This window comes from Neolamprologus brichardi, chromosome 3 (assembly GCF_056152115.1).
Source record: "Neolamprologus brichardi isolate AB-2024 chromosome 3, ASM5615211v1, whole genome shotgun sequence".
NCBI classification, from domain to species: Eukaryota; Metazoa; Chordata; class Actinopteri; order Cichliformes; family Cichlidae; genus Neolamprologus; species Neolamprologus brichardi.
This window is the reverse complement of record NC_142106.1, coordinates 52,891,478-53,035,366: the sequence shown is the minus strand read 5'-3', so window position 1 is coordinate 53,035,366 and position 143,889 is coordinate 52,891,478. Positions and strand designations below refer to the sequence as shown.

Genomic DNA, 143,889 nt, shown 5'->3' with positions numbered 1-143,889 from the left:
ATTGACGCCGCCAAGGCCGAGGAGGTCACGGACACGCTGCGCAGCCTGACTGAGGAGAGCCAGCAGGTCAGTAGGAGAGCTGATGGGGTCATTCTGGCTCCAGCAGCTCTTTGTGGTTTCATTGATGACCCTGTGTCCCCAGCCCCCGGGCTTCTCCCTGGCTCTGGGGTTAGCGGTCCACGGGCTGTCGGTGTGCGGCCACGGCAAAGCAGAGCACATCCACCCTCACCTGCTCGCAGCCTGGATCAAAATCTTACTGGCTGAGGTACAAAACCTCACTTTCTACATCTCAGCCTAAATGTTCATGTAAACGATGTCCAATCACGTGAAAGGATGTTTGGGGTCCCAGCGCTGACCTTTGTGTTACAGGGCTGTCCCACCATGCAGCGGCTGGCTGCTGTCAACGGGCTGGTGGCGTTGGTGGGATCAGAGAGTTACCTCGTTCAGGTAAGACGCTGCAGCTTCATGTTATCACCTGCTGTTGTGTTTCTGAGGATGTCTTTGTGGTTTCAAGCATGTGGAGCCATAGATGATCGAGCTCATGTGACCCTGTAAGGTTTGAGGAATCACCATGGTTACCATAGGAACACACTGGCAAACCCAGTATTTAAAAAGATGTGATGGATGCAGATCTGTGTCTTCTGTGCAGCCATGTGAAGCGTCCCCGTGTTCATAAAGAGATGCAAACACACCTTTAGTTGAATGAATGAATGAATGAATGAATGCTTTATTGGCCACATGCAGGTTGCCCCGCAGAGGAATGGGACCCCCCCCCCCCCCCCCCCCCCCCCCGACTTACACACATAACAAAGACATCACATGGGAATACAGTCGGAGATCGGCAGCGTTACAGAGAAAACACTGAAAAAAGTACACAACAATGGGAAAGTACAAGAGGAAAAAAAGAGACCTCTACTCGTGCTGGGCAACTATGGGAGGACAGCATGAGAACAGGAAACAAAAAAACTCCTCTGCACAAAAAAGCACATAAATGTCCACAGTACAACATTGGAGCACGTGACAAGCCACAGGGTTGGGTAGGGGGTGAGGAGTAATCCGAAGGAAACACAGCAGTCATCCTGCACAGCGCTACCATTCCAGCGCGACACCCAGACCCGCCGTCTTCCCCCACAGGAAACAAGCTTTGAAGGCGTTTGGAGAGGGAGGGGGATGAGTGCGTGCTTATCAGTGTAAGTGTATGTGTGTGCGTGTCCAGAGTTCAGCTGAGACAGTGTCCTCCGCTCTATCTAAGTAAACAGTCTGCCAACCAACCCAGGTGGGCTTGGGATGGGAAGAACAGTCATCACACAGTCATCATCAGGGAGTTGTTGTTGTTGCACCAGCCTTGGGCCCACAGCTGGCGACGTGGTTTCCACATGTTGAATTCGTAGATTTTTCTGTTATACGAGCAGCACAGGAGAATTTAAAGCTGATTCATTAACACTCGGACGCTGGTCTCTCGATCTCCCGTTGGAGAGCCGTGAGCCTCCCCATGATGGTATCAAACTTCTGATCCGTGGTGTTGTCATTCTTTTGATTCTGAGACCAACAACAACAACAACAACTGCAGTGACCCGTTCTGTGATGTGATCCAACTTTCGCTCAAGGTTGTCATTTTGAGCAGGGCCCTCTCTGATGTATCCCACCATACGCTCAATGGTGTTGTTTTGAGCCTTCACAGCAGCTGTAAGCGTCTCCAAGGTGTTAACCATGCTGCGTTCGTTGTGAGAGGTCGCGCCTCGTCCCGTCGCTTCGATTCCAGCGGGCAGCCTTGGGGGGGGTTTGAACAGCCGGTTCCACTCTCTCAATTCTCCGATAAGTCAGGGCCAAGCCAGCTCCGATCAGCAAGAACCCTGTTATCATGGTTCCGAATAGGTAAACATCCCACCAGGCACATGACTCTCCATGTCTGCCACCCGTCCATCGTGTATCCGGCAGGGAAAGTCCCTCCAGGGCACTCGGGCTCTCCCGAGCTCAGACTTCTCGTTGAGAAGAGGGTGTCAATAGCATTCAGAGACCAGTTGATCAAATCCATAATTCTCTTTAGGTTTTAGAGAACAGACTGTGAGAGACTGTTCCAGGGAAAGTAATGCACATGAGACAGACAAGGACACAAGAGGCTAAGCAGGGAAGATAAGGGGAAGGAGGAGAGGAGAAAAGTGCAGCTGAAGTTAGCGACAGTGATGCTGATTTTCCTCTGATGCAGCTGAAGAGCGAGACGGAGCTCGTGTCCAAGCAGCAGAACAGGCTGAATGAAGTTATTCGGGCCGTCACACAGGTAAGAGTTTACTTATCACATATTACTTTACTCTGATTACTACACACGATACTCTCCCCTCTGCTCGCTCCTCAGAGCGTCTGTTTCAGCCACTTGTCGGCTCTTTGGTTGCAGATCATCACGTTCTCTGCAGCCATCGGTTTGCAGTCCAACAGCCTGTTTGCTGGGACATTTGCACCTGGCCCACATGTCCAGCAGTCACAGTCACACAGCAGGTAACACAGGAGTCAGTGGGCGGAGCAGAGCTGGATGCAGCGTTAGTAACACTTTAAAATGATCTACTGGGCACTAACTACTTTGATCCAACTCCCAGTTCCTCCAGATTTCAGTTACCTCTCAGAGAAAAGTGTCATCAGATCCACGACGGAGTTCGTCACAGAAGCTGGACAAAAAGGTTTGTGACATCTACAGAGGTCGTTGTGTTTGAAGCTGTAACTCTGTAACATCGTCTCTCTCTGGGCGCAGGTCCTCAGTCCTCCCATCCAGGCCTGGTTAAGACCGCTCTCACCGCTTTGGCGTCAGTCGGCGCCTCTTTCCAGTATCCGCCCATCAACTGGAGCGCCGCTCTTTCTCCTTTAATGAGGATGAGCTTTGGTAAGAGTTGTCGCTCAGTGCTGTCCGTGAAGCCACAGATCCTGTTCAGTCGATGTTGTTGTTGTGTTTTGTAGGAGAGGATGTGCAGCATCAGTGTGTTGTCCTGGCAGCCTGTCAGACCCAGTCCTCCCACAGCGCTGCTCTGTTTTTGGGCTCCTGGTTGTCGCCTCCCCTGGTCCACAGTCTCAGTGTAAGTTCAGTTGGGTATTAGCGCTGTGACAGCTGATATTCAGTCTCCATCAGGTTTACAGGCTGGTCCACTTTAATCTGTTGTTTCTTGATATCCAGCTTATATTTGAACAGGTTTCTTTAGGTGTTCTTAACAGAAACAGGAGCATCTACGGCCTCACCTCTGAGCTCAGCTGTTTCTCAGTCGTACAGCAGCTGAAGAAATGTCTGAATAATCAGCGTTTGGCTTCTAAAGCTGAACAGATGCTCTTTAACCACGACACACATCCAGTCTGTCTCTGCTGTAGGAGAGCGTGCTGAGTCCAGTACAATGATGAAGGCTTCAGAGATCCTTACTGGCTGTCTGTCTCCCCCAGTACCAGACCCGGGCCCACCTCCATGAGACTCTGGGCTCGTGGATGAAGCACGTGACTGAGGACAAGCTGCAGGTGTATGTGGAGAGTTTGGGGCTGCAGCAGTTTGAGGAGGACCTCCGACCCCAGCACGCGTCCCTGTGTCGCTCTGTGCTGCGGGGCCTGGCTCAGGCCATGGCCCTCCCAAACCCCTCTAGCAGCTGCTGGACCATCCTCTGCTCTGCCACGGAGAAGATCTTCACCTTCCTGCCCGACCGAATCCAGGTGCAGTGTAGCTGCTGACTGTTATCACTGACACGTAGAAGCTTTTTCTTTGATGCATGGCTCTGTCCCTGGTTTTACGCTCGGGGATCGTGATATCCTCTGATGTTCCCGTCCACCCAGAGACACGAACAGGAGCATAAACCCATTTTATTCAAAGCAAGAAGCTGTGACAGATGCTGCTGTAGGTGTGCAGAGCTTCAGTCACCGGAGCTCGGCTGGAAATGAGCTCTTCTCATCACCACAGCAGCTTCAGCCCATCGTTCATACGCTGGTCTAGATCACGCTGGTCTAGATCGACCAGCGTGATCTAGACCAGCATTTTCAAAGTACAATAATAGAAACAGGCAAACAGTCAAACAGCTAAAGTTGTGTGAGGATCACGGGCAGTTAGACTCAGTTTAGCCTTTGTCCAAATCCTTTGCAGTCTTTACGTTGAGCAGCATGTTTCTGAACCTGTGGCATCATTAATCTCATCAGTCTGAAGAACAGCACAGTGCTCGTGTTTCATGGTACTTGATGCTACATTTCAGCTTTTGAACGGCTGGAATCATTTAGTTGATGATATGTGCGCTGGTGTGTGTCGCCTACCATTGGCTCCCTGAGTTTAACAGCTGCTAATAGCTGAACCTGTTAGCCGTGCTCTGTTCACCTTTCTGTGAAATCAGCTGATCTCCTTCAACCTGCTGTCTTTGTCTGTTTTGAAACCTTTGTGTGGAGCAGTCTAACAGTTAAAGCCTTTTATTCGTGCTGCTGCTGGGCCCTGCTGGCATCGAGCTTTGCCTCTTTAACACATGAACACAGGTTCAAAGGTGTTTAAATGACACATTTTAACTAAAAAATAACAATTTTTGTGTTTGTGTTTGATTTCTTGTACATTTATTTCAGGATGATGAAGTGGATCTGTATGTGGGCGTGGCCAAGTGTCTGTCTGAGATGTCTGACACAGAGATTGAGAGGATCATGAAAGTCTCTGAGGTACAGTGTTAATAACACCAGCAGAAAATGAACAGAGGGACCACGTCCACTGTTTCCATGTGCTGAAGCGCGGGCAGAAGTACGTTTGGTTTACAGGTTCAAAGACATGTTGTTGGTCTCATAGTGGAAATGGAAGTAATTCCAGTGACCTGTAGCTCATATTGCTTTATTACTTATAGCTGTCAGTGTGTGGACAGTAAAACCTGCATTCTTCCTGATGCCCAGCAGGGGGCCCACTACACAAGTGTGTATTTCTAAAAGGAGCACTTTAAGTAAACGTTCAGTTTGACCAAATGTAACCATATAGTGATTTAAGCTTTCAGTAATTTAGAGGAATCTTCCTCACATGGTTACTTTATTCACTTCAACAACAGTCGTGCTTTATACTGTGAGGTCGACCCTACAGTAATAATACAGAGAAAACCCAACAATCATGTGACCTCCTATGAGCAGCACTTTGGCGACAGTGGGAAGGAAAAACTCCCTTTTAACAGGAAGAAACCTCCAGCAGAACCAGGCTCAGGGAGGGGCGGGGCCTCTGCTGTGATTGGTTGGGGTGGGAGAAGGAAGACGGGATAACTAAACATGAAATGGTGACAGGTGTGTAGTTTGAAGCCCTCTCAGCTGCTGCTGACCCTCGTTGTTGATCCTCTGCTGGCTTCCTTTCAGCACACGTGCGGTGATCACGTCACGCCTGTCATTCAGTCTGTGACGGTTCGTTGAAGCTCAGCGTGCGCTGTGGCTTTAACATCTCTGCGTTCTGTTTAGACTCAAATGGAGAAGACCTGCTTCGTCTTAGCCTACCTGACCTCTCAGGGACGAGTGCCCCTCCTTAGTCTTAATGATGTCATTGCTGGGGTCCTCCGTGGTTGGCCGAGCCGCAGAGTGGGGTGGCTCCTCCTGCAGACGTTTTACCAGTGTCGCCTGGCAACCAGCATCAACACAGGTGAGACAGGAAGGCGTTCCTACTGCGTGGAAAGTGGATCTCTCCTGATCTAACAGACGACTGACACCTGTGTGTTTTACCATGATGGTTTTCATTTAGTCAGCATCTTTGTCACAGGCATCTCCAGACGGGTGGAGTGGCTCCTGGAGCTGATGGGACATATCCGAAATGTTGCCTACGGCGTAACAGACGTCCAGCGTGGAGACACCAGATCGGTATGTTTCTGAGTGACCGCCATGTGACACATCCTCCTCTTCCTCCCAGCAGCTGAGCTTAGCTAAATGCTGGTCCACCATGACGGTGCCGTGTTAACTACAGCGAGGCTGCTCTCGAGCATCAGCAGTAGAGCAAAGCTTGCTGCTGTTTGCTTCTTCTGTGTATCTGAGTTGGTGGAAGCAGATTCTGTGTCGTGTGTTTCTAACTGAGTGTGCTCTGCAGGCCACCGACTTCCTGTTCCAGCTCTTTGCTGCTGCAGTAGTTTCCTGGAGTGACCACATCATGCCACTCCTCTTTGGCATCCGGGTGCAGTGGTTTCCATGGCAGCCAGACCCCAAGCCTCAGGCTCTAACACACGGTCTATATGGCGAGGAGTCGTCGGTGGACGGCGCCCTGTCCCGGTGCCTGTTAGCGATGTCCCACAGCCTCCCTCGGCTCCTGGACAAGGAGCCCTGGAGCAGCCAAACGCCCAAGGTCAGTGTTTGTGCTGTGAACTTTGACCTTTAGCTCAAATGTCACTCGTTGTAAACGTGCAGAAGGGATGACCCCGTGTGTGTGTCTCAGTTCATAGACTGGCTTCTCAGCATCATGGAAGCTCCTGACCAGAGCGTGTCAGCATCAACGGTCAGCACAGCCAGAGGTGAGCAAAGCAGCCTTTTTCCTACTTACACATTTCATAATATTTCACTCTGTTTGAACGACAGCAGTACACAGACTGTTGTCTCCATAAAGTACTTCATGAAATCACATCTAAACAGTTTAATTAGATATAGATTATTATTATTACCATCCTTGTGCAGGTCTCATTGAAATTAAGACCTGGCCTGAGTTTTGTCAGGTTCTTACATCCTCGAGGTAAAAACTTCACTATAAAGCCAAAAGTACTCCCCTCTCCAAACCACTGAATGCAGGTGTTCAGTCACTTGTGGCCACAGGTGTATAAGCCCGAGCAGGTGTTTGTGCTGCTGATAGGATGGCACCTGAACATAAACTCCAGTTGAGGCGACAAAGTGGAAGCAACTGGGAACGACAGCGTCTCTGCTGTGAAGTGATAGGCCATCTAAAATCGAAGGGCGGGGTCAGCCACAGCGTGCACTAAGCACTTTCTAACATTCATCCACATGACAATCGAACGGAGCAGTCTGGGCGTGGTGGAGAGTTGTTCCAAGTGTAAAGCTTGGAGGAGAGGGCGATTGTGGTGTGGTATTTTACACAGCTTCGTGCGTCCAGCCCGACTGTACTGCAGCACAAAGCACAGTGAACGGGTTTGTGTGGAAGAACTTGACCTCTGTGGGATGAGTTGGAGCGAGGACTCAGCCACACCTTCTGATCCAAAATCAACCTGACCTGCTGAAGCTGTTATAATTGCAAACTAAATCATATGTATTCAGGATGGAAAGTCAGAGAAGTGTGAAGGTAGACGAGCGAACACGTTTGGCAATAGTGTATTTTCATAGTTTTCACTAAAGTGACCACTACACCACCAGCTGTGGTTTCTTCTTTACTGGTTTTGCCCCAGAAGCTAAACCTTCGTGGTAAAGCCTGTATGTTCAGGTCTCCTTGTGAAATGCATCGTGTGTTTCATGGACTGGTTCTTATGCAGCACTGTTCTTCTCTGAGCGGTTTATACTCATCCACGCACGGCTTTCTGTGCTTACATCGCACTGCTGTGGATGCAAATGTGTGTATTCAGGTTAGAAGCCTGAATTTCAGCTCAGACACATGAAGTTTGTAGTTTCTGCTGAAATATTTCTGTCAGTGATCACAGAGACAGAGCAGTCCAACCAATCATGGCCTCCAAGAACCTGGTTGTGTCGGAGCTCCACCCTCACCACGTCCTTCAGACAGGGTCGTTGGACTGTTAGTTTCTCTGCACTATTGCAGGTTATCTCACAATATCAAGTTACCATAGAGGGGACTGTAGTGATTCAGCTCTATATACACAAATGATGATTTGGCCAAATGATCTCCACAGGCCTCATCTGTGGCAGTCTTTACATGAGAACTAATGCACCATGTTTATTAGACACTCAGCTGACAGCACTGTTGGAAAAGAAGGTGTGGAAAGAGCAGGTGGTATTTTAAGAGAGGTTTACTCAAACATCAGTGTTCATACAGGCAGGATATGCTGAAAAAATGATCTGGTCTTCAGAGCAGCCATCTGATTTCTCTGATTTCTCTGATTCCTCTGATTTCTCCTGTGGTTCCTTTCAGCTGCTCTGTTGGCACTCAGGTCCTCTGCAGAGTTCAAGAAGAAAGCCGTGTGGACCAGAGCGTACGGCTGGTAGCCCAGAGGAGCCTCGGTGTCCTGCTCAGGCGTTGCTGCTCGTACACAAAGACGCACACGGCTGCTGGTCTGAGCTGCTGTTTAATGTTAGACAGTAACTGTACTGTAGGAATCTGTGCTGTCAATAAAAGTGCAACAGAAATCATTTTGGGTCTAGAACATCCTTTTCTCTCTTTACAGCAGATCGTTAAATTCGACTTCATCCGTAACTCCAACGAGCTGTGACTTCATGTTACTTCCTCTTCCTGTTCCACTTCTCCAGGTGGTGGTGCCTCTCCTTCAGCAGCTGCCCGACTGTGAGCGAGGCTCCTGAAAACCAAGCAGTGTTTTACATCACAGTTACACCACAGTTACACTACAGTTACACTACAGTTACACTACAGTTACACAGTTACACTACAGTTACACAGTTACACTACAGTTACACTACAGTTACACAGTTACACTACAGTCACACTACAGTTACACAGTTACACTACAGTTACACAGTTACACTACAGTTACACTACAGTTACACTATAGTTACACAGTCATACTACAGTCACACTACAGTTACACTACAGTCACACAGTCACACTACAGTTACACTACAGTTACACAGTCACACTACAGTCACACTACAGTCACACTACAGTTACACTACAGTTACACAGTCACACTACAGTCACACTACAGTCACACTACAGTTACACTACAGTCACACTACAGTCACACTACAGTTACACTACAGTTACACCACAGTCACACTACAGTTACACAGTCACACTACAGTCACACTACAGTTACACAGTCACACTACAGTCACACTACAGTCACACTACAGTTACACAGTTACACTACAGTCACACTACAGTTACACTACAGTTACACAGTTACACTACAGTTACACTACAGTTACACAGTTACACCACAGTTACACTACAGTTACAGTTACACTACAGTTACACAGTAACTTCATTCGTGACACCAATTTCACATCCCCAGATAGAAGACCCTCGTCAGTGTTGTCACCACAGATCTGGTCAGAAAGCTCGGACACCAACTATGATGATATGACAGTGAGGCCTGTAACTGTTCTTCATCGTCCTAGTCTTCCTCAGGAAACTGTCACTCGTAGTTTTCCCAACAGTAACAAATCAGGAGAACCTGAGAACGTTTTGTGTTCTTTTCCTTCAGTCTGTTCTAGTTCAGCTGGATTTAGGTCGTGTTAGTGAAGCGACCGACCTCTGTGTCTAACATCTTTTTGTCTTAGTTAAGGTTCTCGTCTAAACGTGTTTGCTGTTCATCAGCCTCACAATGGCACGACTAACCGTCTCATTAACCCTCATCCAACCAGCATGTTTAACATACAAGGACGAGCGACTGAGGACCACAAGAGTGAGCTCATGTTAGAAAACTAATAATGGTAACATATTTCTTAGTTCTGTAACGATTATGCAGTATCTAAAGAAAAAAGTAAAACTGTCTCTGCAAAGTTGCAGTGGCCTATGCTGCAAGTCTGAAATGTATAGTTTAATCTATCTTACAGCTTTTATTAAGTTTAATCCACATTATTACTCAGAAAACCTCACTGGTATCAGAGCTTTCAGTCATTTTAAGTATCATTTGCACAGGGAAGTTGTGTGTAAACATGGACAGAATCAGATCAATGCCCACCAAAAGTGAGTCTGATTTATCGAGACAAACTTTAACGTGGCTGCACGTAGAAGCTGAAACAACCAAAGCTAATGAAAGTAGTGGCTGACTGAAGACGACTGCAGTGACCATAAATGTAAAGGAGGAGCTTGGACTCAAACAAACGTGCTCCTGTGCAGCACGTCCATCAGGTGACTGTAATGTCACAAAGGGTTGTTCTCCGTCTTACCAAGAGTGAGGACAGGCAGGTAGAGCGCCAGCACCACGGGCAGGTGGCTGTTTGGAGCTGTCGTTGAGTTGAGTAGACACGACTGGGAGGCCGTTTGCTCAACATAAGGCAGCGCCTGATAGATGGTGGCAGCTGAGAGAGAAACAAAAAGGGGAACAAACGCTTCACTTGCTGTGCTTTTACTTCATTCACTATCACAGTGTTATTGGCCTGTGTGTCGCTGATATACAGAACGTTCCTCCAGCACTTCTGCTTACAGCACAGAGGTTACTCACTGCAGCTGGAATGCACTGTGCTCATTTCCTGGCTTCATATCATCAGCTCTGCTTGGCTAACCCATTTCCTGTTGGCTCCCAACGCTTCCCTTACACAACACTCTGACCACACAATGAACCTCGTAATGTTGAGAAGTCAAAGTGCTTATGAGCTCAGCTTTCAGTTTGTTGGAATAAAAGATGGAAACTCGATGATTTAACACCTTCAACGATGACTGTGAGGATGTATAAGGGGATCCAGAGCGTGTAGCGAGTCCACAGCATGGTGATGGACGGCTTCTCCATGACACACAGCAGCTCGTGAGGATACCTGTCATCAAACCACAGGCACAACTTATTGGACGAGAAACAATGTTTGCATCTGGAAATCCACTGGAACTACGAATGTACTCAAATCATCACGTCGTATATCATAATGCAGCTACATATGGTCTAGTACGAATACGGCATTAAGGATATTATTACTATTATTATTATTAGGGATGCAACGATACCAATTTTTTCAAACCGATACGATACCGATACTTGGATCTGAGTACTTGCCGATACCGAGTACAAAAACCGATACTTCTACCACACACACACAAATGCAATGAATTGGAAGACAGGTTTTATTTTATTCTCTGCCGATAAGAAATAAAATCGTAATAAAAATAACCACAAAAAAATTTCAAGTGAAAAATAAGCACTTCTGTTAAATTATTGCAGAGTCTCCACATTGTAATTTAACAAAATATCACTGAACTATTGGCACTGTCTCGAGCTTTCAGAATAATAAATAAACACTTCTGTTTGGAATAAAATAAACTTTTAAATTATTGCAGAGTGTCCAATTTCATATCGCGGCTCGAGTATACTGAGAAGACGGTTCAATCCTATGTTTTCCACGACCGGCATTGGCTGGTCATCCAGAGCGATAAAATGAGTCAGAGCCTCTGTTATTTTAACTGCCTGTGGATTTTCTCTTGACATTTTTCATCGCTTTTCCAAAACCTGAGTTAAAGTTGGCTGTTCCACACTGCTGACATTTTGTTTAGCCTAGCTACAGCAGCCTCCAGTTTCTCTTTTTTATCTGGAGCTGCCAGTCTCACTCGCCTAACCCTGTGCCTGTTTAGCGCGGGATGTCCCCCTAGTGGCCAAACTAAAAAACTACAACAGAAATGACAAGCCACCCTCTGATTAATGAAATAAGTTGGTATCGGTTAACTTTTACTAGTATGAGTACACACACATTTTACAGTATCGGCCCCGATACCAGTATCGGTATCGGTGCATCCCTAATTATTATTATTATTATTATTATTATTATTATTTTTATTATTATTATTATCATTAGAGACATTGTTGAAGTTCTGCCTTCAGAACAGTCAGTCTGTCCACAACATTGGAACAAATGTGGATGTTTGCACTTCAAATATTTCGATGTGAGTGTGTGTGCACGTTCATAACCTTCTACTGATACACACATCATCATTGTTAATATTAGTATTATGTGTGTGTGTAAATACGCTCCCTCCTCAGGCCTGGTGTTATGGTGCTCACCATGAATCAGAACACCAACGCCCGGGTCACGGGCCGGTGCATGAGTCGTTTGAGGCTCCGCTGTGACATTTGTGGTTTTCAGGGTTTTTATTGTTACTCTGGTTTTTTTCCTGTGTTATGAATAAATCTTCGGTACTGGTTTCATTTTGTTGTGTTTATCTGCAACACCTTAAAGGCCGGTCTGTGGTGCCAAAAAGGTTGGGGACCGTTGGTGTAAATAATGAAAACTCATTAAAGCTCCAGTCAGATATGCTTGGTTGCCCTGTTTTTTTTTTTTAAATGTACTTAATTTTTCGATTATTATTAAATGAAATAAGTATTTGTTTTCTCCTTTCTTGCGTATGTGCAGTTATAACTTTATCAATAACTACTGTTATTGTTCATGAACTACGGCGTGTCCCTTTCAGACATCACCAAATAAATACTTTCCATCTAGCAGACAAATCAAACATCATGTATCAACATGTCACAAAGTGGTTTCTTTTTCACAGAAATAACCAAAAATATTTCCACTGCGACCTGATATCAGTGGATCCTACACTGGAATGTAAACTGGCTGTTTAGGGGGAGGGTTCCTGCCCTGGGTATCTGCTTAGAGGGAAAGTAAGACGTCATGGTTTAAAAATGTAGATAGTTTGACACATTAGTAAAATAATTGCATTAGTGCTGAGAGGTCAGGTCCAGGGAGTGCTGTTCAACTGTAAGGAACTAAAAGCTTCTTAAAGCTCTGCATCCTGTGTGCTTTTAAAACAATTTAACAAAGTAAAGTTGAAGTTTGAAAAGCCGATGTGTTTGTGCATCACTGTAAAACTACATTATTGGGTTCAAACGCAGCTGCGTTCTTATAAAACCTGCGGTGCATACCGGAGGAGGTCCAGGTCGTTCCAGAAGAAGAGCTGCACACACACCACCGGTTTACTCTGCAGCTCTGAACCAAAACAACAAAAGTGCACAAGTGTGTGAGACTACAAATTCTAGAATCAGAACTGCTGATTTCATTACTCTGAAATTTTAAAGGCAGGTTTTGTATCTGAGAGCAGGGGCACTTGCTGTGTTCAGTGTGACTCGTCTCTGCAGAAGGTCAGGGCTCTGATAGTTACAGTTAGTGGGTGACTTACTGGGCAGGTGGATCCTGAGTGTCTGTTGAGTCAGGGTTCATTATGGTCCTGGTTGCTACTGGAAATAAAGAAACAAAAGGAGGGTGTGTTGTTCAGGAAGTACAGACTGTAGCTCAGCAGGTAGAATTACTAACTGGAAGGTTGGAGGTTTGATCCCTGGCTGCTCCAGTCTGCACGCCACGGTATCCTTGGGCAACACATGGAACCCCGACTTGCTCTCCGATGCATCCATCATAGTGTCATTGTTAGAAAAAGAAGTGCTTGTGTGAATGAAGCACGCTGTATAAAATGCTTTGACTGCTCATATAGAAAAGCAGCTTATAAGAACTGCTTCATTTTCCAGATAATTCCACTATTAAGACAACAGACATTTGGGAGGCTTTCTCCTGAGAGTAACACTGAAAGTCTTGCTGCTCCTCCACAAAATGAACTCTTCAGTTTAGCTTTGATTAAAGACACAGCTCAGCTAAACACAACTCAAACTAATCTACACTATTTTTCTTTATTACGCAGCATTTTTATAACTATTTCCAGATGTTTCTAAAGATGAAAACAGAATTAAACTCCAGCCTGATCCGTTTCTGAGGTTCCTGACTCTGAACGTGCCTCAAACGCCTGTCTGATCGTTTCCTTCCGTCGCTTTTACTTTCGCTTTCGTGAATGTTGTGGCGCAGTTGATCGTCTCCATGTTAAGGTAACGTTAGCAGTCTGTACTGTTTTCCTGGCTAACATCAGCTGTGTGCAGCTTAGTTTCAGCATAAATCTGCTTCGTTTTATGTGAGATCAGAGTCTGGGAATGAGACAGAAACAGTTAGTTGATGATCAGCAGCTGAACTCAGAGTCGATGTTACTGTGGATCCACTGACTGATGACTGTAGCAGCTTCTCCTGCCTCCATCAGTCTGTTATGGAAGCCCGTTTCCGCCACAAAAAAGGATCCATTCTCGAAATTTCGAGTTAGTTTTTTCAAAATTTCGAGTTATGGATCCTTCTTTTTTTTAGTGACGGAAACGGAAACGGGCTTCCAGTCTGTGGATGTTGATTAATTGCTGACAGTGAGACAGGGGTGTCCTTGTTGCTTTTCAGAAGTCGCTGCCAACATTTCATCTATAAAATGCATTTCTCTGCTCGTTCGCTATAGTCTGCTGTCGTATTTGTATGCAGGTTATTTTCAGTTTAACTGGTGATATTCATTCGTGTATTGTAGGTGAATGCGCTGATGTTAGTTCATAAATTCTGCAGAGTTAGTAAACTGGCCGTTTTTGCTCAATAATTCCTGTTTCATGTTCAAACCATCAGACAGAAACTCTGCATTTGTTTTTATGTTGTTCAGCCTGTTGTTCTTGAGGTAATCTGTGATGCGTTTAATGACCCTCCACATGCTCTGAGGGTCATTTGAAGAGAAATAGAACTTCATCTTTAGAGCATAAGTGGGTTTTTGTCCTCTTTATGCCCGCGGTCAGGCTCTGTTTATTGTAGTATAACACTCATAGGACACGGTGTCCTGCTGCACACACACTGCACACACACTGCACACAATGACAGCTGCAGAGTTTGTGTCTGATGTATTAAGTATGAAACACTGTTGGGATCAAATCTGGTCAGAATGAATCCAGGTGCAGGTGTGTCAGTTTAGGACCACTGGACTAACATCCAAGTGCTCACAATATAAAGTGTATTCTGTAGTAACATCCTGGTGTTGCAGCAACAGTCCCACATGGAAACGTCAACAGTCAAACTCAAAATCTCTTTTTGTCAACAATAAAATGACAGCAGACCAATTTGAACAAAGTTGGTAAAATGCTTCAGAAACTAGTAAAATATTAAAAAGTGTCTTGATGCTCAATCATCCAATAAATCCCCAAAAAGTTGATTCTGTTCATCTGGATGTTTTCAGCAGCATGGATCAGTGTGAGGACAGAGAGGAGGGAGTCCCTCCCTCTAAAAGAGCCAGAGAGAGCCAGACCAAAGCTCAGAGGTGAGATGACCATCTCTAACTGTCTATGACTCTTCTCCATGTCACAGCTCAGCACTCACATCACTGCTCCATCATTATTCACACTCATACCTCTGTGTGTGTTGTTTTAAAGCCCAGAGCTGTGGGGCGTACCAGGCTCAGCTGGACATAACCCTAAAACTAATCCAGAATCTCCTGGACCTGAACCCAGCTGTGTTTCCTTAAAGAGCAACGACTCGAAGGAAATTATTGTAGACTTTAAAGGATGTTCTTCTGCTGCTGAGAGGTAATGTGTGTCTAGATGTTGTTCCTGACTCTGTATTTTTGAATAAATCCTCATGTTTAATATCAGCTCAGCTCTTTTTCACACACATTTCTATGTTGGTATGTGAAGCGGTGTGTGTTGGAGTGTTTCCACAAACACAGCAGTCAGAGTGGAAAGAGTGGATGTTGTAGGAGGTGTTTGTGTAGTGAAGAGGCTGAGTGTCTGTAGGACTCCAGCTGCTCCAGCAGGTGTCTCCTTTGTGCTTTGCTTCAAACACAGTGTAGGGAGGAGCTTCCACTCAGGTGTTTCAGGTGTTGCTGGATGGAGGAGGACAAATAGTTTTTCCCTTCAGTGACACTTCAGCAGCTCAATGTTCTGGGGAGATGTTTGTCTTTATGAAGGTTTATGGATTATTGTTCTTACTTTGGTTAAACTGAGCAATACATTTTCCATCTAACATTTAAAGTAAATTTCCAGGTGGAAAAAAAGATCTGCAGCTGCAGCCTCTGTGATGTTTCACAGTCTGAAAGTAACAAATTCAACCAGAGTTCAAACAAAGGCTTAATATACGTGTGTATTTGATATAATGCCAACAAGTACAAATAGGTGTTCTTACAGGTCTTAATCATAGAGCTCTGATAAGTCTGGTGACTTTCACAGTCAGCAATTTTGCTGCCTTTTATTTTATATTGGCCTTTTTAAAGCCCTTCAAATGCTCCCACATTCATACAGAGCTTTTAATAGCAAACTCCTTTACAGTCCTTCTCCTCTCACACACGATCACACGACTGATTTGTCTGCAGCAGCTGTGTTACTGCTAGTATTTTATTACGTGTGTAATCTCCTCATATTGTTCCTGTGGTTTAGTTTGACTTCCTTCTGCAAACTCAGCTGCTCTGTTGCTGATACACGTCTCCATGAATATGATTGATCAGATGCTGCCAGCACCATGTGTTTCATGTGAACGCTCAGCTGAAACCCTGGGTTGACTTATCGAGTTAATAACAAGCTTCACGTGACTGTGAATGCTAAAGTGAATCCAGATAAAGGAAAGAGACCCTGCTAATGTTGGACTCACTTCTTAGTGTAGATCCCAGGAGGAAGTTCAACATAGCCAGCCATTCTTTGTGCTAGCTCGACCAAACCTGAGACCACAGTGCAGGATAATGATTATCATCTGTCTCTGTCAAGGACATTTAAAATCCACAAATAACAAAAATAATTATATTTGATCAATAAAATATGTTTTCAATTAAAAAAGCATGAGCACACTGGTGGATTACAGAAACATGAAAACTCGTTAACAGTAAAGTTAATTTAGGCGTTGTTAAATCTCCCAGTTCTTTGAATCTTTGGGCTGAAGGAAGGACACTTACTCGGTGTATAATGCTCAATCAACAATCCTTTATTTCCATACAATTTTCACACACTGAGCATAACAACCATGATGATGGGGAGAGATGCAGAGAGGGTCACAGCAAGTCTCAAAATGGCGATGTGTTACACAGCTTTTTATAGTTTTCTACTAGCCCCCACCTGGTCGTAAACCTAAACATTCATACTCTCTTATCTGTCGTGGCGCCTAAGTTATGACCTCGGCTCCCTGTCTTTCTACCTTCTACAAGGGTGGGGGCACAGAATGTGGTCTGTTTCTGCTATTATCGGCACAAGGTCTTTTGCACACAACATTCTCAGAAAATGATTTAAGCAGTCTGACATGACAAGAAAACAGTGTAAAACATTCACAGCAGATAAATGGTGGCGCCCACCTGTCTAACAGAACCCAGAGGATGGTCACATTCTTTTAATCCCCAGAGATATACTTGAACTTTTGTCTGTCCTACTAACAAAATATACTGAGACATTTGGTCTAACATACTATACGAATATACTGCGAAGGGGGTCATGTTCTTTAACCTAATCTCACAATTCCCCCTTTGATCTCTCCTTAGAGAGATCACTTACAACATACATTCTAGGGTTGCAATGTGGTGTCAACTCTTTCCCAGTCTCCTAGTATTTGTTCTTCACACAAAAACACAATTCCATCGCTGGACTTCCTCTGCGCTGTCACTTTTAGAGCTTGGCACGCTCTCTCCATCCCTCGAGTTGTCACGTCCAACGCTGCTGAAGATTTAAGGCAGAGCACGTCGTACACCTTAGTTGTCTTCCTCAATGTCAACGATGAATCTCTCATTTTATTTAAAATCCTGCTGTGGGAAGTCTCCTGTTGATCTCCTGGAAGCTCAGTAGCACAGCTCTCTGTGTGATGTCTGCTGTGCTGAAGATGATCTCTGATCCTCCTGAAGCCTCTCTCCTGGCCTCAGCTCCCATCCTGTGGACGATCCTCTCAGCCACTCCTTCTCGTCATGGCACCTCACGACATCTACAGATTAAAAAATAACACTCCTTTCCCCACATGGCTTCCACCATGTGTCAACTCCCCAATGAGACATGTACAAGAATGTTGCACATTCTCTCTAAAACAATCTCCAGGGTTTCCCACTTGGAGCAGCCATACTCCAACCTGTAACCCTGGGAAAAAACATTAATCAGCAGTTACATGTTCAGCCTATTTAATTCCCAGCTCCACCTGGAGCCTGTATCCTGGAAGACAAATCTGTTAAATCAAACTTCACATTTGCAACCAACTGTAGATCATAAGAGTGATAAAGTATTCAGCATAAAAGACAAGTATCATGTGCAGGTTTTCTCCAATCATTAAATCACTGTTATTACCATAATTTGTCCCAAAAAAACAAACATTAGGAGCACACATAGACAATCCTGGTGGTCAGGCGCAGGTCGATAGGTTCCAGAGGTGCCGTAAAAGGCCATAAAATGAAGCCTGCTGTGAAAGGAATGACACTGGTTTCAACACAGGAAATTTCTCACATTATTCACATCGTCAAAGTAACCTTCAACATTTTCCCAACAACACAGTGTAACAGCATCATCAATCCTGTAGTAGAGAAACAAACATCAACCAATTGTGCTGTTATAAATCACATCATCAAATCACATGAAGAACTGTAATGCTGTAGAAAAGAGAATGTAAATGTTAGCGCTGCGCAGATGTATACACCCTTTCTCACAGTAATCTCTGTGAGCAACACAAGCCCATGAATAACACACCCCTGGTAGATTCACAAACACAGAAAGTGGCATTTAAAAGGTTAAATCATCAGGCAACTTCGGATGTTGCTGTCATCTTTCTGCTCCTGTAAAAAGAAACACATAAATTCATCCACCCTTTTGTCCTGTCTAGGTGGAGGTAAACTTTGAGTCGTGGTCAAGTCTTGTCAGGTTTTACCAGTCAGTCAGTTTGTTTTTATTTCCATTCATTCATTCATCCATTCTTTCTTTCTTTGCTGATAGTGGAAACCATCGCCGCATTTGATTTCCACCCTCAGCAAAATGACGTCATTTCAAAAAGAAAAAGAAGAACTTTAGGTCGGATTACCTCGCTGAATCCTTTTAGGCAGGGACTCTCATTTTCTAATTGTCCCCAATAAGTGGCTTTCTCCTGAGCCCATTTTAATGTGGAGAAAAATACTTTGCGACTGTTTTCAGTAAGAATGTTTTATAGCGCTTTAAAGTTCACTCTCTCAGGCCTGGATTAAAGAGCTGATTTGTTAAATCAGGAACTCACAAAATACCAAAATATCACCACCGGTGGATCACTCCTCTCAGATGTTCTTATTTCAGTGCACTGTAACAAAAGCAAAAACAAACGTAACCAATAAAATACTCATATAATAACAAATACTGGGGCCCGTTGGAAACATGTCCAAGCATCAAACCACCTTTCTCTCTCTTAGAGAAAGAAAAAAATCCAAACCTCACTGATAAAATCAACCTAGTGTTAAGCAAAACCCAAAATCAACCAAAACTTCACCAGAAAGTGATAGGTTACGAGGCAGGGTGCACCCCGAACAGGTCACCAGTCTATCACCTAGAAACAAACAATCATTTACACTTACATTCACAGATAATTTAGAATCATCAATTAACCTAGCTCTAACAGCTGCATGACTTTTCACTGTGGCAGGAAACCAGAATACCCAGAGAGAAACCACTGCAAACTAGCCAGACTGTGGACTTGCACCCAGGACCTTCTTATTGTGGAGCAACAGCACTTACCAGCATGCCAACAATTTAGGAAATACAGGGAAGCTATGATTTCCTGTTGAATTTTGTACAAATCTTTAAAGCCTCAGGCAATCGTGTTAAATACACCTGGGATACTTACGTAAATCCAAGGGCTGGCCCCCTTTTCTCTTTTTTTAATTTATTTTCTCAGTGTGTTCCTCCTTCAATTAAATCTCAATCACAAAAATCTGGCGCTCCAAAATAAGGCTCACACCGTTAATTCATCATTTTCACTCTGTACCACTGCTCCTTATCAGGCTGTGTGAAGCACAGTAAACAATTCAGTCGAGGCCTTGAGCCATAGACAGACATCACTCACAGACATTGTTTTCATAACCAAACTGCTCTAGACCCTGTCCCCTAAATCTGCACAAATGCCCTCTGGGTGACATGAAATGCATTTAACCAATAAACAATCAATGGCTTCTTGTTGTTGTAACAAATTCTGTATTTGGACGTTTGTGTGCAGCATTTTGCGTATCAGCATAGCATTTGTTAGTAAAGCATTCTTCATTGCAGCAGCGTGTGTGTATCACTCTTCATTGCACAAACATGTGTGTGTGTGTGTGTGTGTGTGGATCACTTCTCAGTGAATTGAATCAGCATTTCGATTTGTGTGCGTGCGTGTGTGTCATTTCTCAGTCAATCAACGAGTGCATATGTGTTCATATGTGTGTTTCTCTTAATTCTGAGTCAGTGTATGTAGATGTGTGTGTTTGTGTGTGTTTGTGTTCATCACTTTCCTGTTCTGGTGTTCTGGGTAAACCATGGCCTGAAGCGTGCTCTGGGGTCCTGCCTCCCCCTTTCCAGTCCGTTTGCATCCCTTGGTGCTGCTGCCCAAAGTTCTGTCCATACTGGTTCTGGCCCCAATTAAGGCAGTCCTTTTCTCCAGTGTCCTGCATCTTCTCCTTGTCCAGCTCCTCCTGAGCCATGCTCAGTTTCTGCTCTGATGTCTTGAGCTCTTACTGAGGGCAGAAACCTCAGAGTCTTTTCCGTACACGTCAGATTGAAGTTTATTGATGTTTTCCTTGCTTTGCTCCACGGCCTTCTGCAGCTCTGCTGTTCGGCTCTTCTCAGAGGTCAGCTCCTGGCTGAGCCCCGACACCTGTGCCTTCAGCTTATGTTCTTCTGCTGCTTTTGTCCAATCTGAGGTGCCTCCTGACCTCAGTTACTCCTCCTGTCTCTGGCACGCCCTTTTTGCTGCCCGATCATCCGTGTTGGTCCGTCACTGTCCTGCACAGTTTTAATGCAGAGTTGTTAAGGTCAGCATTCTTTTGCTCGGCCTCACTTTTCATCCGGGCTTAATAGGCGTCTCGTCACAGCTCTGTCAGCTGAAGCTGTCTGGAAATCTCCCCCGTGTAGTGAAACGGGCCTTGGATTTAACGTTCTCCGTCTCCGCTGCATGAGATCTCTTTCCTGCAACACTGTTGACATTCTCAGGCTGTTGTTGTGGGTCCAGCTGCTGTAGCATTTGGTCAGGGTCACATCAAAGATGGTAGAAGGGAGAGCAAAGATGGTAGAGGGGAGAGCAGGAGTCCAGGTCAGCCTCGGCTTTCCGGGCCGACAAAGCAGCCTGTAATCAAGCATAAAGAGAAGAAACAAAAACAAAACAAAAACAGACGAACAGGAAAATGATGTTGTTTTGGCTGTGTTATTCAGAGAGGGGCCAGGCCCTGTGTCAGCCTTCTCCCCCCCTTTTTTTGTTTTTTCTCACTATATAATCAACTCCTAACCCACCAAGTTGACAGGACAACACAGGTACATGTTAAAATTCTTAAGATCATGTTTAATAATTCAAAAAAGGAATTTTATTTCATTCAATAATCACTTATATTAATCAATCAGAAGAAAACATGTCACAATTTGACTCTTTTAACCACTAAATTTGTTGTTTCATCACTGGTTTATCATACCAGTGTCTTTCTTTTTGAAGTCAAGTTGTTGTCCTGCAACCCAGAGAGTTTATTTGTTAGTAGTGGATAAACTTTATCATTTAACAACAGGTGTATGTTAAGTTTCGCTGCTTTAACCTTGCTGGAAAAATCTTGACGTGTTCATGAATGTAAGCTGTTTCTTCATTGCGTGTGTGTGCGTTTGTAGGTGGGTTATTTTAACTTTTTTATTTATTTTTTTCTCCAACAAGGCATTTCTCTAATTTTGTTTCCCAAATTTTGATTTCCCACCTTAAATAACAGCATTCCATGTCTTCAGCCAGGAATTAGAGCTTGCTTGTGAGATTCAGGGACACATGGTGCCAAAAACAATTCAGTGAAAAACTTGCCTGAACATTTCCAGTAATGGTAACCGATAACTGGAGGAGAAGATGTCCTTTAAGCTTCTTTTCAGGGCGAGGACAACGTGAGAGGTCAAGCTGTAAAATTTTAAGCCAGAGCTTGGCCTGTCTGTCGTCCCAATTTTGTTAGTCTATCCTTTTGCCGCTGTACTCAGGTTTCCAGGTTGAGAGAAATCCACCTGTATTAAGAGACTAAAACATTCATTTACTATTTTTCTTAAAACATCCATTTGGTTCATCTGCCTGGATTTTACTCTCTCTCTCTCTTGGTGCATAGTTCACACAGTCAGGCAGTTGCCTTTTATGGGCATGCAGATTTCCGGCCACCGGCACTCACCCCCAGCAGCCACCAAGCCGTCTCTCCTATATCAAAACCCAGCCAAACATTAAACATTCACCGTAGTCATTCAAAAACTGTATTTATAATGTTATAATCAACAAAATCAGCGTTTTAATTACAGGCATGTATCATTGTTTGCAAATCATACTTATATAAAACTCAATAACACGCTAAACAGGAAGTCCTCTGTGGGCTTCACAGCAGCCACCTCATTTGCATGTTCACACACCGTCTAAACTAGCTCGCAGCGCGCTGTCGTCACACACAGCCTCGTTTCACACTCAACTCTCTATTATATTACAAAGACGTCTTATATTTACAATCACTCCTTCTTTATCACACAACTCCTTACTCTCCTTTGCCACAGCTGCAACCTCTAATTTTTTTCTCTGGCGCACTCCCAGGTCCCATGACCTGCAGCGCCCTCAACAACTCCTCTCTCTGCTTCTCAAAAGCTTTCCACTCACCCTGCACACCCCCTTTTCTATGTTAGTCTTAAAACCCAACATTTTTACCCCACTACACACCTTTAAATGTCACTATTAGTTTGATCAATTTATTTATCATTACTTTGACGGTAATCCACTTTTAATTCGCTTTATTTACTTTAGTTCATTTTCTCCTATTTGATCACTCTGATTTCTTGACTATTATTATTTCACAGAAAATCAGCTAATCTACTTTGTCTCCCTATTTGTCATCAAGGAATTCACACACACACTCGCAGGCTGGTCACTCGCCCCCACCTTTTCTTTCTCTCTCACACACACGCACATTTTACTCTTCGTTCGTTCCACCTGTGAACCCGCCCCTCGAGGCTGGCTCACACACACTTCATACTTCTCGCAGTCCCATACAAACTTTCTGCGAGACACTTCTTCTGATTCAGGACAACGCCCTAATCAAAACAAAGAGCGAGTGCCGTCCGCTCTTATACACCTCAACCTAACTAGGACAATTAGGCTCACGATCTTCAGATCGCGCCACATTTGCCTCACGATTTATTCAAACTGCGCCACGGACTGGATACCACAGTTTCTTTTCCCCATAAAAATAAAACCAAATTAAACCCCCAATTGACTTCACAATTTGCAACAATTCCCGACACGGCCTTTTGCCGCAATTTCTGCACACCACAAACACTTTTAGGCACAAATTATTCTGTTACTTTAATTAACTCCCGTACTTCAGACAAGACGCCGACTCTAACGGCGCTTTCACACAACTACACACCTCCGACTCTCTTTCTGTCTCTCTTTTTTTTTTTTAACACCACAGAGTAATACACCCAATTCAGCCCGTCTATCTCTATGTGGCTCCAAATACCCTCTTTATTTAATTTAACACTCGTCAGGGGACAGGCAAACAACAATTTCAACCACTGAAACGAGGAATACAACCTTTTTCAACCTTTTAACCTTATTTAACCTTATATCTCTGACTATTCTTAGAACTCAACCTTTGTTCGCAAAATGTGTCTTGTTCTATGTTCTCATCCAGAATAAATGTAACCCGTGATTACACAGACGTTTTCAATATTATTCTGTAGCTATGCGGGAGTCCTCAGTTCCCAAGTCACCACCTCGGCTAACCAGACGCCGCTGGACCTGACTGCGCGTCCACAGACAGGAGGGTTGCCACACCATGAACAAAACCAATTTCCACAGGTCCACCAGGCATCAACCTTTGATCCTAAAATGTGTCTTTGCTCTAATGTCCTCCCATTCACACATTAACCGTCACTGTTACCGTGTTTATATTTCACACAGAAACACAGCAATTGCGTCTCATCAGCAGAAACACACACAGAAACCTCTGAGCTCACCTTTGAAAATGCAAGCGCACCATCAGCTAGACTCTATTTCACCTCTATTTCATATTCTACACTTTGGCCGCGTTTTGAAAGTTTTTCCACATTTCTTGCAACAGAAGCCAGTCATAGACAAAATTAATTATGTAGGGTAAAAGTGGGCTGCACTCTAGTCTCAATGTAGAATATGATTAGTATCTTGCTAGAAAATTCCTTTAACACTTGAATTCAGCCTCAACTTATGTTGTTAGTATCTTGCGCCGAAAACCAGACACCGACAATTTAATGTGAAAATACGTGTAACTCAGCGAACAGATTAATTTGGAAAGCCCAATATGCACATTTGGTATTTATAATACAACAGGCTGTGCTTACCTTTTGATGTTTGGACCGTCCTCTGTTCGCCTCGCCCCACGATCTCACCACAGGCCAAATCTGCCCTTCCTCAGCACACCAAAAGATCCGGGTCACCGGCACCAAGTTGTTGAATTTTCCAGTTCTTTGAATCTTTGGGCTGAAGGAAGGACACTTACTCGGTGTATAATGCTCAATCAACAATCCTTTATTTCCATACAATTTTCACACACTGAGCATAACAACCATCATGATGGGGAGAGATGCAGAGAGGGTCACAGCAAGTCTCAAAATGGCGATGTGTTACACAGCTTTTTATAGTTTTCTACTAGCCCCCACCTGGTCGTAAACCTAAACATTCATACTCTCTTATCTGTTGTGGAGCCTAAGTTATGACCTCGGCTCCCTGTCTTTCTACCTCCTACAAGGGTGGGGGCACAGAATGTGGTCTGTTTCTGCTATTATCGGCACAAGGTCTTTTGCACACAACATTCTCAGAGAATGATTTAAGCAGTCTGACATGACAAGAAAACAGTGTAAAACATTCACAGCAGATAAATGGTGGCGCCCACCTGTCTAACAGAACCCAAAGGATGGTCACATTCTTTTAATCCCCAGAGATATACTTGAACTTTTGTCTATCCTACTAACAAAATATACTGAGACATTTTGTCTAACATACTATAAGAATATACTGCGAAGGGGGTCATGTTCTTTAACCTAATCTCACAGCGTAAACAAAGTGTCAAACATACTTAAGTAGACTGATGTTTGTGTTAAAATACCCTCTTAAAGCTGAAATACTGATTCAACTTCTTTACTCAAGTAAAGGTAAAAGAGTACAGGCTCTGAAATGTACTCACAGTATTAAAGTAAAAACTCCATCTTTGAAGGAAATTTCTGCCAGTTTTTGTGCAAAGTTACATGAATTTCTACCTCCAACATTAATATGAGAAAATTATCTGAACTTTTATTTTAATGAATTTAATCAGCTTGAACATTTTGTAGCACAAAAGTAGAAAAACCCACAGGGAATAAAAAATAGCTCCATTTGCTGTTGCCTGCATTGTAGATGGGCGGCTTTGCCTCAACACCTAAACAGGAAAATGAGTTTAGTCAAGTATTAAAGTGGGATTGAAGAGGTCAGGAAACCAGAGATCAGGTGTTGTGGTGCAGCATGGTCACAAGAATCATTTAGAAATGGGTCAAAATATTTTCTCTTCTAGATTTTTTGCACACAGTCTGATGTGTTTGTGCTCTGAGGTTTACTGCTCTCTGTGTACTTAGAAAACTGTGAGGTACAAGTAGATTTGACACAAGTGGCTGATTTCCATATAACGGTGGAATACAGGGACTTAATCGTTAAGTAAGAAGAAAGTTTGAAGCCTAATCTTGAAAGTAGAGATAGTGTCTGTCTCCTGAATCCAAACTGGAAGCTGGTTCCACAGAAGAGGGGCCTGAAAACTGAAGGCTCTGCCTCCCATTCTACTTTTAAATACTCTAGGAACAACAAGTAGGTCTGCAGAGTGAGAGCGAAGTGCTCTAATAGGGTGATATGGTACTACAAGGTCATTAAGATAAGATGGGGCCTGATTATTTAAGACCTTGTATGTGAGGAGCAGGATTTTGAATTCTGGATTTAACAGGAAGCCAAAACAGGAGAAATATGCTCTCTCTTTCTAGTCCCTGTCAGGACTCTTGCTGCAGCATTTTGGATCAGTTTAAGGCTTTTCAGGGAGTTTTTAGGACTTCCTGATAATAATGAATTACAGTCGTCCAGCCTGGAAGTAATAAATGCATGAACTAGTTTTTCAGCGTCACTCTGAGACAGGATATTTCTAACTTTAGAGATGTTGCACCAATGGAAGAAAGCAGTCTTACATATTTGTTTAATATGTGCGTTGAAGGACATGTCCTGGTCAAAAATGACTCCAAGGTTCCTCACAGTGTTACTGGAGGCCAAGGTAATGCCATCCAGAGTAAGAATCTGCTTGGATACCATATTTCTAAGCTTTTCAGCGCCGAGTACAATAACCTCAGTTTGATCTGAATTAAGAAGCAGAAAGTTAGTGGCCATCCAGGTCTTTATGTCTTTAAGACATTCCTGCAGTTTAACTCATTGGTGTGTGTTATCTGGCTTCATGGACAGATAGAGCTGGGTGTGCTTTGTCTTCTGATGATGCTGCCTTGGTGATTTCAACATCCATGTCTGCTGTGACTCTAAACTTCTGGTCAAGGACTTTTTAAATATTATTGACTCTTTTAACTTGACCCAGTGGGTTACTGGTCCCACGCATGAAAAAGGTCACACACTAGACTTGGAGCTTTCCCACGGGCTGGATGTGTGCATCACTGAAATATCTGAGTTGGGCATCTCCGATCATCTTCCTGTGTTGTTCACTGTAACGCTGCGCTGCTCGGTAGATAAGCCGTGCGCTTCAGCGTGTAAAAAGCGAGTGCTTAATGCTCTAACAGCGCCGCTTTTTCTGCTGCCTTTATGGACTCTGGAATAATGAACTCCAGCTGTTAAAGTGTTGAGGACCTTTCGGACATTCTTCATTCTACCTGCACTGATATTTTGGACTCTACTGCTCCGTTCAGGACTCTGCGCGCTCAGCATTTATCAGAGCTGTGGTTGAATGAACATACGCGCTCCCTTAGACGTGACTGTAGACGCGCCGAAAGGAGATGAAAAAGGACAGATTGTATGTTTCTCTACAGATTTTAAGGACTTTCTGTCTTTCTGCTCACCAAGAAGCTGTAAAAACTGCAGACACAGTTTGTCTTAAACTTAGTGTCAGTAAACAGTCAAAGGCCTCAGGTACTTTTTAATGTCCTCAATCGTTTTCTTCGTTCACGTGATAATGTCGGAGTCATTTCTTCACCAAGTATTTGTGATGATTTTTTAGCATTTTTAACAACAAGGTTCTATCTATTAGGGCTCTTGTCTCGCCGACTGCTGCCTCAGATCCGAGTCTTTCTCCTGTGTGCTCAGCTGTCTAAGAGCAGTTTGATCCTGTTGAATTTAATAAAGGACTCAAGATGCCGACACTGCTGTGACGTGAGTGAGCTTCATTGAAACAGTGAAGTGCAGTGGAGATGGCCTGTGCAGAAGCTAAGATAACCTCTACTGAAAAAACTAAAAAACTAACCTGAAACCTTAAACGGAGACACGGGGAGATAACACAGATGAACCAGCAACAAGCAGGAGAAAACAAAGGGCTCATATACACAAAAGAGCAATCAGGGAATGAGAAAAGGGAGGGAGACACAGCAGGATTAATTGGACATAACCAGACAAGGGGAAGCAAAACTAGACACACTAACATAGGACATGGCACTGTCAAAATAAAACAGGAAGTGAACACAGTGACACAATACTAACACAGTACAGAGGGAACACAGAAACCAAAACCTCAGAACTAGAAAATCTTAATCAGAATGAAATTGTAACAAAAGACAATAACAATCAAAACAAAACTACTGAGTCCACAGACTCGGGACATACATCGGCTCAAACTGTGGTCATAAATATTTTGTACTTGTAAATCAGACTGTGTAGTTGTGAACTGAGTTTTGTAACATTGTAAAACAAAATATCTGAAAAGTTTGTTTTTGCGTTCATTGATTTGTGTGTGTAAAAATGTAAAAAATTTAATAAATGTAAGAAACATTAGAACTACTTTTGCTGACACAAAGTTCGGCAAGCACTGCAAGTTGTCACTTTAAACCACTCACTGATATAAAGAGAGCACCTTGTTCCAGGACATCTGAGCATGGAGGGAAAGCTTTATGCAGGAGATGGTAAGAGCTGTTGGGACTAAAGAAACTGAGCAGAAAACTACAGACATCTGGAAACTGAGTTGTTAATTCTCAGTGGGATCACCAGGACTAGCAAAGCTTCACCATGACAGTCATCTGATTGACTGAACCCATCCAAACATCACTTCATGGACCTTTAGCTTGTGTCTGTGTGTGGACAGACATAACATGAGCTAATTATTCATTACTCCTCCACAGAGTGGACCAGGAGAGAGCAGAGGTTTCCACTGGTCAGTCTGCACAGCAACATCAAACACACCTGGACTCTGTGGTTATGGTTTGTAGTACTACGTTTACATTTGTTCTTTTCAGTCACCTCTATGCTGCACTTTGTGGACCAGAGGATTGTCAGTGTGTCCAATATAAATCAGAGTTTGGGCTCCATGATTTCAGTCAGATTGGGGTGACTGTAGCTCAGGAGGTGAGCAGGTCAGCTACTAGTCAGAAGGTTTGTGAATCAAACCCTGGCTGGCAAATGTACTGGGTAACGTACTAAACCCAAGCTGCCCTCTGATGCATCCACCAGAGTGTGAAATAAAGTATTTAAGCATAGAACAATGTGCTTGGTTGAATGAGGCATGTTGTATAAAATGCTTTGTGTGCACAGAGTATCAAAGAGAGCTATATAAGAACCAGTCCATTTACCACTGGGTAATTCATATAGTCTTCTTTTCCAGCTGCTGGAGGAAAACATCACCATGTTTGTGAAGAATGAACTGGAGAAAATCAAGAAGGTTCTGAGTCCAGATCACCCAGAAACTTTAAAGAGCCAGATGGAGGATGAGGAGATGTTTGAAGGTGAGGATGAAGATGAAAGAAATAGCTGCAGAGAAGCATTTCTGAAGATCACACTCCACTTCTTGAGGAGACTTAAGCAGCATGAGATGGCTGACCATCTGCAGAGCAGTAAGAGAATTTCTCTAAAGACTGAATATTAATCTTTCCTAATAATTCAAGAAATGGACCAATAGACATTCATCCTTTCAGGGTACTGAAAGGCTGTGATATTTATTATATAATATTTTTTTCTGAATTTCTTACCTTCAGAAATATTTGCTCCACTCTGTAAACGTGAACTTAAAGCCCAACTGAAGAAGAAGTTCCAGTGTGTGTTTGAGGGCATCGCTAAAGCAGGAAGCCCAACCCTCCTGAATCAGATCTACACAGAGCTCTACATCACAGAGGGAGGGACTGCAGAGGTCAATGATGAACATGAGGTCAGACAGATTGAAACAGCATCCAGGAAACCAGACAGACCAGAAACAACAATCAGACAAGAAGACATCTTTAAAGCCTCACCTGGAAGAGATGAACCAATCAGAACAGTGCTGACAAAGGGAGTGGCTGGCATTGGGAAAACAGTCTTAACACAGAAATACAGCCTGGACTGGGCTGAAGACAAAGCCAACCAGGACATCCAGTTCATATTTCCATTCACTTTCAGAGAGCTGAATGTGCTGAAAGAGGAAAAGTTCAGCTTGGTGGAACTTGTTCATCACTTCTTTAATCAAACTAACGAATCAGGAATCTGCAGGCTTGAAGACTTCCAGGTTGTGTTCATACTTGATGGTCTGGATGAGTGTCGACTTAATTTGGACTTCAACAAAACTAAAATTCTGACTGAAACAAGAAAGTCCACCTCATTGGATGAGCTGCTGACAAACCTCATCAGAGGGAACCTGCTCCCTTCTGCTCGCCTTTGGATAACAACACGACCTGCAGCAGCCAATCAGATCCCTCCTCAGTGTGTCGACATGGTGACAGAGGTCAGAGGGTTCACTGACCCACAGAAGGAGGAGTACTTCAGGAAGAGATTCAGAGATGAGGAGCAGGCCAGCAGGATCATCTCCCACATCAAGAAAGCTCGAAGCCTCCACATCATGTGCCACATCCCAGTCTTCTGCTGGATCACTGCTACAGTTCTGGAGGATGTGCTGGAAACCAGAGAGGGAGGAGAGCTGCCCAAGACCCTGACTGAGATGTACATCCACTTCCTGGTGGTTCAGGCCAAAGTCAAGAGGATCAAATATGATGGAGGAGCTGAGACAGATCCACACTGGAGTCCAGAGAGCAGGAAGATGATTGAGTCTCTGGGAAAACTGGCTTTTGGTCAGCTGCAGAAAGGAAACCTGATCTTCTATGAATCAGACCTGGCAGAGTGTGGCATCGATATCAAAGCAGCCTCAGTGTACTCAGGAGTGTTCACACAGATCTTTAAAGAGGAGAAACAACTGTACCAGAACAAGGTGTTCTGCTTCATCCATCTGAGTGTTCAGGAGTTTCTGGCTGCTCTTCATGTCCATCTGACCTTCATCAACTCTGGACTCAATCTGCTGGAAGAACAACAAACAAGCTCTCAGACAGAGAAATATTTTTATCAGAGTGCTGTGGACAAGGCCTTACAGAGCCCCAATGGACACCTGGACTTGTTCCTTCGTTTTCTCTTGGGTCTGAAGACTAATCAAACTTGTTTGCAAGGCCTGATGACACAGACAGGAAGTAGCTCACAGACCAATCAGGAAACAGTCCAGTACATCAAGGAGAAGCTCAGTGAGAATCTGTCTGCAGAGAAAAGCATCAATCTGTTTCACTGTCTGAATGAACTGAATGATCGTTCTCTAGTGGAGGAGATCCAACAGTCCCTGAGTTCAGGACGTCTCTTCAGACATAAACTGTCTCCTGCTCAGTGGTCAGCTCTGGTCTTCATCTTACTGTCATCAGAAGAAGATCTGGATGTGTTTGACCTGAAGAAATACTTTGTTTCAGAGGAGGCTCTTCTGAGGCTGCTGCCAGTGGTCAAAGCCTCTAAAAAAGCTCTGTAAGTTATAAAGTTTTTATTATTTAATTTATCGTAATTTTATTTATGATGATTTATATCTCTTTTTTAGGCTGAATAGCTGTAACCTGTCAGAGAGAGCATGTGAAGCTCTGTCCTCCTCCCTTCAACTAGAAGACTGTGTGCTCAGAGCTCTAGATCTGAGTAACAACAACCTTCAGGACTCAGGTTTGACAAGACTGTTTTCTGGACTGAAGACTGGAAACTGGAAACTGGAAACACTCAGGTCAGATATTGTTGTTTGTGATTTGACTTGAAATTTGCAACTTAAACACTACATTTATTTTTATACTGACATATCCTTACTTTGATATCTCTTTCAAAGGGTTTTTGTCTAAAACCATTTAAAACGTGCAAGAAGTTGAGAAAGCGTCAGAAATGAACAGATAAATAACTACAGGGCAGGATAGATAAACTGCAACAGTGGGGTTTGAGAGAGATCTGGTCAAGTAATTCAATTCTCAAAAGGAGGAACTTCAGGGGAAAAAAACTACCAAGAGAAATGACTTGTGATTGGTTGGTAAATCTGTTATGGAAAAACCCACTGCCATCACCGTCTGTAATGTAATCACTGTACCTTTATATACATGTGACTTATATTAATGCTGCTGCCCTCTTGTGGCTAAAGTGTAATTATGTTATTGTTATTAGGGAAAACATTTGAGAGTAACATGCCAAAGGAGTCAGCACTTTGGCTTTAGCTTAAGAAATCCTCATTTTTATGTAATCAGTTATAGTTGCATGTATTCATTATTATAATTTAACTATTTAATATTTATTTATTAAATTTATTTTGAGTAAAATAGCAATAATTTTAATGGATGTATTAAATAAATACATCACTAATGAATTAATTATTTCAGTAATTAATTTAAAAAAAGTACATAATTAAAGAAATATATTAATAATAAATTATTCATTTATTTCATTTAAAATGTTTCATTATGTATTTATGTACAATTCAAATTAGTTAATTACATATTTAATCAATTATTGGTTTGTTTTCTATTTTAATTATTTTTACTGACACATTCAATGAATTATTTAATGATGTATTTATTTAATTCACGTTGCTACTCCTGGCCCTGCATCGGTGTTCATAAATACATTTTATTTGTCAGCTTCACCCATCAAAGTCAGGGGGCGGGGTTAATGTTGATCAAGTCAAAACCATTGCTTTGGTCTGGTGGGCATTCTTTTAGTGGGCTTTTCTGTCACGGCCTGCGTGGCAGACTATGATGAGGGGAAGGAGGACCCAAATGCTGGACTCTTTGATGAGGTCAGTGCATTTATTTACAGTGATGCAAAATAATCCAAACAACAATAAATCCCCAGTGCGTTCCCGACTCTGACATGTCCTCTTGCCAGTGTTAGTGTTCTTTGTCTCCGCTCCTCAGTGTCTGAGCACCCCGTGCTCGCTGCCCTCTCGTCTCCACACTCCTTCTGGGGAATAACAAAGAGGCAGCCGTCAGCAACACCACAATGCGGCAGACTAACCTTAACTAACTCGCCAAGACACTAACGTGAAGTTACGCAATGATCCAGCATTGGAGAGAGCTCCACCACACTCCTAAGTAGCTCCTCTGACGAGGCTTGATCAGCTGCAGGTGTGAGTAATTCTCCTCCGCAGGTGGAGGTGGTGGTTTTAATATCTTCTAGACAAGAATGTAGTGGCATAATCTTTAAATATCTGCTCACTTTGTCAAAATGAACCTAATCATCTCAGATGATTTCAGTGATGTCTGCCAACTCACCTTGCGAGTGATCGAGCTTGCATACTGCTGTCAACGCAGCACACAACTTGTAAACCCCCTGCTGACTATCACCTCTCGAGTTATTTATTTATGTTCGTTTCAACTGTTCCAGCAAAACGTAAACACGTGTTACTGATAAAAAGTCCAATAGAAGCAAAGTCTAAAATGTGAAAACAAACACGAGGGACAAACAGGAGCCTTTTTCAAGGCACAGGTTCAACAGACTGAAGCTGTGTCCCAATTCAGGGTCTGCACGCTTGAAGTACGCATTTTAAGTGTGATTACGTCACCGCCATGCGACGACAGCTGTCCCAATTCGAAGTGTACTTCAAATGCATACTTCAAATGCATACTCCAAATGCGCCGTCGATTTCCCCAAATATCAAGCGTGGTCTGGTGCACGCTTCGTGGTCCCATATATCCCACAATTCATAGCGCGGCGGTGGGTGTGGATAATTTTGCCACAAAATATGGCAGAAGGGAGCGGCCAAGAGTGAACTGTCAAAAGTAAGTACTGAATATGACACTTATTTACGTGCGAATGTTTAATAACGAAGAACATTAAAACATTACTGTTGGCCACATGTCGGCAAAGCTATGTGACATTAGTGATGTTTGTACTTTCAGCGTTAACTTAGTTGTAAAGCCTTATATATAAAAAAACACCCAGCACGCCCCTGCGGGTGGTTTATCCTTCAAGCTCGGGTCATCTACCAGAGGCCTGGGAGCTTGAGGGTCCTGCGCAGTATCTTAGCTGTTCCCAGGACTGCGCTCTTCTGGACAGAGATCTCCGATGTTATTCCCGGGATCTGCTGGAGCCACTCGCCTAGCTTGGGAGTCACCGCACCTAGTGCTCCGATTACCACGGGGACCACCGATACCTTCACCCTCCACATCCTCTCGAGCTCTTCTCTGAGCCCTTGGTATTTCTCCAGCTTCTCGTGTTCCTTCTTCCTGATATTGCTGTCATTCGGAACCGCTACATCGATCACTACAGCCGTCTTCTTCTGTTTGTCTACTACCACTATGTCCGGTTGGTTTGCCACCACCATTTTGTCCGTCTGTATCTGGAAGTCCCACAGGATCTTAGCTCGGTCATTCTCCACCACCCTTGGGGGCATTTACCATTTTGACCTCGGGACTTCCAGGTTATACTCGGCACAGATGTTCCTGTACACTATGCCGGCCACTTGGTTATGGCGTTCCATGTATGCCTTGCCTGCTAGCATCTTGCACCCTGCTGTTATGTGCTGGATTGTCTCTGGGGCATCTTTACACAGCCTGCACCTGGGGTCTTGCCTGGTGTGATAGACCCCAGCCTCTATGGATCTTGTACTCAGAGCTTGTTCTTGTGCTGCCATGATTAGTGCCTCTGTGCTATCTTTCAGTCCAGCTTTGTCCAGCCACTGGTAGGATTTCTGGATATCAGCCACCTCCTCTATCTGCCGGTGGTACATACCGTGCAGGGGCCTGTCCTTCCATGATGGCTCCTCGTCTCCCTCCTCTTTCTTGGGTTTCTGCTGCCTGAGGTATTCACTGAGCACGCTGTCAGTTGGGGCCATCTTGGTGATGTATTCTTGGATGTTCATTGTCTCATCCTGGACTGTGGTGCTGACACTCACCAGTCCCCGACCCCCTTCCTTCCGCTTAGCGTACAGCCTCAGGGTGCTGGAATTGGGGTGAAACCCTCCATGCATGGTAAGGAGCTTTCTTGTCTTTATGTCAGTGGCTTCTATCTCCTCCTTTGGCCAGCCTATTACCCCAGCAGGGTACCTGATCACGGGCAGGGCATACGTGTTGATGGCCCGGATCTTGTTCTTACCGTTCAACTGACTCCTCAGGACTTGCCTGACCCTCTGCAGGTACTTGGTGGTTGCAGCTTTCCTAGCGGCCTCTTCATGGTTCCCATTCGCCTGCGGGATCCCCAGGTACTTGTAACTGTCCTCTATGTCTGCAATGTTGACTTCTGGTAGTTCAATCCCCTCAGTTCTGACTACCTTCCCTCTCTTTGTTACCATCCGACTACACTTCTCCAGCCCGAACGACATTCCAATGTCATTGCTGTATAGCCTGGTAGTGTGGATCAGTGAATCGATGTCTCGTTCACTCTTGGCATACAGCTTGATGTCATCCATGTACAGGAGGTGGCTGACAACTGCTCCGTTCCGTAGTCGGTATCCGTAGCCAGTCTTGTTAATGATCTCACTGAGGGGGTTCAGGCCTATGCAGAACAGCAGTGGGGACAGAGCATCTCCCTGGTAGATCCCACACTTGATGGTGACTTGTGCTATGGGCTTGGAGTTGGCCTCTAGTGTTGTACGCCACATCCCCATTGAGTTCTTGATGAAGGCTCTTAGGGTCCCATTGATCTTGTACAATTCTAGGCATTCCAGTATCCAGCTGTGGGGCATTGAGTCATAGGCCTTCTTGTAATCAATCCAGGCAGTGCACAGGTTGGTTAGTCTGGTCTTGCAGTCTCGGCTGACTGTTCTGTCTACCAGTAGCTGGTGTTTTGCGCCTCTGGTATTCTTGCCAATTCCTTTCTGTGTCCCGCTCATGTATTGACCCATGTGCCTGTTCATCTTAGCCGATATGATGCCTGACAGGAGCTTCCATGTAGTACTGAGGCAGGTTATTGGTCGGTAGTTGGAGGGGACCGGTCCCTTCTTGGGGTCCTTGGGGATCAGGACCGTCCGACCTTCGGTTAGCCATTCCGGGTGTCTCTCATCAACTAGCAGCTGGTTCATTTGTTCACCAGACGCTCGTGGAGTGCAGTCAGCTTCTTCAGCCAGTAGGCGTAAACCATGTCGGGCCCTGGTGCTGTCCAACTCTTCATACTGGAGACCCTTTCTTGGATATCTGCCACTGTGATGGTTACTGGACCCTGTTCAGGGAGGTCGCTAGGGTCTGCCCTCAGATCCACTAGCCACTGAGCATTGCCGTTATGGGTTGCGTCCTTCTCCCATATGCTCTTCCAGTATTGCTCCGTCTGCAGCCTTGGTGGTGCTGTTCTCTTATTATTGTTCCCTTGCCACTGAGAGTACACCTTTGCTGGTTCTGTGGAGAACAGCTGGTTTATTCTCCTGCCTTCTATCTCTCTGGTGTACCTCCTCAAGCGGCTGGCCAAGGCTGTGAGTCTTTGCTTGGCAGTTTCCAAGGCCAACATTTTTTTCCTTCCTTTCTGTCAAACAAAGCTGTATGAGACGTTTCTCGCGGTTAGTATCATGGTTGCTAGGCAACCTGAACAGCGCAACGAAGGCTAGACCGTCCCATTTCACAAGCCTCTCACTTCCGCACTTCTCGTACTTATAGTATGCACCGTACGTAGTACGCGTAGTGCGCGTACTTCAAGCGTGCAGACCCTGAATTGGGACACAGCTAGCGTCTAGCCATAAACTGTGAGTTCATGACAGGCTGACCTGAGTTACTTCAATCAAGTCCGACCATGGTTACTTTGAGTTAAGACTATGCATCTGAAACATTAAATTAAAACTAACATTAAAAAGATGTTTAAGGAGGAAAAAGAGCATTTTCACCACAGCATGTTTATGCTGCTTATAGATAGTGAAGACTGCTGTTCAGCCTGCTCCAGAAATTATTAAACTGCCTTAAAAAATATTAATAAACTGTATTCTAAAATAAAGTCTGATTAAGATCTTGTGGGGGAGGGGGGGGGGGGGGGGGGGTCAATAATGTCCAGAAGTCTGTAGGGTTAGGGTTAGGGTTATCTGATGTGTTTCATAGTTTCTAACAAGCCTTTTAAACTTAAGTTACTGCATTGCTGAAACACCAACATCTGCTTATTGAACAAAACAAAAACAACCAAAAGACCACACATCTGATTTTATTTTTATTTTCATAGACTTCCAAAAATTATACCAGATAACTGGCCTCAGAATATAATTGAATAAACATTTTTTAAAACGATAACCTAATCCTGTCTTGACAGGCTGAGCTCTTCAGTATCCACCAACAGCATCGTCATGCTGAGTCAGACGTTTCTGCTCCTGGTGGAAATACTCTTCCTCTTTCCACATTGTACCAAATGTTTTTAAATGTTAGTTTCAATTTAAAATTAAAGATTAAAAAAGTGTAACACATATAAACATCAGATAATTAAGACAAGCGAATGGTTCAGTTCCACATGTGCTCCGCTGACACATTAAACTTCAGTAAAATTATGCAGTTATGAAACAACTTTAATCTAAAACAAACTGATTGGCTCAGGAGCAAAAACAGTGAAGTAAGTGACTGTAAGTGAGTAAGCTGTGCTGGTGACTGGATATCAGATTTCCAGTCATTTGACCAGATAAGTGGCAGAACTATATTACTGAGGTGCAAGTTTACTTATTTAATTTATGTCTGTCAATAAATCTATTTCATTTAAATGCAAATAACCCAAAATCCTTATTAAAGCAACAGGTAAACCCAGATCGGTCACTTTGAGGGTAAACACAAGCTCCAGCAGCTGTGCACTGAGGAAACTTAACAAACTTAAAGTCCTTTAATTTTCTCAAAAATCGACAGTGCACCTTATAATCTGGGGCATCTTATGGTCCAAATAATACGGTATATTTGCAAATTGTGAGCACAATATTGGAACTAAATTATTTTATATTGACAAACAGCGGCCGGCATTAAACTGTGACTGTCACCAGGTAATGTGGGCGTGTTTCCTGAATAAGCAGCAGGTGTTAAACAGCTGACAGGTGAACAGGATGCATGCAGGTAAACTCGAGGGCCCTTCGAGCTGATCGGTGGTGTCGTGAGGAAAGTTTCAGCTCTTTATTTCTGTTACAGAAACACAGAGATACGAAACCAGGCAGAAGACTTTCTCATTATTTGTTTTTAATTAAAATAATTCCATTGTTGTCTAGTGATGGTGTGGTAAAGCTCTGTGAATGTGTCCAATTTTTCCGGCTTTGTTGCTTCACCCAAAGGCAGATCACACAAAGCCTCGTTTAACTGCTTATTATGAAGAACTGACATCTGCTGGTCATTTAATGTTCAGCAGCACTGCTGTGAGAATACCTGTAGGATACATACCAGTGGATATGTAAGCACATGCACAGCTGCAGGGCTAGAAGTGCCCAAATGAATTAAATAAATAGATTCTTAAATAATTAATTAAATGTGTCAATAAGTGATTAATTAAATATATTTAAAAATCATTACATTTGAAATTAATTTATTGGAAATTACTTGGAATTTTATCAGTGATGTATATATTTAATTTATTAAGTATTTTGAACTTAATTCATTAATGACATTTAATTAATTATTTAATGATGACTCATTGATTGATTATTGATGATTAATTAACCCTCCAGATGATTTAACCTCTATAGAGATGATATTTTATCTAGATCATGTATTTTTCAAAGGTTCAGACCAGAAAGTTTGACATTATTAATTTTCTCATTATTGTCTCTTCAGATTGAGTGTCTGTAATCTCTCAGAGAGAAGCTGTGAAACTCTGTCTTCACTACTCAGCTCCCAGCCCTCTAGTTTGAGACAGCTTGACCTGAGTAACAATGACCTGAAGGACTCTGGAGTGAAGGTTTTGTCTTCTGGACTGAAAAGTCCATATTGTGAACTGGAAACACTCAGGTCAGCGTTCTTGAAATGTTCAGTAGATGAGGTTTAGATGTTTACAATCTAAAGTTTAGATTGACTAATGGCTATTTTTAACTCCTGTTTCATTTTTGGCTGCAATTTTCTGTTTGCATTTAGCTATTTTTCTCTTCTCTAAGAGTATTTGTCATGTCTGCAGGCTGTCAGGCTGCCTGATCACAGAGGAAGGTTGCGAGTCTCTAGTCTCAGCTTTTAGCTCCAGTTCTTCCCATCTGAAAGAGCTGGACCTGAGCTACAATAACCCAGGAGAGGCAGCAGTGAAGATGCTTGAGCAGCTAAGACTGGACACTCTGAGGTATGTAGATGGCCGTTACAGCCACAAACAGTGTCTGATAGATGAGGAAACTGGCTCTGTCTGATTACTTAATGCTGGAAACCAGTGTTATTTGAATAATCACACATTTCTGGTCTAACTTAAACAGTAGATGTCTGTATGGGGTCTCAAAGGACAAAATCTCTGTCAGGAACAACGGTGCAGCCTGTTCAAACTGATCTCTGGAAAGGAACTGACATTTTCACTCTCTTTATTTATTTTAAGTTTTATCTGTGTGCAGAGACCATGTCCAGGACATGTTTAGCCTGGCCCAGCATAAACTAGAATTAGGGGGAAGTTGTTTCCCCAGCTTAGAAAAACATATTAGTAAAAGTAAATGGATTACTAGGTCACTCAACTTAACTGGCCACCTACTAAAATGGGCTATTTTGCACTGCTAGTTTGCTGCTTCTGAGCGTTTACTACTGAAACTTGTTTGTGCTAAAATATCAAATTGATCTTCTGGACTTTGTGATAATAGTTAGTAGAAAACAACAGAAAAATAGAATGCAGTCAAAGTGAATTAGCTTTGGTCGATCAACCTTGAAATTCAAAGTCAAATTATAATATAATGAGTGCTGTCAACATTAACGCGTTAAGCTGCATTAACGCTTCAACGCCGTGTAAGCCCTCATCGGGCTGATCTGCGTTAACTTGTTAATGAGAATTTGCAGCGTTAACGCCGTAATTACGGGTTAATGTTGACAGCACTAAATATAATATAAATCAATCATTCAAATCAGTCATTCATTGCTAACAGAAAGCAAAGATTAAGAAACAAAGGGATGGAGCTGGTGGAGGAAACCAGGTCACTGGTTGGGTGTTAGGCCCAGACCAGTGGGTGTTTTTGACTGTAAAGCCAATCTAGCAAGGACAACCACTGGTCCTGTTACCCTGCAGCCTGCACTGCAGGATATGTGCTGTGCCACTGAGACCACGTCCACACTAGCCCAGATGGATTTGAAAACGGTGTTTTCGTCTGAAAATGCTCCGCGTCCACGCTATTGTTTTCAGTCGTTTTCACAAGGTTGTGTGTCCACATTGAAACGGCCGAAAAACGCTTATGTTGCAGTCCTGCGCATGCATGAAACGCAAGAAGATCCGGCCTGCCTCATTTCTGTCTGACGTCTATTTACTTTCCGGCTCGTTGAAACGTCGCAGCAAAATGAGGAAAAGCACAGAGTTTTTAAATGGACTAACAATGAGGTGGAGTTGTTGCTGTGAGTAACACAAAAGTACAAAGTTGCAAAAGCGAGTGAGAGTTACAGAATTTAAAGAAAAGTTATCTGGAGCATGTACAGACTGATATTAACCTTTAATAGGGCTGTCAAAAATGAGAGCAAACAAAACAACTGTTGTATAACGCCCTATCTTTGTTTAATTGGTCACATGACTGCATCACATGACTAAAAAGGTGTCATCATTTTCAAGTCTGCGTTTTTGCTGTCCACACTGCGAAGGGAAAGCACCGTTTTCAAATGTATGCATTTTCGAGAGCATGTTCAAAACACAGCGTTTTCCTTGAGCGAAAACGCCTCCCTGGGAAAGTCTATGCCAGGGTGCTGGAGAGGAGAGTCCGACCGTTAGTCGAAGCTTGGTTACAGGAGGAACAATGCAGTTTTCGTCCTGGTCTTGGAACACTGGACCAGCTCTTTATCGTCTCATGGATACTCGAGGGCGCATGGGAGTTTGCCCAACCAGTCTACATGTGTTTTATGGACTTGGAGAAAGCATTCGACCGTGTCCCTTGGGGAGTCCTGTGAGGGGTGTTCCGGGAGTATGGGGTGACTGGCCCATTGCTATGGGCCATTCAGTCCTTATACGACCGTTGCAAGAGCTTGGTCCGCACAGCCGGCAATAAGTCGGACTCGTTCCAGGTGGGTGATGGATCCGCCAGGGCTGCCCTTTGTCACGATTATGTTTATAATTTTTATGGACAGAATTTCGAGGCGTAGCCAAGTGGTTTCACTTAGGTCAGGGGTTGGCTCCGGAGCCGCATGCGGCTCTTTAGTCCTTATAGTGCGGCTCCGGGAAAATAAATTAGAAGTATTCAGCTGAAGTGTATTTTATTTATGTTAGTTCTTTTTTAACTTGTAGTTCTAAATTGGAAGATTATTGTGATATTGAAGTATAAAAATAAAATTATATTCTATTATTTCTTCATCGCTCAAAATATCTGTCACACTCGCGGAAGCCGGTGTACCCGCCGAAACGCCGCGCATTTATCGAGACTTTCAATCCCAGGCAGGCCAGTTATAGATCTTCGGATCCACATTATGTCAGCAGCTGTTTTCCACCATGAACTATGTTAAAAACAAACACCGCTCACGCCTCACAGATGACAGCTTACAGTCCTGCGTAAAGATGAAAGTGACTTCATACAGCCCTGATTTGCAGACGCTGTGACCAGAAGTCCCATTGTAAACATATCACGGCAGACCCGACGATGTTTGCATGAACACGCTTTTCAGCATCTCTTTATTGACCACTTTTCACACACAGTTGCTGTACGCACATAGCCGGCTGTAGCTTTGCAGCTCACAGCCCGACACACACCAACACAACAGCAGAGAGAGCACAGACGTTAAGGCAGCGAGGCTGATTGCGGGTGCCGCTCAGGTGCGTCCGCCTCCCCTGCAGCGCCGCTGCAGACCACGCCCCGCCACACACATTAACCAGGTAAAATACATATTTAGGCAGAATTTTGCAAATATCTATTTTTCATCTTTTAGCAGCATAGTGCTTTTTTTCAAATTACTTTTTAAAAGTCAGGTCAAGGCTCCAAAAGCCCAAAGGAGATATGAGGGTGGCTGCTCACAACAGTTTTTGTTTGCTGGATCATTTTAGTTCAGCTGGGTGTCTTTCCTTTTGTTATATTTCTTTAAAAGTTCAAAATGTGTTACTTACATAAATAAAATGTAATTTTCTCTGTAGCACTTCATGGATTTAAGCAACACACCTTAGTTGTTCACACAAAGCATAAAAGTAAAACACAATATATGCAGTGTTATCTTCATTTTAAATGTCAAAAAGCATTTACGGCTCCCAGAGTTTTCTTTTGCATGGAAACCGGGTCCAAATGGCTGCTGACCCCTGACTTAGGTGGTCTCAGGATCTCATCTCTGCTTTTTGCGGATGATGTGGTTCTGTTGGCTTCATCGGGTGAAGGCTTCCAGCTTGCCTTGGAACGATTCGCAGCCGAGTGTGAAGCGGTGGGAATGAGAATCAGCACCTCCAAATCTGAGGCCATGGTCCTCACCCGGAAAAGGGTGGAGTGCCCACTCCGGGTCAGGGTCGGCTTCCTGCCCCAACTGGAGGAGTTCAAGTATCTCGGGGTCTTGTTCATGAGCGATGGGAGAAGGGAGAGATCGACAGACGGATTGGTGCAGCGGCTGCAGCGATGAGGACGCTGCACCGGTCCGTCGTGGTGAAGAGAGAGCTGAGTGTAAAAGCGAAGCTCTCAATTTACCGGTCGATCTACGCCCCGACCCTCAGCTATGGCCACGAGCTGTGGGTAGTGACCGAAAGAACGAGATCGTGAATACAAGTGGTGGAAAACAAGGCGTTTTCAAACTAAAACGTGTTAGTATGTAGCCGGAGGGGTATGTGTTGCAGCACTGAGAGCTCCAGAAAGAGCCTTCATGGTGGCCCTGCAGCCAACCAGCACTTCAGTCAAATGCTGTCAAAAGTGGTCCCAGAGACACTGTTAGCTGTAACCATCAATGACCAAGAATTGTGTCATTTAATTCAGGGTTTCCCTGTTTTATTGTTTGATATCATTTCTGAATAAATAAATCAAGATGACGAGCCTTTAAATGCACTTATGTTAGTATAAATATACAAAAATAAAAGATAATTTTCCTGTTAGGAGAATAAGAAATAAATATATTCATCACATGCATCAAATCACAACCTCCTCCTGCAAGAGTGCAGCATTGTGATTGGTTGATGCTGTTTCCATCATTTATGTTTGTTTACCTTCAACAAATTTGCTCTACAGAGCATTTATTAATTAGAAGGATTATTAATAAACATCTTTCTCTCTGCTTTTGGTGGAGTGAAACAATAACTCCTATCTCCAGAGGTCCACAGGTCCACTGGCACCTGGTCCTAACTTCACCCATGTCTGCACCCTCAGACATCCCACTGTGGAGGCATCCTCGCCTGGACCAGTGGCTGCCCTTGTGAGACAGACTTTATGGTCACAAACAGCCCTAATCTGAGAATGAAGGCTCCTTTACATAGAAAGCAGTATGTGGTGTGATGACCGCTGCATTAGCTCAAAATATGTGATGCACTGGCTGCTGCACTCTACCTGTACTGAATCAGTTTTTGTAGCCAGTCCCAGTCTTTACATTTAATATGCAGCCACTCCCTGACAGCATGAATGTCACAGTGTGTTGAACCTTGACTGTGGCACATGTCAATGCTCCCTGGACATCGTGCTTAATAAAGGAGATTAAATGTGATGTGATTATGAGTTTTGCTCTTTTGAAGTTGAAACATTTATGTGTCAAAATGTTGGACTGTTCCTTTATCAGTGTGTAACAGTGTGTGTATGAGAGCCATGTAATGTCCATGTGTGCATGCTGACTGTGCTACTCTGACCCCCCTCCTCCTTTCAGGGTGGAGCCTGCTGGAGTCCGATGGTTGAGACCAGGTCTGAGGAAGTGTAAGTGTGTTTTTAATGGGATTCATGAAAACAAAGCAGCACACATTCAACCATCTTCATCATGTCAGGAGTCATCATCAAAGTGTCAATGAACAGATGATGGATCAATAACTGCAGCTGGATTGTGTTTGTTCTCTCCATCAGATTCCTGTCAACTCACAATCGACACAAACACAGTGAACAAATGGCTCAAACTGTCTGACAACAACAGGAAGGTGACACATGTGGAGAGTGTGTGGTATCAGTCATATCCTGATCATCCAGACAGATTTGATGTTTATCCTCAGCTGCTGTGTAGAGATGGTCTGACTGGTCGCTGTTACTGGGAGGTCGAGTGGACGTGGAGGGCTTGGATATCAGTGAGTTACAGAGGAATCAAAAGGAAAGGAGACAGTGATGAGTGTGTGTTTGGTAGAAATGATCAGTCCTGGAGTCTTTGCTGCTCTTATCGTGGTTCCTCTGTGTGGCACAATAACAGACAAACACACATCTCCTCCTCCTCCTCCTCCTCCTCCTCTGTCTCTAACAGAGTAGCAGTGTATGTGGACTGTCCTGCTGGCACTCTGTCCTTCTACAGAGTCTCCTCTGACTCTCTGATCCACCTCCACACCTTCCACACCACATTCACTGAACCTCTTTATCCTGGATTTGGGTTCTGGGATCCATTGGGTCATTTGACGTTTTTGCAGAAGAGTGCAAGATTTTTGGAAAGAAGTTTGAATCAACAGTCAGTGACTCTGTGTTAGTCTTACCTGTTAGAGAAACAGTTCAGTCTGTACATGTCTGTGTCTTTCACTCAGAAACACATGATGAGATTCATGGATTCAGTCAGTTGATGTTTTAAACTAAATGATTCACAAATTATGATTCAACACAAGTTTGGTGAGCAGCAGGGCTCATCCTGATTTTTGTCTTTGTGCATTATAATGATGAAATAACTTTGTCATGTCTGTGGTGGCCTTTGGAGAATTAAACCATCCTTTAGAAACTAGATATAAATGTCATATTTTCCAACATTGATATTTTTCTGTGTTTCAGACGACAATGAAAAGATAAAGAACAGTCTGTAAATCATAAGTTATCAATTCAAATGATTATTAAAGCCACAAGAGAAGCTTCCTGTTATTTGTACCACTCACCCGGTCATGTGATCCAGCTGTGCAGCCAATCATAACTGACATCACTTTCTACTTTGATATTTCCATGGTGAATGGACTGATTCTTGTTTAACACGTTCATACTCTGATGGATGCATCGGAGAGGGTTAGTGTCTTGCTCAAGGACACTTTGTGTGCCAGCTGGAGCAGTCAGGGATTGAACCACCAACCTTCTGATCATTAGATGCCTTGCTCTATCTCCTGAGCTACAGCCATCATCAAAGCTCTTTCTTAAATCCTCTCTGAGAGGAGCTCAAACACGAGGAAGAGACGAAAGTGAGGGAAGAGAGTGGACTCATTAGTAAAATGAAAAACAGCCAGCGTTGATGTTTAAGACAAGTGAGGTAACAGAAATACTATATATGGCAGTGGTTACCATGGCAACATCAATGTCGGTTGCTACGTGTTGTATTGATCCTGATCTGTGAGCCTCATATCAGGATATGCTGTTGTTTGCTTGATCATTCCTCAGCTCGTCTGTGTGAAGCTGAGTGTAAAGAGGCTCCTGCTGTTAGAGAAACACTCTGATGATATATGATGTATGATATGTCTCTTCTATTTTAGAAACTACATATAATTTCAGTCAGAAACTCAGCGTCACATTGATGAAGCTGCAGATTATTTGTGGTTCATTTCTGATTAAATTTTTTGCTGCCAGCTGAAATTTAAATGTAATTTAAAAGAAGGATTCAAGGTTATTGGGTTTTTTGAACCCAAAGATATCACATGAACGTATATGAATTGTATGATATGTCTCTTCTATTTTTCCATCCATCCGTTTGCTTCCACATCTCCTTTTCAGGGTCGTGGGCGGTGCTGGAGCTGTCATCTTCTTCTTCTGTTTTTCTATGATCATATTTTGATGTTGATTGTGATTGGTTTTATTTGTTTCTTCAGTGGCTGTAGTGTTTTAATGTTTAGATTGTCTTTTGTTCCATTATTGTAATTGTGTATAAAGTTTGATTTGAATGAAAGTTACATTCAAATGCTTTCAGTGTTGCTGTGTTGAGTGTTTGCATGTTTAATGTTTGTATGGAAGACACAGAAAGACGTGACTAAAGAAATCTGTGCTAGAGTGACTTAAAAAAATAAATAAATAGTAGAAAACAAAACAGATGTTGAATTCTTTAGAGAATTTTCTAAAAATCTTTTTCTTTCTAAACAGAATCCAGAATATTGATCTTTGACATGGAAGCTGTTTCTACAGGATCCTGATGGACACTCAAAGGTTTAGAAAATGTTCTCTTTAGTTGTTTACAGCAGAAAATCAACCGATGTGAACCAAAACAACAGAAATGCACAAGTGTGTGAGACTACAAATGATAGAATCAGAACTGCTGATTTCATTACTCTGAACTTTTAAAGGCAGGTTTTGTGTCTGAGAGCAGGACACTTGCCTAACTGGAACCTACACAACACAAATGTCAGCCAGTCTGTCCTCCACAGGCCTCAGAGGCCTCTGACCTTACAGTAAAGGCCTCAGAGGCCTCTGACCTTACAGTAAAGGTCTCTGATCTTACAGTAAAGGCCTCAGAGGCCTCTGATCTTACAGTAAAGGCCTCAGAGACCTCTGATCTTACAGTAAAGGCCTCTGATCTTACAGTAAAGGCCTCTGATCTTACAGTAAAGGCCTCTCAGGGTTTGGTTTCTGTTGGCAGGGTCGACGTGCTGAGTTAGAGATGCTCCAGAAACAAGGCAAAGAGGATCCACAGGAGCTGCAGTACAAGCATCACTGTGCCTGGCTGTGGTGAGAACCACACTCATACTTGCTTGTATATGTGTAGACTGTGTGTATATAAATGGTAGTGCTTTTGTACAAGGTCTCTAATCTTACTGTAATGACTGTAGTGTGTGTGTTTCCCTGCTGTGTGGACCAAACTTTACATCAACACTTTGTGGTAACACCTGCACTATGTAGCCAAAATAACTGGTTCTGAAGCAGCAACCTCCTGACCAGTAGACGACCTGCTCTCCCTCCTGACCATGAAGAAAGTGAATCATGGTTTTCAGGCCTGTCAGTCACAGGTGTATAAAGTCTGTGGCTCGCTGTCAGGAGCTCAGGAAGTTCCTGGACGCTGTCGTGATCGGAACAAGCATCGTTGGAAAATGTCGTGTTCACGCTTCTGCGTCTCGCAGTCCGATGGAGGAGTCTGGTTCAGCAGTTATCAGGAGACTGATACTCGTCTGACTTTGGTGGTGGAGGGATGATAGTGGGGCTGTTTTTAGAGGTTGGGCTCGGCTACTTAGTTCTGCTGAGAGGAATTCTTAATACTTCCAAATACCAAGACATTTGGGAGGATTTCCTGCTCCCAACATGAACGTGTGCACAGGAAGAACCTGACTGGCCTACAAAGAGTCCTGACTTTGACCCAGCAGAACATCTGTGGGATGAATTGGAGCGGAGACTTATTTAGAAAGCATGGAGGGAAGCAAACAATCCACCAAAGAAGACCCAGGACTTTGATCCAGGATTTTAGCTCCTCGGACAAGAACAGGAGGACATTCCTGTCCCAAGGTCCAGTCGAAGACATTTACAGACTGTTACAAAGATGCTACGGCGTCTGTCTCAGCGCTACACCATCAAACTTACGTTCTCCAGACTTAGTTTCCCCTAAAATGTTAGTTTTTCTCAGTTTAAACATGTGATTACATTTAATCTGTAAATCATCCTGTTTCATTTACATGTGAGACGCCGTCCTGATGTTTTTGTATTACGGTTGTAAATAGACTAAAGTGCTGATGTGCATCACTGCTTTAACAGACACTGGTCACCATCTTCATCACGTTCTTCATCTTTTTAATGTGTTGTTATTATTTTTCTGACACAGGGCCAGAGATCAGCTGGCAGATGTCATCAAAGCTGCTACAAAGTGAGTCCCCTGCTCGCTCTGTTTCATAGGAAACGTTTGGTGAGCAGAGTAACCTGATGTGAGCGCTGTGACTTTCTGTGGGTCGTTTCAGGGACAGTCCTGTTGTTCAGGGAAACGCCATCTTGGCTCTGAGCGGCCTCGCCGCTGTTCTGGCGAAGTATGAGAGCAACCTGCCCACTGATGGTGACGGCAGCCTGGGGGTGAGACGCCGCAGGGTCCTGTTACACAGTGTGTTTGCTATTTCATCATCATAGAGATGCTGAGCTCAGTGCTGTTGGACTCGATAGGCTGGACCAGAGTTCGTGGCCACAGGAAGCTGGTTGACCATGGTGCTGGACACCCTGCTCAGCATCAGCAGCAGCAGCTTCAAGTCCAAAGGACGAGTTTTCCCCTGGTTTCTACACGTGAGTTTCATCAGCTTTTACATAAGAAACCGTGATTGGCAGATGATTCGAGTTCTTTAAGAGTCGTGACAGTGACGTGATGAAACAGAATCAGCTGTTTCTGAGCCTCACACTATGAACACTTTACTGACCCTCAAAAGTAAACATGCAGTGATTCACCTGCCCCATAAACCACATGTTATTCTAAATAAACACGAGCTCCGTGTGATTGTCCGTCTGTTAACTGCAGCCTGCTGGCTGCTGTGGTTCAGAGACGCTGATGTGGCTGCTGTAGCTGCAACACCAGCGTGTGTGTCAGATTAACACTGTTGGATTTGTTAGTGTGGAGCAGCTTTTATCACTCTGAGCTCTGAAAGTGTTCATCAGTGTGAGTGAGGGGAGCCGCTGACTGTCTTTAGCACCTGTGCTAACACTTTCAGCACTCGGTGCCTTTCCAGACGTGCAGACGTGCTAGCGGCACTAATGCATCCCCATGGCTTCAGAGATGTTTGAAGCTGCACTTTATCCCGAGCATGCAGTGAAGCAAAAACAACTTTATTTTGATGACTTTCTCACAAAAAGAAGCAAAACAAGCCTGAAACATCGCTGCATCGACACGTAAACCAGCTGGAGTGTATTAGCATCAATATTCCAGTAAACGTGGTTCTCACAGCTCAGCGAGTCTTTGCTCTCTAACACATGTTGCTGTTGGCTGCACAGTTGTTGTGAATATAAAGTTGCTTTCTTGCATTGATTACTTTCACCCTGTGCTGCCTCCTCAGCGCTCCTACTCGGGTGAGAACACAGCGAGCACCATAGCGCGCTCCTGTGCGAGCCTCGCCCTGTCGCTGCTCGTCTCCGTGCTCGTGGTGTGGCAGCGGGACGGTCTGACCCACATCCTGTCGGCACTGCGGGCCGGCCTCCCGGGCTCCCCCACCGCAGACGACTCCCAGGCCGTCCAGTTCCACTCCGGGCTCGGTCTCGGCATGGTGCTGTCCACCCTGCTGCACCAGCGCCTCAGGTACAGAGTCTGCAGGAGGAGATTCTGATGTGAAGCAACAGCGTAACGCTTACTGACTGCCTGTGTCCTCTGTCAGTGATGAGTCTGCTCAGAAGGATGCTGATCTCCTCTTCGGCCCTCTGGATGCTCTGGAAAGTTCCTCTTTCAACCCCAACCTGGAATACAAGTACGTCCTCTCGTGTTTGCAGAGAGCAAACTGACATCACATGGTTGGTAGGAAGCTGGAAGATTCAGCCGTTACCAAGGCTGCATTTCTGCTGCTCAATAAAAGAGCTCGTTTGGCACATTTACTCTTTTTCAACAGACACATCTGGAAGCTTGTTAGGAGTTAATATTCAACAGTGAAACAGGGGTTAGCATATTAAATGTGCTCTTCCATGTTCTCGCCTTCTTTCCTCAGCACTGGCTGTATACTGGGTCTGGGTCTAGTGCTGTCTGCCTTCTGCAGCAGCGGACAGAGGAGTCGACATGTCCGTGTCAGCCTGACACTCGACAAGCTGCTGGCCAACCTGCAAGACTGCAGTGGACGAGGACGCATGGTGCAGGAGGTACAGCAGCCCTGCACACGACTCGCACACTGACGCCAGAGCCGAGGTCCTGAAGTCTCTGACGCAGGAACAAGTCTGTGATTGTAACTCTGCTCAGACACGTTTGTGACAGAAGAAGCTGAAATAGTCGTTTTGATGAATTATCTACTAAAGACAGTTTCTGCTACATGAACATGAAACAAGAGCTAAAACTTTGAGCCTGATGCTGATGTGTGAACTTTGACCTATGACCTCGAAGCACTAAAATGTGTATATTATGATGTTTACCGTACGATTGGAACAGATTCGGCTTCTATAAGCTGTGAAAACGTGTCGTCGTGACCTTGTAGAGCAAATAAAAAGTGTGTAACACAGATAAGCTTTGTTTACTGTCCAAGGTGGAGACGCTGCACGGCCAGTGTGGGGTGAAGGTTGAAAACTGTGCCGTATAAAGTTTTCACTAACCTTCACATGTGTGTGTGTGCAGGTGTTGGCGTACTCTGTGGCGTGTGTGAGCGTCTCAGCGTTCAGCGCAGGTCTTATTGACGCCGCCAAGGCCGAGGAGGTCACGGACACGCTGCGCAGCCTGACTGAGGAGAGCCAGCAGGTCAGTAGGAGAGCTGATGGGGTCATTCTGGCTCCAGCAGCTCTTTGTGGTTTCATTGATGACCCTGTGTCCCCAGACCCCGGGCTTCTCCCTGGCTCTGGGGTTAGCGGTCCACGGGCTGTCGGTGTGCGGCCACGGCAAAGCAGAGCACATCCACCCTCACCTGCTCGCAGCCTGGATCAAAATCTTACTGGCTGAGGTACAAAACCTCACTTTCTACATCTCAGCCTAAATGTTCATGTAAACGATGTCCAATCACGTGAAAGGATGTTTGGGGTCCCAGCGCTGACCTTTGTGTTACAGGGCTGTCCCACCATGCAGCGGCTGGCTGCTGTCAACGGGCTGGTGGCGTTGGTGGGATCAGAGAGTTACCTCGTTCAGGTAAGACGCTGCAGCTTCATGTTATCACCTGCTGTTGTGTTTCTGAGGATGTCTTTGTGGTTTCAAGCATGTGGAGCCATAGATGATCGAGCTCATGTGACCCTGTAAGGTTTGAGGAATCACCATGGTTACCATAGGAACACACTGGCAAACCCAGTATTTAAAAAGATGTGATGGATGCAGATCTGTGTCTTCTGTGCAGCCATGTGAAGCGTCCCCGTGTTCATAAAGAGATGCAAACACACCTTTAGTTGCAGCTGAAGTTAGCGACAGTGATGCTGATTCTCCTCTGATGCAGCTGAAGAGCGAGACGGAGCTCGTGTCCAAGCAGCAGAACAGGCTGAATGAAGTTATTCGGGCCGTCACACAGGTAAGAGTTTACTTATCACATATTACTTTACTCTGATTACTACACACGATACTCTCCCCTCTGCTCGCTCCTCAGAGCGTCTGTTTCAGCCACTTGTCGGCTCTTTGGTTGCAGATCATCACGTTCTCTGGAGCCATCGGTTTGCAGTCCAACAGCGCCTGTTTGCTGGGACATTTGCACCTGGCCCACATGTCCAGCAGTCACAGTCACACAGCAGGTAACACAGGAGTCAGTGGGCGGAGCAGAGCTGGATGCAGCGTTAGTAACACTTTAAAATGATCTACTGGGCACTAACTACTTTGATCCAACTCCCAGTTCCTCCAGATTTCAGTTACCTCTCAGAGAAAAGTGTCGTCAGATCCACGACGGAGTTCGTCACAGAAGCTGGACAAAAAGGTTTGTGACATCTACAGAGGTCGTTGTGTTTGAAGCTGTAACTCTGTAACATCGTCTCTCTCTGGGCGCAGGTCCTCAGTCCTCCCATCCAGGCCTGGTTAAGACCGCTCTCACCGCTTTGGCGTCAGTCGGCGCCTCTTTCCAGTATCCGCCCATCAACTGGAGCGCCGCTCTTTCTCCTTTAATGAGGATGAGCTTTGGTAAGAGTTGTCGCTCAGTGCTGTCCGTGAAGCCACAGATCCTGTTCAGTCGATGTTGTTGTTGTGTTTTGTAGGAGAGGATGTGCAGCATCAGTGTGTTGTCCTGGCAGCCTGTCAGACCCAGTCCTCCCACAGCGCTGCTCTGTTTTTGGGCTCCTGGTTGTCGCCTCCCCTGGTCCACAGTCTCAGTGTAAGTTCAGTTGGGTATTAGCGCTGTGACAGCTGATATTCAGTCTCCATCAGGTTTATAGGCTGGTCCACTTGAATCTGTTGTTTCTTGATATCCAGCTTATATTTGAACAGGTTTCTTTAGGTGTTCTTAACAGAAACAGGAGCATCTACTGCCTCACCTCTGAGCTCAGCTGTTTCTCAGTCGTACAGCAGCTGAAGAAATGTCTGAATAAACAGCGTTTGGCTTCTAAAGCTGAACAGATGCTCTTTAACCACGACACACATCCAGTCTGTCTCTGCTGTAGGAGAGCGTGCTGAGTCCAGTACAATGATGAAGGCTTCAGAGATCCTTACTGGCTGTCTGTCTCCCCCAGTACCAGACCCGGGCCCACCTCTATGAGACTCTGGGCTCGTGGATGAAGCACGTGACTGAGGACAAGCTGCAGGTGTATGTGGAGAGTTTGGGGGTGCAGCAGTTTGAGGAGGACCTCCGACCCCAGCGCGCGTCCCTGTGTCGCTCTGTGCTGCGGGGCCTGGCTCAGGCCATGGCCCTCCCAAACCCCTCTAGCAGCTGCTGGACCATCCTCTGCTCTGCCACGGAGAAGATCTTCACCTTCCTGCCCGACCGAATCCAGGTGCAGTGTAGCTGCTGACTGTTATCACTGACACGTAGAAGCTTTTTCTTTGATGCGTGGCTCTGTCCCTGGTTTTACGCTCGGGGATCGTGATATCCTCTGATGTTCCCATCCACCCAGAGACACGAACAGGAGCATAAACCCATTTTATTCAAAGCAAGAAGCTGTGACAGATGCTGCTGTAGGTGTGCAGAGCTTCAGTCACCGGAGCTCGGCTGGAAATGAGCTCTTCTCATCACCACAGCAGCTTCAGCCCATCGTTAGCTCAGCTGTAAGAACACCTCGACGGGCAGGGACCAAACACAGCATCATAACAACAACAGTGGTAACTGGAACAGTTACAGTAACAGGTCACAGAGCTCTGGCCCCTCCCTGCCTGTATCTCACATATCTGTTTCCTGTGCTCAGTTATTATATTAATGACACGAGCATAAGTAATACGTAATTATCTTGATGGATGTTGGACGAGGAGGCCTGATAGAAATGTCAGTCAGGTTTATAATAAGTGCACAGACAGGATGTGCAGCAGGTTCCTGTTAGTGTTCGTTTGATGTCGTCAAACTCAAAAGTTAAAGACGTCGAACTCTTGGATACAAACTGGGTGCTTCAGTGAAACATGCAAACATTTGTACATGTTTTGGTGGGATGGCTGTCTGGGTTTATTAGGACAATATGAAGTTTGCAAACATAAAAACAGAATGCAGTCACGTGCATTAGCCTGATTACATCCATAGCAGAACACACAGGACATGTCAGCTGGATAAACTGAGTAAATGAAGTGCAGACAGGAGCTGATCAGAGCATTTCCTCTGACAACAGTCTGTGTGGGCAGACTAACTGTGGCACTGCTTGAAGAGCAGGTTGTCTGATGTAGGACAACAGCTGCTTAATAGGCCAGATGTTTTCAGCTGGAGAAAGGTGAGACGCAGGTCTTTGTAACGATGAAGTCTGGCTGTAGTAAGACAGATGTGTGTGTCAGCTCCAAAGACACTAACGACCTTCATACCTTCAGAGATGCAGGGTCTGCTCCTCCTCCTCTTCATGAGGAAGAATGTCACGTTTGATGCACCTGGTCAGAGACGTGTTTACAGTTTGCTGCAGTCCATTTAAAGCTGATTCTGCCCATAGAAGAAGACCTCTGGACCATGGTCACATGACCTCTGGACCATGGTCACATGACCTCTGGACCATGGTCACATGACCTCTGGTCCATGATGCAGCTGTAGCTAGCACGTCTGCTCGCTCTGGCTAACAGGGACCAGCGTGATCTAGACCAGCGTGATCTCGACCAGCTTGATCTCGACCAGCGTGATCTCGACCAGCGTGATTTAGACCAGCGTGATTTAGACCAGCGTGATCTCGACCAGCGTGATCTCGACCAGCGTGATCTCGACCAGCATGATTTAGACCAGCGTGATCTAAACCAGCGTGATTTAGACCAGCATGATCTAGACCAGCGTGATTTAGACCAGCATGATCTAGACCAGCATGATCTAGACCAGCGTGATCTAGACCAGCGTGATCTAAACCAGCGTGATCTAAACCAGCGTGATCTCGACCAGCGTGATCTCGACCAGCATGATCTAGACCAGCGTGATCTCGACCAGCGTGATCTCGACCAGCGTGATCTACATGATCTAGACCAGCGTGATCTCGACCAGCGTGATCTAGACCAGCGTGATCTACATGATCTAGACCAGCGTGATCTCGACCAGCGTGATCTAGACCAGCGTGATCTCGACCAGCGTGATCTACATGATCTAGACCAGCGTGATCTCGACCAGCGTGATCTAGACCAGCGTGATCTCGACCAGCGTGATCTACATGATCTAGACCAGCGTGATCTCGACCAGCGTGATCTCGACCAGCGTGATCTAGACCAGCGTGATCTACGTGATCTCGACCAGCGTGATCTAGACCAGCGTGATCTCGACCAGCGTGATCTCGACCAGCGTGATCTACATGATCTAGACCAGCGTGATCTCGACCAGCGTGATCTAGACCAGCGTGATCTCGACCAGCGTGATCTCGACCAGCGTGATCTAGACCAGCGTGATCTCGACCAGCGTGATCTTGACCAGCGTGATCTCGACCAGCGTTTTCAAAGTACAATAACAGAAACAGGAAAACAGTCAAACAGCTAAAGTTGTGTGAGGATCACGGGCAGTTAGACTCATTTTAGCCTTTGTCCAAATCCTCTGTCGTCTTTACGTTGAGCAGCATGTTTCTGAACCTGTGGCATCATTAACCTCATCAGTCTGAAGAACAGCACAGTGCTCGTGTTTCATGGTACTTGATGCTACATTTCAGCTTTTGAATGGCTGGAATCATATAGTTGATGATATGAGTGCTGGTGTGTGTCGCCTACCATTGGCTCCCTGAGTTTAACAGCTGCTAATAGCTGAACCTGTTAGTCGTGCTCTGTTCACCTTTCTGTGAAATCAGCTGATCTCCTTCAACCTGCTGTCTTTGTCTGTTTTGAAACCTTTGTGTGGAGCAGTCTAACAGTTAAAGCCTTTTATTCGTGCTGCTGCTGGGCCCTGCTGGCATCGAGCTTTGCCTCTTTAACACATGAACACAGGTTCAAAGGTGTTTAAATGACACATTTTAACTAAAAAATAACAATTTTTGTGTTTGTGTTTGATTTCTTGTACATTTATTTCAGGATGATGAAGTGGATCTGTATGTGGGCGTGGCCAAGTGTCTGTCTGAGATGTCTGACACAGAGATTGAGAGGATCATGAAAGTCTCTGAGGTACAGTGTTAATAACACCAGCAGAAAATGAACAGAGGGACCACGTCCACTGTTTCCATGTGCTGAAGCGCGGGCAGAAGTACGTTTGGTTTACAGGTTCAAAGACATGTTGTTGGTCTCATAGTGGAAATGGAAGTAATTCCAGTGACCTGTAGCTCATATTGCTTTATTACTTATAGCTGTCAGTGTGTGGACAGTAAAACCTGCATTCTTCCTGATGCCCAGCAGGGGGCCCACTACACAAGTGTGTATTTCTAAAAGGAGCACTTTAAGTAAACGTTCAGTTTGACCAAATGTAACCATATAGTGATTTAAGCTTTCAGTAATTTAGAGGAATCTTCCTCACATGGTTACTTTATTCACTTCAACAACAGTCGTGCTTTATACTGTGAGGTCGACCCTACAGTAATAATACAGAGAAAACCCAACAATCATATGACCCCCTACGAGCAGCACTTTGGCGACAGTGGGAAGGAAAAACTCCCTTTTAACAGGAAGAAACCTCCAGCAGAACCAGGCTCAGGGAGGGGCGGGGCCTCTGCTGTGATTGGTTGGGGTGGGAGAAGGAAGACGGGATAACTAAACATGAAATGGTGACAGGTGTGTAGTTTGAAGCCCTCTTAGCTGCTGCTGACCCTCGTTGTCAGATCCTCTGCTGGCTTCCTTTCAGCACACGTGCGGTGATCACGTCACGCCTGTCATTCAGTCTGTGACGGTTCGTTGAAGCTCAGCGTGCGCTGTGGCTTTAACATCTCTGCGTTCTGTTTAGACTCAAATGGAGAAGACCTGCTTCGTCTTAGCCTACCTGACCTCTCAGGGACGAGTGCCCCTCCTTAGTCTTAATGATGTCATTGCTGGGGTCCTCCGTGGTTGGCCGAGCCGCAGAGTGGGGTGGCTCCTCCTGCAGACGTTTTACCAGTGTCGCCTGGCAACCAGCATCAACACAGGTGAGACAGGAAGGCGTTCCTACTGCGTGGAAAGTGGATCTCTCCTGATCTAACAGACGACTGACACCTGTGTGTTTTACCATGATGGTTTTCATTTAGTCAGCATCTTTGTCACAGGCATCTCCAGACGGGTGGAGTGGCTCCTGGAGCTGATGGGACATATCCGAAATGTTGCCTACGGCGTAACAGACGTCCAGCGTGGAGACACCAGATCGGTATGTTTCTGAGTGACCGCCATGTGACTCCCACACATCCTCCTCTTCCTCCCAGCAGCTGAGCTTAGCTAAATGCTGGTCCACCATGACGGTGCCGTGTTAACTACAGCGAGGCTGCTCTCGAGCATCAGCAGTAGAGCAAAGCTTGCTGCTGTTTGCTTCTTCTGTGTATCTGAGTTGGTGGAAGCAGATTCTGTGTCGTGTGTTTCTAACTGAGTGTGCTCTGCAGGCCACCGACTTCCTGTTCCAGCTCTTTGCTGCTGCAGTAGTTTCCTGGAGTGACCACATCATGCCACTCCTCTTTGGCATCCGGGTCCAGTGGTTTCCATGGCAGCCAGACCCCAAGCCTCAGGCTCTAACACACGGTCTATATGGCGAGGAGTCGTCGGTGGACGGCGCCCTGTCCCGGTGCCTGTTAGCGATGTCCCACAGCCTCCCTCGGCTCCTGGACAAGGAGCCCTGGAGCAGCCAAACGCCCAAGGTCAGTGTTTGTGCTGTGAACTTTGAACTTTAGCTCAAATGTCACTCGTTGTAAACGTGCAGAAGGGATGACCCCGTGTGTGTGTCTCAGTTCATAGACTGGCTTCTCAGCATCATGGAAGCTCCTGACCAGAGCGTGTCAGCATCAACGGTCAGCACAGCCAGAGGTGAGCAAAGCAGCCTTTTTCCTACTTACACATTTCATAATATTTCACTCTGTTTGAACCACAGCAGTACACAGACTGTTGTCTCCATAAAGTACTTCATGAAATCACATCTAAACAGTTTAATTAGATATAGATTATTATTATTACCATCCTTGTGCAGGTCTCATTGAAATTAAGACCTGGCCTGAGTTTTGTCAGGTTCTTACATCCTCGAGGTAAAAACGTCACTATAAAGCCAAAAGTACTCCCCTCTCCAAACCACTGAATGCAGGTGTTCAGTCACTGGTGGCCACAGGTGTATAAGCCCGAGCAGGTGTTTGTGCTGCTGATAGGACGGCACCTGAACACAAACTCCAGTTGAGGTGACATAGTGGAAGCAACTGGGAACGACAGCGTCTCTGCTGTGAAGTGATAGGCCATCTAAAATCGAAGGTGGGGTTGTTGTTTCTTCTTTACTGGTTTTGCCCCAGAAGCTAAACCTTCCTGGTAAAGCCTGTATGTTCGCGTCTCCTTGTGAAATGCATCGTGTGTTTCATGGACTGGTTCTTATGCAGCACTGTTCTTCTCTGAGCGGTTTATACTCATCCACGCACGTCTTTCTGTGCTTACATCGCACTGCTGTGGATGCAGATGTGTGTATTCAGGTTAGAAGCCTGAATTTCAGCTCAGACACATGTAGGAAATATTTCTGTCAGTGATCACAGAGACAGAACAGTCCAACCAATCATGGCCTCCATGAACCTGGTTGTGTCGGAGCTCCACCCTCACCACGTCCCTCAGACAGGGTCGTTGGACTGTTAGTTTCTCTGCACTGTTGCAGGTTAACTCACAATATCAAGTTACCATAGAGGGGACTGTAGTGATTCAGCTCTATATACACAGCTGCAGTGATGTTTGTTACCAGTAATTGTTTTTGGCCAAATGAGCTTCACATTCTGCTAACAGGCGTCATCTCTGGCAGTCTTTACATGAGAACTAATGCACCATGTTTATTAGACACTCAGCTGACAGCACTGTTGGAAAAGAATGTGTGGAAAGAGCAGGTGGTATTTTAAGAGAGGTTTACTCAAACATCAGTGTTCATACAGGCAGGATATGCTGAAAAAATGATCTGGTCTTCAGAACAGCCAGATTCCTCTGATCTCTCTGATTCCTCTGATCTCTCTGATTCCTCTGATTTCTCTGATCTCTCTGATCTCTCCTGTGGTTCCTTTCAGCTGCTCTGTTGGCACTCAGGTCCTCTGCAGAGTTCAAGAAGAAAGCCGTGTGGACCAGAGCGTACGGCTGGTAGCCCAGAGGAGCCTCGGCGTCCTGCTCAGGCGTTGCTGCTCGTACACAAAGACACACACGGCTGCTGGTCTGAGCTGCTGTTTAATGTTAGACAGTAACTGTACTGTAGGAATCTGTGCTGTCAATAAAAGTGCAACAGAAATCATTTTGGGTCTAGAACATCCTTTTCTCTCTTTACAGCAGATCGTTAAATTCGACTTCATCTGTAACTCCAACGAGCTGTGACTTCATGTTACTTCCTCTTCCTGTTCCACTTCTCCAGGTGGTGGTGCCTCTCCTTCAGCAGCTGCCCGACTGTGAGCGAGGCTCCTGAAAACCAAACAGTGTTTTACATCAGTTACTGTACAGTTACACTACAGTTACACTACAGTTACACTACAGTTACACTACAGTTACACTACAGTTACATCACAGTTACACAGTTACACAGTTACACTACAGTTACACCACAGTTACACTACAGTTACACTACAGTTACATCACAGTTACACTACAGTTACACAGTTACACTACAGTTACACTACAGTTACTGTACAGTTACACTACAGTTACAGTTACACTACAGTTACACAACAGTTACACAACAGTTACACAGTTACACTACAGTTACACAGTTACACTACAGTTACTGTACAGTTACACTACAGTTACACAGTTACACTACAGTTACTGTACAGTTACACTACAGTTACTGTACAGTTACACTACAGTTACTGTACAGTTACACTACAGTTACCCTACAGTTACACAGTTACACTACAGTTACTGTACAGTTACACTACAGTTACAGTTACACCACAGTTACACTACAGTTACACTACAGTTACACAGTTACACAGTTACACTACAGTTACACTACAGTTACACAGTTACACTACAGTTACTGTACAGTTACACTACAGTTACAGTTACACTACAGTTACACAACAGTTACACAACAGTTACAGTTACACTACAGTTACCCTACAGTTACACAGTTACACTACAGTTACTGTACAGTTACACTACAGTTACAGTTACACCACAGTTACACTACAGTTACACTACAGTTACAGTTACACCACAGTTACACTACAGTTACAGTTACACTACAGTTACACAGTTACACTACAGTTACACAGTAACTTCATTCATGACACCAATTTAACATCCCCAGAAAGAAGATCCTCCTCGGTGTTGTCACCACAGACCTGGTCAGAAAGCTCGGACACCAACTATGATGATATGACAGTGAGGCCTGTAACTGTTCTTCATCGTCCTAGTCTTCCTCAGGAAACTGTCACCCGTAGTTTTCCCAACAGTAACAAATCAGGAGAACCTGAGAACGTTTTGTGTTCTTTTCCTTCAGTCTGTGTTCTAGTTCAGCTGGATTTAGGTCGTGTTAGTGAAGCGACCGACCTCTGTGTCTAACATCTTTTTGTCTCAGTTAAGGTTCTCGTCTAAATGTGTTTGCTGTTCATCAGCCTCACAACGGCACGACTAACCGTCTCATTAACCCTCATCCAACCAGCATGTTTAACATACAAGGACGAGCGACTGAGGACCACAAGAGTTAAAAAACTAATAATGGTAACATATTTCTTAGTTCTGTAACGATTATGCAGTATCTAAAAAAAAAAGTAAAACTGTCTCTGCAACGTTGCAGTGGCCTATGCTGCAAGTATGAAATGTATAGTTTAATCTATCTTACAGCTTTTATTAAGTTTAATCCACATAATTACTCAGAAAACCTCACTGGTATCAGAGCTTTCAGTCATTTTAAGTATCATTTGCACAGGGAAGTTGTGTGTAAATATGGACAGAATCACATCAATGCTCACCAAAAGTGAGTCTGATTTATTGAGAAAAACTTTAACGTGGCTCCACGCGGGGAAAAAGAAGCTGAAACAACCAAAGCTAATGAAAGTAGTGGCTGACTGAAGACGACTGCAGTGACCATACATGTAAAGGAGGAGCTTGGACTCAAACAAACGTGCTCCTGTGCAGCACGTCCATCAGGTGACTGTAATGTCACAAAGTGTTGTTCTCCGTCTTACCAAGAGTGAGGACAGGCAGGTAGAGCACCAGCACCACGGGCAGGTGGCTGTTTGGAGCTGTTGTTGAGTTGAGTGGACACGACTGGGAGGCCATTTGCTCAACATAAGGCAGCGCCTGATAGATGGTGGCAGCTGAGAGAGAAACAAAAAGGGGAACAAACGCTTCACTTGCTGTGCTTTCACTTCATTCACTATCACAGTGTTATTGGCCTGTGTGTCGCTGATATACAGAACGTTCCTTCAGCACTTCTGCTTACAGCACAGAGGTTACTCACTGCAGCTGGAATGCACTGTGCTCATTTCCTGGCTTCATATCATCAGCTCTGCTTGGCTAACCCATTTCCTGTTGGCTCCCAACACTTCCCTTACACAACACTCTGACCACACAATGAACCTCGTAATGTTGAGAAGTCAAAGTACTTATGAGCTCAGCTTTCAGTGTGTTGGAATAAAAGATGGAAACTCGATGATTTAACACCTTCAACGATGACTGTGAGGATGTATAAGGGGATCCAGAGCGTGTAGCGAGCCCACAGCATGGTGATGGACGGCTTCTCCATGACACACAGCAGCTCGTGAGGATACCTGTCATCAAACCACAGGCACAACTTATTGGACGAGAAACAATGTTTGCATCTGGAAATCCACTGGAACTACGAATGTACTCAAATCATCACGTCGTATATCATAATGCAGCTACATATGGTGTAGTACAAATACGGCATTAAGGATATTATTATTATTATAATTATTATCATTATTATTATTATCATTTTTATCATTATTATTATTATCATTATTATTATCATTATTATTATTATTATTATCATTTTTATTATTATCATTATTATTATTATTATCATTATTATTATCATCATCATCATTATTATTATCATTCTCATTATTATTATTATTATCATTATTATTATTATCATCATTATTATCATTATTATTATTATTATTATTATTATTATCATCATCATCATTATTATTATCATTATCATTATCATTATTATTATTATCATTATTATTATTATTATCATTATCATTATTATTATTATCATTATCATTATCATTATTATTATTATTATTATCATTATTATTATTATTATTATTATTATTATTATTATTATTATTATCATTATTAGAGACATTGTTGAAGTTCTGCCTTCAGAACAGTCAGTCTGTCCACAACATTGGAACAAATGTGGATGTTTGCACTTCAAATATTTCGATGTGAGTGTGTGTGCACGTTCATAGCCATGTGTGTGACTGATACACACATCATCATTGTTCATATTAGTATTATGTGTGTGTGTAAATACGCTCCCTCCTCAGGCCTGGTGTTATGGTGCTCACCATGAATCAGAACACCAACGCCCGGGTCACGGGCCGGTGCATGAGTCGTTTGAGGCGCCGCTGTGACATTTGTGGGTTTCAGGGTTTTATTGTTACTCTGTTTTTTTTCCTGTGTTATGAATAAATCTTTGGTACTGGTTTCATTTTGTTGTGTTTATCTGCAACACCTTAAAGGCCGGTCTGTGGTGCCAAAAAGGTTGGGGACCGCTGGTGTAAATAATAAAAACTCATTAAAGCTCCAGTCAGATATGCTTGGTTGCCCTGTTTTGTTTTGTTTTAAATGTACTTAATTTTTCGATTACTATTAAATGAAATAAGTATTTGTTTTCTCCTTTCTTGCGTATGTGCAGTTATAACTTTATCAATAACTACTGTTATTGTTCATGAACTACGGCGTGTCCCTTTCAGACATCACCAACTTAATATTTTCCATCTAGCAGACAAATCAAACATCATGTTTCAACATGTCACAAAGTGGTTTCTTTTTCACAGAAATAACCAAAAATATTTCCACTGCGACCTGATATCAGTGGATCCTACACTGGAATGTAAACTGGCTGTTTAGGGGGAGGGTTCCTGCCCTGGGCATCTCCTTAGAGGGAAAGTAAGACGTCATGGTTTAAAAATGTAGATAGTTTGACACATTAGTAAAATAACTGCATTAGTGCTGAGAGGTCAGGTCCAGGGAGTGCTGTTCAACTGTAAGGAACTAAAAGCTTCTTAAAGCTCTGCATCCTGTGTGCTTTTAAAACGATTTATCAAAGTAAAGTTGAAGTTTGAAAAGCTGATGTGTTTGTGCATCACTGTAAAACTACATTATTGGGTTCAAACGCAGCTGCGTCCTTATAAAACCTGCGGTGCATACCGGAGGAGGTCCAGGACGTTCCAGAAGAAGAGCTGCACACACACCACCGGTTTACTCTGCAGCTCTGAACCAAAACAACAAAAATGCACAAGTGTGTGAGACTACAGATTATAGAATCAGAACTGCTGATTTCATTACTCTGAACTTTTAAAGGCAGATTTTGTATCTGAGAGCAGGGACACTTGCTGTGTTCAGTGTGACTCGTCTCTGCAGAAGGTCAGGGCTCTGATAGTTACAGTTAGTGGGTGACTTACTGGGCAGGTGGATCCTGAGTGTCTGTTGAGTCAGGGTTCATTATGGTCCTGGTTGCTACTGGAAATAAAGAAACAAAAGGAGGGTGTGTTGTTCAGGAAGTACAGACTGTAGCTCAGCAGGTAGAATTACTAACTGGAAGGTTGGAGGTTTGATCCCTGGCTGCTCCAGTCTGCACGCCACGGTATCCTTGGGCAAGACATGGAACCCCGACTTGCTCTCCGATGCATCCATCATAGTGTCATTGTTAGAAAAAGAAGTGCTTGTGTGAATGAAGCACGCTGTATAAAATGCTTTGACTGCTCATATAGAAAAGCAGCTTATAAGAACTGGTTCATTTTCCAGATAATTCCACTATTAAGACAACAGACATTTGGGAGGCTTTCTCCTGAGAGTAACACTGAAAGTCTTGCTGCTCCTCCACAAAATGAACTCTTCAGTTTAGATTTGATTAAAGACACAGCTCAGCTAAACACAACTCAAACTAATCTACACTATTTTTCTTTATTACGCAGCATTTTTATAACTATTTCCAGATGTTTCTAAAGATGAAAACAGAATTAAACTCCAGCCTGATCCGTTTCTGAGGTTCCTGACGCTGAACGTCCCTCAAACGCCTCTCTGATCGTTTCCTTCCGTGGCTTTTACTTTCGCTTTCGTGAATGTTGTGGCGCAGTTGATCGTCTCCATGTTAAGGTAACGTTAGCAGTCTGTACTGTTTTCCTGGCTAACATCAGCTGTGTGCAGCTTAGTTTCAGCATAAATCTGCTTCGTTTTATGTGAGATCAGAGTCTGGGAATGAGACAGAAACAGTTAGTTGATGATCAGCAGCTGAACTCAGAGTCGATGTTACTGTGGATCCACTGACTGATGACTGTAGGCAGCTTCTCCCGCCTCCATCAGTCTGTGGATGTATGGGCTCAAATTGTGGTCATAAATATTTTGTACTTGTAAATCAGGATTTGTACTTTGCCAAGAAATACGTGTGAAACTCTGCACTCAAGTTTCAAGTTACAAGTACGTCCCTATTTTTCTTCCTTTCATCTGATTGGCCAATGTCATGTCAATCACAAATTTAACAATCCAATCAGAGAACAGGTGGGTTTGGCTATTGGAGGGGTGCTTTATGAAGCTTCGGGTCCTTGAATGGAATAAATGCTCCTTTTCATGCCAGCCCAGTGTTTTCCTTCATCACTAGGAAGGAAAACAGTCTGTGGTTGTCCGAGTTTTATGATTTTTGTGTCACAGGATTACGTGCTTAATACAGGGAACTCCAGAGCACTCATAGGACACAGTGTCCCGCTGCACACACACTGCACACAATGACAGCTGCAGAGTTTGTGTCTGATGTATTAAGTATGAAACACTGTTGGGCTAAAATCTGGTCAGAATGAATCCAGGTGCAGGTGTGTCAGTTTAGGACCACTGGACTAACATCCAAGTGCACACGATATAAAGTGTATTCTGTAGTAACATCCTGGTGTTGCAGCAACAGTCCCACATGGAAACGTCAACAGTCAAACTCAAAATCTCTTTTTGTCAACAATAAAATGACAGCAGACCAATTTGAACAAAATTGGTAAAAAGCTTCAGAAATTAGTAAAATATTAAAAAGTGTCTTGATGCTCAATCATCCAGGTAAGGGTTAGGTAATGCTGTGATTGATTAAAACGTGTCTGAATTAATCAGTGGGTGCTGAGTGGGTCAGTCAGTGTGTCTGCTGGGCTGATTTGTGTTTCCTCTGCAGGTAAAGGTAGAAAGTGTGTGTGAGCTGATGTGAATTGAGCAGCATGGATCAGTGTGAGGACAGAGAGGAGGGAGTCCCTCCCTCTAAAAGCACTCTGTGTGGGGAACATGAGAGCCAGACCAAAGCTCAGAGGTGAGATGACCATCTCTAACTGTCCATGACTCTTCTCCATGTCACAGCTCAGCACTCACATCACTGCTCCATCATTATTCACAGGAACCAGCATGGACCTCCACCCAGCTCTGTGTCCTGTAAGAGTGACTGGTCTAGAAGTTTCCTCATTGAGTTTAAAGACTCTGCTGCAGAGAGGTGAGCTGTTAGTAACAAGAACTCTCTGATTTAAATGATTTTGATGTTTCCTGGTTTCTAAAATGCATCTCTGTAGGAGAGCAGTGTCTCCAAGGACACACAGGCTCAGCTGTAACTGTCAGTCTATTTATTTTAAGACACATTTGGACTCAATTGGCTGTTTTTAACTATGTATTTTAATCAGAGGTGTAAATTTAGACCTCACACATCTGGATCCTAAACTATGATAGAAACAGCTGCTAGCAGTGGGTAGTTTGACTTTGATACGCTGCTCTAGAAAGCAAACAAAGGTTTGTGCAGCTCCTCTTCAGAAAAGTGTTCAGAAAGCAGCTGTTGTATTAGACAAAGGCTCGTCGTGTGAGCCCAGATGTGTGTAACAGCTGGATGAAGGAGAACCATCACAGTCACGTCTCCATCCCGCCTTTATTAATGAACTTCCTGTTGCTTGCAGATGACAGGAACACAAAGTGTTTGTGCCACGTGATGCTGCAGGATTTGTTAACATGTCCATGATGGTAACATCTCCTCGTCTAACTGCAAACACATGAGCGCTCCTAACGGCAGCTATCACAGCCACACAGGCAGACTGTGTCTCACTGTTGCATTCAGGGACATTTGTTTTCCTGTAAAAAGCTGAACTCTAATCTAAGAGGACTGTTACTGACAGGAAACAGCTGCATTATCTGCAGTCTGTGTGATCACAGCTGCTTCAATCACTTTATCAGAGAATTGATCATTGAATAAAACATGTTTGTGTCTGTTAGTGATGAAGAAATGTGTTCACAGAGAGAGGAAGAGGAGTGGTGTTTGTGAGGAGGAGCAGCTGTCCTGCTGTGCTTTGTGTCAGGACGTCCTGAAGGATCCAGTCTGTACCAGCTGTGGACACTGGTTCTGCAGACAGTGCATCTCCTCATACTGGGACCAGTCTGCTTCATCAGGAGACTCCTCCTGTCCCCAGTGTGGAGAAAGATCCAGAAGCAGAGCTGGACTGCAGACAGCCAATCAGAGCAGCTGTGTACAAAGTAAGACTGAACATCTGTCTGCTGATGGACTCATTTCTGAAAACTGGACTTCTTGTGTTGTTCAGACATTGAAGAGTTTTCTTTCTCTTTAGTCTCATTGTTTTTCTTTCCTTTAGCAGATGTTGGTCTGCAGGAGGTTTTAGATGAACATAAGATCAGTCTGAGGAGGAGATGTGAACGTGTGACTGAAGGAAGTGATGAAACAGGAAGTAGAACCCTCCTCAACACCATCTACACTGAGCTCTACATCACAGAGGGACAGAGTGAAGAGGTTCATACCCAACATGAGGTGAGGCAGCTGAAGACAGCTTCCAAGATGGACGCCCTCCATGACGCTCCAATCAGGTGCCAGGACATCTTTAAAGCCTTACCTGACCAACAGAGACCCATCAGAGTGGTTCTGACCAACGGCGTGGCTGGTGTTGGAAAAACCTTCTCAGTGCAGAAGTTCACTCTGGACTGGGCAGAGGGCTTGGAGAACCAACATGTCAGTGTGGTGGTTCTGCTTTCATTCAGGGAGCTGAACCTGATCAGAGATGAGCAGTACAGTCTTCTGGAGCTGCTCCATGTTTTCCATCCAACATTACAGAAGGTCACAGCAGAGAAGCTGGCTGTCTCTCAGCTTTTGTTCATCTTTGACGGCCTGGATGAAAGCAGACTTTCATTGGATTTCACCAACAGGAAACTGCTGTCTGATGTCACACAGAAGTCATCAGTCAGCGAACTGCTGACAAGCCTCATCCAGGGGAATCTGCTTCCCTCGGCTCTCGTCTGGATAACTTCCCGACCTGCAGCAGCCAATCAGATCCCTCCTACATGTGTTGACAGGCTAACAGAAGTACGAGGCTTCACTGACGCCCAGAAGGAAGAGTACTTCAGGAGGAGATTCAGTGATGAAGAGCTGTCCAGCAGAATCATCTCCCACATGAAGACATCCAGGAGCCTCCACATCATGTGTAGTATCCCAGTCTTCTGCTGGATCACTGCTACAGTTCTGGAGCACATGTTGACTACAGAGCAGAGAGGAGAGCTGCCCAAGACCCTGACTGACATGTACTCACACTTCCTGCTGGTTCAGACAACGAGGAAGAAGAACAAGTACCATGAGGGACATGAGACGAGTCCACAGGAGCTGACGGAGGCTGACAGGGAAGTTCTTCTGAAGCTGGGGAGGCTGGCGTTTGAACATCTGGAGAAAGGAAACATCATGTTCTACCAAGAAGACCTGGAGCAGTGTGGTCTGGATGTGACAGAGGCCTCGGTGTACTCAGGAGTTTGTACAGAGATCTTCAAAAGAGAGTGTGTGATCTTCCAGAAACCAGTCTACTGCTTTGTACATCTGAGCATTCAGGAGTTTCTGGCTGCAGTCTACATTTTCCACTGTCACACCAACAGGAAGACAAAGGTGCTGAAGAACTTCCTGGAAAATAATCCAGATGATCCTTACTATTACATTTCATTTTCTGATGATTTGCTGATGAGAGTCATGGAGAAATCCCTCCATAGTAAAAATGGCCACCTGGACCTGTTTGTTCGCTTCCTTCATGGCCTCTGTCTGGAGTCCAACCAGAGACTCTTAGTAGGTCTGCTGGGTCAGACAGAGATCAGTCCAGAAACCATCCAGAGAGTCATCAACAACCTGAAGGAGATGAACAGTGATGAAATCTCTCCTGACAGAAGCATCAACATCTTCCACTGTCTGATGGAGATGAACGACCTCTCATTATTTCAGGAGATCCAAGAGTTCCTGAAGTCAGAGAACAGATCAGAGAAGGAACTCTCTGAGATCCAGTGCTCAGCTCTGGCCTTCATGCTGCAGATGTCAGAGGAGGTTCTGGATGAGTTGGACCTGCTGAAGTACAAAACATCAGATCAGGGACGACAGAGACTGATTCCAGCTGTGAGGAACTGCAGAAAGGCTCGGTGAGTCCAGATGTGATTATTAACATCATTGATCAGTGTAGGTTAATAGTTTAATTTTGACAATAAAATCAGATTGTAACCACAAAATGTTTGTGTCCGTACGCTGCAACCTTCCACACCATTCCTTTATTGTACAGACTCAGCAGCAGCTCCATGGATCCCAAATCCAAGAGTGGAGAACAGATTTGAAGTGTGTCACATCCATGCAGTCACAGCTGTTTCCACCATGTTTCCACTGATATTAATCCTGTTCAATGACACGTTTCATATCAGTGAATATGTTCTTTAGGACGTCCACTGACATGTTTAAGTGTCCTGCTGGAAATCACTCAAATCATCCATGAAATCCATGAAAAATCATTTTAGTGTTTCTAACTTCACCCTCTGTCCTCTCTCTCTCTCCATCCTCCTCACTGCTTCTTTCACTGATAATCACACAAACATTGTATTCAGCTACAAAATAACACAATAATATCATCTGATGATCATTATTAGAAGACCAGGATCCATATTTGATATCAGAGTAACACACTGCTTGGTTATGTGCAGTCATCATCAGTGACTGTGGGTCAAACAGAAGCTCTCTGATTGGTTGTTGACCTTGGTCACCTGTCCACTCTCACCTGTTTGTGTTTGCTCTCTCTTTGCTGTCTCCATCCTCTCTCTCCTTTCTCTCCCTCTCTGTCTTTGTACCGTCACTCAGGTCCAATGGAAACAGTGACATTTACAAACCAATCAAAGACAAACTGATCCATGTCAGGTTATAACAATATTCAAAGTGAATACAGGCTGCTGCTGGACACAGACAGGTAACATCATTTTGACTTGCTGTCTCCTGGATCTGGACTCATAAACACTGAAGCCCTGAACAGGAATACAAATCATTTTCTGCCAACTAGCGACACACCAGCAGATAATGGCTCAGAAAGCTAAAATGAGCCAATCATTTCTGTGTTTAGTTCCCCTGAAATCAGATGTGATATCAGCAGCTCTGAGTTCATTCATCATTATTGTCCAGTGATGAGATTTCTGCTCCGTTTGGTAACAGTCAGCAGGTTTTTCCTGCGTGTGGACGTGAACAGTCGTACCTGACAGCAGGTAGCAAACAGAGATCATCTTTCCAGCTGGAACTCTTCACTGAGCTGAACTCATTCAAAATGTTCTGGAGTCAGATTCAAAACAGGAAACAGTCCAAATGTGTGTCTTCACTCTGACTCTGGATCAGATCTCGGTGACAGACTGTGGGCATTATGGAAGCCTAAATGTGACACCATCTTCCTCCTTCATCTGCAGATTAAAGCCAAACAAAGATTCTCATTAAAAGTCTGGAGGTCTGAGATAGACTCAATCGTTGTGTCATGTCAAACACAGTAAGAGGAGCTGAAGCACAGATGTGAAGAGCAGATTCATCAGATTATGACCTCACTCTGTTTTGTCTTCATATACATTCAGTCTGTGTTTATAATGCAGATTTTCTGCTTTTATAATAACACATTGTGGGGTCTGTCTAGCACCGCTGGAACGAGACAATTTAAAAACACAGCAAAAGCATTGAACACCAAGTAGGCAAAGTTCTTCATGTTACTCATGCATGAGGGAGACCTGCCTGGAGCCAAGTGTCGTTCCACCACTTGACCTCCATCAGACTCTCAGCCAGGTTCCCCATAGCACTCCTTTTATTGTGGTTACATGAATATGCATAGGGTCATTAACATATAACATCTTACATAGGTATACATGTGAACAAAGAATACTGTGTGTGTGTGTGTGTGTGTGTGTGTGTGTGGTGTGTGTGTGTGTGTGTGTGTGTGTGTGGGGTCAGAGCGTGACCCCATAAAGACTTCCCTAAACCTGCTGGTCTGGAAGTCCAGCAGTCCATCTAAACAAAAGGCACTTAGACTAAAACAGATATAGCCACGTTTATCCTACCATAAAACAATAAAACAAGGTACGACCTCTTCCCATGCTCCCAGGATGTAGGTGTGGATTCCAGAACACTCTGGAATCCACACCAAGCCTTTGCAGACTATTAAAGATCACACATCCTATCACTACACAATTAATTATACACCTCTAAGCATATATAAGTAGATATTTCTAAGCATAAATGACAATCAACAATAGAAAACCTAACACACATTTTATATTTTCTATCATCACAGACTGACTGAGTGTCGACTCTCAAAGACTCACTGGGAAGTTGTGGCCTCAGCTCTGAAGTCCAACCCCTCCCATCTGACAGAGCTGGACATGATCTGGAGCAACAAGCAGGGTTCAGGTGTGAAGCTTCTGTGTGCTGGACTGGAGAGTCCAAACTGTCGACTGGAGACTCTGAGGTGAGTTCACTGTCTGCGGCTGTTGTTGATTTTTTTCTATATTTCATGTCTTTGATTGATGTTTGAAACTTTCTTTAGTTCCTAAATGTTCAGGATGTGTCTGAAGACAAATGTGAAGAAGTTTGAGTGCTTTAGAAATGTTGTGTCTTTCCAAACGACTGAACAAGTTTTTCCTTTTGGCTCCAAACAGAAGTGACAGACTTGAGCAGGGTTAATTTAAAGGCTGACAGAAGTGGAGTGGTGACGGGGAGATGTTTGACAGGACAGTCATACAGGGCACACAGTGTGTGTACAGAACAGCTGAAATTTGGGGCGATCATGGCTCAAGAGTTGGGAGTTCGCCTTGTAATCGGAAGGTTGCCGGTTCGAGCCCCGGCTTGTACAGTCTCGGTCATTGTTTCCTTGGGCAAGACACTTCACCCGTTGCCTACTGGTGGTGGTCAGAGGGCCCGGTGGCACAAGTGTCCGGAAGCCTCTGTCAGTGCGCCCCAGGGTGGCTGTGGCTACAATGTAGCTTGCCATCACCAGTGTGTGAATGTGTGGATGACTGGATATGTAAAGCGCTTTGGGGTCCTTAGGGACTAGTAAAGCACTATATAAATACAGGCCATTTACCATTACCAAATCATTATGGAGGCCTCACTGGAATATGGAAGCATCACAGTACAGCTTCAGTGAAGCTCTGATATGAGATGAGAAATGAAGCAGCCAGAGCTTTTTCATGAGTGGAAATCCACTGTGACTGTGAGCTGCTGCTACAGCCTCCAGATTAGCCAGCAGCTCATCCTGCTCAACATTTTCTCACCAACTTTAATGGAAGTGTGATGTTTTCAGCTGGAGTGATGGTCAGGGTGGCCTCCCTCTCCTCTTCTTCTCCTCTTCCTCTTTCATTTGTAAAGCCACTTCTGCTGCTTTCATTCATTTGGAAGTCCTGTAGCTGAGTTTGGGAGAGACTAACAGCCTCGGCAGCAGAGGGGAGAAAGGCTGTAACACCACCACTTTACTCTGTTCTACCTGTCACATCATTTTATCAGGAAAGAAATATGCTCATGTTTTTACTATGTTTGGCTTGAAGATGTAAGAAGATCACATGGTGCTTTTTATTATTGTGTTGGTTTGTTTCCTGTCTCTTGGATGGAGCCCAGCTGTGCGTGGCCCCTGGGCCTGTGGTCAGAGTGTGTGCTGGATAATCCGGCCCAGGATGAGGCCAAACTGACATGGGATGAAATGTCTGTCACATAATTGAGCTTAGTGTAGTTTCATTTCTGCACAATTTAAAAACAACCGAAACTTTTTTCTGTCTTTTCTATGTTATACTGTAGACTTTCTTTGATACTATGTCCAAAAGGAGCAGCTTTTACTTTGAAGGGGAGCCGTCTCTGTTTCCTCTTCAGGTTGGATTATGGAAGCAAATTATTGTGTGATGTTCTTTCAGTGTTGCACTTTGTAGACGCTCCCTGAGCACTGGTCTCACAGCCAGCTGCACATAGAGACCAGTGTTGTTAGTCCAGGTCAGAAGATGACTTGTTGGAATGAAAATGAGCTTGTAGTTTGTCTGCTTTAATAATGTGACTGGAAAAAGGTGTTGGACTTCAAATATGTCCATTTCTTTCACACTTCACCTTTAAAAGTGAAGCCTTGTGGTTCCTGGAAGGAAAAACACGACTTTTTCAAGTCTTTGTCCTGTTTTTATGACAAATGTACGACTTTAATGTGAAACATTCAGAGTTTTTTCTCTTGTTGTGTTTGTTTGAAGCTGCTTCCTGTTGGCTTCAGCTGTTTGGAGTTTCCATTTTCTAAACTTCTACATTCTGAACCTTCTTCAGCTCTGAACAGATGATGAAACACTGAATGATTTCAAGCTCACACTTTGTCTAATAAACTTACATCTTTCATTATTTATACAGATTGAAGGGCTGTGATTTGTCAGAGATCAGCTGTGATTATCTGGCAGCAGCGCTGAAGTCCAACCCCTCCCATCTGAGACAGCTGGACCTGAGCATCAACAACAACCTGCAGGATTCAGGAGTGAAGCATCTGTGTGGTTTCCTGGAGAGTCCAGGATGTGGACTTGAAACTCTGAGGTCAGTCAGCATGTTTTAGTTGTGCTGAGATGAATATGATGTGAAAGTTGTGCTGACACTAAACTGCAGACATCAGGCTGATATTATACTGATTCACACTGAGGATCTTCATGGTAAAGTCTGTTTTCTTCTTCTCTGGTTTAGTCCATTGACTGCAGCAGAACAATGTTCACATTTCAAACAGTGATACTCAACGTATGGCCCGCGGCCCACACGCGGCCTGCCCACCTTTCCTGATTCAGAGAGAGGGGACCCTGATTAACTGTGTAGTGTTCTTCCTCACAGTTCTAAGTATCAGACACAACAATGAATAATCCACAGCTGACTGTCTTTAGCAGGTCAAAGGTCACGGCACACAGCAGACAGTGGGAAATATTATAATTCTGATTATTTATCAGCACATATCCATATGTATAAAAACAAAGCTGACACTGTGAGACTTGATCAGAGGTTTGATCATCACAGCAGAGGCCTTTGTGTCAAAGTCACTGAGGATCAAACAGAAACACATGAAGCAGATTTTCCTGTTCTGGCTTTTTATAGCAGATAACCTTCAAAATATTCTGCAGTCGATCAAAAACTGAAGCAAACCATGAATCAACATGTGAACATGACCTGATGCTGCTGAAGTGAAGCAAAGTTACAGAGGTTTGATTACAGACACAGCTGAGAGTTTGTAATCTGTCATCATTTTAAAAGGTTTCAATTTCTTCAGTATTGAACAGCAGAAATGAGGCTTTGTTTTCGGAGGCCGACAGCAGTGAACACAACAGCAGACTGGTGCGTAATAAGCAGTGAATAATGCAGAAAACAGATTTTTGAAGGTAAACTGTTCTTGAAGTACACTGAGAGAGAGAGAGCTGTGCAGGAAGTAAACGTCAAAGTCAGAGAGAATTCATGACGATGTTCATCAAACTTAAAGCGTAGTTTGGATCTTCTTTTGCTGCTGGTTCACTCAGTTTTGGTTGGAGACAGATGAAACCTGCAGCTTCAGGATCTGTGAGCTGTCCACTTTCAGCCCCGACGGCGTGTCCGTGTACGTGCCGTCGAGTGAACGATCCACGCTCTGTGTTTCCATCTTTGTGTGTTTAGCTGCTCTCATTTACTGTTTTATCTGTTTGCTTGTTGTTGAAATACTTTTGGGAGCTTTAACCTGAGATTCTGGAAAAATACATTTATATTAAAAATCGATTCAGGATTGAATGAATCAACATCGCTTTATTCAAATTAAAACCATTTAAATAGGAAAATCCATTTTTTTTACATCCGCCTCTAATGCTGGGTAATGTCAGCTGGTCCATGTGCAGCTGGCTGTGAGGCTCAGGGAGCGTCTACAAAGTGCAACACTGAAAGAACATCATCCATAAATATTGAGTAATAACTGGACTCTCATACAGCGAGACTCAAATGCCTTTAAACATCAGCTTATCCTGCTGATCCAAGTCCAACACTGAGTTTGGAAAAACATGTTTGTCAATCATTTTGTTTGGTTTCTGAGGAAAATGATTCAATAACTTGCTGCTTATACACAACATTTCATCATATTTCCTCATAACCGTCTTTTGTCTGAACATTTGATCCCATTTGAATTTGCAATAAAGGATCCACAGAGTTTGGTGACAATAATGACAGTAGATGTTTGTGTGAAAGTGCTGGCAGCAAATTAGTGTGTGATGATCTTTCAGTGTTGCACTTTGTAGACAGTCCCTGAGCACTGGTCTCACAGCCAGCTGCACATAGAGACCAGTGTTGTTAGTCCAGGTCAGAAGATGACTTGTTGGAATGAAAAAGAGCTTGTAGTTTGTCTGCTTTAATAATGTGACTGGAAAAAGGTGTTGGACTTCAAATATGTCCATTTCTTTCACACTTCACCTTTAAAAGTGAAGCCTTGTGGTTCCTGGAAGGAAAAACACGACTTTTTCAAGTCTTTTTCCTGTTTTAATGAGAAATGTACGACTTTAATGTGAAACATTCAGAGTTTTTTCTCTTGTTGTGTTTGTTTGAAGCTGCTTCCTGTTGGCTTCAGCTGTTTGGAGTTTCCATTTTCTAAACTTCTACATTCTGAACCTTCTTCAGCTCTGAACAGATGATGAAACACTGAATGATTTCAAGCTCACACTTTGTCTAATAAACTTACATCTTTCATTCTTTATACAGATTGAGGGACTGTGATTTGTCAGAGATCAGCTGTGATTATCTGGCAGCAGCACTGAAGTCCAACCCCTCCCATCTGAGAGAGCTGGACCTGAGCTTCAACTACAAGCTGCAGGATTCAGGAGTGAAGCATCTGTGTGGTTTCCTGGAGAGTCCAGGATGTGGACTTGAAACTCTGGGGTCAGTCAGCATGTTTTAGTTGTGCTGAGATGAAGATGATGTGAAAGTTGTGCTGACACTAAACTGCAGACATCAGGCTGATATTATACTGATCCACACTGATGATCTTCATGGTAAAGTCTGTTTTCTTCTTCTGTGGTTTAGTCCATCGACTGTAGCAGAACAATGTTCACATTTCAAACCTTCAAAGAAGAAGAAAAATCCTCCACTGGATAATTCACTGTGAAACTCTCAAACTCTTCATTCCACCTTAAAGTCTGTCTGACACTGAAATCCAAACAAAATGTGCGTTTGCTTTACAGACAGCAGTCCAACACAAACATACACACATCATCCAAAACACAGTCCAACATCCAAATCTCCTCCACTGCCAGCATGAATGATGGGAAAGAGAAGGAGGAACACTCTGACATTCAGGGTTAGAATGACTTTCATAAAGCAGACTGTGAAGATCAAAGCTGCATTAGAAAGCTTACATGAATGAATGAGTGGACAGAATTATTATTATTATTATTGTATCTCTACTGTTTAAAAATGTAATAAGCTTTGCCCCTGCACAGAGTGGATAGTGAAACAAATGGAATCATCATAATGACATTATTTCATATTTATTACTTCCCCCTCCTCATTGCTTTATTATTGTAGCTCTAGTAATAAATAATAATGTAAGGATTCTGGATCAGCACTGTGATGCCCATAGTATATACAGTATTCTGAAGAAGGTCTAAAATGTCACTGTGCGTGCATGTGTGTGTCTTATTTAGATGGATTTAAAAAAATATATTACTCATGATATAACATTGTCCAGACATGCCTGGTAAGGACATGAGGAGGAAACAGTAGGAGCTGTGTGAGGCTACTAAAGGCAGTGCTATAACATTTTTCTGTCATCATTTTATTATAGATTAAGTGCAAGAGTTGTTAGGTGTGGATAATTAAATTATAGTTTATTGCAATAGCAAGTTGTGCCTTGTTCTCAGTTAGACAGCAAGTGGAGAGTGATATATGAAAAGATGGGATGGAAGGAAGAAGAGAAGCAAAGAGTGATTCACAGGCAGAGCCTAAATTATTTCTCACAGTTTTTTGTTGCCTTATGGTTCCAAGTGCTGTCACCAATCTTTGCATTTTGTTATTATCTCATGACACTTGTTTAATCAGCTACCATCTCTCCTATGGACTTTTTAATGTCTACAGTCTCAGATCAACACAGCCCTGCCCTTCCCATATTAGATTCTTGATGAATGTGTGTTGTTGTTATTCAGCCTGGTTCAATGTGCCCCTTTTTAACTTTGAGCACCTGCCCCTTTAAACCTCTCTGCACGGCCCTGCATGAATGAATGAGTGGACAGAAGTGGACAGAGATCATCTGAAGCACTTCAAAGGCTTTAAATCAGCACATTTCTCTTTATTCTTGATCAACTCTGTTAGTTTCTCTCAGTTTTCTGTGGAATGAAGCTAACAGCCGGCTAATAAGATGCTGACCAATAGGTTTCTATTAAAGGTTGTAATTTGTATATGAAAAAGTGCTTTGGCTCAGCAGGGATCAGCTTACAGGTAGAATACAGCTGCTGGATGGGATTAGCATGTCATAGCTATCTACCAAACTGCTAACTGGGTGATTTCAGGCCATCTATGAATCATTTTTGCTAACTGTTTATTCTGCTTAGGCTCACAGGGCTGCAGCCTGTGCCCTAGCTGTCATAGGGCAAGAGGCGTGGTCCACCTGCACAGGTGAGCAGTCCATCACAGGGTCAACAGAGAGAGACAGAGAAGCACTCTCTCACATCCACACCTACAGCCAATTTAGAAGCACCAATGAACCTAAGCAGCATTTCACTGGACTGTGGAAGAACATCCAACCTCCACAGAAAGGCCAACAAGCTTCAACCTACAACCTTCTTGCTTTAAGGCACTAGTGCTAACCACTTTTCCCCATTTCAGCCCAAATCCTGCATCTTCCTGTTTCTGATTCCAGGCCAGCTCCACTAACACTTTCTCATCAGACACTGCCACCTAGTGGAGGAAGTCTTAGTTCCATTTGAAGCTTCAGATGACAGTTAGTTCCTTTACAAAGAGGTGGAGGTGGTGGGGCCACAGCACCATCATCACTGAGTGCTAGGGATGGGTATCGTTTAGGTTTTATCTTATAACTGCCAACCCCGTACTTTTGAAATGGTGCCGGTGCTTAAACAATGGAAAAAACACAAACTTTGTACAAAAACCTCTCATATTTAGCTGTTTTCCACTTTTTCTTTGGTCATTTTAGCCTTTTTGGCCAGGGTGAAGGGAGTATCTGCCATCAAACAAGAAGACAGCTGCATGTAATTACGACGGTGTTTGCTAGTTCACCTTACATGCATTAATGTAATAACGTGGTTAGCCTACTCAACGTAAAGCATACACGAACAACATTAAGCTACTCACGCAGAGAAGAACGGCTGCTGCTGCCATCATCATCATCCTCATCATTTCTGTTACACTGGCAGGGCTAGGGGCCAGGACTCTCCTTTTCGGGTTCTTGGGGGATGTTGCTAACTCCAGGTCCAATAACAGGCAACCCACCCGCAGTAGATGCGCTCGGTCTTGCAGCAAGCTGTCAAATACGGTGCATTTCTCGGCTTTTAAAAAACCGCTATGCGTCACCAGGTGTTTCATCAGATTTGAGGTGTTACCTCCTTTGCACAGTATCACCTTAAAGCACTTGTTGCAGGCTGCTGAGTTTGCATCTTTAGCTGTGAAGTACAGCCAGACTTTGACCGCTTCCCCTTGGGCATTTTTAATCTGTAGCTCTGCTCTAAAAGAACGTACGACCGATCCGATATTACGTTTCGGTATCGGTCCGATACTGACGTAAATTACTGGATCGGATATCGGAGAGAAATAAAAAATTTAATCCGATCCATTATATATCCAAAAAGCACCTCACAAAACTTGCAACATGGCATAACTCACTTCATAACCGTAGCACGTCGCAGCAGTGTGCATAACGTGATAGAGCGGCTGTGTGTATTTGTAGCCTCGCTACCAAACCAGCATTTCATCTCCGAGGAAGTTTTCCCAGAGAGAAGTAAAGCAAGTTTGTAAGTTCATCTCTGAATGTTTGTAAAGCGTTCCCGCGTTAAGCTTAACAACCGATACATGGAGCGACTGCCTCTCTCTCCCTCTCCTGCTGCTACTTCAATCGTGAAACTGATTAATGATCAGCTGATCGTCTCTCTTGTTTGTTTTTGGCCCACTTTGCACCAGAAAGAGGAAACCAGCGGCTGAACAACAGCAGCACGTTTAAACTTGATAAGCTGTTGTTTGAATTTATTTAATATTACTTTCTACACCAGGATCCTTTTCTACGAAGCTGACGGCTGGTAACTGTGCAGGGGCGGATCTAGCAAAGTTTAGCCAGGGGGGCCGATAGGGCATGAACAGGGAAAAGGGGGCACAAAGACATACTTTTCTTTCTTATTCTCATTTAAAATGTCGAGCTTTTAATAAATAATTATCCGAATCTTACACCCAAAGTTTTAATCTGATGTAAAATGTATAGAAGTCCATTACTGTATATAGTAACTGTTAAGTCTAATATACCCTAGTAAGCTATAGTACTTTTTCCTTTGGGAAGATACCATCTGTGCAGTCTGCCGTTCTGTTGAAGAAAGATGTTGAATCTATTTAATTATTCTTGAAAAATAATTGATTTCCGTGCATTTTTTTCCACACTGCATCAAATTAAAGTTGATTACGTCGATTAAGCATCATGAGGTGGAGGGTGGTTCCCTATTTTTTTCTTGCTGGGAGTTTGCAACCCTGTTAGTTAGGTTGCTTAATATTTCTGCTAAGTACTCTTTAAAATACCAGAATAGGGAGGATTGACTAGGTTTAACTTTATTAAATTGATCAGTATTGCTGACCTATGAAATATTTTGGGGGCAGTGTAATTTTTACATACAGGTATAACAGAATAGCTTTAGTCTTGTTGTTTATTTAAACTTGAGTATGAACGGTATCGGCAGATATCCAAATTTATGATATCGGTATCGGACATAAAAAAGTGGTATCGTGCCATCTCTAGTTACTATTAAATTTCGTTCTTTGAATTCTTTTGGCGGCAAAGAAAGACTGGACCCAGGGTGGTCAAAGCTCAAAAAATGATCTTTATTTTACATTCCCGGGAACGGAGACCTGAACACACGAACACACACGCTCAGGTCTGAAAGCAGCAGCAGCCAGCATGGTTATTTATTTCCGCAGCACGTCACACACTCTAAGTTTTGATCAAAACACTCTGCTTAGTTTCACTTTCTGTCTGCAAAAGCATGCAGTTTCCTGTCAGTACTTTTGGCTCACACTCTACTCAGAGCTGTCCTTCTCTTATTAAAATACATAAAACAATATAATCAGCAAATAAGCACTAAGAATATATATTTAAATCCCAACATTACTACCATTTATGTCAGAACAGGTGCCATAATGGCACCGGATACCGGTACCCTTACCTACTGAGTGCCATAGGACACTTAACCTTTGTTTCCATATGCTGGGAACTTCCTGTTGTTCCAAGGAGGACTGGAAAATGTGTGAAAACCTCCCAGTCAGTTCCTCACAGCACACTTCAATCATTTCCCTCCCACAGCATCAGGACCAGGGCTTTTTCTCTCTTTGATCCCACTAAGAGATTTCCACACAAACACCTCATCAGTGGGACTCTCAGAGCTACCAGCCCTTTGCTACAATCACAAAGCTCTTCATTGAAATCAATTATATCAAAGCTGGAATCAAATGAGTCCAAGTCTTCTGCTGATTCAGCATCACATTCATCTTTGCTCCTTGTTCTGCATCCCCACCATGGACTTCATTCCTTTCCAAGCCAGCCTTGAGTGTCCTTTATTCAGCTCATCCTCTGCTTTACTTTTACACCTGATTTTAGCTGCTTTATCTCTCTTTCAACAAGTTTCTGTGCCTCAATCTTTTTCTTCTCTCCCTCATAACAAGACAGCTTCTTCTGCCTGAGAACATGTTGGAGTGATTTACTAATCCAGGGCTGCTTATTAGGGAAAATACTTCCTGTTTTCAAAGTAATCCCCATTTTTCCCATAAAGAAATGTCAGTAGAAATCGATGATCTAAGTGAGAACATGAGCCTTTAAAAAGTCCCAGTGGGTGCAGTCAAAGCAGTCCCTCAGTCCCAGTATAGAGTCTTTGGTCCAGACTGGAACAACTGTGTGCCCAGTTTGAGCTCTCTTCAGTGCTGTGACCTGACAGACCCAGAGGGGCCATCACATCACATTTAGAAGCTCCCCTAATGGAGCCACAACACATGTCCAATACTTAGTCTGTCTTGTTGGACCAACTGGAAGAAATGATTCAAGGACTTAGTTACAGAACAGAGATTCAAATCTCCAAAATCCAACTGGCTGCATCAGGACATAGAGTCTGAAACTCTGCACAGTTTCCTGTTTGAAGCTGCTTCCTGTTGGCTTCAGCTGTTTGGAGTTTCCATTTTCTAAACTTCTACATTCTGAACCTTCTTCAGCTCTGAACAGATGATGAAACACTGAATGATTTCAAGCTCACACTTTGTCTAATAAACTTACATCTTTCATTCTTTATACAGATTGTTGCGCTGTGGTTTGTCAGAGATCAGCTGTGATTATCTGGCAGCAGCACTGAAGTCCAACCCCTCCCATCTGAGAGAGCTGTACTTGTATGGAAACAACCTGAAGGATCCAGATGTGAAGCAGCTGTCTGATCTTCAGCAGAGTCCAGACTACAGACTGGAGACTCTTGGGTCAGTAGAGTGATGGAGTGAGTGGGTGGTGCTGTCAACAGTATTGTACTAAACACAGTCAGTATGAAACAAAGATCCAGTGTTTCCTGTAAAGCTGCAGCTTCTCAGTGAAGCTGTGAGAGGAGAATGGTGACAGGCTTCAGGATTGGACACAAACACTTCCTGTTTCTGACCTTTATGGTCACCATAGTAACGGCTGACACGCTCTGATCAAACACTGTCAACAGCCAATCAGCTCTCTGAACAAAGCAGCACGCAGACCAATGACTGTATTCATTTCCAAGTTTAAAGCAGTGAAGATCACAGTCTGTAGGTGAGGAAGAATTTAGTGAGAGCAGATGTTTGGATGGAATTCCTCCAGTTAACAGCTGGAACCGTCCATCTGGATTGTTGGGCTTGTTGTTGGGGTTCCTACAGAGCTCAGAGTGGACACACCAAGGTTCTTCTAATGAATGAAAGTCCATACTTAAACTAGGAGTGAAAAACATCTTCATCAACTTCAATAAAAATCCAAAGATTAGAAAAAGTGAAGCAACAATGAGTCCTAGTACAGTCCCAGCACTGAAGTCCCTGCTGCTCTTTATACTGGATGTGCTGCATCACTGACTGACAGCTGATGAAGAGTCTCTGGAAACACTCATTTATCTCCTCTGCTCTTCCTTCTTCTCTCTGCAGGTGGAGGTGATGATGGTAAACAGGACGGTGTGTGTGTTGAGAGAGGAGGAGCTGTGTCCTGATGATCCAAAGAGGTTGAAGCAGCAGCAGCTTGTGTGTAGAGACGCTCTGACTGGGCCATGTTACTGGGAGGTGGAGAGGAGAGCTTCATCCAGCAGTGACTGACAGAGGAATGAGAAGAAGTGCAGATGACTGTCAGTGCTGCAGAGTGAACTGCTCTGAGAACAGCTCCACTGTCAGACACAATGTAGAGTCCAGCATCATCCCTGTGTGTCCCTCTGGATCTGACAGAGGATCATCAGTGTATCTGGACTGCTCTGCTGCTGCTCTGTCCTTCTACAGTCTCTGCACAGTCTCTGTCTGACTCTGGCTTCAGACCCTCCTGGATCAAACTCACCTGGAAAGACTTTCAAACATCACTCAATAGATTTGAATACAGAATATATTTGATATATACTGTAGATGTACTGTAGAGTAGCAGTTTGTCACTTGTAAATACAGTCTGTGAGCAGCTATGAGCTGAAAGATCTTTCTAGAAACACGAAATGTTTTCACTCTTCTGTTGCTTTTTCTTATATTTCCACAACATTAATATTGATCCCACCTGTCTCACCTGTTTCATGCTTTTATACATAATAACAGGACACGTGTGATCTGAGTGCTGCTGTGGTTGCTGTGCTGCACGTCTTCATTTAGATAACAGAGACATCTAGTGGTTCAGAGGGAGAACTGCAGGAGGTGGAGCTGTGTTTTAGCATGGAAAACTTTTTATCTTTTAGGCGCAGATACAAATATGACAAGTATCAGTGTAAGATACAAAAGGTCAAATCAGTTAGCAGAGGGAACAGTGATCACACAGCAATGTAAGAATAGAAACATAACAGTGAATCTGGACATGTATACAGATGGAAGCAAACAAACAGGATGTAACACTACATTAAAGCCACAAATGGGAAGAAAACAAAGCCAAAGGAAAATATATTTGATCTCAGGAATCCAAATCAGATGCTTTAGAGCAGGGGTCGCCAACCCTGGGCACGCGTGTCACAGCTGGCACGTGAAGGGTTAACTGATGGCACGACCATAGCTGGACTGGCCATCGGGCATATCGATGGTGATTTTTTAATGGGCTGATGATGTTTTGTTTTTTTTGTAACGGTATAAACGATGGAAGGTGGTGGATTGGCCGGATGCTGGTCGATGTGTAAAATACGTCAGTTGTTTGGTGGTGGCTATGGTGTAGCTTCCACAGAGGCAGCAGGTGGATGAGGGAAAGGGGAGGCAGGAGGAGCAGAGACCCGAGGCGGCCGCCGGCCCGAGTGTCAGGTGAACTGAACTTCAGGTAAGAAGTTATGACCTGCAGTCTATCTGGGTCAGATATAAACCAAGTTTAGGTGGAGTTTATTTTCCTTGTGCTGACTTTTTACAGTCAGTTACAATAACTCGTACTGCGTACTAGCTAGCATGACGGAGTTTCTATACAGCTGGGTGGTGCTATGATGTTACTGATAGTGAACTTTACAGTGGCTTGCAAAAGTATTCGGCCCCCTTGAACTTTCCCACATTTTGTCACATTACAGCCACAAACATGAATCAATTTTATTGGAATTCCATGTGAAAGACCAACACAAAGTGGTGAACACGTGAGAAGTGGAATGAAAATCATACATGAGTCCAAACATTTTTTTACAAATAAATAACTGCAAAGTGGGGTGTGCGTAATTATTCTGTCATGGAAAAACACACTGCCATCAACTTCTGTTTTGTTTTTGTCAAAATCACTGTAATATAATCACTGTACCTTTATATACATGTGACTTATATTAATGCTGCTGCCCTCTTGTGGCTAAAGTGTAATTATGTTATTGTTATTAGGGAAAACATTTGAGAGTAACATGCAAAATAAGTCAGCACTTTGGCTTTAGCTTAAGAAATCCTCATTTTTATGTAATCAGTTACAGTTGCATGTATTCATTATCATAATTTAACCTTTAATATTGATGTCTTAAATTGATTTTATTTAAACTAGCAATAATTTTATGGTTGTATTAAATAGAGACATCACTAATGAATTAATTATTTCAGTAATTCATTAAAAATGTACATAATCAATTAAAGAAATATATTAATAATGAATTATCCATTCATTTCATTTAAAATGTTTCATTATTTGTTTATTTACAATTCAAATTAGTTAATTACATATTTAATCAATTATTGGTTTGTTTTCTATTTTAATTATTTTACTGACACATTTAATGAATTATTTAATGATGTATTCATTTAATTCACGTTGCTACTCCAGGCCCTGCATCGCTGTTCATAAATACATTTTATTTGTCAGGGGTCGGGGTTAATGCTGATCAAGTCAAAACCATTTGGTCTGGTGGGCGTTCTTTTAGTGGGCTTTTCTGTCACGGCCTGCGTGGCAGACTATGATGAGGGGAAGGAGGACCCAAATGCTGGACTCTTTGATGAGGTCAGTGCGTTTATTTACAGTGATGCAAAATAATCCAAACAACAATAAATCCCCAGTGCGTTCCCGACTCTGACATGTCCTCTTGCCAGTGTTAGTGCTCTTTGTCTCCGCTCCTCAGTGTCTGAGCACCCCGTGCTCGCTGCCCTCTGTCTCCACACTCCTCCTGGGGAAGAACAAAGAGGCAGCCGTCAGCAACACCACAATGCGGCAGACTAACCTTAACTAACTCACCAAGAGACTAACGTGAAGTTACGCAATGATCCAGCATCGGAGAGAGCTCCACCTCACTCCTAAGTAGCTCCTCTGACGAGGCTTGATCAGCTGCAGGTGTGAGTAATTCTCCTCCGCAGGTGTGGCCAGGCTCCGGGCTGACACACACACACACACACCTAGATACACAAGCATGGAAACAGGAGACAGCAGCACCAAAAACACACATGTCCATAACTTCTTACAGGCCCTGGGTCACCCAGACCCCGGTCCCATGACAATTTCTCAAAACTAAGTAGGCCCACACACCAGGGTTTGGACATGTGTGGACCCAAACTATACTTAAACTTTACCCTTTTTTGTGTGTCACCAAATACACTTTAATATCTTCTAGACAAGAATGTAGTGGCATAATCTTTAACCTCCTAAGACCCGAACTCCTCCGTGGCATTCATTTTTAATTTCTCTTTGATATTTGGGCTGATTGGGACCTGATGAATGTAAAAACAAAGAATTACCAGTTTGTTTTTTTTTACCAAATTTTTGTTTCTGAGAAAAATGAGAGCCACATATGAGGATATTGGTCTAAAATTTCGATTTCACAGTGGCAGTATAACATCCTCGTAAGTGGATATCAGGCCCTTGTAGAGCAAAATTGAGGATTTTGGTCTAAACAACCCAAAATGTGATGCCCACATATGTGGACGCCAGGTCCTAGGAGGTTAAATATCTGCTTACTTTGTCAAAATGAACCTAATCATCTCTGATGAATTCAGTGATGTCTGCCAGCTCACCTTGCAAGTGGTCGAGCTTATACCGCCGACAACGCGGCACACAACTTGTAAACCCCCTGCTGACTATCACCTCTTGAGTTATTTATTTATGTTAGTTTCAACTGTTCCTGCAAAAAGTAAGCACGTGTTACTGATAAAAAGTCCAATAGAAGCAAAGTCTAAACTTTGAAAACAAAAAACAAAAACCTGTCTGATTAAGATCTGATCTTTGGGGGGTTTCAATAAGCAGTGTGACCCGTGTATATGCATCCGGGGTGGGTTTTGATTATTGATTTATCGATTAAAATCGATTCTCGTTTGGATAATGTGATATCATTCATTAAAATCCTGAATCGATTTTTTAATATAAATTTATTTTGGCCAAAACGCCAGAATTTCAGGTTAAACCTCCCAAAATTTCAACAACCACCAAACAGCTAAAACAGTAGAGCAGGAACACGGATTCTGCACAAAGACGTAAACACAAAGCGCGGAGCCGCCGCGCTTTGTGTTTACGCCCTTTTTGTGCTGATTCTGAAGCTGCAGGTTTGATCTCTCTCCAAACAATATTGAGTAAACCAGCAGCAAAAGAAGATCCAAACTACGCTTCACATAAACATCGTCATGAATTCCCTCTGATTGTTTTGCTGCCACCACAATAAAATCACACTTCATGCACAGCTCTCTCTCTCTCTCTCTCTCTCTCTCTGTACTTCAAAAACAGTTTCCTGTCTAAAAATCTGTTTTCTGCATTATTCGCTTGCTTGTTATGCACAAGTCTACCGTTCTTACAGCCTGTCGGACGCTGTTTTTTTCCTTTTACTTACTTCTGAAAACAAAGCCTCATTTCTGCCGTTCAATACTGAACAAATTTAAACTTTTTAAAATGATGCAAAATTGCAAAATGCTCAGCTGTGTCTGTAATCAAACCTCTGTAACTTTGCTCTGCTTCACGTCAGCAGCATCAGGTAATGTTCAAATGTTCATTAATGGTTTTCTTTCGTTTTTGATGTACTGCAGAATATTTGTATAAAATCCCAGGCCAGGAAAACCTTCATGTTTTTCTGTGTTTCATCCTCAGCTACTTTGACACAAAGGCATCTGCTGTGATGCTCACACCTTTGATAAAGTCTCGCAAGTGTCAGATTTCTTTTTATAGATATAAAAATATAGAAATGTACTGATGCATGATCTGAATTATAATATTTCTGACTGTCTGAGGCAAAATTTCCCCGATTCAAATTGATTCAAATTGAATCGATTCGGGACCTTGTGAACTGTAATCGAATCGATTCTAGAAATGAGTGACGATACCCAGCCCTAATATGCATGTTTTAATAAAAGAGATAATGTTGGTGTTTCAGTCATGTAGTAACTGTTAGCTTTAACTGTACAAGGCTTGTTAGACATAATGAAACACATCGTACAGATTTCTGGATGTTAGACTATAATTTTTATTATGATTATTAATCTTGAGTCTAAAAAGTCAGTCAAGTATATCAGGATGTCTTTCTGTTAACTGGATTCACTGACCCTAACACTGGGACCAGGATACGCGGTCGCATGAAGCTGGTTATCAGCTGACAATCTTATTATTTAATTAATTTAATTAAGTTATGTAATTTTTCAAATTTTTCTTCTACATTTCCCCTGAAATGAAGGGATTGTGTTAAACATGCTTTAGTTCCTCACATTTTTCTGCAATCTCTTTGTTCAACCCCCTGAATTAAAGCTGAAAGTCTGCACTTCAAACACATCTGAGTTGTTTCATTTAAAATTGATTTTAGTGTATGTACAGAACCAAAATTAGAAATTAAGTTCTCTCTGTCCAGATATTTATGGACCTAACTGTATAATCTATACAGCACGTAAAAAATGCTATAAATAAAGAAGTCTGTGAAAATGTGGCGCTTCCACGTCAATTTAAACTGAAGTGATATAATCTTCTCCCCACAGTTTGAGTTTGTATTGTCTCAGCTGCAGACAGACTATGATATAAATGTGGAGGTGCCAACCACTATTAATATTATTAGTTATAAAGGACACCTTCCTGCCTTTAGTCTTATTCATGATGATTATTAGTCGTCTTCTAATGTCCACAAGTCTGTATGATGTGTTTCATAGTTTCTAACAAGCCTTTTAAACTTAAGTTACTGCATTGCTGAAACATCAACATCTGCTTATTGAACAAAAACAAAACAACCAAAAGACCACACATCTGATTTTATTTTTATTTTATTAGACTTCCAAAAATTATAGCAGATAACTGGCCTCAGAATATAATTGAATAAACATTTTTAAAAACGATGACCTAATCCTGTCTTGACAGGCTGAGCTCTTCAGTATCCACCAACAGCATCGTCATGCTGAGTCAGACGTTTCTGCTCCTGGTGGAAATACTCTTCCTCTTTCCACATTGTACCAAATGTTTTTAAATGTTAGTTTCAATTTAAATTTAAAGATTAAAAAAGTGTAACACATGATGCAAATGTAAACAAAAGCCCCTCTGCAGTATCAAGTCTGCATGGCAAAGTGACACACTTTAGGTGATCTTCATCCTCGGGAAAAGTGCTGTCAGCTATTTCCCAGTCACCTGGCGTCTGTGTTCTTCACCGAATCACAATTCCATCGCTGAACTTCCTCTCTGCACCGTCGATTAGAGCTTGGCACGCTCCCTTCATCCTTCTGCTTCTGTTCCAACGCCGCTGAAGAATTAGGGCAGAGCACATCGTACACCCTAGCTGTCTTCCTCAATGTCAACATTGAATCTCTTTCACTCCTTCTGGTTGTTTGCTGTTCAAAGTCTCCTCTCGACGATCTTCTGGAAGCTCAGTAGCACAGCTCTCTGTGGGATGTCTGTTGTGCTGAAGGTGATCTCTGCTCCTCTATGATCCTCCTGAAGCCTCTCTCCAGGCCTCAGCTTCCATCTTGTGGATGATCTCCTTCAGTCACTCCTATTCACAGCACCTCACGACACCTGCAAGTTAAAAATTGACACTCCTCTTTTGCCACACGGCTCTCGCCATGTGTCAACTCCACACAATGAGACATGCACAAGAATGTTGCACTTTCTCTCTGAAAAATTCTCCAGGGTTTCTCTTGGAGCAGCTTCTCTCCAAACCTGTAACCCTGTGTCAAAGAAACATTAGTCAGTGGTTAAATGTTAAGATTGTTCAACTCCCAGCTCCACCCAGAGCCTGTATCCTTGCCTGTAGACAAAACCCTGTAAGTTAAAACAAACTTCACATTTGCAAACAGCTGCAGCTCATAAGAGTAATAAAGTATTCAGAATCACAGAGACAAGTATCATTGCAGGTTTATTTTAAATCAATAAACCTCTACTTTTTTGCCATAATTTGCTCCAAATCATCGATCATCTCAACTTCATCCCACATTGTAATCAGTGACTTTCCTTAAGTTTGTCACTCACTTATTTCATCACTATGAGCTCAATAGTGGTCAGATAATGAGCCCCATTTTAACTATTCTATAACCCTGCACATCTGCTCAGTCGTCACTTGTCTGTCTGTGCTGAATCCTTTACAAGCACTCTTAGAGAAACATTAGCAGTAGCATCCTAGGTCAGGCCTGGGTCACCAGACTCCAGAGGTGCTGTAAAAGGTCATAAAGTTAACACTCTGCTGTAAAAGAAGTAACACTGGTTTCAACACAGTATGTCTCTCACACTGTATTCACATCTCCACTGTAATATTCACATTCCTCAACAACACAGTGTAATTTCATCACCAACATACAGCCTGTAAACACAGTTTCCTTCACACAAAAACTCAGTAATCCTGTGGTAGAAAAACATTATTAAGTTGTGTCCTGCTGTAAATCACATGATCAAATCACATGATTAACCCTCTGCTCTAGAAAAGTAATGTAAATGTTAGCGCTGCGCAGGTGTGTACACACTTTCTCACAGTGACGTCTGCATTGTGAGTAATACAGGATCATGAATAACACACTGCTGGTAAATTCACAGACACACAGAAAATTTACAGCTAAAAGCTTAAATTTGCAGAGTTCACACAGTCATGTGACCCAAAGTTTCCTCCTCTGGTCTCCTCCTGCTCCTGCAACAAAAGACACACACAGAGATACATCCACCCCTTTGTCACATCTGGGTGGGGGTTAACCTTTGCATAGTGGTGTTAAGTCAGTCAACTCTTGTCAGCTTTCAGCAGTCCAGTCAGTTCCCCATTTTTTTCACTCATTTTTTATTCATTTATTCATTCAGTGCTGATAGTGGAATCTATCGTCGCATTTCGTTTCCACCCTCAGCAATATGACGCTGAAAAAAAAGAAAAAGAATTTAGACTGGATTACCGCTGAATTCTTTTAGACAGGGACTCGCTTCCTAATTGTGCCAATAAGTGGCTTTCTCCTGAACCCATTTTAATTTTGGAGAAACTCACTTTAAACCGTTCACGACAACATGTTGTGTAGTTCTTCCTTTTCAAATGTTCAGATGTGCTTTAAATGACAGAGATTTAGCAACAAACTTTTAGTGCACTGTGAAAGTAACAAAATAAAAAGGAAAAAAGAAAGAAAGGCCTTGTTAAGTCATGACACGTGTTCTTCATCCCAGGAGGGGAAATCACACCAAACCTAACTGGCAGGTTCAACGTTGTAACAAAAGACAAATCATCAGCCAGATTAATCTCAAACATTCATCCAATCAGCCACACACCTCACAACACACAACGTAACCCTGTTGTCTCATCACATAATGAATTTCTTCTCATGTAACCAAATGTGTGCCATGTTAAAACTTCTTCACACACCAGAAACTCAACAATCAGCTCACTCATCAGCATTCTGTTTACTTCTCTATGATGCAACCATCTGTTCTCTAAAATAATATCCGTCCACTAGTCTATGTATCACTTTGATCTTACTAGTGACTTGGACAAGATGACAAACAGAATCTCATGCTTAGACTGTGTCTGGTCTTCATGAGTTTCATTGTATGTGTATGTAGGGTTAGTATGGTTAATACATTTTCTGTTTGTGTGTGTTTTTGTGTACCTTTCTCATTTTGTGGTCCAGACCTCTTCTCAATTTTCCCCTTAAAGCAGTCAGCTTCCTTTTTCCCACGATTGCTAATCCAATTTTTGATTCCTCACACTAAACAACAGCCTTCCTCTGTGTCCACACCTGCTCCTCTCACTCCGTTCTCCTCTCCCACTTTGCAGTCTAATGCAGTCAGTTCTCTTCAGCTTTGTCCTGGGTCATCCTCACTGTCTCATCTTGCCATTCCACTCCAAACGTGGCAAATGTCACTCAGACAGTCTCCTCAATAGTCATCTTCACACACAGTGAAGTTGCAGCTTGCTGGAAACACATCTCCATCCATCCATGATGATGGGTTTTCTTTCTCTCTGATGCTGTTTGCACACACTGCTGCTGGACCTCTCTCAGGACTCTGCTGTTGTCTCTTGACCTGCTGTGAACTGTTGATGTTCATGCCTGTGCTTCTGGAACTGCACTCCTTATCTTCAAGGAGAGGTTAGCTTCCTTGGAGCTTGTTTTTACAGGGTGAGGAACACATAGGAGTTAAGCTGTAAACACAATTCAGCCAAAACTCGGCCTGAGTGTTTCCTAATGATGTTAACCTAAAATTTTCTTCCGAAAATTATAGGTTAATTTTCGGCTCGTGGAAAATTGATCCAGGTCTGCTTTTCACCTGAAGTGACAAACTAAGACATTTTCATTATTCTCATCACTGCTTAAACAACACACATCTCTCTCTCCTTTTTTTTTTAACTCTCCTTTCTTACAAACAGAAAATGAGATTGTAGCTGTTTCAGGCTGAGAAACACTCTTCATGTTACCATTGTTTTGTTTTTTCATCAACAACACAACTATTTTATTTCTTTTGTGTCCACTGGGGTAGACGGTGACCTGCAGAATCATCTCTGCCCCAGTTCGAGACGACTTCACACACACATACTTTCACACCTCTCTGTAACTCACACACACAGTGACGTCATACACAATCACCTGCTTTTTGCCAAAACAAAAACATGATGCTGATGTTACAAAAGTCTCACACACATGAATCAGGATGCAGGAAAGCTGTTGCCCATCTGAGGTGTGAGGAAGAAACTGAACTCACGGATAGCTGCACGCTCGAGTTATCATCGCTCTGTTTCCCTCCCTCTGATACGTTCAACCAGCTCCTGCTCTGAAAATGTGTAGCTCGCTCATCAGCTTAAAAGTGACTGCATACAAAACAACAATCAGACACACAGAGACCACGTCTGGCCCGCACACACAAAATTAGGCACCAACAAGAGCTCTGACCTCCTTTCGGTGGAGAAAACCTGCTTAACCCTCCTTAAAAAAAATTAAAAACACTGGTGGAAAAACCAGACCTCCTTAAAAAAAATAAAGAAAAACTGGTGGAGAAAACAGTTACTTGCGTCTACACGCACAGCTTGCGCACTCACATACCTGCGTTTTAACGCACGGTCACGTAGCCGCTCTCTAAGGCTTCTGTACTCACTGTTCGTGTTGTTTTGTCTCTGGATCCCGTCAATCGCCATCCAACCTGAGGGGAGTTCAGACGCAAACTCGCTGGCCTGCCGACAAAGTTAAGCACCAGGTCCTTCATCAGGCATCGCAGACGTCTCGCTGCTAGCAGACTTCAGCGGCGTCATCTCCCTCTCCCTCCCCCAGCACCAGAGTAGCTGTGAGGTGGTCAGAGACAAAGGAACATCTTTGATCACACAGTTTGAAACAATGTAGAGATGGTAAGTATAAAACAATGTTAGTGTTTTGTGTCTTTGTTTTAGGCCTAATGTCAAGCAGAGGTGTGTGTAACTGGACTGGTCTGTTATATGTGTGAAATGTGTGCTTCTCTTCAGTATCATCTTTGTCACTGCTGATTACTTTGTGTCGTCATGTGTTGAGAAGAAAGAACAGTTATAATGGAGGAGCAAAAGGAAGCCCTGAAATCTGCATCCAACAAGGAAGGACAAGTGTTGGCTCACCAGTGATCCCAGCAGAGGCCACTGGTTTGGCTTCAGTTGTTATAGATTCAATGATGTTGTTCCTGCAGATACATGTTAGCATCTTTATTGTAGTAAAGTATTGTAATGTGAAGATAGAAACAAGGCAGAAAACAGCTCCATGATCTGATCTTAATGATGTTGTTTTGGTTTATTTCTGTCTTTCAGAACTGGATTGGAAACTATCAAAGGTCTAAAAACAGCCTCAACCCTCCCAAAGAGCAAACTTTACACACGTCATCTTTCAGCTACAATCTTTGTTGCAGGGATCTTCTGCCAAACAAGGCTGAGAGAAGATTTCTTACAGCTGTCATGTTGATGCTGTTTCAATCTTTGGGCAAACACACTCATATATTAGGGCTGATATCAGGGCTGCACAAGTTCTTTGTGTTTGTGATCATGGATAATATAAGTGTGCCTGTTAAAGAATGTTCTCATGTTTGCTACATTATTATATGTCCTGTTATTGTTCTGTATTATATTCACCTTTCACCATCCTTTCCCAGCCCCATGTTACACCATCCATACAAAGCCAATCTGACTGTGGCCCAATGTGTTTGATAGTTTGTGTTGGATGAATAGATTTGACAGACTTGGTTCTCTCACGCTCCGTTTTGTGTAACTGTTTTTACATCCCTGTAGAACTGCAACCACGTAAGCTAGCACAATAATTTTTTTTGCACATGAAACCGGAGGAGTTGTACTTACATTTTATGCCATCAGCTTGTCCTAACTCATGATTTCTTTCCACATATAGCTTTGCAAATACACCATAAAAGGCACTTGCAGCAACAAAAACACAATATTCCAGAAACACGCTTTGCCGATCTGATCAGCTGTTCGTAAAACTTCCTACGTTGGAATAGACGTCAGCGCGAACTATCGCGTGTCCACCATTACCTGGCCAAAATCGGAAGTGACGTCATTAGTTTTTTACCTTCGGGGCCTTATAAGCCTGTACTGGTGTTTTTAAAAGTCATGTTTGACTTCATACTTTTCTGAATAGTTTCTGGGATGCTTAGAACTCAAATTGCACTGCTGAAAATAGTTGATTTTGATGCACATGCTGATTTTTTTTTTGCAAATTTGCATTATAATATTTATTTTCATTTTTCCAGCAGTATATAAACATTGGTGTTTCTCAAAAATAAAACTATGAAGACACTCAAAATAAATTTCCTGTTGTTAGAAACTATTTTGTGCAACTTTTTTGTATTTACAGTTTTGAGGAACAAACCTCTTAAATTTCTCTAACTAGAAATATATGTAAAAAACAAAAACAATTTTTTTTGTAGTTTATTGCACTTTTTTGCAATTTATGTAGTTATTAAAGACTTAATGCATACATACTATCAAAATTTGGGCTATAACGGTTATATTGATGTATAACAACTTGAAATGCTCCCAGAAATGGCACTACAGCATGTGAAAATATAAAGATAACTCTGGCGGACTTGGTTCTATGGTAGGTCCTAAAGGGTTAATATAGATTTTCAATGCAGGCTTTTGGTGAGCCACTGGATTCTGTGTAATAATCATCTCAGCATTTTACAATAGAATAGCTCTTTATTAGCTCTTCATTTATTGTTATTGTACATGAAACAAAGAAGCTGTGTTTCTCATTTGATGTTAGTTCCATGTTCATCATGATCATTTTCTAAAGAGCTGATATTGAGACCATTTACTGCACTGGCTGCACATTCTGTCTACATTTCTCTGTATGTACTGTGTTTGTCTTTGGTTGTCTTTTCATATTTCTCCATATTTACACAGACAGTGAACAGCAGTAGATCTACTCTTCATCTGTTTTAGGCCCAGTGAAAGACATGAAGCAGAAATGGTGTCATTAGGAGAAGAAGAGAAGAACAAGGACGGCGAGGAGGTAGCAGCTCTTAAAGATGAAACACAGCAGCTTAGCCCTGAGCTCAGAGAGCTTCACATGAAAAAGCTCCTCAAGCAGATCATGTCAGAGGTTTGTCATCAACAGGAGGAACTGTTAATATCATAGAATGAAGGATGCTTGTCAGCTGGATGAAGAAGGTTATTTAATGGCAAACGTTCACATTTAAGTCAAATTGTTGTCGTGTTGAACAGATTCATGTACTGATTGTCTCCAGAATGTTAGAAGAGCTTCATTGAATCATTAGAAACAACCTACAGCTGCACAGTTGTGTCAAACCAATCTTTGTGTCATTGTGGGATTTTTGTGTTTCTACATGTGACGCACGTCTAAAACATGCACACAATTTGAACACAAACAGGGACTCATTTGTTACCACAGCTAGATGCTGAGAGCCATTTACTTGTAGTCCTGTGTCTATATATATGAACCATTAGATGTTACTGGAATGATTGTCAGCTTTGATAGTTTCATGTATGTTTAGCTGGACGGCTGTTTGATCCTCGACATGTTTAAAGGTGTCCAGTCCTGAGACACTGGGGGTGGAAACAGCTGTGATGTCATTGGACTGTCACAAAGACAGAAGTGCATGAAGTGAGCAGCCAAGGAGCCGCTGATGTTTTGGATTCAACAGTTTAGCATTTGAAAGGTTGACACAGACACATTTGCACATAGAAAGCTGAATTTGTCATATGCCACAGTTAACTCACTGTTCAGTGTTTTTCAGGAAGCTTCTTAACTGCCTCTGTTGCCAAACAAGCAGCTGATGTCCTTGAGAAGAAGCTGAAGAAGTCTTCAACAACAAATACAGGAAGTGGACTTTCAAATACTAGATTCACTTTAGACTCACACAAGAAATGACTCAACTAGCTGTGTTTGATTGACTCCTTTGACTATATGAAAGTTCAGTGTGTGTCTGTATACAGACACACACTGAACTGTTGGACTATTATTCAGTTGTCTGCTGAATGTATTCAAATGTCTGTATCTCAGTGTAGATGAGGCTGGGGGCCTCTGGAAGGAAACAGACGACATTTCAGAGGCTGCAGGCAGATTTCTTTGATTTGGGGCCTTTTTCAGCTTTATTGGACAGAGCAGTGAAGATAAGTGACAGCAAAGCAGAGGGAGAGAGAAAGGGGACGTGGCCCGGGTCAGAATCAAACCAGGCCAGCAGCTCTCCACCTCGTGGCACATGGTCACCTGCTCATCCTAGTGAGCTCCACCAGCAGCCCTTTCACACAGTTTACACTGTCAAACACTGTGTGTGGACCTCAGCTAACAATAGGCTACATTTAAGTCTGGACTACATGCTTTTATATTGAGGAGATTTTTCACTGTTTTTATTCCATCAGCAGCTCAACATCATCAGCTTTGACATAAAGACATCAAACTCAAGCTGACTTTAAACTGGATCTACTTTTAATACAGGGGCTCAAAAACAACTAACGTCTTTATTATATATCAGGACAGAAAGTCATTTCATCTCAAATGGAAAACAGCTTTATTTGGAATAATCAGCACTATCAACTGGTTTGGGATCTCCACCAGTTTCATGTCTTTACAGCTTCTCCAACAAAGTTCCTGTAAAATCAGCATTTTTGTCTTTATTGGTTTGACAGTGATTGATTATTCAGTCCCAATCTGCTGTCATCTAAAGAACAAAATGATGTTTCTATGAGTCAAAAAGCTCCAGATGTTGTCGGCTTCACAAAGAAAACAAAGATTAGGAACTTAAATACAAAGTGTTTGGAGCCAAAATGTTACCAAGCTGCTCTTTTTGAAATGGCAGAGGTACAGTGGTGTCTAACAGCACACTGTGGAAGGCAAAGATGTTATTGTTGGATGAAACTTCATGAATCCTTTGCAGATTTGAGCTTTTGGAGCCTTTCTTTTCTCTTCAGGTGTACAGATGCTGAGGAGGCAGGTGAAACAGGTGGAGCTGTTGTAATGCTGGCAGAGGGTGTGTCTTAGTAACTCTGTGAGGTAGAACTGGATCCAACATTGTAGATGTGTTGATGTTGGAGCCATTAAGATTCTCTGGCCACACTGTAGGATTTCCCTTTGATTCACTGCGGGGGCATTTTGGAGTCTGTCAATGAAACTCTTCATATTTGTGTTTGACTCCAGTTTATAGAAACAGAGAAATGTGTCATGCTTTTGTTCGGCCTTCACAAATATACACATTTGTTCATTGGTTGGACTTTTTGTAAGGAGACACATTGAAAACCATGTTAATAAGATCTTGTTGTTTCCTGTGGATCCGACACAGAGAGTGGACTTCAGACAGAAACCGTGGAAGAGATTTTAGAGGCCGTGTGTGGCAACAGGAAGTTTCTGTATGTTTGCTGATCTTACATGTGGAAAACAACACGTGATGTTTGTGAAGTTCTACAATGATTGCAGCTGCTGTCATAGGTAACTCTCGCATTTAAGTTCAGTTCATTAGATAGTTAAGTTTGAAACAATAAGTAGTTGAAATATTAAGAAATAATACATAAGAAATAAATAGAAATTCATGTTTGTTGATTAGATTTATATGTTTAAATGTGTTATTTGTGCTAATTGTGCCATTAGATAGGAACCTTTTCTAAAGTTGTGTTTTGGCTAAGAGGGCATTTTTTGGCTGTCACACTCAGCAAGCTAATTACGAGACGAGCCACGAGGTTTGCACGTCTGCAGAAAGATAAATAAAGAGTGCCTTTTTTGGACCTCCCCACCACGTAAAAATGAAAGTTTATTCCCTTTGAGTGAGGCCAATGAGGTAAAAGTTTTATTTATTATTGTTGTATGTAAATACGCGAGTGTTGCGTGGTATTAGAGTGCAATAGCTGCAGTGTGAAGTGTAATGTTTACTTTATTGATCATTTTGTTGAAATGTTTCGTTGTGTATAATAGTTAAGGACTTTAGTAAGAATATTTATTTAAGTTTGTATTTCCTTTTAGTTCTGACGGCATTGTATCGGCTGTGGTTGGACATCATTACATGTTAAGACGTGTGGAAGAATCCTCCTGTCTGAAATAAATGTCAGTTTAAACACAAAGAACAAGTTGAGCTTCATTAAGACTCGAGGGGAGTAACAATGATCATTGTTCTAACAGCATTTTGAGTGGGAACAGTTCAAAGTTATTTACTGATTGAAACAAGCTGAATGTTTCTGTGCACGATGAAGATCAGCCGCAGCTCAGCTGATCAATGAATTGACATCTATCAGTCATTTCATGAAATGAAGTCATCAGCAGACATTTGTTCTAACTGTGTGATAAATGTCAGAACGTCAGGGCTCTGCTTTAGTCACTACTTGATGATCATTGGCTCATTGTTGAATCCAGTGGCCCAGTCTGACCTCTGACCCTTTGCTGCAGGTCTTCTGTGATATCTCCACTTTCATGTCTGATCTTCTGCTGTATCGTCCAAAATAAACATCTGAATCATTTCCAACACTTCAGCAGATCTTTAGTTTGGGCAGTACAGTACAAAATAACACATATTGTACTATACTGCCTACTTCCTGATCTTATTGGATCTGTGTGTGAGGTTGGTGAAGGAAACACGTGTTTACTGAGTGAATCGCTGCCATTAGGAACTAGTTTTTCATATCACAACCTACAAATCACACAGGACCATTTCTGCAAGTGAAAAGTCGTAATTGGAGGAAAATAATTGTATAGTTTGTGCGACTGTTGTTTGTAAATGAAGAATTGTCCCAACTACATGTGCTGCTGACCTTTGACCTTTTCTTTAGGTGCACAGAGGCCAGAGGAGGCAGTGCTACAGATGTCTTCAAATAAAGTGGTGTATTATCCATGGGTGCGTTCCATTGCTGTTTAGACCTGCTCGCTGTCAATGGGCTTCATTCCATTTCAGACTGCTGGTGGTCGGCTGTGATTTAAACTCAACATGGCTCCTGTGTTAGAAGAGCCTCTGATTTTAAAATATGCACATTGAATAGTTTCTGTCCAACACTATGGAGCTACCAGCCCAGTATATGTAGCCCACAGTAGATGGAGTTATCAAGCTGGACTGACAAACATCATGACTCATGTAATTTCTACATGTGGACCTTTCACAGATGGATCCAAGTGCTCAGATAGTTTATCCATGTCCACAAATGTTTGGCTGCATATTTTTATCATCTATATTTTCCAGTCTTCATACAGCCGATATTTCATGTGAACTCCAATCTGCCACCTGCCATCACGTTTTCAGGGTTCATTCAGTGTTGAAATGTAGGACAAACAGCAGCACATGTTCTCTAAATGTTTGCAGTCATTTTTAAATGAAGCTGATACTACATGAGACATTTTCCACATTTATTGTCTTTGAACAGAGAATAATAAAGCCATCAAACATACACAGGCTTGTGCAAATACAAACTTCTGTGGTGCATTTGATGACCTGCAGAGGAGAACAAGTCGGGCTTTTCAGCCCTAACACAACCTCTTTGTTCTCAATACTACAAAACCTTAAAAGGCTGATATGCAAGTTTGCATGAATCACCAACACAGTTGTATTTGTTTCTAGTATAGTTATAAATAAGGTGATCAAATATCTGCTGACTGATTAGATCCAGTATCTATTACAGATGAACTGGACATCACAGCATGTTGTTAATCCGTCATATCAAACTAAACAGTGTTGCTGGTGTAAATATCCTCCAATAAAATCAGATGGGCTGAGAGCTTCTGTTGCCAGGTAACGATGATGTCACACTGGATCTTCTGATCTTTAGCATCGTAGCGCTCGGAGTCTGATGTTGGCTCATGTGTTGTCATACACCAACATGACGTTCTACTAGTCAAGGCCTCACCTTAACCCACTGATGCTGATCACACAGACCCACTAATAGAACTGTTTTATCAGGTTTATGCAGCGTCACCATTAATGTCACATTTAATCAGACCACATTTACATTACAAGCCCACTACAACCATTATCAACATTTTAAATTACATTATACATCTGCAGTGATTTAAAGCAACACTATTTTAACCTGATTCATTTCTCCACCTTAACAGTTCATTCCTCAAATGAAGCAAAAAAAATGTACCAACAAATAATTTAATATTTATTTTCCGACTTTTACAAGTGAAATCAAACAAGTGTGTTTAACAATGAAAACCAGAGTGGAAGCTGCTCATATATATTCCAACCCAGGCTAAAAGTAAGTTGAGTAGACCAGCATCATCAAAGTGTCGGCTCTCTGAACACGGTACAAGATCGCCATCTGCAGGACAAAACTAGTTTTTCTCGCCCTCCTCGTCAACGTCAAGATGACGTCATCGTACAACAAAACATGCAGATCAGGTGACATGACTGTTTAAGAGGCGGAGTTAAACTGTGGCAGGTAAGCATGTGGAGGAGGAGCAACAACTGCAGCATGACGCTGGAACATCATCATTGCATTATACAGTTTCCTCTCTAACTGGATGATGCTGTGAACAAGAACAGCTGTGGAGCCATTGGCCATTTCCCATAGTGTAGCTGAGTCAAAACAGCCCAAGTGCTGAGAGGGAAAACATGATGATTTATGTAAAGTCATAACTGGCTGCAGCAGCTGAGCTTTGACCTGTGAGCTGCAGCTTAAGCTTCTTTTATGGTTCAGTGTTTAATGTTTAAACTGTTTATGGCTGCACACACTGCTGCGGGTTAATTATTGATCAAACAATATCACACAAGGTGCAGCAGCTGACCTTTGACCTGTGAGCTTCAGACTCTTTGCTGGTGTGAAGTGTTTAATGTGACTTCAGCCTGCAGACACAGAGGACTGATGAAGCAGAAGATTGTCTCTGTTTCTACACAGACCTGGTCCAGACAGCAGAGCTGCAGAGTGAAGACGTTCATGGGAAGAAGCTGAGTAAGTGCAACGTCCTCTTTGAATCCTGGATCAGGAAGTGAAGCCGGTGAATATTTGGTGTTTAAATAAGGTTTCTGTCTTTGACTCAGTCTGCTGTCACTTTGTTTCAGAGAGAAAAAGAGATTTCAGATTAACTGCATTATATGCTGAGTAACTAAATGCTGCTAGTCTGTGGTGTCACTCCCAGCAGCATCACGTCATTTCTTTACTCTGACCTTTAACATCAGTTAACTTAGCTAGCAGAGCAGCTAGCAGTTAGAGTATGAACTCTGTGTCAGCAGTTAGCTTGGTCCTGGTGGTCGCCTGGTTTCATGTTTGCTGATGATCCAGATGTGTCCACATAATTATTTATTTCTGTAAATGTAAAGACTTTACAGATAAACAACAGCAGCCCTCTGGCTGGACTCTAACCTGTGAGTTTCCTGTGATTGAAACCACAAGCTGACATTTTCCTTCTGAAGCAGCTGAATGGATGTTTGAGTTTACCTGCATACATGGTGCAAATAAACCCCCTTTGGATGGTTTGGAGGCGGAGCCCAAAGCAGGACAGGATTGTAATGTGATTGGTCACTTTGATGAGGTGGCTGTAACTCAGGTGGTCAAGCAGGTCACCTGCTAACCAGAAGGTTGGTGGTTTAATGCCAGTCTGCATGATGTCCTTGGGCAAGATACTGTGAAATCAGTATTTTAAAGTAGGCTATGTTACACCCATAGTCAAGGTAGATGAGTTATGTTAAACAGCTGTAGAACATAAATGTATTCCTTAGTCTAGGATGTGTGCAAAATATGTAACTTAGTTTCCTTATATTTTTAGATTAGAGAATATGACCCCTTTTGCAGTATATCATTATAGTATGAGTAGACCAAATGTTTCAGTATATTTTGTTAGTAGGATAGACAAAAGTTCAAGTATATCTCTGGGGATTAAAAGAATGTGACCATCCTTGGGGTTCTGTTAGACGAGTGGGCGCCACCATTTATCTGCTGTGAATGTTTTACGCTGTTTTCTTGTCATGTCAGACTGCTTAAATCATTCTCTGAGAAGGTTGCATGCGAAGGACCTTGGTGATGGCAAAAACAGACAACATTCTGTGCCCCCACCTTTGTAGGGGGTAGAAAGACAGGGAGCCCGAGGTCATAACTTAGGCTCCACAACAGATAAGAGAGTGTGAATGTTTAGGTTTACGACCAGGTGGGGGCTAGTAGAAAACTATAAAAAGCTGTGTAATACATCGCCATTTTGAGACTTGCTGTGACCCTCTCTGCATCTCTCCCCATCATGATGGTTGTTATGCTCAAAGTGTGAAAATTGTATGGAAATAAAGGATTGTTGATTGAGCATTTATACACCGAGTAAGTGTCCTTCCTTCAGCCCAAAGATTCAAAGAACTGGGTGGAATTCAACAACTTGGTGCCGTGACCCGGATCTTTTGGTGTGCTGAGGAGGGGCAGATTTGGCCTGTGGTGAGATTGTGCGACAAAGCGAACGGAGGACCGGTCCAAACATCAAAAGGTAAGCACAGCCTGTTGTATTATGAATACCAAATGTGCATATTGGGCTTTCCAAATTAATCTGTTCGCTGAGTTACACGCATTTTCACATTAAATTGTCGGTGTCTGGTTTTCGGCGCAAGATACTAACAACATAAGTTGAGGCTGAATTCAAGTGTTAAAGGAATTTTCTAGCAAGATACTAATAATATTCTACGTTGAGACTAGAAATCCAGTGTGTTATAGGAACTGGCTCTAGCAAGATACTAATCATATTCTACGTTGAGACTAGAGTGCAGCCCACTTTTACCCTACATAATTAATTTTGTCTATGACTGGCTTCTGTTGCAAGAAATGTGGAAAAACTTTCAAAACGCAGCCAAAGTGTAGAATATGAAATAGAGGTGAAATAGAGTCTAACTTATGGTGCGCTTGCATTTTTCAAAGGTGAGCTCAGAGGTTTCTGTGTGTGTTTCTGCTGGTGAGACGCGCTTGCTGTGTTTCTGTGTATTACTGCTGATGAGACGCGCTTGCTGTGTTTCTGTGTGAAATATAAACACGGTAACAGTGACGGTTAATGTGTGAATGGGAGGACATTAGTGCAAAGACACATTTTAGGATCAAAGGTTGATGCCTAGTGGACCTGTGGAAATTGGTTTTGTTCATGGTGTGGCAACCCTCCTGCCTGTGGACGCGCAGTCAGGTCCAGCGGCGTCTGGTTAGCCGAGGTGGTGACTTGGGAACTGAGGACTCCCGCATAGCCACAGAATAATATTGAAAACGTCTGTGTAATCACGGTTTACGTTTTATTCTGGATGAGAACATAGAACAAGACACATTTTGCGAACAAAGGTTGAGTTCTAAGAATAGTCAGAGAAAAAGGTTAAATAAGGTTATATAAGGTTAAAAGGTTGAAAAAGGTTGTATTCCTCGTTTCAGTGGTTGAAATTGTTGTTTGCCTGTCCCCTGACGAGTGTGAAATTAAATAAAGAGGGAATTTGGAGCCACATAGAGATAGACGGGCTGAATTGGGTGTATTACTCTGTGGTGTAAAAAAAAAAAAAAGGAGAGAGAGAAAGAGAGTTGGAGGTGTGTAGTTTGTGTGAAAGCGCCGTTAGAGTCGGCGTCTCGTCTGAAGTACGGGAGTTAATTAAAGTAACAGAATAATTTGTGCCTAAAAGTGTTTGTGTTGTGCAGAAATTGCGGCAAAAGGCCGTGTCGGGAATTGTTGCAAATTGTGAAGTTAATTGGGGGTTTAATTTGGTTTTATTTTTATGGGGAAGAGAAACTGCGGTATCCAGTCCATGGCGCAGTTTGAATAAATCGTGAGGCAAATGTGGCGCGATCTGAAGATCGTGAGCCTAATTGTCCTAGTTAGGTTGAGGTGTATAAGAGCAGACGGCACCCGCTCTTTGTTCTGATTAGGGCGTTGTCCTGAATCAGCAGAAGTGTCTCGCAGAAAGTTTGTATGGGACTGCGAGAAGTATGAAGTGTGTGTGAGCCAGCCTCGAGGGGCGGGTTCACAGGCGGAACGAACGAAGAGTAAAATGTGCGTGTGTGTGAGAGAGAAAGAAAAGGTGGGGGCGAGTGACCAGCCTGTGAGTGTGTGTGTGAATTCCTTGATGACAAATAGGGAGACAAAGTAGATTAGTTGATTTTCTGTGAAATAATAATAGTCAAGAAATCATAGTGATCAAATAGGAGAAAATGAACTAAAGTAAATAAAGCGAATTAAAAGTGGATTACCGTCAAAGTAATGATAAATAAATTGATCAAACTAATAGTGACATTTAAAGGTGTGTAGTGGGGTAAAAATGTTGGGTTTTAAGTCTAACATAGAAAAGGGGGTGTGCAGGGTGAGTGGAAAACTTTTGAGAAGCAGAGAGAGGAGTTGCTGAGGGCGCTGCAGGTCATGCGACCTGGGAGTGCGCCAGAGAAAAAATTAGAGGTTGCAGCTGTGGCAAAGGAGAGTAAGGAGTTGTGTAATAAAGAAGGAGTGATTGTAAATATAAGACGTCTTTGTAATATAATAGAGAGTTGAGTGTGAAACGAGGCTGTGTGTGACGACAGCGCGCTGCGAGCTATTTTAGACGGTGTGTGAACATGCAAATGAGGTGGCTGCTGTGAAGCCCACAGAGGACTTCCTGTTTAGCGTGTTATTGAGTTTTATAAGTATGATTTGCAAACAATGATACATGCTTGTAAATAAAACGCTGATTTTGTTGATTATAATATTATAAATACAGTTTTTGAATGACTGCGGTGAATGTTTGATGTTTGGCTGGGTTTTGATATAGGAGAGATGGCTTGGCGGCTGCTGGGGGTGAGTGTCGGTGGCCGGAAATCTGCATGCCCATAAAAGGCAACTGCCTGACTGTGTGAACTAGGCACCAAGAGAGAGAGAGAGAGTAAAATCTAGGCAGATGAACCAAATGGATGTTGTAAGAAAAATAGTAAATGAATGTTTTAGTCTCTTAATACAGGTGGATTTCTCTCAACCTGGAAACCTGAGTACAGCAGCAAAAGGATAGACTAACAAAGTTGGGACGACAGACAGGCCAAGCTCTGGCTCAAAATTTTACAGCTTGACCTCTCACGTTGTCCTCACCCTGAAAAGAAGCTTAAAGGACATCTTCTCCTCCAGTTATCGGTTACCATTACTGGAAATTTTCAGGCAAGTTTTTCACTGAATTGTTTTTGGCACCATGTGTCCCTGAATCTCACAAGCAAGCTCTAATTCCTGGCTGAAGACATGGAATGCTGTTATTTAAGGTGGGAAATCAAAATTTGGGAAACAAAATTAAAACACACACAATTAGAGAAATGCCTTGTTGGAGAAAAAAAAAAAAAAAAAAAGTTAAAATAACCCACCTACAAACGCACAAACACGCAATGAAGAAACAGCTTACACTCATGAACACGTGAAGATTTTCCAGCAAGGTTAAAGCAGCGAAACTTAACATACACATGTTGTTAAATGATAAAGTTTATCCACTAATAACAAATAAACTCTCTGGGCTGCAGGACAACAACTTGACTTCAAAAAGACAGACACTGGTATGATAAACCAGTGATGAAATAATAAATTTAGTGGTTAAAAGAGTCAAATTGTGACATGTTTTCTTCTGATTGATTAATACAAGTGATTACTGAATGAAATAAAATTCCTTTTTTGAATTATTAAACATGATCTTAAGAATTTTAACGTGTACCTGTGTTGTCCTGTCAACTTGGTGGGTTAGGAGTTGATTATATTGTGAGAAAAAACAAAAAAAGGGGGGGAGAAGGCTGACACAGGGCCTGGCCCCTCTCTGAATAACACAGCCAAAACAACATCATTTTCCTGTTCGTCTGTTTTTGTTTTGTTTTTGTTTTTTCTTTTTATGCTTAATTACAGGCTGCTTTGTTGGCCCGGAAAGCCGAGGCTGACCTGGACTCCTGCTCTCCCCTCTACCATCTTTGCTCTCCCCTCTACCATCTTTGATGTGACCCTGACCAAATGCTACAGCAGCTGGACCCACAACAACAGCCTGAGAATGTCAACAGTGCTGCAGGAAAGAGATCTCATGCAGCGGAGACGGAGAACGTTAAATCCAAGGCCCGTTTCACTACACGGGGGAGATTTCCAGACGGTTTCAGCTGACAGAGCTGTGACGAGACGCCTATTAAGCCCGGATGAAAGGTGAGGCCGAGCAAAAGAATGCTGACCTTAACAACTCTGCATTAAAACTGTGCAGGACAGTGACGGACCAACACGGAGGATCGGGCAGCAAAAAGGGCGTGCCAGAGACACGAGGAGTAACTGAGGTCAGGAGGCACCTCAGATTGGACAAAAGCAGCAGAAGAACATAAGCTGAAGGCACAGGTGTCGGGGCTCAGCCAGGAGCTGACCTCAGAGAAGAGCCGAACAGCAGAGCTGCAGAAGGCCGTGGAAGGAAAGGAAAACATCAATAAACTTCAATCTGACGTGTACAGAAAAGACTCTGAGGTTTCTGCCCTCAGTGAGAGCTCAAGACATCAGAGCAGAAACTGAGCATGGCTCAGGAGGAGCTGGACAAGGAGAAGATGCAGGACACTGGAGAAAAGGACTGCCTCAATTGGGGTCAGAACCAGTATGGACAGAACTTTGGGCAGCAGCACCAATGGACCCAAACGGACTGGAAAGGGGGAGGCAGGACCCCAGAGCACGCTTCAGGCCCTGGTTTACCCAGAACATCAGAACAGGAAAGTGATGAACACAAACACACACACAAACACACATCTACATACACTGACTCAGAATCAAGAGAAACACACATATGAACACATATGCACTCGTTGATTGACTGAGAAATGACACACACACACGCACACAAATCGAAATGCTGATTCAATTCACTGAGAAGTGATCCACACGCACACACTCACATACACATGTTTGTGCAATGAAGAGTGATACACACACGCTGCTGCAATGAAGAATGCTTTGCTAACAAATGCTATGCTCATACGCAAAATCCTGCACACAAATGTCCAAATACAGAATCTGTTACAACAACAAGAAGCCATTGATTGTTAATTGGTTAAATGCATTTCATGTCACCCAGAGGGCATTTGTGTAGATTTAGGGGACAGGGTCTAAAGCAGTTTGGTTATGAAAACAATGTCTGTGAGTGATGTCTGTTTATGGCTCAAGGCCTCGACTGAATTGTTTACTGTGCTTCACACAGCCTGATAAGGAGCAGTGGTACAGAGTGAAAATGATGAATTAACGGTGTGAGCCTTATTTCGGAGCGCCACATTTTTGTGATTGAGATTTAATTGAAGGAGGAACACACTGAAAAAAAAATAAATTAAAAAAAAAGAGAAAACGGGGCCAGCCCTTGGATTTACGTAAGTATCCCACGTGTATTTAACATAATTGCCTGAGGCTTTAAAGATCTGTACAAAATTCAACAGGAAATTATAGCTTCCCTGTATTTCCTACATTGTTGGCATGCTGGTGAGTGCTGTTGCTCAAAAGTAAGAAGGTCCTGGGTGCAAGTCCACTGTCTGGTTAGTTTGCAGGGGTTTCTCTCTGGGTATTCTGGTTTCCTGCCACAGTGAAAAGTCATGCAGCTGTTAGAGCTAGGTTAATTGATGATTCTAAATTATCTGTGAATGTAAGTGTAAATGATTGTTTGTTTCTAGGTGATAGACTGGTGACCGGTTCGGGGTGCACCCTGCCTCGTAACCTATCACTTTCTGGTGAAGTTTTGGTTGATTTTGGGTTTTGCTTAACACTAGGTTGATTTTATCAGTGAGGTTTGGATTGTTTTCTTTCTCTAAGAGGGAGAAAGGTGGTTTGATGCTTGGACAGGTTTCTAATGGGCCCCAGTATTTGTTATTATATGAGTATTTTATTGGTTACGTTTGTTTTTGCTTTTGTTACAGTGCACTGAAATAAGAACATCTGAGAGGAGTGATCCACGGGTGGTGATATTTTGGTATTTTGTGAGTTCCTGATTTAACAAATCAGCTCTTTAATCCAGGCCTGATAGATTGAACTTTAAAGCGCTATAAAACATTCTTACTGAAAACAGTCGCAAAGTATTTTTTCTCCACATTAAAATGGGCTCAGGAGAAAGCCACTTATTTGGGACAATTAGAAAATGAAAGTCCCTGTCTAAAAAGGATTCAGTGAGGTAATCCGACCTAAAGTTCTTGTTTTTCTTTTTGAAATGACGTCATTTTTGCTGAGGGTAGAAATCAAATGCGGCGATGGTTTCTACTGTCAGCAAAGAAAGAATGAATGAATGAATGGATGAATGGAAATAAAAACAAACTGACTGGCTGGTAAAAGCTGACAAGACTTGACCACGACTCAAAGTTTACCTCCACCTAGACAGGACAAAAGGGTGGATGAATTTATCTGTGCACAGACAAACATGAATTGGGTTGATGCTCTCGCTATAGCACTAATGAGTGTGAGGTGCTCAGTTAATCAGAGCACCGGGTTTACCCCATATGAACTGCTGACAGGGAGACAATTTCCAGGCCCTGCAGCAGGTGTAAGAGAGTTAAGAGAGGAAACAAATGTGTCTGAACATGTGAAACAGTTTAAAGCACCGAAGGCTCTTGTCTCTAGTTTCACTACGCAGGTGGGAGATCCGACCGGAAAGCAGGTGACCACGCCGGAGGTGAAGTGGGTGTGGCTGAAGGTGTATAAGCGGAAGTGGGACGAACCGAGGTGGACGGGACCATTCGAGGTGACCACTCGAACCTCTCACGTGGTCCAGCTGAGGGGCAAAGGCGACACTTGGTATCACTGGAGCCGGTGTGCGGTGGCGGAAGAGCCTAGGAGGTCGGAGAGGCTCTTAGGGAAAAAGGGGGACACGGCCGTGACCCTAAAAACACAGGTTTGAGCGAAAAAGGGGCAGAATAATCCCCTGACCTGTGCAACGACCGAAGGGTAGTCTAACTCTGGAGGTTGAAGAAAGGAGAATCGACAACAGGAGAACATCGGTGGCTGCAGCAATAAAATAAAAATTAAAAATTCCTAAGACAGAGGTTTGATTCTGAATAACATTGAAATTCCATAAGGTGACATTAAAATGGCTATGGGCAACTATCATGGGAAAATAAAGCTTTGGGAAAACGGGAGAGTGATGGGGATGTTAACTGTGCTAACTGTGATCCTGGTAACGATTATTTTCTTATTGTGTGAATTGCCCAGTTTCAGAACTCATTCAACTTCTCTTCCTTCAGCGGATCCTGAGGTGACCCAACTTAAGCCTGTCACCCCCAACAAGAATGTCAATAGAATTAATTATGTGCATTATCACGTTCTCCGGCTGGCCAATTTGACGCGTGATGCAGTTGAAGGGTTAGCAGAGCAACTAGGTCCCACCTATCTGATGGCAGTACAAAACAGGATGGCGCTTGACATGGTCCTGGCGGGAAAGGGGGACGTGTGTGCTATGTTCGGACAAATGTGTTGCACCTTAATTCCTAATAATACTGTTCCAGACGGCTCGATAACAAACTCTGGAGGGGCTGCGAACTCTGGCCCATAATATAAATGAACAATAAGGTATTGAAAACACGTTGAAGGAGTGGATGACTTCTGTTTTTGGGCAATGGAAAGGTTTTGTCATGTCAATTATGGTTTCACTGTCTGTTTTTACTGCAGTTCTTACAAGATGTGGATGCTGTTTCATTCCTAGCCTAAGGGACCTAAAGACCAGGTCGATGTGGATATTGCAACCTTAGAATGCCTGTTGTAAGTGACCTCTCCAAAAAATGGAGAGGTCAAAGGGGGATTGTGAAATCAGTATTTTAAAGTAGGCTATGTTACACCCATAGTCAAGGTAGATGAGTTATGTTAAACAGCTGTAGAACATAAATGTATTCCTTAGTCTAGGATGTGTGCAAAATATGTAACTTAGTTTCCTTATATTTTTAGATTAGAGAATATGACCCCTTTTGCAGTATATCATTATAGTATGAGTAGACCAAATGTTTCAGTATATTTTGTTAGTAGGATAGACAAAAGTTCAAGTATATCTCTGGGGATTAAAAGAATGTGACCATCCTTTGGGTTCTGTTAGACGAGTGGGCGCCACCATTTATCTGCTGTGAATGTTTTACGCTGTTTTCTTGTCATGTCAGACTGCTTAAATCATTCTCTGAGAAGGTTGCATGCGAAGGACCTTGGTGATGGCAAAAACAGACAACATTCTGTGCCCCCACCTTTGTAGGGGGTAGAAAGACAGGGAGCCCGAGGTCATAACTTAGGCTCCACAACAGATAAGAGAGTGTGAATGTTTAGGTTTACGACCAGGTGGGGGCTAGTAGAAAACTATAAAAAGCTGTGTAATACATCGCCATTTTGAGACTTGCTGTGACCCTCTCTGCATCTCTCCCCATCATGATGGTTGTTATGCTCAAAGTGTGAAAATTGTATGGAAATAAAGGATTGTTGATTGAGCATTTATACACCGAGTAAGTGTCCTTCCTTCAGCCCAAAGATTCAAAGAACTGGGTGGAATTCAACAATACTAACCCCATGTTGCTCTCCGATGCATCCATTAGAGTGTGAATGTTAGACAGGAAGCACTTAGAAACATGGAAAAAGTGCTTGTGTGAATGTACAAGTTGTGTAAAGCTTGTGTTTGAAAAATAAAGTTTATTTCTTATTATTTATTTTATAATAAAGTTATTTCCTGTGCAGCAGTGGAAATACTGACAACTATAGCTGGATTATTTATTTAACTATTTTAAACCAGAGGCTTCAGACGCAGGTTCTGCAGCCTCTGCACTGCTGTGCCATCAGTCTGTTGGACAGTATTTGATAGATTTCAGGGAAAAATGAAGGAACATGAACAACTGGTCAGAAACACTTATACTTTATACATCATGCTTTTCTTATGCAACATCCACACGTGAATCATGAAACTTTAACATTTAAAGTATCGTAGCTCTGTTGCTAAATTTTCTGACTCTTGTTTTAATGGTAATAGTCAAAGTGTGATCGGTGAATTGTGAGCAGCAGAAAGGAGGAAAGCACTAATGCTGGCACAAGGGGCCACAAGCCAGTGTACTCCAAGTGGCAGCCTGGGTAAATGGGGAGTGTTGCATTAGTAAGGGCATTCTGAACTAAAGCTTTACCAAATAAAATGTGTGGATCATAATGAATAAGACTGTCATGCTACTAATGGCTGAAAGAAAAGGAAGAGGAGAGGAGGAAGGAGGCATGTTAGGAGTAGGGATGGGTATCGTTTAGGTTTTATCCGATACCGGTGCCAAACCGGTACTTTTGAAACAGTACCGGTGCTTAATCGGTGCTCGAATCACTGCTTAAAGAATGGAGAACACAAATTTTGTCCTAAAACCTCTCATGTTTAGCTGTTTTTTTTGTAAAAAGATAACAATGTTAGCCTTTTTTGCAGCTATAGGGCATATATGGTTTCACTCTATCAAACAAGAAGACAGACACATGTAACTACGACGGTGTTTGCTAGTTCACCTTACATGCATTAATGTAATAACGTGGTTAGCCTACTCAACGTAAATTACACACGTACAACATTAAGCTACTCACCCAGAGAAGAACAGCTGCTGCTGCATCATCATCCGTCATCATTTCTGCTACACTGGCAGGGCTAGGGGCCAGGACTCTCCTTTTTGTTTCTTGGGGGATGTTGCTAACTCCGGGTCCGATAACAGGCACCACACCTGCAGTAGATGTGCTCCGTGTGAGGTCTTGCAGCAAGCTATCAAATACGGTGCATTTCTCAGCTTTTACAAAAAACGCTATGTGTCGCTGAGTACTCAAAGTGCTCTATACAACATGCCATATTCACCCAATCACACCCATTCTCACAAGCACTTTATCTACACTCAGTCCTTTCTAAGTACATTCACACACATTCACACTGGGATGGATGCATTGGAGAGCAAGTTGGGGATAGTTTGCCCAAGGATATGTGACACACAGACTGGAGGAGCCTGTGATCGAACCATCAACCTTCTGATCAGTTGGTCACCAGCTCTACCCCTGAGCTACAGCCTCCCTGTTTCATCAGTTACCTCCTTTGCACAGTATCACAGTATCACAGTATCAGCTTAAAGCACTTGTTGCAGGCTGCTGAGTTTGCATCTTTTGCTGTGAAGTACAGCCAGACTTTGACCGCTTCGCCTTGGGCGTTTTTAATCTGTAGCTCTGCTCTAAAAGAATGTACGTACCTGGGCCTGCCTACTATCCTTGGAAAGGTAAAATGATTGGCTTGAATCCAGTGTATGACATCTCAGGAAAAAAAGCACCGAAAAAAAGCACCGAAAAAAAACACCGAAATGTGCGCTGCTTTTCAGTCTGGTTACTTACGTTTATGTCAGAACCGGAGCCATTATGGCACCGGATACCAGTACGCATCCCTAGTTAGGAGGCAATGGTAGAGAAGGAAAGACAGGAGAGTGGAGGTGATGTATCTAAATGCATCTGAACAAAGCAGAAGTACACACCAAACTCAACGGATAGTCAAATGTAGAATCACAGAACAGAACTGCAGGCTGAGTTTGGATGTTTGACTTTGTCTTTCACACCTCTCTGTGTCTCACACACAGTGACGTCAGACACATTCACACTCACTGTTCCATCTGCTTTGTGCACAAATTCATTACTTTCTTCCTTCAATGATCTACATACTACGTGCTGCCCAGTGAATACTTTGCAATGTATTTCATCCCCTTTCAAGGCAGAATTACTCAGTTTATTCCCCATTACAAGACAACAATCAGCCACACTCACACAGACCATGTCAGGAATGTCTTTGATCCTGCTGCTTGAACTAAGACTTACACATTTAAGTAACACAATGACAACATTTAACAATTTGACTCCAACAGCTGCCAGCTGAAATTGAAATGTAATTTAAATGAAGGATTGAAGGTTATTGGGTTTTTGAACGTAGAGATCACATGAACGTATATGAATTGTATGATATGTCTCTTCTATGTTTCTATGATCACATTTTGATGTTGATTGTGATTGGTTTTATTTGTTTCTTAAGTGGTTGTAGTGTTTTAATATTTGGTAATTTTTTCCATTTTGTAATTGTGTATAAAGTTTAATTTGAATGAAAGTTACACTCAAATGCTTCAGGGTCTTCAGTCAGTGTGTGATCAGTTTCATACATGGCAATGGTCTTACGTACGCCGGTGTTGGATATGGCTAATAACGGTATGTTTAAATCTGAAACAGCCTTTAAAAACTCTGTCCAGCCAATAGGTCTGAAGGTGTGTGTGTGGTTGTGACGGCTTTAATCAGGTCGTAAATGTGTGAACCCGGGATGGAGTGTTTATCAACAACAATTTCGCCTTTGTCATTGAAGAAATCAAGTCTGGCCAACGAGAGAATGAGTTCTGCATTCCTCCTTCTCCTTTTAGGTATGTGTGTCAAAACATTCTCTGCAATAAAATCCTTCACACCAGCATCACCATAAACAGGTTGGGTGTCCGCAGGCTGGGTTTGCACATCCATGTTAAATTGTTCCGGTAGGGATAAAGACAATATGTTCTTTTCACGGGCACCTTGTCTCACAAGTGTGAGGTATCTTTGGAGAATATCACCATATTTTTAGCTTTCTCATACACATCTATGTCTGATTGTTGTAACACTTGAAGCATCTCCTTGTCCAAGTCTTTCTGAGCCTGTTGTCTGATGTTGCCTGTGTACTGCTGCGGTTTCTTCAATAAGTCCAACTGATGTTGGGGCACCAAAAACATCTTTTGCACATGTTCCATTTTCACCTGTTTGCTATCAGACTGGTTATGAAAGGGATTGCAGCCCCTAATAAGGGTAGTAAAAACCCGCCAGATTGGTTGATTGTCTTTCTCTTTTTCAAAGTTTTGATCTTTTCTTCAGCAATCAGTCTGATTAGAGATTTTTTTTTAGCTGTTTGTACTTCTGATTTGTCAGTGGAATGTTACCTTGCAATACATTAAAGGCTATCTCACACAATGCATTGATGAAACCCAAGTTTGCATTGCTAATAATAACTCTGCGTAGAGCCGGGGGAGACTTGTATATCAACTCCAACAGAGACAGATTCCTCCGCATGCGTGATGACATCCTTTCACCTCTTCACTGTTTTTTGTTTTGGGATATAAACAACCGGACGGTCTGACAGTAAATTTCTTCGGAGTCTTAAATAGTCCGGGGTCTTAGCTTTATAGTCTATTAAAACATACCCGTATGTTGTGGATGTGGCATCATTAAATGCTTCTATAATATATTTAGTATTACCAGGAAAGATTTGCCTACCTAAAAGCATGACTTGATATTTATCTCTTGGATTTTTAAACAATATTAGTTGGTGTATTTCAAAAATAAAAATATGAAGACACTCAAAATAAATTTCCTGTGGTGGGAAACTATTTTGTGCAACCTTTTTGTATTTACAGTTTTGGGGGATAAGCCTGTTAAATTTCTCTAACTAGAAATATATGTTAAAAAAACAAAAACAATTTTCAATTTTTTGGTAGTTTATTGCACTTTTTTGCAATTTATGTAATTACTATGCACTTATTGCATACATATTATTAAAACTTGGGCTATAATGGTTGAATTGATCTATAGCAACTTAAAATGCTCCCAAAAATGGCACTACAGCATGTAAAAATATAATATAAGCTCTGGCAGACTTGGTTCTATGGTAGGTCTTAAGGGTTAACAAATTGTTCTTGTCTGGAAGAAGGGTGTCAGCAGCAAGAGATTCGGGTATACCGTTAACAAAGTTTTAAATAATTGTTTAATGGTGCATTTAATTAATTCATTTTGGCACAGTTGACTCCTTCAGGTCTCACCATAAATTTAACCGTTAACCCCCCCCCAGGGGGCGGGGTTAACGCTGATCGAGGCAGAACCATTGCTTTGGCCTGGTGGCCATTGTTTTTAGAAGGCGTTACTGCACAACAACAACTGCCATGTGGAAACTAACAGAACTAAACTTTGAAAAACCCTGTTTGTGTCTCACTAAATACCGTTTTAATATTTTTTAGCCGAGAATTTAGCGGTTTAATCTTCAGATGTCTGGTCGGTTTGTCAAGATACAGCTTCTTTGCAAAAGTGCTTCGATGATTTTGGAGATGTCTGCCCAGCCCAGTCTCACGGCAAAGCGTGGGACAGACCCGCTCGCCTCGCAAGCAATCGAGCTGTTATTACCACCGACAAAGTGCAGGCCCCAGTACACAGCTGTAATAACCCCCGCTGTACACTGACTTCATTTACTGAGGTTATATTTATCGAGTTTTTATTTCCTGATGTTCGTATGTGTCATACGTGTTCCAGTCGTCAATTCTGAATTATAACTAACATTAAAAACATGTTTAAGGAGGAGAGAGAGCAAAAAAATTCGATTAACATCTGATCTTTGGGTTTTTGTTCAATAATCAGCGTGACCTGATAAACACATAAAAGAAATAACGTTGGTGTTTCCGTCATGTAGTAACTGTTAGGTTTAACTGTACAAAGGTGGTTCGACACTATGAAACACAGACAGACTTCATGATGTTCGCCTCATTTTTTTATTGTGAATATTAATCATGAGGGTAAACGGCCCTGTACACCACGGAGCGAGGTCAGCATGTCCACGATATCTTCAGCTCTCTGAGTTAACTCATCAAACTAATCTAACGCTCATCTACGAATAATTCACGGCTCATATCAATATGATTTTACAGAAAATCATCCTTATTACTGCCAACTATTCCAGATACCATCAAATGTTAAAGGAAAATATCAGGATGAGTGTCTGTGAGCTGAGAAGGACGTGAAGCGAGCAGTTTATCCCAGAGCTGAAGCTGCTCTGTGTGCAGAGATGAGCTCAGATTCCTGCTGTGATTGATCAACAGTCACAGAAATGTAGACTTGTAGTTATTACTGCAGTATGGTCACAGCAGATACTGATAAACATGTATTATGAGGATGGATGATCAAGTTTCTCACTCTCTCCTTTAAATCTCAGTTTTTTTCTTCTTCACAGTTTATCTGTTAATTTATTAATGAATAACACTGAAAGAGTTTCTGTTATATTTCCCCTTGAACATCACCTTATTAGGGCGGCATTAGGAAATAGCCCCCCTCCAAAGAATGAATAAATGAATGATGATAATAATAAAATGATTAAAAAGCAGAGCTCAGAGTGGTAGAATGGTCAAACATGGATCCACGGGTGGTTCAACTGCATTTGGTGACGTGACTAAAGCAAATCTTTCAAATAATCCCACCATCAACGGGATGTTGTCTCCTTTACTACGGTTACTTTACTTGGTCACCGTGTGAATTTCTTTGAAATGAACCAAATTCTTTTATTTGTTGGTTGTTGCATATTTAACCTCTACAGTCAGGAAAGGAGGAGATGAGGCCTCAACAATGTTGGGTTGTAGCTGTGGTTCAGGTTAGAGTGAGTGTCCATGGAATAAATGTAAGTCAGTGAACTGGAAACATGACTGTGTTCAAACTTTTGTTTCCTTTTTATAATGAGTCTAATCAAAGGTGGACAGAAGTATCTCCACTTTGACTTTTCTGTGTCACCATCAGAGCTTCTGCACAGTGTGTTTCTGGGGCAGATAACATTGCAGCATTATGGAGACATTATGGAGACAAAAAGAAAAGCGTCTGGATTTCTTTAAGTTAAACTTAAAGAAATCCAGACGCTTTTCTTGGACTGTTGGTTTCAGTGTTTAGTCTCATTCACACACTCCCTCAGACTCTTCACACACACTGATTTGCTGACATAAACACACTCCTGTGTGCTTTCTTGGCTTCACACACACACTGAGGACCATCTACAGACTGTGAGCTCCATCTTCTTTGTCTTTGGAGCTGAACTCTGACAAAGTTAGGAACAAAACTTTCTCCAGCGTGTGAACTTTCCTCCTAGACTCAGTCTGAGCAGTCAGACCACATATTTCTAAAGCAGCACATGAAGGTGTGGCTCACACACACACAGGTGAAGGAAACAGCTGCAGTATTAAAAACTGCTTCACTGTCTACAAATATATGAACTGAATGTTTCTTTCAGGCTGTAAAAACCTTATTTATACTCCATTACAGTCCTGCATTCAGAGGATTACTTCTGTTATATTAGTACATTTATTTTATTCTGATGAACACATGAAACTCTGAGCTGGATTGAATCCATTGAATCAGAGTCCAGGACTCAGACTAAACACACTGAATGTGTCCTGAGCTCGGCCGCTGTTCCACAGTAACTGCTGTCAGAGTCACTGTTACTGAGTTAGCTTAGCTAGCAGAGCAGCTAGCAGGTAGAGTATGAACTCTGTAAGCAGTCAGCTCGGTCCTGGACATTGTTACTGACATAAAGCTGCTCTCTGCAGCCATGTTTGACCTGCTGCTTTGTAGGACTACAGTAATGGAGGATTTGGAGGGTGAACTCGGCTCTGTGACACTTTTTGTAGTGAATTGATGAAAGCTGCATCTCAGATGGATGTTAGTCCAACACATCAGACACGACCTCTGCAGCTCTCACTTGATGTGCACATGAATGATTTGTGTTTCCTCTGCAGGTGAAGGTAGAAAGTGTGTGTGAGCTGATGTGAATTGAGCAGCATGGATCAGTGTGAGGACAGAGAGGAGGGAGTCCCTCCCTCTAAAAGCACTCTGTGTGGGGAACATGAGAGCCAGACCAAAGCTCAGAGGTGAGATGACCATCTCTAACTGTCCATGACTCTTCTCCATGTCACAGCTCAGCACTCACATCACTGCTCCATCATTATTCACAGGAACCAGCCTGGACCTCCACCCAGCTCTGTGTCCTGTAAGAGTGACACGTCTAAAGATTTCCTCATTGAGTTTAAAGACTCTGCAGAGAGGTGAGCTGTTAGTAACATGAACTCTCTGATTTAAATTATTTTGACGTTTCCTGGTTTCTAAAATGCATCTCTGTAGCAGAGCAGTGTCTCCAAGGACACACAGGCTCAGCTATAACTGTCAGTTTATCTGGTTTAAGACACATTTGGACACAATTGGCTGTTTTTAACTATGTATTTTAATCAGAGGTGTAAATTTAGACCTCACACATCTGGATCCTAAACTATGATAGAAACAGCTGCAAGCAGTGGATAGTTTGACTTTGATACGCTGCTCTAGAAAGCAAACAAAGGTTTGTGCAGCTCCTGTTCAGAAAAGTGTTCAGAGAGCAGCTGCTGTATTAGACAAAGGCTCGTCGTGTGAGCCCAGATGTGTGTAACAGCTGGATGAAGGAGAACCATCACAGTCACGTCTCCATCCCGCCTTTATTAATGAACTTCCTGTTGCTTGCAGATGACAGGAACACAAAGTGTTTGTGCCACGTGATGCTGCAGGATTTGTTAACATGTCCATCATGGTAACATCTCCTCGTCTAACTGCAAACACATGAGCGCTCCTAACGGCAGCTATCACAGCCACACAGGCAGACTGTGTCTCACTGTTGCATTCAGGGACATTTGTTTTCCTGTAAAAAGCTGAACTCTAATCTAAGAGGACTTACTGACAGGAAACAGCTGCATTATCTGCAGTCTGTGTGATCACAGCTGCTTCAATCACTTTATCAGAGAATTGATCATTGAATAAAACATGTTTGTGTCTGCAGAGGTCAGAGGTCACAGTCTGCAGGATCCAGCTTTCCATCTGTGAGGAGTGATGTGTCCAAAGATAAACCTCCAGAGTTCAGTGCTGAACCTGGACCAACGAGGTCAGAGAACTGTGATGACTCCTTTACATGTTTGTGTTTTCCTGGATAAATATGACCAAAGATTCATTAAAAAGATAAAAATATTAGACTTTGTCCTGTAGCGCTGTGTGGCAGGCAGGATTGGACCTAAACACAACAGGATGAAGTCAAAGAGGCAGCTTTATTTCAGCTGTGAACATGCAAACAGCAGAAATAAGAAAACATAACTGTAGGTTTGCAGTGAATGAAGCCTCAGCTCGACGCTCCACTTTGTCCCTCTTTTCCTTCTTCAAACAGCCACATCAGGAGTCTTTGATGGAGTTTTAAAATATTTCATTACAAATGTCCAAAGATGGGTTCAGGATACCTGAATCCACAATTATTAAAGCTAAAATAGTTCACAGGGTTTGGACTTTGTTAGGTGACGAGAGAACATCAAAGTGTTTTTATCTTTAAACAGTATTTTTATCACTTCAGTTGCTCTCACAGCCCTGTTTGTTATTTTACCAGAGCTCTTATGTTTCACTCAGTGCTCCCACCAAACACCTTGGAGGACACATTAGTGTGATTTAGATTTCATTGGTGTAAACACCAGTCACACAAGCTAACCCATGGAGGCAGCAGCAGGCTTTGTGTTTGGTAAAGTCTGTTGGCTTAAACTAAGAGAGTTTAGTTTGTTAGCACAAAGAGCTGTCAGCTAAAGCCCCGAATGCACTTTGAATACAGATGAACTGAGAAAAACACTTTAAATACAGCAAACAGTCAAACTGACTACATCTTTTTCTGCTGATCATCCACAGCAGTACATTTAGCATTGATGCTAGCAGCAGGCTATGACTGTCCACTGAGCACCAACACAGGTAGGAGTGAGCAGTGATGAAGCAGGACTGTGGGCAAGTTTGAGCTACAATCCTATTGGCTTCTCAGTTTCTCCAAAGAAAAGGGGAAAAATTCTTGGTGTTGTGAAGATGGGAGTTGGTCTTGTGGTTGTGGGGCTGGAAGTATGCTGGCAGTGAGAGGCTTTTCATACAGTGTTCAGTAACAGAATGAGAAGAAAGCCACTGCACATGAAACAAGGTGCTCGTAGTGTTTGTTTACTGTGTTTGTGCCACAATGTCAGATCAGTTGTAGATCAACATGCAGACTTGTCCAGTGAAACCAATATTGCATATTTAACCTCTACAGTCAGGAAAGGAGGACATGAGGCCTCAACAATGTTGGGTTGTAGCTGTGGTTCAGGTTAGAGTGAGTGTCCATGGAATAAATGTAAGTCAGTGAACTTACACATGACTGTGTTAAAACTTTTTTTCCTTTTTATAATGAGTCTAATCAAAGGTGGACAGAAGTATCTCCACTTTGACTTTTCTGTGTCACCATCAGAGCTTCTGCACAGTGTGGAGAAAGATCCGGAACCAGAGCTGGACTGCAGACAGCCAGTCAGAGCAGCTGTGTACCAAGTAAGACTGAACATCTGTCTGCTGATGGATTCATTTCTGAAAACTGGACTTCTTGTGTTGTTCAGACATTGAAGAGTTTTCTTTCTCTTTAGTCTCATTGTTTTTCTTTCTTTCAGCAGATGTTGGTCTGCAGGAGGTTTTAGATGAACATAAGATCAGTCTGAGGAGGAGATGTGAACGTGTGACTGAAGGAAGTGATGAAACAGGAAGTAGAACCCTCCTCAACAGGATCTACACTGAGCTCTACATCACAGAGGGACAGAGTGAAGAGGTTCATACCCAACATGAGGTGAGGCATCTGGAGACAGCTTCCAAGATGGATGCCCTCCATGACGCTCCAATCAGGTGCCAGGACATCTTTAAAGCCTTACCTGACCAACAGAGACCCATCAGAGTGGTTCTGACCAACGGCGTGGCTGGTGTTGGAAAAACCTTCTCAGTGCAGAAGTTCACTCTGGACTGGGCAGAGGGCTTGGAGAACCAACATGTCAGTGTGGTGGTTCTGCTTTCATTCAGGGAGCTGAACCTGATCAGAGATGAGCAGTACAGTCTTCTGGAGCTGCTCCATGTTTTCTATCCAACATTACAGAAGGTCACAGCAGAGAAGCTGGCTGTCTCTCAGCTTTTGTTCATCTTTGACGGCCTGGATGAAAGCAGACTTTCATTGGATTTCACCAACAGGAAGCTGCTGTCTGATGTCACACAGAAGTCATCAGTCAGCCAGCTGCTGACAAACCTCATACAGGGGAATCTGCTTCCCTCGGCTCTCGTCTGGATAACTTCCCGACCTGCAGCAGCCAATCAGATCCCTCCTACATGTGTTGACAGGCTAACAGAAGTACGAGGCTTCACTGATGCCCAGAAGGAGGAGTACTTCAGGAGGAGATTCAGTGATGAAGAGCTGTCCAGCAGAATCATCTCCCACATGAAGACATCCAGGAGCCTCCACATCATGTGTAGTATCCCAGTCTTCTGCTGGATCACTGCTACAGTTCTGGAGCACATGTTGACTACAGAGCAGAGAGGAGAGATGCCCAAGACCCTGACTGACATGTACTCACACTTCCTGCTGGTTCAGACAAAGAGGAAGAAGAACAAGTACCATGAGGGACATGAGACGAGTCCACAGGAGCTGACGGAGGCTGACAGGGAAGTTCTTCTGAAGCTGGGGAGGCTGGCGTTTGAACATCTGGAGAAAGGAAACATCATGTTCTACCAAGAAGACCTGGAGCAGTGTGGTCTGGATGTGACAGAGGCCTCGGTGTACTCAGGAGTTTGTACAGAGATCTTCAAAAGAGAGTGTGTGATCTTCCAGAAACCAGTCTACTGCTTTGTTCATCTGAGCATTCAGGAGTTTCTGGCTGCAGTCTACATGTTCCACTGTTTCACCAACAGGAAGACAGAGGTGCTGAAGAAGTTTCTAAAATCAGGATCTTTAATCAAGATGATTTTCAGTGTTTTTGATAACAAAGATCTCCATTCACTTGATGTATTTCTGAGGACAGTCATGGAGAAATCCCTCCAGAGTAAAAATGGCCACCTGGACCTGTTTGTTCGCTTCCTTCATGGCCTCTGTCTGGAGTCCAACCAGAGACTCTTAGTAGGTCTGCTGGGTCAGACAGAGAACGGTCCAGGAACCATCCAGAGAGTCATCAACAACCTGAAGGAGATGAACAGTGATAAAATCTCTCCTGACAGAATCATCAACATCTTCCACTGTCTCATGGAGATGAACCACCTCTCATTATTTCAGGAGATCCAAGAGTTCCTGAAGTCAGAGAACAGATCAGAGAAGAAACTCTCTGAGATCCAGTGCTCAGCTCTGGCCTTCATGCTGCAGATGTCAGAGGAGGTTCTGGATGAGTTGGACCTGCAGAAGTACAACACATCAGTGTGGGGACGACAGAGACTGATTCCAGCTGTGAGGAACTGCAGAAAGGCTCGGTGAGTCCTGTTACGGGTTCAGATATTGAGGGTGAGCACAAAAACAATAATGGTCCAGAAGAGCTTCGGTCAAACAATGATTTTAATGAACACACGTGTGGGGAGATGAACACTGCCCACCGACAGCATCAATCTCCAAATGGTGGAGCATTACTCAAACTCTTATAGCCACTGTTGACCCCCACCTAGTCGAAAAAGCATAAACATTCACATTTTTCTAACTCCTAGAGAGTCTGACTTATGGCCTTGGCTCCCTATTTTGTCTGCCTTTAACAACGGCGGGAGTGAAGCTCCTGTGGAATGTGCTCTGTCTCCTCTAATATCAGAAAAAGCAAGGTCCTGACTCTCTGAAAACAGTATTTCTTATAACTCAGCAGTATAATGCATCATAAAACAATATCATTTATTCACAATAAGTCAGCAGCCTAATGTAATACAAATTAGTTTAACAAATGTAATAGTTATCACCTTCTTCTAATTCAGGAGAATAATGCAAACTAAAACTACATAATAGCTTCACAATCCTTAATTAGGGGCATAACATGGCATAAGATAATATAATAATCTCACAGTCCAGATGTGATCATTAACATCATTGATCAGTGTAGGTTAGTAGTTTAATTTTGAAAATAAAATCAGATTGTAACCACAAAGTGTTTGTGTCCGTACACTGCAACCTTCCACACCATTCCTTTATTGTACAGACTCAGCAGCAGCTCCATGGATCCCAAATCCAAGAGTGGAGAACAGATTTGAAGTGTGTCACATCCATGCAGTCACAGCTGTTTCCACCATGTTTCCACTGATATTAATCCTGTTCAATGACACATTTCATATCAGTGAATATGTTCTTTAGGACGTCCACTGACATGTTTAAGTGTCCTGCTGGAAATCACTCAAATCATCCATGAAATCCATGAAAAATCATTTTAGTGTTTCTAACTTCACCCTCTGTCCTCTCTCTCTCTCCATCCTCCTCACTGCTTCTTTCACTGATAATCACACAAACATCGTATTCAGCTACCAAATAACACAATAATATCATCTGATGATCATTATTATAAGAGAAGGATCCATATTTGATATCAGAGTAACACACTGCTTGGTTATGTGCAGTCATCATCAGTGTGTTAGGATGCCTGGGTCATTGACCCAGGGCTTTTGAGTTTATGATATTATTTATAATTTCTAGTCTTTGGGTTTTTGTGAGTCATGTCTTATGGTTTGTCTCTGTGTAATCCTTGGTTGCTGTCTCCCCTGTCTGCGGTATTCCCGTGTCCAGTCTGTGTCTGCCCTGGTCCCACGTCTCTGTTCACTCTGTTGTAGTGCCTGCATGTGAGTCTGTGTCTTTTGTTCAGTCTGTGTTTTGTGTTTCCTGTTTTACTTTGAAGGTTTCTGTCTCTTCTCAGTGTGTTCAGTTTACGCTTCCTTGTCTCGTCAGTTCTGATTTGCCCCAGCTGTGTTTCCCTCCTGTTGTCCATTCCCTGATTGCTCCCTCTATGTATTTAAGCCCTGTGTTTCAGTTTGTCATTGTCGCGATCTACCGTTTATTTAGCTGTGTGTTTTTCAGTCCTTCGGTGTAAGTTTATTTTGATTTTTCCAGTTATGTTATATTTGAGTTTAAGATTAAAGCGATTTTGAGTTTAAGTTTTGTCTCCGGAGTCTGCACTTTGGGTCCTTCTCCTGCCTGCACGCAGCCATCACATAACAGAAGATCGCGACCATAACATGGACCCAGCAGACTCCGTGTGGTATCGGCAACCCGCAGCTTCTGCCTTCCTCAAGGAGAGCGTGAGGCAGGAGGCTAAGCATGCCCGGGAGCTCGAGTCACCTTTCTATGGTTCACGTTTGGCTTGGGGAGGGCCCCGCAGCCTCCAAACTGCCATGGCTGCGGCCGAGCCGGCGCCTATGCCTCGGGCGATCAGATTGAGCACATGCTCATTCTCTCCAGTCGCTACACCTCCGCCTCCACCCCTGTATTACCAGTCCGACAAGAGGGTTAAGCAGCGGAGGAAGAAGGATTACTGGACGCCGGACGTTAGACTCACTCCACTGCAGTCCTTCGCTTCGTTTTTGGGTCTGCCACGTTCTGAGCTTCACAAACTGTCTGCTTCCTCATCGCAGCCTGGTCTTTTGGAGGATTCGCAGCCCAGTTTGCCATCTCCCACTTCCCGGAGAAAGCGACGCTCACGCGGTCGCCACTCTGTCTCTGCTGAGCCACTCCCCATGGTGAGGTATATTGACTGTTTTCATTCTGCTCCCTCTGAGCTGGAAAGAGACAATCATGTGCACACTGTAAATTCTGAGACTGTGAACACTGTTAAGACTGTTAGACGTGGTGGTGGTAGGAAGCTAAAAAACATTTTAGAGGAGTCTGTGTTTGCTGAGCCTGCTCCTTTGCACCGTTGTGTTCCTACTCCCAGGGCAGCTTGGGCCCAGCATTCCCCTGCACCTGTTTCAGTGCTTCAGGTGAGGGAGGCTGAGGTCCAGCTGGTCCCTGCTCCGGTGTCCAGGCCGGCTGAGCCTCTGCCTGTCGCTGCACCCATGCCAGCTCCTCGGGTGGGGACAGCAGCTGCCCAGCCATTGACGGTGCCTGTCCCGGCTCCCAGTGTGAGGATGACCGGGAACCAGTTAGCTCCAGCACCCGTACCTTCTCCTCGGGTGGGAGTGGCTGGTGTCCGGCAGGTACCTGCACCTGTTTCTGACCTCGCTGGAGGCTCAGGTGAGCCCGTCCAGCAGATTTCTTCAGGTTCTGGAGGCTCAGGGGAACTAGCTCAGCTTACTGCGGATCCACCACCTTACCCACCATTACTACCATCTTTACAACAGTCGATACATATTAAACTTCTCTCCGTAGCTCGGACTTTAGCTCACCTATCAGCTCAGTCACCTGCTCAGTTCTCACCTCAGTCATTTACTCCACCGCCTGTTCCTGCTGGAGGGTCCGAGGGGCCCGTCCAGCCTTCGCCTGCCTCCGCTGGAGGGTCCGAGGGGCCGCTTCAGCCGCCTGTTCCCGCTGGGGGGTCCGAGGGGCCGCTTCAGCCGCCTGTTCCCGCTGGGGGGTCCGAGGGGCCCGTCCAGCCTCCTGCCTCCGCTGGAGGGTCCGAGGGGCCCGTCCAGCCTCCTGCCTCCGCTGGAGGGTCCGAGGGGCCCGTCCAGCCTCCTGTTCCCGCTGTAGGGTCCGAGGGGCCCGTCCAGCGACCTGCGTCGCCTGCAGCGCCAACACCTGCGGCTCCCACGCCGTTCCCTGCAGCGCCGCCCTCGCCTGGTCCAGCCTCCGAGTCTTCGCCCTCGCCTGGTCCAGCCTCCGAGTCTTCGCCCTCGCCTGGTCCAGCCTCCGAGTCTTCGCCCTCGCCTGGTCCAGCCTCCGAGTCTTCGCCCTCGCCTGGTCCAGCCTCCGAGTCTTCGCCCTCGCCTGGTCCAGCCTCCGAGTCTTCGCCCTCGCCTGGTCCAGGCTTCAACTTCAGCCTCTGCGTCGCCTGGTCCGGCTTCAACTTCAGCCTCTGCGTCGCCTGGTCCGGCCCCCGTGTTTTCGCCTGGTCCTGCCTTGCTCCGTCTAGCTTCGCCTGTGCCTGAGGTCCCCGTGCCGTCTGGTCCTTTCCGGCCTGCTCGTCCTGTCCGGCCTGCTCGTCCTGCTCGTCCTGCTCGTCCTGTCCGGCCTGTTCGGCCACTTTCCGGGCCAATGACTGGACATCGTTACCGTTACGGACGGCCTCCTGACCTGCTCGGTCGCCGCCGGCGCCTCCCGCCCGGCCGGCGCCGGCGCCTCCCGCCCGGCCGGCCTCCTGACCTGCTCGGTCGCCGCCGGCGCCTCCCGGCCGGCCGGCCTCCTGACCTGCTCGGTCGCCGCCGGCGCCTCCCGGCCGGCCGGCCTCCTGACCTGCTCGGTCGCCGCCGGCGCCTCCCGGCCGGCCGGCCTCCTGACCTGCTCGGTCGCCGCCGGCGCCTCCCGCCCGGCCGGCCTCCTGACCTGCTCGGTCGCCGCCGGCGCCTCCCGCCCGGCCGGCCTCCTGACCTGCTCGGTCGCCGCCGGCGCCTCCCGCCCGGCCGGCCTCCTGACCTGCTCCGCTGGTGCCTCCCGCCCGGCCGGCCCCCTGAACTGCCCGGGTTTGGACTGTTGTGCCGTCAGCCTCCGGGCCGGCCTCCTGAACCTTTTCGAGACTGTTGCCTGGGCCTCTGCGCCTTTCAGGGGCTTTTTGTCTGTTTTCTTTTGGACTGTTGCTGGGCCGCAGTGCTGTTTTGTTCTGTTTTGGGTTTTTGCTCCCTGTATTTTTTGTCTCTGGCTCCGTGTGTTTGTTTCGTTTTGGTCCCTCCATCCTGTTCCCCCGCCGCCCACCCTGGTTGGGTTGTTTTTTGTTTTGGTGTTTCGGGTTGGGCTGTCTGGGAGCCAGCCCTTTAGGGGGGGGTACTGTTAGGATGCCTGGGTCGTTGACCCAGGGCTTTTGAGTTTATGATATTATTTATAATTTCTAGTCTTTGGGTTTTTGTGAGTCATGTCTTATGGTTTGTCTCTGTGTAATCCTTGGTTGCTGTCTCCCCTGTCTGCGGTATTCCCGTGTCCAGTCTGTGTCTGCCCTGGTCCCACGTCTCTGTTCCCTCTGTTGTAGTGCCTGCATGTGAGTCTGTGTCTTTTGTTCAGTCTGTGTTTTGTGTTTCCTGTTTTACTTTGAAGGTTTCTGTCTCTTCTCAGTGTGTTCAGTTTACGCTTCCTTGTCTCGTCAGTTCTGATTTGCCCCAGCTGTGTTTCCCTCCTGTTGTCCATTCCCTGATTGCTCCCTCTATGTATTTAAGCCCTGTTTCAGTTTGTCATTGTCGCGATCTACCGTTTATTTAGCTGTGTGTTTTTCAGTCCTTCGGTGTAAGTTTATTTTGATTTTTCCAGTTATGTTATATTTGAGTTTAAGATTAAAGCGATTTTGAGTTTAAGTTTTGTCTCCGGAGTCTGCACTTTGGGTCCTTCTCCTGCCTGCACGCAGCCATCACATAACACAGTGACTGTGGGTCAAACAGAAGCTTTCTGATTGGTTGCTGACCTTGGTCACCTGTCCACTCTCACCTGTTTGTGTTTGCTCTCTCTTTGCTGTCTCCATCCTCTGTCTCCTTTCTCTCCCTCTCTGTCTTTGTACCGTCACTCAGGTCCAATGGAAACAGTGACATTTACAAACCAATCAAAGACAAACTGATCCATGTCAGGTTATAACAATATTCAAAGTGAATACAGGCTGCTGCTGGACACAGACAGGTAACATCATTTTGACTTGCTGTCACCTGGATCTGGACTCATAAACACTGAAGCCCTGAACAGGAACACAAATCATTTTCTGCCAACTAGCGACACACCAGCAGATAATGGCTCAGAACGCTAAAATGAGCCAATCATTTCTGTGTTTAGTTCCCCTGAAATCAGATCTGATATCAGCAGCTCTGAGTTCATTCATCATTATTGTCCAGTGATGAGATTTCTGCTCCGTTTGGTAACAGTTAGCAGGTTTTTCCTGCGTGTGGACGTGAACAGTCGTACCTGACAGCAGGTAGCAAACAGAGATCATCTTTCCAGCTGGAACTCTTCACTGAGCTGAACTCATTCAAAATGTTCTGGAGTCAAAACAGGAAACAGTCCAAATGTGTGTCTTCACTCTGACTCTGGATCAGATCTCAGTGACAGACTGTGGACATTATGGAAGCCTAAATGTGACACCATCTTCCTCCTTCATCTGCAGATTAAAGCCAAACAAAGATTCTCATTAAAGGTCTGCAGGTCTGAGAGAGACTCAATCATTGTGTCATGTCAAACACAGTAAGGGGAGCTGAAGCACAGATGTGAAGAGCAGATTCATCAGATTATGACCTCACTCTGTTTTGTCTTCATATACATTCAGTCTGTGTTTATAATGCAGATTTTCTGCTTTTATAATAACACATTTTATATTTGCTATCATCACAGAGTGACTGAGTGTCGACTCTCAGAGTCTCACTGTGAAGTTGTGGCCTCAGCTCTGAAGTCCAACCCCTCCCATCTGACAGAGCTGGACATGAGTGGAAATGATGACCTCCAGGATTCAGGTGTGAAGCTTCTGTGTGCTGGACTGGAGAGTCCAAACTGTCGACTGGAGACTCTGAGGTGAGTTCACTGACTGCGGCTGTTGTTGTTTTTCTATATTTCAGGTCTTTGATTGATGTTTGAAACTTTCTTTAGTTCCTAAATGTTCAGGATGTGTCTGAAGACAAAAGTGAAGAAGTTTGAGTGCTTTCAGAAATGTTGTCTTTCCAAACGACTGAACAACAGTTTTTCCTTTTGGCTCCAAACAGAAGTGACAGACTTGAGCAGGGTTCATTTAAAGGCTGACAGAAGTGGAGTGGTGACGGGGAGATGTTTGACAGGACAGTGTTTCAGCCTCCACAGGTTCATGTTGTTCTCCATCAGTCAGTGAAGACGAAGTCAGTGCTGATGAGGCTGTAGAGTGTGTGAGGGATGTGAATGAGGATGATGAAGATCTGATGATAGCAGATAAAAACAGGCTGCAGAGACTTTAAGCCATACAGGGCACACAGTGTGTGTACAGAACAGCTGAAATCATTATGGAGGCCTCACTGGAATATGGAAGCATCACAGTACAGCTTCAGTGAAGCATTAAAGTCTCTGATATGAGATGAGAAATGAAGCAGCCAGAGCTTTTTCATGAGTGGAAATCCACTGTGACTGTGAGCTGCTGCTACAGCCTCCAGATTAGCCAGCAGCTCATCCTGCTCATCATTTCCTCACCAATTTTAATGGAAGTGTAATGTTTTCAGCTGGAGTGATGGTCAGGGTGGCCTCCCTCTCCTCCTCTTCTCCTCTTCCTCTTTCATTTGTAAAGCCACTTCTGCTGCTTTCATTCATTTGGAAGTCCTGTAGCTGAGTTTGGGAGGAACTAACAGCCTCGGCAGCAGAGGGGAGAAAGGCTGTAACACCACCACTTTACTCTGTTCTACCTGTCACATCATTTTATCAGGAAACAAATATGCTCATGTTTTTACTATGTTTGTCTTGAAGATGTAAGAAGATCACATGGTGCTTTTTATTATTGTGTTGGTTTGTTTCCTGTCTCTCCCAGCTGTGCGTGGCCCCTGGGCCTGTGGTCAGAGTGTGTGCTGGATAATCCAGCCCAGGATGAGGCCAAACTGACATGGGATGAAATGTCTGTCACATAATTGAGCTTAGTGTAGTTTCATTTCTGCACAATTTAAAAACGACCAAAACTTTTTTCTGTCTTTTCTATGTCATACTGTAGACTTTCTTTGATACTGTGTCCAAAAGGAGCAGCTTTTACTTTGAAGGGGAGCCGTCTCTGTTTCCTGTTCAGGTTGGATGATGGAAGCAAATTAGTGTGTGTTGTTCTTTCAGTGTTGCACTTTGTAGACAGTACCTGAGCACTGGTCTCACAGCCAGCTGCACATAGAGACCAGTGTTTTTAGTCCAGGTCAGAAGATGACTTGTTGGAATGAAAATGAGCTTGTAGTTTGTCTGCGTTAATAATGTGACTGGAAAAAGGTGTTGGACTTCAAATATGTCCATTTCTTTCACAATTCACCTTTAAAAGTGAAGCCTTGTGGTTCCTGGAAGGAAAAACACGACTTTTTCAAGTCTTTTTCCTGTTTTTATGATAAATGTACGACTTTAATGTGAAACATTCAGAGTTTTTTCTCTTGTTGTGTTTGTTTGAAGCTGCTTCCTGTTGGCTTCAGCTATTTGGAGTTTCCATTTTCTAAACTTCTACATTCTGAACCTTCTTCAGCTCTGAACAGATGATGAAACACTGAATGATTTCAAGCTCACACTTTGTCTAATAAACTTACATCTTTCACTCTTTATACAGATTGAAGGACTGTGATTTGTCAGAGATCAGCTGTGATTATCTGGCAGCAGCACTGAAGTCCAACCCCTCCCATCTGAGAGAGCTGGAGCTGAGCTTCAACGACAAGCTGCAGGATTCAGGAGTGAAGCATCTGTGTGGTTTTTCTGGAGAGTCCAGGATGTGGACTTGAAACTCTGAGGTCAGTCAGCATGTTTTAGTTGTGCTGAGATGAATATGATGTGAAAGTTGTGCTGACACTAAACTGCAGACATCAGGCTGATATTATACTGATCCACACTGAGGATCTTCATGGTAAAGTCTGTTTTCTTCTTCTCTGGTTTAGTCCATTGACTGCAGCAGAACAATGTTCACATTTCAAACAGTGATACTCAACGTATGGCCCGCGGCCCACACGCGGCCTGCCCACCTTTCCTGATTCAGAGAGAGGGGACCCTGATTAACTGTGTAGTGTTCTTCCTCACAGTTCTAAGTATCAGACACAACAATGAATAATCCACAGCTGACTGTCTTTAGCAGGTCAAAGGTCACGGCACACAGCAGACAGTGGGAAATATTATAATTCTGATCATTTATCAGCACATATCCATATGTATAAAAACAAAGCTGACACTGTGAGACTTGATCAGAGGTGTGATCATCACAGCAGAGGCCTTTGTGTCAAAGTCACTGAGGATCAAACAGAAACACAAGAAGCAGATTTTCCTGTTCTGGCTTTTTATATCAGATAACCTTCAAAATATTCTGCATTCGATCAAAAACTGAAGCAAACCATGAATCAACATGTGAACATGACCTGATGCTGCTGAAGTGAAGCAAAGTTACAGAGGTTTGATTACAGACACAGCTGAGAGTTTGTAATCTGTCATCATTTTAAAAGGTTTCAATTTCTTCAGTATTGAACAGCAGAAATGAGGCTTTGTTTTCGGAGGCCGACAGCAGTGAACACAATAGCAGACTGGTGCATAATAAGCAGTGAATAATGCAGAAAACAGATTTTTGAAGGTAAACTGTTCTTGAAGTACACTGAGAGAGAGAGAGCTGTGCAGGAAGTAAACGTCAAAGTCAGAGAGAATTCATGACGATGTTCATCAAACGTAAAGCGTAGTTTGGATCTTCTTTTGCTGCTGGTTCAGTCAGTTTTGGTTGGAGACAGATGAAACCTGCAGCTTCAGGATCTGTGAGCTGTCCACTTTCAGCCCCGACGGCGTGTCCGTGTACGTGCCGTCGAGTGAACGATCCACGCTCTGTGTTTCCATCTTTGTGTGTTTAGCTGCTCTCATTTACTGTTTTATCTGTTTGGTTGTTGTTGAAATACCTTTGGGAGCTTTAACCTGAGATTCTGGCAAAATACATTTATATTAAAAATCGATTCAGGATTGAATGAATCAACATCGCTTTATTCAAATTAAAACCATTTAAATAGGAAAATCCATTTTTTTACACCCGACCTCTAATGCTGGGTAATGTCAGCTGGTCAATATGCGGCTGGTTGTGAGGCTCAGGGAGCGTCTACAAAGTGCATTACCTAAAGAACATCATCCATAAATATTGAGTAATAACTGGACTCTCATACAGCGAGACTCAAATGCCTTTAAACATCAGCTTATCCTGCTGATCCAAGTCCAACACTGAGTTTGTAAAAACATGTTTGTCAATCATTTTGTTTGGTTTGTGAGGAAAATGATTCAATAACTTGCTGCTAATACACAACATTTCATCATATTTCCTCATAACCGTCTTTTGTCTGACCATTTGATCCCATTTGAATTTGCAATAAAGGATCCACAGAGTTTGGTGACAATAATGACAGTAGATGTTTGTGTGAAAGTGCTGGAAGCAAATTGGTGTGTGATGTTCTTTCAGTGTTGCACTTTGTAGACGCTCCCTGAGCACTGGTTTCACAGCCAGCTGCACATAGAGACCAGTGTTGTTAGTCCAGGTCAGATGATGACTTGTTGGAATGAAAATGAGCTTGTAGTTTGTCTGCTTTAGTAATGTGAGTGGAAAAAGGTGTTGGATTTCAAATATGTCCATTTCTTTCACACTTCACCTTTAAAAGTGAAGCCTTGTGGTTCCTGGAAGGAAAAACACGACTTTTTCAAGTCTTTCTCCTGTTTTTTTGATAAATGTACGACTTTAATGTGAAACATTCAGAGTTTTTCTCTTGTTGTGTTTGTTTGAAGCTGCTTCCTGTTGGCTTCAGCTGTTTGTAGTTTCCATTTTCTAAACTCCTACATTCTGAACCTTCTTCAGCTCTGAACAGATGATGAAACACTGAATGATTTCAAGATCACACTTTGTCTAATACACTTACATCTTTCATTCTTTATACAGATTGGACAACTGTGGTTTGTCAGAGATCAGCTGCGATTATCTGGCAGCAGCAGTGAAGTCCAGCCCCTCCCATCTGAGAGAGCTGCACCTGAGCTGCAACAAAAACCTGCAGGATTCAGGAGTGAAGCATCTGTGTGGTTTTCTGGAGAGTCCAGGATGTGGACTTGAAACTCTGAGGTCAGTCAGCATGTTTTAGTTGTGCTGAGATGAATATGATGTGAAAGTTGTGCTGACACCCTCTCTGAACACTTAGATGGCACACTTGTGCTTGGAGGCGACCTCAACCTTGGACTGAATGAAGAAATGGATAGGCTCAATACAGCAGGAACTCAGCGTAATTGGCAGTCCACAAATATAATCAAACAGTATATGAGCGACTTTGGTCTTTGCGATGCATGGCGCTCCCTTCACCCCACCAGTAAGGAATATACTTTTTTTTCACATGTTCATCACTCCTACTCTCGTCTAGATTATTTTTTGGTCAGCAGCTCACTGCTGAGTGACATTTCAGACACTGAGATTCACCCTATAGCTGTCAGCGATCATGCTCCTGTATCTTTAACACTAATGCACAAGAATAATACTATGCCAAGTAAAAACTGGAGATTTAATACATCACTGCTTAAAGATGAAGACTTTATTAAATATTTTAAAAAAGAGTGGACTTCATATTTAGACTTTAATGACACTCCCGGAACATCAGCTTCTGTTTTATGGGAAGCAGGGAAAGCTGTGATGAGAGGTAAAATAATTTCTTTCTCATCACATAAAAAGAAAAAAGAAAACAAAAATATTCAGGAATTGGAAAAAAACATCAAATCACTAGAAGAAGCCTACGCGTTCCACCAAGATCAGGAAACATTGAAAAAAATACGCAAAACAAAACTAGAATTAAATGAGATAATTGATAGAAAAACAAAATTCTTAGTACAAAGACTACGCTTACAAAATTATGAACATAGTAATAAATCCGGTCAATTTCTAGCAAACCAGCTAAAAATAAATAAAGAAAAAACAACTATATGTGCTGTTCAAGATTCATCTGGGAACACAATATATGAACCGAAACAAATAAACAACATTTTCAGGGATTTCTATAAAACGTTGTATTCACCACAAATAAACCCATCTAAAAAGGAAATTGATCAATTTTTAGACAACATAACTCTCCCAAAATTATTAGAAGCTCAAGCAATGGCACTGGATTCGCCACTGACATCAGGTGAACTCCAGGAAGCCCTGATAAGTATGTCCAATAATAAGGCTCCAGGTCCAGACGGCTTTCCTGCAGAATTCTACAAAGAATTCTGGACGATTCTAGCACCAGTTTTTTACAGAACGTTGTTAGAAATCAAAGAAAAGGGCAGACTTCCATCAAATATGAATTCTGCAAACATTAATCTCCTGCTAAAACCAGGCAAAGACCCTGTATATCCCTCAAGCTATCGTCCAATATCCCTTATTAATGTAGACCTCAAAATAATCTGCAAAGCTCTCTCGAAGAGACTAGAGAAAATAACCCCCCTCTTAATTCATCCTGACCAAACTGGTTTCATAAAAGGTAGGCACTCATCAACAAATACACGTAGATTACTTAATTTGATAGACTACTCATACAGTAAAAACCTTGAAACTACAATATTTTCCTTAGATGCAGAAAAAGCGTTTGACAGAGTTAACTGGAAATTTCTATTTGCAACTTTACACAAATTTGGTTTTGGATCTTCTTTCATCAACTGGTTAAAAATATTATATAATTCCCCAACAGCTTGTGTCAGAACAAATGACCAGACATCCTCCAGCTTATGTCTCCTGAGGGGCACCAGGCAGGGATGCCCACTCTCCCCTTCACTGTTTGCAATTTTTATCGAACCACTAGCAGCAGCAATTAGACAGAATTCAGCAATTAAGGGCATAAAATGCAAGAACGTGGAACATAAAATCAGCCTTTATGCTGATGATGTGTTACTCTTTCTCCAAAATTCACAAACCAATATCTCTGGGGTGATTGAATTGATAAACTCTTTTGCAAGAATATCAGATTACTCAATTAACTGGTCAAAATCTACAGTCCTTCCTATTAATTGCTGCTTCCATAATTCCTCTTCTACTCCACTGCAATCGGGAAATATAAAATATTTAGGTATTAATATTTCTCCCAAGCTTGCAGATCTAACTAAATTAAACCATACCCCACTTTTAAAGAAAGTAGAAGGTGATCTGGCTAGATGGAAATGTCTACCCATATCACTCATGGGAAGGGTTGCTGCTATAAAAATGATGGTATTACCAAAAATAAATTATTTATTCTCAATGATCCCAACTAAACCGCCGCAAGATTGGTTCAGATCTCTAGATTCATATATGTCCAAATTCCTTTGGAAAAATAAGCCCCCACGTATAAGCTTAAAAACACTACAAAAGACCAAGGATAAAGGAGGATTAGAACTACCTAACTTTCAGCACTACTTCTTAGCCAACAGGCTTCAGTTTATCTCAGGATGGTTAAAACATACCCTTTTAGATGAACCTTGGCTAGATGTAGAACAAGCACTTTGCAATAATCTAGAGATTTCAGATCTACCATTTATCAGCTCAAACATCCAACGACATGAATGCTTCAAAAGCATCAACATCAGCTCTTCTCTGACAGCATGGTGGGAGTTTCTGAAGTTGACAGAGTCTTCATTAATCCCATGCAAACGTACACCTATCTGGAACAACCCTGACATATTACAAAACAATAATATGATAAACTTTTCAGATTGGAATGGTAAAGGAATCAAATATGTAGAACATATACTAGAAGGAACAGAATTTATTTCATTTGACAGACTAGTTACACAATATGGGATAAACAAGAAAAGATTTTTAGAATATCAACAAATTAAATCCATAATAAAAAAGAAATTTAAACCGGGTCAAGTTGAACTACAAACACCACCAAGTGTGGTTCAATTTTTTACTCTTAAAACCCCCAAATTACTATCCAAAATATACAGAATGCTTTCTAAAATAGATGAATCAATATCACTTCCTATTGCAAAATGGGAAGCGGATTTATCAGTTAACTTAGACCAAAACTTCTGGTCTCAGATTTGCTTAAAAACCTTTCATCTAATCAAAAATCCCAGTCTTCAATTAATTCAATACAAAATACTACATAGAGTGCACTATACAGGTCATCGGATGTTCAAGATGGGCTTTGCATCTACCAACAACTGCTCACACTGCCAAACCAATTCACCGGACAATTATATCCATGCTCTTTGGTTCTGTCCACCAGTTCAGAAGTTTTGGCGCGAGATATGTGAAGACTTATCAAAGTGTCTGAAATGTAACATTCCAACTTCCCCCTTAGTGTGTTTGTTGGGCAGCTTAGATAATGTCACTTCAAAAAAGAATATAGCCCATATGGTTTTCACTGCCCTATGCATCGCCAAGAAAACAGTCCTCATGAACTGGAAAAATAAAAACAATCTTAATTCTAACCAATATAGAAATTATCTATTAGATTACATTAGTCTTGATACAGCCTCTGCCACCACATCAGATCAATCGCTCTGGGCTCCTCTGATCAGCTCCATCACCTAGTGGGGGTGGGGGGTCATATTTTGGTCTCGCCTTCACTGTTGTGATTGGTGTGGGGGTAGGGTCAGGCTTAGGGCGTCGGGGGGTTCCTCGGGAGCATCTTCCTTGGGGGGCTCAACCCGGGGTAGCGGTCATGGCCAATTAGGGGCTCTGTTGGCTCTTGGGTGACGGTTTCCTTGTAGCTACGTGCAGCGGGGCTAGGGGAGGGTCTGTGCTGACGGACGGGGGTTACTGACCTGGTAGCCTGGCTGCCCCTGGGTGGGTCCGGGACGGGCGTGAGGTTCTGGGGGCGCTCCGGCTCTGGTCTGGGGCCCTGGCCGGGCCTCGGGGGCCTGGGTCCTGGTTGGTGTGTTGCCGGGGTTGTGGGCCGGTGGGTATATGGGGGCCCGCCACTGGCGCGGGGTGCCGCCGGTGCGCCGAGCCACCTGGGGGGCTCTTCAACTGGTGGGGGGGGGGGGGGGGTTGTCACATCTTGCAGGAGCTTTCCTCTCTCAGGAACTCTCTCTGCAAGAGGGGGAGATACAGGAGAGGTGGAGGAAGATCTCAGCCTGGGCGTCTATTGTCTTATGTAGTCTGGAAGATGAGTGGATGATGGGGTGGGTGCAGTTTTCTCTGTGGTGGGGTTGGGTGGACTGCCCCGGGCTCTGTGGGGCCGGGCGGCGCCGCTGCGCTGGGCCCCGGTTCGGATGGGCCTGGGCCCCCCTTCCCTGGCGGGTCGCGGAGTATGGCGGTGCCTACTGGGGTCAGCGGGGGAGCTGGCCCCAGGGAGGGGTCAATTGCCCCTCCCTTCCTTCCCTCCCCATCTCCAGCTGCCTCCCTCTTCCCGCTCCACCACAACCACCCACACATGCAGGGCCTTGGAGTGGGGGTGTGTCACCAGGGTGCAGAGGGGGTAACCCCCCCCTCTGTCCCCTTCTGGCTGCCTCTGCCTCAATTTTATCCCGCAACTTAGACATTCACATTACTCACACTCTCATTACACATACATATAGGATCTTGGGGGTGGGCACGCTACACGGAATCTCAATTACCATCAGGGTGTACACCTCACCCCTGGCGTCGTTGCCCACCTCTCAATTTTAAATACACGTAGACATTGAGGGCTAGCAGGAGGGACTATGCGCTTACCTGCTGCTCTCTGGCAGGTGGCTCCATGCCCTCCTGGGTTTTAAATGCACCTTAGAACACACATACATCAACACTACAATGAGCGGGTGGAGGGAGGTTAGGAGTCTTCTCTCACCCTCGTTCTCTGCGGTCTGCTGGAGCGGGGGGGCTAGGAGGAGGAGTTGGCCGTCCGACTGGGGTCCGGAGTGTGGGGCCTCCCTGCTGCTGCGGAGTCGGGGCGGTCTGCTTCTCCCCACCGCAGGGAAAAAGGGTAACACAACCTGGGTCTGGGTGCGGTTCCCCCCCCCAGGGGCAAGGGTACCTAGACCCGGTTTGTAGAGTACGCTTGGGGAGTGTGATTGTGTGTACAGCGTCTCTTTATGTCTGTCTCCACGTTGGTTAAGTGTGGAGTAAGTGCATATGAGAGCATGAGGGTGGGAATGGATGTTTGTATCTGTGTGTGCCTGTATGTCTGTGTCCATATGTCAGGTTGGGTATCAGACGCCACCTCTCTGAGGACAGCTCAGGCCCTCCAAGGTTTGGAGGCCTATCTCCCCCCACCACTTCCCCTGCCGGGGGCGGACTCCCTCAGACATCGGTGCGTTGGTGGTTCTTTGTGTCCGGGGGTGGGCGTCCGGGTGCACACCCGCTCACTCCTTGGCGGCTGCTTATCGGGGCCTGGAGCCTGGGGCTCGCTTGGGCCACTTCGGAGGTGGGGTGCCCCCGGCCTCTCGGCCTGGGGCTCGGTCACTCAGGCACAGCTGGCTGCCGGCGGAGCTCACGGGCACGTCGCTGCAACCCCCCCTGGCTTCTGCTCCGTGGCTGCTGGGTGACCCATCATCTGGGACTCTCCTCAGCTCTTTCTGGGACAGTGGCACGGCTGCCCCTCTGTTGGTCTTCCTTGGTCTCTTGTGTTCTGGGGGCCTCTGGATGTCTGGGGTTTTGATCTCCTCCATACCTGCTTCATGCCCTGGAGGACGGGGCGGTGGCCCCCCACACCCTCTAGCAGATCATTACATGAGGGAACCTTTTAAGAAAACAAGCGCGTCCATGCTCACAGGTGTACACACGGGTGATCACACACACAAACTACACCCTTTTTGGCTCCTACCTCAATGCACACTGTGCTGTCGATCTTACGTGCTGCACAATAATGTTTAATATTTAGTATTTACTGTCATATTCCCATATATCATTGTGATGTTGTTTATTGTATTACCCTCGTTTTCTTCTGCTTGTTTTCTTTTTTCTTTCTCAACAGGTGATCCAGGTGATCGATACATGTATTTTTTTTTTTTCTTTTTTCTTTTTTTTTTTTTTTTGCTTATTCTGTTTTTTGCCCTTCTCCCCCGTCCCTCTTCTCAACTGTTTTTCTTTCCCTCTTTCTTTCTCCCTTTTCTTTCCCCCAGTCAAGTCTGTCCCGTATTCAGCAAGTGAAAATAAAATAAAGAATAAAAGGTGAATCAAATGGACCATTACGGCATTGCTGGGATGGTCAATTTGGTAAAGAAAATCCGTTGGGCATCTTTCTTCGCCTTTAGACAATAATTCTGATGGCAAAAGAGCCAAACGGGACAGGCAAAAGAAAAAAAAAAAAAAAAAAAAAAAAAGAAAGTTGTGCTGACACTAAACTGCAGACATCAGGCTGATATTATACTGATCCACACTGATGATCTTCATGGTAAAGTCTGTTTTCTTCTTCTCTGGTTTAGTCCATTGACTGTAGCAGAACAATGTTCACATTTCAAACAGTGATACTCAACGTATGGCCCGCGGCCCACACGCGGCCTGCCCACCTTTCCTGATTCAGAGAGAGGGGACCCTGATTAACTGTGTAGTGCTCTTCCTCACAGTTCTAAGTATCAGACACAACAATGAATAATCCACAGCTGACTGTCTTTAGCAGGTCAAAGGTCACGGCACAGAGCAGACAGTGGGAAATATTATCATTCTGATCATTTATCACCACATATCCATATGTATAAAAACAAAGCTGACACTGTGAGACTTGATCAGAGGTGTGATCATCACAGCAGAGGCCTTTGTGTCAAAGTCACTGAGGATCAAACAGAAACACATGAAGCAGATTTTCCTGTTCTGGCTTTTTATAGCAGATAACCTTCAAAATATTCTGCAGTCCATCAAAAACTGAAGCAAACCATGAATCAACATGTGAACATGACCTGATGCTGCTGAAGTGAAGCAAAGTTACAGAGGTTTGATTACAGACACAGCTGAGAGTTTGTAATCTGTCATCATTTTAAAAGGTTTCAATTTCTTCAGTATTGAACAGCAGAAATGAGGCTTTGTTTTCGGAGGCCGACAGCAGTGAACACAACAGCAGACTGGTGCGTAATAAGCAGTGAATAATGCAGAAAACAGATTTTTGAAGGTAAACTGTTCTTGAAGTACACTGAGAGAGAGAGAGAGCTGTGCAGGAAGTAAACGTCAAAGTCAGAGAGAATTCATGACGATGTTCATCAAACGTAAAGCGTAGTTTGAATCTTCTTTTGCTGCTGGTTCAGTCAGTTTTGGTTGGAGACAGATGAAACCTGCAGCTTCAGGATCTGTGAGCTGTCCACTTTCAGCCCCGATGGCGTGTCCGTGTACGTGCCGTCGAGTGAACGATCCACGCTCTGTGTTTCCATCTTTGTGTGTTTAGCTGCTCTCATTTACTGTTTTATCTGTTTGGTTGTTGTTGAAATACTTTTGGGAGTTTTAACCTGAGATTCTGGCAAAATACATTTATATTAAAAATCGATTCAGGATTGAATGAATCAACATCGCTTTATTCAAATTAAAACCATTTAAATAGGAAAATCCATTTTTTTACACCGCCTCTAATGCTGGGTAATGTCAGCTGGTCCATGTGCAGCTGGCTGTGAGGCTCAGGGAGCGTCTACAAAGTGCAACACTGAAAGAACATCATCCATAAATATTGAGTAATAACTGAACTCTCATACAGCGAGACTCAAATGCCTTTAAACATCAGCTTATCCTGCTGATCCAAGTCTAACACTGAGTTTGTAAAAACATGTTTGTCAATCATTTTGTTTGGTTTGTGAGGAAAATGATTCAATAACTTGCTGCTAATACACAACATTTCATCATATTTCCTCATAACCCTCTTTTGTCTGACCATTTGATCCCATTTGAATTTGCAATAAAGGATCCACAGAGTTTGGTGACAATAATGACAGTAGATGTTTGTGTGAAAGTGCTGGAAGCAAATTGGTGTGTGATGTTCTTTCAGTGTTGCACTTTGTAGACGCTCCCTGAGCACTGGTCTCACAGCCAGCTGCACATAGAGACCAGTGTTGTTAGTCCAGGTCAGAAGATGACTTGTTGGAATGAAAATGAGCTTGTAGTTTGTCTGCTTTAATAATGTGACTGGAAAAAGGTGTTGGACTTCAAATATGTCCATTTCTTTCACACTTCACCTTTAAAAGTGAAGCCTTGTGGTTCCTGGAATGAAAAACACGACTTTTTCAAGTCTTTTTCCTGTTTTTATGATAAATGTACGACTTTAATGTGAAACATTCAGAGTTTTTTCTCTTGTTGTGTTTGTTTGAAGCTGCTTCCTGTTGGCTTCAGCTGTTTGGAGTTTCCATTTTCTAAACTTCTACATTCTGAACCTTCTTCAGCTCTGAACAGATGATGAAACACTGAATGATTTCAAGCTCACACTTTGTCTAATAAACTTACATCTTTCATTCTTTGTACAGATTGAAGGTCTGTGGTTTGTCAGAGATCAGCTGTGATTATCTGGCAGCAGCACTGAAGTCCAACCCCTCCCATCTGAGAGAACTGGACCTGGATGACAACTACAAGCTGCAGGATTCAGGAGTGAAGCATCTGTGTGGTTTCCTGGAGAGTCCAGGATGTGGACTTGAAACTCTGGGGTCAGTCAGCATGTTTTAGTTGTGTTGAGATGAATATGATGTGAAAGTTGTGCTGACACTAAACTGCAGACATCAGGCTGATATTATACTGATCCACACTGAGGATCTTCATGGTAAAGTCTGTTTTCTTCTTCTCTGGTTTAGTCCATTGACTGCAGCAGAACAATGTTCACATTTCAAACCTTCAAAGAAGAAGAAAAATCCTCCACTGGATAATTCACTGTGAAACTCTCCAACTCTTCATTCCACCTTAAAGTCTGTCTGACACTGAAATCCAAAGCAAAATGTGCGTTTGCTTTACAGACAGCAGTCCAACACAAACATACACACATCATCCAAAACACAGTCCAACATCCAAATCTCCTCCACTGCCATCATGAATGATGGGAAAGAGAAGGAGGAACACTCTGACATTCAGGGTTAGAATGAGTTTCATAAAGCAGACTGTGAAGATCAAAGCTGCATTAGAAAGCTTACATGAATGAATGAGTGGACAGAAGTGGACAGAGATCATCTGAAGCACTTCAAAAGCTTTAAATCATCACATTTCTCTTTATTCTTTATCAACTCTGTTAGTTTCTCTCAGTTTTCTGTGGAATGAAGCTAACAGCAGCCTAATAAGATGCTGACCAATAGGTTTCTATTAAAGGTTGTAATTTGTATATGAAAAAGTGCTTTGGCTCAGCAGGGATCAGCTTACAGGTAGAATACAGCTGCTGGATGGGATTAGCATGTCATAGCTATCTACCAAACTGCTAACTGGGGAATTTCAGGCCATCTATGGATCATTTCTGCTAACTGTTTATTCAGCATAGGCTCACAGGGCTGGAGCCTGCGCCCTAGCTGTCATAGGGCAAGAGGCGTGGTCCACCTGCACAGGTGAGCAGTCCATCACAGGGCCAACAGAGAGAGACAGAGAAGCACTCTCTCACATCCACACCTTCAGCCAATTTAGAAGCACCAATGAACCTAAGCAGCATTTCATTGGACTGTGGGAGAACATCCAACCTCCACAGAAAGGCCAACAAACTTCAACCTACAACCTTCTTGCTTTAAGGCACTAGTGCTAACCACTTTTCCCCATTTCAGCCCAAATCCTGCATCTTCCTGTTTCTGACTCCAGGCCAGCTCCACTAACACTTTCTCATCAGACACTGCCACCTAGTGGAGGAAGTCTTAGTTCCATTTGAAGCTTCAGATTACAGTTAGTTCCTTTAAAAAGAGGTGAAGGTGGTTGGGCCACAGCACCATCATCACTGATTGCCATAGGACACTTAACCTTTGTTTCCATATGCTGGGAACTTCCTGTTTTTTCCAAGGAGGACTGGAAAATGTGTGAAAATCTCCCAGTCAGTTCCTCACAGCACACTTCAATCATTTCCCTCCCACAGCATCAGGACCAGGGCTTTTTCTCTCTTTGGTCCCACTAAGAGGTTTCCACAAAAACACCTCATCAGTGGGACTCTCAGAGCTACCAGCCCTTTGCTACAATCACAAAGCTCTTCATTGAAATCAATGATATCAAAGCTGGAATCAAATGAGTCCAAGTCTTCTGCTGATTCAGCATCACATTCATCTTTGCTCCTTGTTCTGCATCCCCACCATGGACTTCATTCCTTTCCAAGCCAGCCTTGAGTGTCCTTTATTCAGCTCATCCTCTGCTTTACTTTTACACCTGATTTTAGCTGCTTTATCTCTCTTTCAACAAGTTTCTGTGCCTCAATCTTTTTCTTCTCTCCCTCATAACAAGACAGCTTCTTCTGCCTGAGAACATGTTGGACTGATTTACTAATCCAGGGCTGCTTATTGGGGAAAATACTTCCTGTTTTCAAAGTAATCCCCATTTTTCCCAGAAAGAAATGTAAGTAGAAATCGATGATCTAAGTGAGAACATGAGTCTTTAAAAAGTCTCAGTGGGTGCAGTCAAAGCAGTCCCTCAGTCCCAGTATAGAGTCTTTGGTCCAGACTGGATCAACTGCGTGCCCAGTTTGAGCTCTCTTCAGTCCTGTGACCTGACAGACCCAGAGGGGCCATCACATCACATTTAGAAGCTCCCCTAATGGAGCCACAACACATGTCCAATACTTAGTCTGTCTTGTTGGACCAACTGGAAGAAATGATTCAAGGACTTAGTCACAGAACAGAAATTCAAATCTCCAAAGTCCAACTGGCTGCATCAGGACATATAGTCTGAAACTCTGCACAGTTTCCTGTTTGAAGCTGCTTCCTGTTGGCTTCAGTTGTTTGGAGTTTCCATTTTCTAAACTTATACATTCTGAACCTTCTTCAGCTCTGAACAGATGATGAAACACTGAATGATTTCAAGATCACACTTTGTCTAATAAACTTACATCTTTCATTCTTTATACAGATTGAGTGTTTGTGGTTTGTCAAAGATCAGCTGTGATTATCTGGCAGCAGCACTGAAGTCCAACCCCTCCCATCTGAGACAGCTGGACCTGTCGGAAAACGACCTGAAGGATCCAGATGTGAAGAAGCTGTCTGATCTTCAGCAGAGTCCAGACTACAGACTGGAGACTCTGTGGTCAGTAGAGTGATGGAGTGAGTGGGTGGTGCTGTCAGCAGTATTGTACTAAACACAGTCAGTATGAAACAAAGATCCAGTGTTTCCTGTAAAGCTGCAGCTTCTCAGTGAAGCTGTGAGAGGAGAATGGTGACAGGCTTCAGGATTGGACATAAACACTTCCTGCTTCTGCCTTTTTGTCACCTTTATGGTCACCATAGTAACGGCTGACACGCTCTGATCAAACGCTGTCAACAGCCAATCAGCTCTCTGAACAAAGCAGCACGCAGACCAATGACTGCATTCATTTCCAAGTTTAAAGCAGTGAAGAACACAGTCTGTAGGTGAGGAAGAATTTAGTGAGAGCAGATGTTTGGATGGAATTCCTCCAGTTAACAGCTGGAACCGTCCATCTGGATTGTTGGGCTTGTTGTTGGGGTTCCTACAGAGCTCAGAGTGGACACACCAAGGTTCTTCTAATGAATGAAAGTCCAAACTCAAACTAGGAGGGAAAAACATTTTCATCAACTTCAATAAAAATCCAAAGATTAGAAAAAGTGAAGCAACAATGAGTCCTAGTACAGTCCCAGCACTGAAGTGCCTGCTGCTCTTTATACTGGATGTGCTGCATCACTGACTGACAGCTGATGAAGAGTCTCTGGAAACACTCGTTTATCTCCTCTGCTCTTCCTTCTTCTCTCTGCAGGTGGTGATGATGGTATACAGGACGGTGTGTGTGCTGAGAGAGGAGGAGCTGTGTCCTGATGATCCAGAGAGGTTGAAGCAGCAGCAGCTTGTGTGTAGAGACGCTCTGACTGGGCCATGTTACTGGGAGGTGGAGAGGAGAGCTTCATCCAGCAGTGACTGACAGAGGAATGAGAAGAAGTGCAGATGACTGTCAGTGCTGCAGAGTGAACTGCTCTGAGAACAGCTCCACTGTCAGACACAATGTAGAGTCCCGCATCATCCCTGTGTGTCCCTCTGGATCTGACAGAGGATCATCAGTGTATCTGGACTGCTCTGCTGCTGCTCTGTCCTTCTACAGTCTCTGCACAGTCTCTGTCTGACTCTGGCTTCAGACCCTCCTGGATCAAACTCACCTGGAAAGACTTTCAAACATCACTCAATAGATTTGAATACAGAATATATTTGATATATACTGTAGATGTACTGTAGAGTTGCAGTTTGTCACTTGTAAATACAGTCTGTGAGCAGCTATGAGCTGAAAGATCTTTCTAGAAACACGAAATGTTTTCACTCTTCTGTTGCTTTTTCATATATTTCCACAACATTAATATTGATCCCACCTGTCTCACCTGTTTCATGCTTTTATACATAATAACAGGACACGTGTGATCTGAGCACTGCTGTGGTTGCTGTGCTGCACGTCTTCATTTAGATAACAGAGACATCTAGTGGTTCAGAGGGAGAACTGCAGGAGGTGGAGCTGTGTTATAGCATGGAAAACTTTTTAATTTATATCTTTTAGGCGCAGATACAAATATGACAGGTATCAGTGTAAGATACAAAAGGTCACATCAGTTAGCAGAGGGAACAGTGATCACACAGCAATGTAAGAATAGAAACATAACAGTGAATCTGGACATGTATACAGATGGAAGCAAACAAACAGGATGTAACACTACATTAAAGACACAAATGGGTGTTGAGCTGAGAATGAACGCAGTTTGTCCCGGACTTCAGCTAGAATGGAAAAGACACAAAGCTGGATTTATTCTGTGTCTTTACACTGTCATTCTCTCCCCTCCCTCTCCTGTTGCTACTTCAATCATGAAACTGATCAATGATCAGCTGATCGGCTTTTCTCTCATTTTTTTATCACTGAATTTGCACCAGAAAGAGGAAACCAGCCGATGTCGCGTTAAACAACAGCAGCACGTTTAAGCTTGATCAGCTGTTGTTAGAATTTATTTAATATTAATTTCTAGTATCAGCTGATGTTTGCTGGAGCCACAGCTGTAAAAGCTGCTGGTCATGATGTCGGTTTGGATATGTGGTGAGAGGGAAACATGAAGATGAAACCAGGAGATGTCCTTACTGAACCATCAGAGCTGAGCAGGTGATGGAGAAACAGGTTTACCTTTTAGGTGACATGAATGAGTTGAAGGGAAGTTATGAACTGTTTCTGAGAGACAAATAACACCAGGATCCTTTTCTAAGTAGCTGACAGCTGGTAATTGTGCAGGGGCGGGTCTAGCAAAGTTTTGCCAGGGGGGCAGGCAGGGCATTAACAGGGAGAGGGGGGCACAAAGAAATACTTTTCTTTCTTATTCTCATTTAAAATGTCTCACTTTTAATAAATAATTATCTGAATCTTACAACCAAAGTTTTCATCTGATGTAAAATGTATAGAAATCATACATATACCAACAAGACTGTACATCACTGTCACAACAGTGTTTGTTTTCGTTCAAAGGCTTTATGGCTTTAATACCTGGTGGGCCGGTCTCTAGACAAAATGCCCGGGCCAATTTTTTGTCCCAGTCCAGCCCTGGGCACGACACGCAGTGACGTAATCTGGGAAGGTGCATTAAAAAATAAATGGCCGGGCCAGCGGTGCACATCGCAAATTAGCTCACATAGACACATTAGTTGTGCCGCTTCTTAATGACAGTATCTTAGCTAACAACCCCAACTACCAGATTCAACTTGTAATTGGCTAAAAATAACTTAGCCTACCGGTGAGAGGGACGTTGCTAGCTGTCAGTTTTTTCAAGCAATGTTGAAAGTTCCACATTCAGACACTTCAAAAGCTTCAGGAGCATCAGCACCACGTAAATACTCGGATACATCCGGATACTCGAGACAGAATTCACAATGTGTTTTTGGGACA

General features: G+C 43.4%; 6 protein-coding genes, 1 long non-coding RNA gene and 1 pseudogene across 7 annotated transcripts; 6 read left to right on the top strand and 2 right to left on the bottom strand.

The window, feature by feature from the left end:
• LOC148105807 (focadhesin-like) overlaps window positions 1-8,245 on the top strand; it is a 100,188-nt pseudogene extending 91,943 nt beyond the window's left edge.
• LOC148105806 (very-long-chain (3R)-3-hydroxyacyl-CoA dehydratase 4-like) lies at window positions 8,165-12,656 on the bottom strand. Its single transcript, XM_087839041.1, has 4 exons — window positions 12,648-12,656; window positions 10,445-10,551; window positions 9,967-10,098; window positions 8,165-8,411 (listed from the first exon to the last, which is right to left on the bottom strand). Exons 2-4 carry the CDS (start codon window positions 10,524-10,526, stop codon window positions 8,335-8,337), a joined length of 291 nt encoding a protein of 96 aa, XP_087695167.1. The 5' UTR covers window positions 10,527-10,551; window positions 12,648-12,656; the 3' UTR covers window positions 8,165-8,334.
• A 15,970-nt stretch (window positions 12,657-28,626) lies between these two features.
• LOC148105800 (NACHT, LRR and PYD domains-containing protein 12-like) lies at window positions 28,627-141,069 on the top strand. Its single transcript, XM_087838982.1, has 6 exons — window positions 28,627-28,799; window positions 28,941-30,711; window positions 71,431-71,607; window positions 73,765-73,941; window positions 129,912-130,088; window positions 140,883-141,069. The coding sequence occupies exons 1-6, from the start codon at window positions 28,667-28,669 to the stop codon at window positions 141,067-141,069; spliced, it is 2,622 nt and encodes an 873-aa protein (XP_087695108.1). The 5' UTR covers window positions 28,627-28,666.
• On the top strand, window positions 47,328-57,819 carry LOC148105805 (focadhesin-like). The gene is made up of 19 exons (XM_087838965.1): window positions 47,328-47,533; window positions 48,295-48,533; window positions 48,610-48,699; window positions 48,934-49,081; window positions 49,548-49,667; window positions 49,744-49,866; window positions 49,971-50,048; window positions 50,347-50,418; window positions 50,533-50,635; window positions 50,734-50,814; window positions 50,886-51,014; window positions 51,089-51,204; window positions 51,560-51,820; window positions 54,486-54,575; window positions 55,345-55,522; window positions 55,640-55,737; window positions 55,967-56,218; window positions 56,309-56,384; window positions 57,602-57,819. The coding sequence occupies exons 1-19, from the start codon at window positions 47,456-47,458 to the stop codon at window positions 57,673-57,675; spliced, it is 2,406 nt and encodes an 801-aa protein (XP_087695091.1). The 5' UTR covers window positions 47,328-47,455; the 3' UTR covers window positions 57,676-57,819.
• LOC148105804 (very-long-chain (3R)-3-hydroxyacyl-CoA dehydratase 4-like) lies at window positions 57,737-62,416 on the bottom strand. Its single transcript, XM_087839033.1, has 5 exons — window positions 62,323-62,416; window positions 62,189-62,246; window positions 60,189-60,295; window positions 59,711-59,842; window positions 57,737-57,983 (listed from the first exon to the last, which is right to left on the bottom strand). The coding sequence occupies exons 1-5, from the start codon at window positions 62,414-62,416 to the stop codon at window positions 57,907-57,909; spliced, it is 468 nt and encodes a 155-aa protein (XP_087695159.1). The 3' UTR covers window positions 57,737-57,906.
• On the top strand, window positions 65,009-67,191 carry LOC148105803 (protein NLRC3-like). The gene is made up of 2 exons (XM_087839052.1): window positions 65,009-65,264; window positions 65,381-67,191. Exons 1-2 carry the CDS (start codon window positions 65,009-65,011, stop codon window positions 67,189-67,191), a joined length of 2,067 nt encoding a protein of 688 aa, XP_087695178.1.
• On the top strand, window positions 99,313-108,078 carry LOC148105802 (uncharacterized). The gene is made up of 2 exons (XR_015718613.1): window positions 99,313-99,986; window positions 106,231-108,078. It is a non-coding gene; the product is annotated as an uncharacterized LOC148105802 (long non-coding RNA).
• LOC148105801 (protein NLRC3-like) lies at window positions 117,894-119,725 on the top strand. Its single transcript, XM_087839051.1, has one exon. The coding sequence runs from the start codon at window positions 118,094-118,096 to the stop codon at window positions 119,723-119,725; it is 1,632 nt and encodes a 543-aa protein (XP_087695177.1). The 5' UTR covers window positions 117,894-118,093.
• Window positions 141,070-143,889: the final 2,820 nt, after the last annotated feature.

Excerpts from the sequence above, each read along its gene's own strand:
- LOC148105804 (XM_087839033.1), bottom strand. The coding sequence starts at position 62,416 with ATGCATCGGAGAGCAAGTCGGGGTTCCATGTCTTGCCCAAGGATACCG. Across the intron at positions 59,843-60,188 it reads CCTCACAGTCATCGTTGAAG|CTGCCACCATCTATCAGGCG; the intron begins GTGTTAAATCAT and ends TTTCTCTCTCAG. Across the intron at positions 57,984-59,710 it reads CCTGCCTGTCCTCACTCTTG|GAGCCTCGCTCACAGTCGGG; the intron begins GTAAGACGGAGA and ends TTTGGTTTTCAG.
- LOC148105803 (XM_087839052.1), top strand. The coding sequence starts at position 65,009 with ATGAAGAAATGTGTTCACAGAGAGAGGAAGAGGAGTGGTGTTTGTGAG. Across the intron at positions 65,265-65,380 it reads TCAGAGCAGCTGTGTACAAA|CAGATGTTGGTCTGCAGGAG; the intron begins GTAAGACTGAAC and ends TCTTTCCTTTAG.
- LOC148105805 (XM_087838965.1), top strand. The coding sequence starts at position 47,456 with ATGGTGCTGGACACCCTGCTCAGCATCAGCAGCAGCAGCTTCAAGTCC. Across the intron at positions 48,534-48,609 it reads CTGCTGCACCAGCGCCTCAG|TGATGAGTCTGCTCAGAAGG; the intron begins GTACAGAGTCTG and ends GTCCTCTGTCAG. Across the intron at positions 50,049-50,346 it reads CAGAGAGTTACCTCGTTCAG|CTGAAGAGCGAGACGGAGCT; the intron begins GTAAGACGCTGC and ends CCTCTGATGCAG.
- LOC148105800 (XM_087838982.1), top strand. The coding sequence starts at position 28,667 with ATGGAGGATGAGGAGATGTTTGAAGGTGAGGATGAAGATGAAAGAAAT. Across the intron at positions 28,800-28,940 it reads GGCTGACCATCTGCAGAGCA|AAATATTTGCTCCACTCTGT; the intron begins GTAAGAGAATTT and ends TCTTACCTTCAG. Across the intron at positions 71,608-73,764 it reads TGTGGACTTGAAACTCTGAG|ATTGAGGGACTGTGATTTGT; the intron begins GTCAGTCAGCAT and ends TTCTTTATACAG.
- LOC148105801 (XM_087839051.1), top strand. The coding sequence starts at position 118,094 with ATGGATGCCCTCCATGACGCTCCAATCAGGTGCCAGGACATCTTTAAA.
- LOC148105806 (XM_087839041.1), bottom strand. The coding sequence starts at position 10,526 with ATGGAGAAGCCGTCCATCACCATGCTGTGGACTCGCTACACGCTCTGG. Across the intron at positions 10,099-10,444 it reads CCTCACAGTCATCGTTGAAG|CTGCCACCATCTATCAGGCG; the intron begins GTGTTAAATCAT and ends TTTCTCTCTCAG. Across the intron at positions 8,412-9,966 it reads CCTGCCTGTCCTCACTCTTG|GAGCCTCGCTCACAGTCGGG; the intron begins GTAAGACGGAGA and ends CTTGGTTTTCAG.